Source organism: Bactrocera neohumeralis, chromosome 4 (genome assembly GCF_024586455.1).
Source record: "Bactrocera neohumeralis isolate Rockhampton chromosome 4, APGP_CSIRO_Bneo_wtdbg2-racon-allhic-juicebox.fasta_v2, whole genome shotgun sequence".
NCBI lineage: Eukaryota > Metazoa > Arthropoda > Insecta > Diptera > Tephritidae > Bactrocera > Bactrocera neohumeralis.
In genome coordinates, this window is record NC_065921.1 from 82,431,628 (window position 1) to 82,563,000 (window position 131,373).

General features: G+C 34.3%; 8 protein-coding genes and 1 long non-coding RNA gene across 21 annotated transcripts; 3 read left to right on the plus strand and 6 right to left on the minus strand.

Moving 5' to 3' along the window:
• Positions 1–9,721: 9,721 nt before the first annotated feature.
• LOC126755584 (sialin) lies at positions 9,722–24,945 on the minus strand. The gene is made up of 7 exons (XM_050468263.1): positions 24,345–24,945; positions 17,895–18,217; positions 11,261–11,506; positions 10,734–11,189; positions 10,533–10,665; positions 10,222–10,463; positions 9,722–10,155 (listed from the first exon to the last, which is right to left on the minus strand). Exons 1-7 carry the CDS (start codon positions 24,352–24,354, stop codon positions 9,922–9,924), a joined length of 1,644 nt encoding a protein of 547 aa, XP_050324220.1. The 5' UTR covers positions 24,355–24,945; the 3' UTR covers positions 9,722–9,921.
• A 7,287-nt stretch (positions 24,946–32,232) lies between these two features.
• Positions 32,233–34,758, minus strand: LOC126755586 (myb-like protein Q). Its single transcript, XM_050468268.1, is given in 4 exon segments — positions 32,233–33,207; positions 33,209–33,949; positions 34,060–34,236; positions 34,416–34,758. Coding segments are annotated over 4 exon segments (1,602 nt in total). The 5' UTR covers positions 34,428–34,758; the 3' UTR covers positions 32,233–32,535.
• A 611-nt stretch (positions 34,759–35,369) lies between these two features.
• On the minus strand, positions 35,370–37,032 carry LOC126755589 (hyaluronan-binding protein 2). Of its 3 annotated transcripts, none has more exons than XM_050468278.1 (6): positions 36,594–37,032; positions 36,368–36,512; positions 36,180–36,287; positions 35,943–36,064; positions 35,664–35,848; positions 35,370–35,585 (listed from the first exon to the last, which is right to left on the minus strand). In XM_050468278.1, the coding sequence occupies exons 1-6, from the start codon at positions 36,700–36,702 to the stop codon at positions 35,412–35,414; spliced, it is 843 nt and encodes a 280-aa protein (XP_050324235.1). In that variant the 5' UTR covers positions 36,703–37,032; the 3' UTR covers positions 35,370–35,411. The 3 variants fall into 3 exon arrangements, with proteins under 3 accessions (XP_050324235.1, XP_050324234.1, XP_050324236.1); XM_050468277.1 differs by having other exon boundaries at positions 36,368–36,515; positions 36,594–37,030; XM_050468279.1 differs by having other exon boundaries at positions 36,368–36,535; positions 36,594–36,663.
• A 129-nt stretch (positions 37,033–37,161) lies between these two features.
• Positions 37,162–41,746, minus strand: LOC126755580 (structural maintenance of chromosomes protein 2). The gene is made up of 8 exons (XM_050468255.1): positions 41,588–41,746; positions 41,280–41,487; positions 40,172–41,213; positions 39,676–40,103; positions 39,469–39,615; positions 39,289–39,411; positions 38,792–38,985; positions 37,162–38,726 (listed from the first exon to the last, which is right to left on the minus strand). The coding sequence occupies exons 2-8, from the start codon at positions 41,445–41,447 to the stop codon at positions 37,286–37,288; spliced, it is 3,543 nt and encodes a 1,180-aa protein (XP_050324212.1). The 5' UTR covers positions 41,448–41,487; positions 41,588–41,746; the 3' UTR covers positions 37,162–37,285.
• Positions 41,747–42,292: 546 nt separating this feature from the next.
• LOC126755590 (40S ribosomal protein S16) lies at positions 42,293–44,041 on the minus strand. The gene is made up of 5 exons (XM_050468280.1): positions 43,969–44,041; positions 43,858–43,899; positions 43,623–43,754; positions 43,345–43,459; positions 42,293–42,532 (listed from the first exon to the last, which is right to left on the minus strand). The coding sequence occupies exons 1-5, from the start codon at positions 43,978–43,980 to the stop codon at positions 42,387–42,389; spliced, it is 447 nt and encodes a 148-aa protein (XP_050324237.1). The 5' UTR covers positions 43,981–44,041; the 3' UTR covers positions 42,293–42,386.
• Positions 44,042–44,375: 334 nt separating this feature from the next.
• On the plus strand, positions 44,376–53,275 carry LOC126755578 (uncharacterized). The gene is made up of 7 exons (XM_050468253.1): positions 44,376–44,604; positions 44,975–47,826; positions 49,262–49,677; positions 49,745–50,023; positions 52,164–52,632; positions 52,794–52,921; positions 53,084–53,275. Exons 1-7 carry the CDS (start codon positions 44,469–44,471, stop codon positions 53,178–53,180), a joined length of 4,377 nt encoding a protein of 1,458 aa, XP_050324210.1. The 5' UTR covers positions 44,376–44,468; the 3' UTR covers positions 53,181–53,275.
• A 352-nt stretch (positions 53,276–53,627) lies between these two features.
• Positions 53,628–54,571, minus strand: LOC126755592 (uncharacterized). Its single transcript, XR_007666508.1, has 2 exons — positions 54,040–54,571; positions 53,628–54,009 (listed from the first exon to the last, which is right to left on the minus strand). It is a non-coding gene; the product is annotated as an uncharacterized LOC126755592 (long non-coding RNA).
• Positions 54,572–58,579: 4,008 nt separating this feature from the next.
• On the plus strand, positions 58,580–75,618 carry LOC126755581 (E3 ubiquitin-protein ligase MYLIP). 2 transcript variants are annotated; one of them, XM_050468256.1, is made up of 4 exons: positions 58,580–59,410; positions 72,453–73,384; positions 73,903–74,562; positions 74,635–75,613. In XM_050468256.1, exons 1-4 carry the CDS (start codon positions 59,324–59,326, stop codon positions 74,756–74,758), a joined length of 1,803 nt encoding a protein of 600 aa, XP_050324213.1. In that variant the 5' UTR covers positions 58,580–59,323; the 3' UTR covers positions 74,759–75,613. The 2 variants fall into 2 exon arrangements, with proteins under 2 accessions (XP_050324213.1, XP_050324214.1); XM_050468257.1 differs by lacking the exon at positions 58,580–59,410 and adding an exon at positions 60,676–60,702 and having other exon boundaries at positions 74,635–75,618.
• Positions 75,619–76,277: 659 nt separating this feature from the next.
• Positions 76,278–121,551, plus strand: LOC126755574 (uncharacterized). 10 transcript variants are annotated; one of them, XM_050468229.1, is made up of 14 exons: positions 76,278–77,092; positions 77,156–77,424; positions 77,489–79,141; positions 87,157–87,376; positions 87,445–87,731; positions 93,205–93,338; positions 94,520–94,789; positions 94,857–95,046; positions 97,515–97,642; positions 97,794–98,012; positions 98,714–98,855; positions 101,852–101,927; positions 117,727–118,563; positions 118,627–121,551. In XM_050468229.1, the coding sequence occupies exons 3-14, from the start codon at positions 77,501–77,503 to the stop codon at positions 120,891–120,893; spliced, it is 6,411 nt and encodes a 2,136-aa protein (XP_050324186.1). In that variant the 5' UTR covers positions 76,278–77,092; positions 77,156–77,424; positions 77,489–77,500; the 3' UTR covers positions 120,894–121,551. The 10 variants fall into 10 exon arrangements, with proteins under 10 accessions (XP_050324186.1, XP_050324188.1, XP_050324187.1 ...); XM_050468231.1 differs by having other exon boundaries at positions 76,278–77,071; XM_050468230.1 differs by having other exon boundaries at positions 76,278–76,871; positions 76,934–77,424.
• The last annotated feature ends 9,822 nt before the right edge of the window (positions 121,552–131,373 follow it).

Consider the following 131,373-nt stretch of genomic DNA (forward strand, 5'->3'; position numbering starts at 1 on the left):
AAGTATTAGCGTGATAAATATTATGGACATAAGGTAAAAATCATCAGCTGACAGCTGTTTGTGTACTGGCTGCCTTGGCCAGTTGTCTAATGCAAAATAATGTAAAATAGTAATTTTTTATTTAAAACCATTCGGTTTGGCATTTTTTGTAAATAATACAATTACAGTTAGCGTCTTCTACTATAATAAAGAAAAAAACTTGCTCCGGCGGGCAACTTTAAGTGTATTTGATAGATGTTGCCGCGGCAGAAGAAGATTGCAAGCCGGCGTTAATAAAAAATTGTGGAAAGTTTGTGATTAATTCAATTTGTTTCTATTTTTTAGCAATATTTGCGCAAAGTTTTATTGAAATAATCACAAATATTGTGCTGACAATAAGTTTTGTTAGTTTTTGGTAAGTAAAATAGAATGAGAAACGCTCGAAGATCAAATAAAGGTTTTTTCTATCTTTGCAGTGAATTTAATTAAATAAAAAAATAGTGAAAATATGGTTTATTTTAACAAATGCAATGTACTCGTCCAGCAAAATGTGCAATATAAATGTTTTTGGCGTTTCACAGGTAAGTGCTTATTCGAACAAATAAAGCAGACAGACATTTTTGCCATCCACAATGTCAAAATATACTTTGCTTTCATATGAGAAGTGCATATACTATAGGTACCATAAAATAAATATTCTATTGTAAGTTTTTGTACATGCAAACACAGTGTTTCTGAACTAAAACAAATGGATTTTGGTCTGCAACTTAAATATTTATCCGTAAATATTGGTGCTTACCTCTGGATATGTGTTTATATTACATCGCAAACATGCCGATAGACCGCTAGTTGCTATTAAAGTCAAACACAAGTAAAAACTTGAAGTTCATGTGCTATCGATGCGCTTCTCTAAGTATAACAAACTTTCTAATTTACAAGTTATTAGATTTTGCGCAGCTAAATTGCTGCGGGAATTGTGCGGTGGAAGTTTGGCGACTGTCAGGAGTTTTATGCACACATGCAGAGCAGGCTCTAAACATATACATACATATATAGTATATATAACTATCTATTTCCAAAATTTCCTAAACACACACATCTCAGCTGAATGTATAGCAAACTTATTAAGTAAATTTTGCCTTAAGTCAAAATGCTGCAGGCAAAGTAGTTGAACTTGCTTGGTGGAGGGCGGTTCATCACTCATATTCAATAAATTCATAAATTATACATACATATATGCCTGGATATTCTATGATGTGTATCTACATACAGAGACAAATGCCTTTAAATATGCTAGGATATCAGCAGCGGCTAATTTAATTATCTTTGAACGTGTGTAGTCGTGTGCATAAGTGAGGAGTTTGCAAACTATTAAATTGTGGTACTTTTGGCATTTTAGGTTATGTTTAGATATACCATAGTTGTTTTTGCATAAACTTTTGCATGAAGTATTTACCATAAATTTCACCGGTTTGTTCTGGGTGTATTATAGCTACATACAATCCTTTTTTATCCAGTATGTGGAATCGAATTTTTTTATTTATTTATTTTTTTTAATGCATTTCTTGCCCTCTCCATATTCAGTAAGCGCTAAATTTTTGTGTAACCAAACTTTTTATACTTTCGCAATTGGTGAGGCCCAAAGGCAGTACTATATTTTAAGGTTTTAATAAAAGTTTGTATTAAAAAATGTTTCAAGTGGCGTCAAAATGCATAATTCGAGGAATTTTCGAACTTTTGACATCGTAATACTTTATATTATATGGTAAATGCAATTAGAATTCATTATACGGTGATTTATTGTGATCTAAAAAGAATTTTTTTTTTTTTAGTTCATTTTTTGGTGAAAAACACTTACCTTTAGCAAAAACACCAACCCGCGGTCAATAACCCTTCTGTTTACCTTTATCAAAGACAATAACCTTAGCTCAATAAACCTTGACGAGATAAATTAACCTTTTGTTTACCTTTGATCAATGACTTTTGTTTACCTTTTAACGACAACAATCCGTGGTCAAAACTCATTGGTGAGGTCAATGACCTTTTTGATTATATTTAATGAGGTTAATGTCCGTTTTGCTTACATATAGCTTAGACAACAACCCGTCGTTTGTATATAGCGAGAACAATAAACGGATTTCAATGATCTTTTGTGAGGTCAGTGAGCCTTTTGTGTAAATTTAATAGGGTTAATGACCCTTACAATGATCAATTACTTTTTTGTTTATATATAGCAAAAACCACATCCCACTGTTTATATTTAACGACGCCAAACACCGTATTTCAATCATCTTTTGTGAGGTCAAGGACCCTCTTGCTTACATTTAATGAGATCAATGACCCCTTAGAGTGGTCAATTACCCTTTTGTTAACATTTAGCATAGACCATAACCATTTGTTTACGTTTAGCTAAGATAAGAACCCGAGGTCAATGAGGATTAGAATCATATTAATCTAGATTAACTTAGGTTTATTACTAGTCAATGAGGTTTAAAATCATAATAACTTAGATTAATATTTTGTATTACTAATATTTAACGCTAATATTTAGGAGGATGGGGTCATGTGTAGAAGTTCACGCAAGTGAGGAAAGTTCTCTGATCGCCATTCACTTGGGAGTGGCCAGAAACGATTCTTTTACATATGACTCAAGCAGCTCACGACTTCCGGTCTTTGACCAAGTATCCTCTGGGTAGCCTAAGAACATCCGTTCGAAGGTGAGCTAAAGTGAGAAGGCGAAACATCCCCTGCATAGGGTTGTGCGCTGGGTTTGGGACCCGCCACGTAAAAAGCCTATCCCAATGAAAAGCGACAAACAGCCTCGGATGAGAAACCCCTCTTTTGATGACGACCATGGCAAACGAAATAAGGACAACGATATCAGGGCATGCACCTGGAATTGGGAAGGTGCCGCTGCCCGGCTGGTTGATGTCCTCGTAAAAACAAAGCTGGACGGGACAAGGACAGAGACGAGTAGGTCCTTGTGACATTTACTACAGTGGCCATATAAAGGAGCGCAAGTTTGGTGTGGGATTCGTGGTGGGAGAGAGACTCCGTCGCCGAGTACTATCATTCACTCCGGTGAATGAACGTCTAGCCACAATCCGCATCAAAGCGAGGTTCTTCAACATATCGCTGATCTGCGCCCACGCTCCGACGGATGAGAAGGACGATGTGACCAAAGATGCCTTTTATGAGTGCTTGGAACGCACTTATGGGAGATGCCCCCGCCACGATGTCAAAATCGTGCTTGGCGACTTTAACGCCAGGGTGGGCAAAGAAGGTATATTTGGCACTACGGTCGGCAAATTCAGCCTCCACGAGGAAACATCCCCAAATGGGTTGAGGCTGATCGACTTCGCCGGGGCCCGAAATATGGTTATCTGTAGCACTAGATTCCAGCACAAAAAAATTCATCAAGCTACCTGGCTGTCTCCGGATCGAAAAACTGCCAACCATATCGATCATGTTGTGATAGACGGAAGACACGTCTCCAGTGTTTTAGATGTGCGTGCGCTTCGAGGTCCTAATATCGACTCGGACCACTATCTTGTTGCAGCCAATATTCGCACCCGCCTCTGTGCAGCAAAAAACGCACGCCAACAAACACAAGGAAGGTTCGACGTCGAAAAGCTGCAATCACAACAGACTGCCGAACGATTTTCTACTCGGCTTGCACTCCTGCTCTCTGAGAGCACTCATCAACAACTCGGTATAAGGGAACTGTGGGACGGCATTTCAAACTCCTTACGTACAGCTGCATCCGAAACCCTTGGTTTTCGGAAAGTGCAAAAGAACAACTGGTACGACGAGGAGTGCCGCGCCGCAGCGGAGAGAAAACAGGCTGCCTACCTCGCAACGTTACGATCGACCACAACACGTGCGGGATGGGATAGATACCGAGAATTGAAGAAGGAAGCGAGACGCATCTGCAGACAGAAAAAGAAAGAGGCCGAAATGCGTGAGTATGAAGAGCTTGATAAGCTGGCCGACAGGGGTAATGCCAAAACTTCTACGAAAAATGCGGCGGCTTACAGAAGGTTTCAAGACCGGAGCATACTCTTGTAGAACCCCCAAAGGTGATCTAGTGTCCGATGCCCAGAGCATCACTTAAAATTTTTGTTTTATATAACTGATTGCCCGACCATCAACAACCGACCAGATATTCACCATGCGCCAAATCTTGGAAAAGCTGGAATATATTCTGCAAAGAAGGAGGTTTTATAAATAATCTGTGTACATAATTATCCCATGATTCCCTATCGTGTGACTTAACAACCATTTGATAATTTTATTAAAACTGAAAAGTAAACCGACGAACAAAAGCCAAACTCTATAAGTCGCCTCATTCCCGTCCTGAGTGCGAGCGGATGAGTAGTTCTGCGAAAGATTTATTCCTTTGCGCGTTGGCCACGGCAGAATATGCAATGGAACGATGAGCTGTACGAGATGACATTGACTCAGCGAATTCAAACGAATGGACGCTCTCAAAATACAACTCAATTGGCGCCACGTAGCGAAAAGGAGAAACAATTATAATTGTGTCTACGCCAATTAAGAAGAAGAAGAATATTTGCTTCACGTCCGAATATGCACTGAAAAAATCGTTAGATGAAGAATTATAATGCATTCTGGTAGTATAAAAATAATATACATATATATATATATACTCAAATTTCATTATATACGTATATATGTATGTATATTTCTTTTTTTTATTTTACATCTTTCACCTTTAAATTGACATTGAACCCGGCAGTGAGCGCTGCTTACCTTTGTTGCTCGGCAGACCGGAAGTGTTTAAAAATGTATGTTGATATCATTTTAAATGGAATGCATCTTTCACTCTGTTGAACTCTTTGGGTACGCTATCTCATAAAATTACGTAATTACTGAAATACAAACGAAAGAGTGAACTTCCATTTTTTGAAATACTAAAAATTTTTTTTGTAGCATAAATTTTTTTTTTATATAACTCAGAAGCTGGAATATATTCTGCAGTAGGAAGTTTTAAATAATACCTTACTTTACTTAATTATGCCAAAAAGCATGTGACCCCTTAACAACCAGAGAATTATTAAAACTTATTCTTCAATAATGCAATATCATGTACTCTCAAACGCTCTCAAAATACAACTCATATGACAATTTAATTGTAAATATATATGATATTACTGCTTAACATGAGATTGATCTCCACATTAAAGCCTTATTGGGTATTCCCAATTCACAACTGCCGCGCGTCTCTCCTATGAAAGCTGTCAGTTCCATTTGCTCTCCCATCTAATTCCATACATTTGATAATTTTAGCTTTTTTATTTCACTTTTTACTTCCTTTTTACCACCAATATGCAATCGGATAGCAAATTAGTTGCAATAATTCGAAACTGCCTGGAAAAATACGCAAAAAAAACGGTATAAACGAGCTGTCGAAATCAAATGTCAGAAGTCAAGATGTTGGCCACCGAATATCAAGACGAACGCCGTGCCGGGATGGGAAGGCATTAGTGATTGGCTGTGTGTTAGAGTGAGAGTACTTGAAGTTATGGCTCCCAGGAGAGCAATTGCTTTGACCAGAAATTAAAAACGGATACTCGCTATAATGGATAACGAGTAGAGTGAAAAGCCAAGCATCGAGTAGACGCGTGATTATGTGCATTGAGTGAGGGTGGGTGGAGAGCAGGAAGTATTTTTTTAAGAAATGCTTAACTAACGGCAAATTTGTGTAGAGAGTGTGAAATGAGACACACCACGAGCGATAATAAGTATAAGCAGCTGTTTGCTGATGAAGGAACTAACAGCTAAAAAATCGAAACAAACGAATGAGATTTGTCGACGATGATTTTGTGTTGAAATTCTATCAAAATTCATTGGTGGCCCGCAAAGAAATTCCTAGCACGTTTATGACAGTCAGTCTTAATGTGAAAATCATTTTCATTGAGCTCAGCTGGCAGCGCTTGTCGTGGGCTTAAGCGCGGGCGGAGCAATGCTACAAAAGTTTCGGTCTCTCATTGGCGTTTAGGCTTGACAGCAGCCCTAAAACTTACCAGCACACAATTGAACACATTTTTTCCTCATTTTCTCACTTTTTTACCTTTTTTACTTGGTTTACTTGGTTTTGTATACCCTGTACAGGGTTTATTGAGATTGCCAGTATTTTGTGAGATATCCTTCTGAAACTCTGCACACGTCCTTTTCTTCGAAAGAAGCTGCAAATTTGTCGGAACCGACGATATCGGACCACTATAGCATATATCCGCCATACAAACTTAAAGTGCAGAATAAAGTTCTTGTAAGGAAAACTCTTTTATTTGAAGAGATATCTTTACAAAATTTTGTATAGATTACTGTCTAAAGCAATATTGTAATCTCTGAAGAAATTGTTCAGATCGGACCACTATAGCATATAGCTGCCGTATAAATTTGCCTATCAAAAACCAGTTCTTATATGGAAAACTTTTTTATTTGACGAGATATCTTGATGAAACTTGGCACAGATTAGTGTTCAAGCCAACGCTACAATATTCTAAGAAATTGTTCAGATCGGAACACTGTAACGAATAGCTGTCATACGAACTGAACGTTCAAAATCAAGTTCTTATATGGAAAACTTTTTTATTTGACGAGATATCTTTACAAAATTTCGTGTGTATTATTTTCCAAAGCAATGCCACAAACACTGAACAAATGGCTCAGATCGGATCACTAAAACATATAGCTGCCATACAAACTATGCGATTCAAATCAAGATAAAGATCTTTTTATTTCCTTTTATGCTATAAAAAATGCACCTGTACAGGGTATTATAGCTTCGGTGCAGCCGAAACTAACTTTTTTTCTTGTTATTATTTTTTTTGTGACTTTGTTCTATTTCATTTTCATTTTTGCAACTGTTAAAAAGTTTGGCCCAACATTAATCATTTTGCTCGTCATGTCGCTAGGCACATATGAAGGTGGACAGTGGTTGTTCGGTTACAAATTTTTACGGATTAGCCACAAGCCGTCGTACAACATGGTGCAACCGCTGCTTTGCCATTTTTTACCTCCCTTCAGCACCAACTCGCTTCCGCGTGCATTGCTCCTGTTTGTATTGCCGTCTTTTTGTGCCTGTCCCGTCGGCGGATACGTGTTGAAATTAAGCAGTTTTTATAAATTTGAAAAAATATCTACAAAAATTCACACTTTTGCCCTTTATTTTATTTTTTGTTTTTTTTTCTGGATTTTTTTTTTGCACGACACAAATTTCCTTGGAGATTACTGCAATAAACGCATTTTTCTTCGTCGTCTATATTGACGTGTCTCTATTGTTTTTGTTGTATTTAGCTGTTGTGTTACTAGCAGGTTGGTTTTGTTTAGGCCAGCAGACATTTTGTGGTGAGGTATTTACAACTGACAGCCAACAGGGGGATTAGCACACACACACACAGGCAGGCACACACATGTCCACCTAGAACCGCCGCATACTCTGCATGCAGGAACTCAACCGTGCATGTGTGTGTGTGTGAATAATATTTTTAGGCATGAAAAATGTTAAAAAATGGACATCATCAGCCGAATTTATTGTTGCAGCAACTACTCAGCTGAGGTGCAAAGTTCAGTTTTCGCAAAAAGGAAAAGTTTTGAAAGCTTCTCTAGTCAAGTTGATTTGTGTTGAACATATTTTATTTCAAAAGTTGGAAACTTTTAACTATGTCGGAGGAGGTCTTCCTCTGCTTCGCCCGGCGGATACTGCGTCAAATACTTTCAGGGCCTGAGTGTTTTATCCATTGGGACGACATGACCTAGCCAGTGTAGCCGCTGTTTTCTAATTCGCTGAACTATGTCAATGTCATCGAATATCTCGTTCCATCGACTGCGGTATTCGCCGTTGCCAATGCGCAAAGGATCATAAATCTTCCGAAGAAGCTTTCTCTCGAAAGTCCATGCCTCTGTACCATATAGCAGGACGGGGATGATGAGTGACTTGTAGAATTTTGTTTTTGTTCGTCGTGAGAGGACTTTACTTCTCAATTGCCTACTCAGCTCGAAGTAGCACCTGTTAGCAGAAGTTATTCTGCTTGTGATTTCGAGGCTGACGTTGTTATTAGCGTTAATGCTGGTTCCAAGATAGACGAAATTATGGACGTGTTTGAAATTATGACTGTCCACAGTGACGTGGGAGCCAAGTCGTGAGTGCGACGACTGTTTGTTTGATGACGTCTTGTCCTCGTTCACTATCAGACCCAATTGATTCGCTTCTTTGTCCATTCTGGAGAAAGCAGAACTAACAGCGTGGTTGTTGAGCTCAACTATCAATATCATCGGCGGTATTCAGCTCTGCCGCTCAAATTATTTTCTCCTGCAATATATTGAAGAAGTCACATGATAGAAAGCCTTCTTGTCTTAAACGTCGCTTGGTATCGAAAGGCTTGGAGAGGTTCTTTCTGATCCTGACGGAACTTTTGGTGTTGCTCAATGTCAGCTTACATAGCCGTATTAGCTTTGCAGGGATAACAAGTTCAGACATAGCCGCATAGGGGTAGTTCCTTTTCGTGCTGTCGATAGCAGCCTCTCTCTTTTATGTCCGTAAATGCGTCTCGCTTATCTCTTTAACTCACGGTATGCATCCCATCCCTCGAAATTTATCACATAAAAATTCAAATATCCGAGTTGTTTTTCACGAAATTGTTGTCTATTTAACATAGTTATATCAAAGAGGCTTAGCAAAGCTCCTCGGTTAATGGTTCTAATGTCTTCTCTCGTCGGATTTAATTCCCCGCTTGCCTGCCCGATTACTTCTTCTTGCGATTACGTCAATTCAGGAGTATGTGCTTTGGTATCTCTAACCTTTGGTCGACATGGATCCGTGGAACAGTACCCTAATCTGTGCAGACGACATCGCAGCCTGCAGTGATCTGTACAAAATCCTACTAACTGTCTTAATTTGTTTCTAGGAACCTTTCTTTAACATTTTGTATCACACACTCCCAGAAACATTCTTACCTGTTGAAGCCCAGGCACTTGATGAAAGTCGCGTTTTCCACAGACTCTTTCCTCTTTGTGTAGCTCCTCTCGTAATGTGTGGGGACGCACAGCGAAGAACGATTTTTGTCCTATCGGACTGTTGCCGCACCTTCTTTCGCTTGGATATCGGCCAGCTCATTTCCATTGATTCCTCTGCGCCCAGCGATGTAGTTAGTAGCATTGTTTCCAGTGGCAACCCTATTAAGCACTTTTATACACTCCAATACCATTGTTGATTTAATTTGAACAGACGAGATTACCTGAAGTGCCGTTGGACCATCACCGAGAACGGCTATTCTTTCCCCATGATAATTTCTTTTTGTAGAATGATCTCAGCCCACCTGCTAATGGCGTACACTTCAGCTTAAAAATGCTTGGAAACCAGACCATGGCCACCGACAGTTTCGTACATGGTCTCACTATACCAACCCCAATTCCACCTGCCGTTTCCGTGCCGTCTGTATACCATTGCATTATACTACTACAAAGGTACTCCTCAAGGGTAAAGTAATCCAAAAAAAAAACCCAAATTTTCAATTAAAACTTCTCACGTCAAAATATTCGATTTGTTTCAGTCTGTAGGCTTTAAGTTTGTGGAACTAAGTTTGTGTCAACTCGTACATCACAATGCTAATTTTTCTCTGACGAAAAATTACCCCCAACAAACCGATTCAAAGCTTCTCTTTTATTTCATCTACCTCCTATTTCGTAGTATCAGCTTTTTAAATTAAATACAAAATTTGAAGTTTTTGCTTTCGTGAATTTTAATCAGACTTTCTTAATACTAAGTTTAATAATTATTAACAGCTTTGAGTAGATTTTACTAAAATTAACAACTTATGCTAAACATAATACAATAACAACATAGAACTTTACTTAACACTACAAAATGCAACTAAATAAATTCAACAAAGCATAAACAAGCACAGCCAAGTTCACTCAACTCGCACATTTATAGTCAGGGTTCTTCTCCGCATTATTACTATGCTTCTCATTCTCGTTTGTGATCTTCGTATGCAAGAATTCCAACTCCTTCGGATCAATAACTAAAGCACGTTTCGGTGAGTTCCAATCTTGCAGCGTTGAATCGGAGAAAAATACGTAGAGCACACCACAACCAATCAACATGCCCGCGCAGAGCAGAAACACATTACGCCAAGCCTCGATTGTTTGCTGTCGGAGAAATTAAACCATATAATGAACTATAACACAAAAAAATGACACGCAACAGGAACTTACATTGCCCAACGTCATAACGCCTACAAGATAGGATGATATGAAACCTGGAAGCACGGAAATCGAACCGCTAATACCCATAACTATACCCGCATAGTTGGGAGACATGTCGACAATGGCGGCTAGAGGACCCGATGAAACTGCGCCGTGGAACATTAAAGATAGCGTGAGGAAAACAATTGCTGCCATCGCATTATAGCCAAACCAAGCCAGACACAAGACCATAATGCCATTCACAATTAAACCTACGAAAACGTAAATAAAATGTTTTTGAGTGAACAGCGCGCTGCGAAATCATGCAACGTTGCACTTACAAATCGCTGTTGCCAATTTTCGCAAGTTCGTACGCTTAATCTTATCCGTACGCAACAAATAGTCAGCCAACATGGAGAAGACAAAAGCGAAGAGCATACGCATTAAATGTGGAAAGCCGGAGAGCCAACCGGTCTGCAGAGCATATAAGAAGAAAATAGTGTAATGACAAAATGATTACAAAACAAAAATAAATCACGCACCGCGCGTATGTTCCAATGATGTATAACACGAAAGTATGTTGGCGCCTGTGTCATCATCGTGAATAGACCCCAAATGCCGCCCCACTGTGCGATCACATTCAGCCAGACACCTCGTGATGTGAGTATATGCCGCCATGGTGTCGGAGGCAGATTGGCATGGTGCACCGAAGTGCCCAATGACTTCTCAATATAACGCAGTTCCGAGCTATTGATGCGCGGATGCTCCGCTGGTGTGTTGTAGACAAAGTAAAGCCAACAACACCACCATACAGTGCCAATGACGCCACACATCAGATATACCCACTCCCATGAGGTCCAATGCATAACATAACCAAATAAGGGATAGAATGCAGCGACACCTACCGAACTGCCCAAGTAAGCGGTGACGAATTTGCTGCGCTCATTCGGCGGTATCCATTTGCCGGTCATGTGATGCATAGCTGGCCATGATAAACCCTTTAGTAGTAGTATTTTAAAATCTTATTATTATTATTATTTTTTTTTTATAAAGCTGGCATTTAACATACCGTTACGAGTCCTTGTAGTATACGCAACCATAAGAGCAGCTGATAATTCCAATAGGCGGCTAATGGTATGATGAAACAGATCCAACAGCCGACGGCATTCGATAGACCGAAGACCAACTTCGTGCCATACTTTTTAGCCAAAATACCACCGGGAATTTGCGTGAGCCAATGTAACCAATAAAACGAGCCTAAAACCATTCCCTGCTGATACTCATTCCAGCCGAAACCATCCGCTTCGTAATGTATCTATTATGTGTGTATGTATGTGTGAAGTAATAAAAAAGTAAATAAGCGTATTAGTGAGGTTATGAGCTTGGTAAACACAAATAAAATGTGCAAATAAACGGTTCGTCTACATAAACTTCTTTGTAGTGTGTTCAAACAAAAATACTGTTATAAAAAAACAGTGCGTGTCAAATGCCTCAAGCTTTTAAGTGTCTAAAACAACCACTTTGTAAGCGCGTGTGGTTTATTTAGGTGCATTCTTTTGTCTATTTGGTAATCTAATCTTAGTATGTTTACTAAAATAGTATTTACTTAAAGATATATAATCTCTAGATAATTTCGAAAAATAGAAACTGGCAAGTGTTTATTGTTTTTGCATGTTTTCAAGTGAAAGTCGACGTTAAGAATTCTCTACAAGCATATTAAATATTTATTTTAAGAAAATGTGGATTTTCTTTCGACTGCTTGATTTTATAAACGACACTGTTGTAGTTTCTTTGAAACGAGAGATAATAATGTCAGTTCCAACGAGTTTGAGGCTGCATGTTTTCTTGAACAATCGAATTGTCCCCAGTCTACCATAGTAAAACACATTTTTTGGCAATAATTTTTTCTTTCTTTTCAAGGACGATACACTGATTATTCAGACTCTTCAACTTTTCGACATAATTTTTGTAGAACGATTTGTTCTTTGCTTCAAAATAGGCCTCAGTTTCGGCGTTCATCTCTTCTTTCGACGAAATCTTTTTTCCCAGCGAGCATTATTTTGAGATCTAAGTAGAGGAAATATTCGCTGGGCCATAATTTGTAGAATGCGGTGGATGCGGAAGAAATTCGAAACCCAATTCGTGATTTTTGGCCATTGTTTTCACTGACTTGTGACACTGTACATTGACTTCACTATTCATCGCATGCGCATCCCAAAATACAAACGTCTTACCTTGCAAGTGGACTGTTGTGTTTTTCCAAGCTTAGGAGCGGGTGCATCGTGTGATATGCACTCGAAAGACTGTTGATTGGACTACGGAGAAAAATGATGGAGCCATGTTTCATCCATTGTCCCATATCGACGAAAAAACTCTGGTTTATTAAGCTTGAACATCTTTAAACACTGAACAGAATCATCAACTCGTTGTTTTTGGAAGCTGGCTGTTAGCTAGCACTATAAAAGAAAAGCAGGCACAGTGCCTGGCCAATGCTTAGCTGACGCTCGCATCGCGATGTGATGTGATTTAACAGTCATTATGTAATCCCGCGGGAAGCTGGCTGTTAGCTGGCTCTAACAGTGATGTGATTTAACAGTCATAATGTAATCTCGCGGGAAGCTGGCTGTTAGCTAGCACTATAAAAGAAAAGCAGGCACAGTGCCTGGCCAATGCTTAGCTGATGCTCGCATCGCGATGTGATGTGATTTAACAGTCAGAATGTAATCTCGCGGGAAGCTGGCTGTTAGCTGGCTCTAACAGTGATGTGATTTAACAGTCATAAAGTAATCTCGCGGGAAGCTGGCTGTTGGCTGGCTCTAACAGTGATGTGATTTAACAGTCATAATGTAATTTCGCAGAAAGATGGCTGTTAATTGGCTCTACAAAAGAAAAGCAGGCCCGGTGCCTGGTCAGTGCTTAGGTGACACTCGCACCGCGATGTGATGTGATTTAACAGTCATAATGTAATCTCGCGGGAAGCTGGCTGTTAGCTGGCTCTATAAAAGAGAAGCAAGCTCCATACCAAGCCAGTTCTTCCTTTTTCTCTATTTAGAGACTTGTTTTACTCTGCTAAGCCTATCGTCTTCCCACAATCTACTACTAAATATGTTTGAAATCGAAAGACATACCATAAAAGATGCCGGCTCTGGCCAAAGATAGATGTTTTCCAAAATAGTTGAAGGTTATTTTTCGCTTGACAGCCAGTTTAGACAAAGAAAAGCTCTTTACCGTTTAAAAAAACTTAACAACCAACCCTCAAACAGCAAGCTTAAGTGTAAAAAACTTTCCAGTCACCCCAATTGTAGCCACCCACACATCTAAGTGTTCATCATGCCTTAATTCCTTAATTTTATGAATGCTTTCATATGAATTTTATTTAGATAACCCAACAAAAAGTAAAATAAAGAATTGTATAAAATATGAGTAGCAGTTTAAGTACTTCAAGTAGTACGTAATTGTGAAATCTGCTTACCGCTATGCTGCTGCTGATAAGGAAATACTAGAGAAAGTCTAATACTTTTAGTAATGAGTATTAAAATAGTTTATTATAAGGTGCGATAAAACCGACAAGTTAAACAATACGATGTCTACAGTTTTTGTACCCTAAACAAGGTCGATTAAGTTAGCCACGAAGTTTGTAACACGCAGAAAGAAACGTCGGTGACCCTATAAAGAACAGCGTGGCGATCGAAGTCGAGCCCGTCAGGTTCGATAGCCGCCTTCCTATCTGTTCATGAGCGAAATAAGCACTCAGTATTTGAGATAACGATCTAAACTTTTGAACACCGCACTTTCTGCCTTCTTGAGCTACGCATTTTTCGAAAATGCCGATATCGGACCACAAAAAGTTGTATCTGTCATACAAACTGATCGATCAAAATCAAGCCCTTGCTTAGAAAACTCCTTTATTTGAAAAGATATCATGACAATATCAAGACAACTCTACATATATTCTCCGAAAAAATGGTTTGGATCGGACTACTATAGCATATAGCTGTCATACAAACTAATCGCTCAATATCCAGTTCTTATATGAACAACTTTTTTCGTTATAGATTATTGTCCAAGGCAGTATTATAATCTCCGAAAAATATATTCAGATCGGGCTACTATAACTTATAGCTGTCATACAAACTGAGCGATCAAAGTCATGAAAAAAATCTTTTAACCTCCATTATGCTATTAGAAATGCACCTATGAAGGGTATTATTGCTTCAGTGCTGTCAAAGGGAACATGCTCTGTTGTTTCATAATCATTTCTAATTAAAGAACAGTTATATCGTAAATATTAAATACTGTCACCTACATACAACTCCTCCAGAAAACAAGCCTTCTAATTTATAACAATTGTAAATTATTTAAAGCGCATTTTGGCTCACTGCGCGGGGGTAGAGGTATTCAAAAGATGATAGTCTTAGAATGTCTACAGCCTTTTAATATACAGTGTAAATATTAATTAGACATCTATTGTCTTTCGATGCATAATTGTGCGCTTTTGAATACATTTATAGTAGATTAAAAAACAAGCCTATTGAAAACGGCAGCCCAGAATTATACAGCTGCGAATTTGCCGTTATAATCGCTGTTTTCGTGTTACAATAATATTTGCGCTGCACAAACAGATTATCAAAAATGAAACGATTACCATACAATTGCTTTGTATTTGTTCTTAGATCATTAGAGCGTTTAGTTTTCAATGAGTTCGTTCAGTTCTAATAATTACTCCCTTTCGCTTTTCGTTTCTCGTTGAAAATTTCCAATTTTTTAAATCAAAAAAGAAAAATATTCGAATCTGAAGTTCGTAGATCGAAAATATCTTACTAAGTTTGCTATCGCTTCGCTCTATGGGCTCTTGAAAAGTTCCAAGAAGATCCGACGTCTTCGAGGCAAATTTTGTTCAGCGATGAGGCCCATTTCTAGCTTAGTGGTTATGTTAACAAGAAAAATTGCCGCATTTGGAACGAACAGCAAACTGAAGAGATTCAAGAGCTGTCATTTCATGCCGAAAAAGACAACGGTTTGATGTGGTTTGTTTGGCGGTAAAGTCATCGATCCATATTTCTTCAAATATGATGCCGGTGAGAACGTAACAGTCAATGGCGACCGTTATCGCGTCATGATAACCAACTATTTGATGACTAAAATTAAAGCTCGAGATCTCAGCGACATTTGGTTTCAACAAAACGGCGCCACTTCCACACAAAACGCATCAACGAATGGATTTATTGAGAGAATGCTTCGGTTAGCAAACAATTTCACGTTTCGGGCCGGTCGATTGGCTACAAAGATCGTGTGTTATCACACCGTTAAACTTTTTTCTGTGATGATATATAAAATCTAACTCTAAGCGGACAATCCCGCTTCAATTCAGGCCTTGGATCAAAACATCACGCTTGTCATACGCCAACTACCAGTCGAAATGCTCGAAAGAGTTATCGATAATTCGACACAAGGGATGGATCATCTGTGACGTAGCCGCGGCCAACATTTGAAAGAGATAAACTTCAAAAAATAAAAGCCAAAGAATGTTCTTTTTAATGATAATACCTGTAAACATTCCCCAAGTAGGAAACCTCAAAATGGATCACCCTATAATATTTTCATTTAATTTATGATTCTATACTAGTCTTCAATCAATAAATAATTAAATCGGTAAAACGCATTATTTTCTGGCTTTGTATAACCAATTAACAGTTAATTTTGCTGCTGATAAGGAAGTATTTATTTTGGGTGCCTAGCTGCGTGTGCTTTTTGAAGTAGGCGCTCAAGTACTGGATGATGTCAATGGTTTATAATGAAATTCCCTTTTATTTGTTTTGGCCAATTTCACGTTCATATCGTTTCTATTTTTTTGATTAAAGATTGATCACTTGGCAGCAACTAATAATACGCGTGCAATCTCTTACAACACGTCGATAAAAATAATCAAGTAATTTGACGATTAATATACGCGGTCGTGCGAGTATGATTACATTTTGAGATTATTCAATTTCTAGTGATACGAAAATATATGACCTTTAGACGACTTTTAAGTTAGTTTCTGGTTTCCAGCACTGCTTTTTTGACAGCCTTTATCATTTGGACGACGCAAAAACGATCTACCTGGTTATATGAGACTTTCGCTAATTTATCTCCCATAATGGAAATTTATGGGAAGGTGGCAAAGAGCTAAGGACATGAGGGAGCCTTGGGAACGTTTAACTTGGAAAAATCATATATGTAAGTGTGAAGGCCTAGGCGATCTTCACGCTGAGCGACGATCTTGAATTGCCAGACGATCGAGATGCTGCTTACAAAAACTCGTTTGAGTTGAGAAAGCGAAGCGCTGTTATAGAACTGGCCTGCGAATTAAGGCGATATTAGCCTGAGTAGTTCAAAACGAGCTGCAGAGATAAATAAAGAAGGTACCATCTTCTATAAGAGGGTACAACTGCTGCTACGCCGAAGATATTAATATCAACAACCACGCGGTTCGTTCTGCTTTCTCCAGACTGAATAAAGAAGCGAAGCGTATGAGTCTAGTTGTGAACGCGGACAAATATCTCCTGTCATCAAACAAACAGTTACCGCATTCGCGATTTGACTCACACGTCACTGTTGAAAGACATGACTTCGAAGTCGGAGATAATTTCGTCTATCTTGGAACCAGCATTAACACCAATAACAATGTCCGCCTTGAAATCCAACGCAGTTGCCAAAAGCTGCTACTTCGGACTGAGTGGGCAATTGTGAAGTAAAGTTCTCTCTCGACGAGGAAAGACCATATTCTACAAGTCACTCATCATCCACGTCGTCCTGATATATGGTGCACGGGCATGGACTTTGACAACATCTGATGAGTCGGCGTTACGAGTTTTGGAGAGAAAGGTTCTGCGAAAGATTTCTGGTTCTTCGCGAATTGGCCACGGCGAATGCCGAGGTCGATGGAGCGATGAGCTGTACAGATATACTACGACATTGTCATAACTCAGCGAATTCAGAGACAGCGGCTATGTTGGCTAGATCATGCCGTCCGAATGGATTAAAACAATCCAGCTCTGAGAGTATTCAACGCAGTATCCGCCAGGGAAGCAGAGGAAGAGGAAGACCTCCACTCAGTTGGAAAGTCCAGGTAGAGAAGACCTGGCTACACTTGGAATCTCCAATTGGTGTCAAACAGCGAAAAGAAAGAACGACTAGGGCGCTCGGCTATAACCATGTAGGCGGTGTCTACACCTGTAAAGAAGAAGAAGGTAATCACGTAAGCGGTGTCTACGCCAGTAAAGAAGAACAAGCTGAAAATGTCACCTACAAAGCTGATGCCTCATTCAAACAGAGCATCAAAAAGCCAATCTGTGTATCGAAATTTCACGCCTGCGCTTGCTGCTCGCCAGCTATTGAGAAAATCGACATCTATAGCTTTTGTTGCTATAAAAAGATTTCTCATAGAAATTCTACAGAGAATTGAAGGCATCTCGGTATCACCGTAGAAAATATAGGAGAAAATCAACATAATATATAGTAATATAGAACATAATGTAACTTCAAAGAGACGCTTGGCCAAATGCCATAATCTCACATATATATTTATACACACACACACACATTTCCAAAGCATTAAACTAATTTACTAAGATCACGTTTGCTTCTCTGTCAATTCGACGCACCTTTTTGCACTATTTCATAACTTTTTTTTTCTTGCTGAATTAGCAATTCAAACTTACCCCCAATGAATTGAGAAACTGCTTCTCCCACGAATAGCGCGGCTCTTTCACCAACGTTAGTGACACTTCGGAGCTGTGATTAGACACGATCGCTGCTACATTATTGCTAGTCATATTCGCGTGAATACTGTTGGTGTTGTTGCTATTGACGAATGCGCTTTGTGTGAAATTCGTTAAGAGCGGCGCTTGTGTGGTGATTGTGGGCGCTAATAACGGTTTTTTGGCTATCATTTCCACAATTGTTATATTTAGATTGATGCGAATCATGTAATTCACCGCGAAACCGATGAAAACCAAATACCAGAGCACTGTGCGCGCTTGAACTGCAAAGAGAGAGAGATAGAGAGAGGGCGTAAAGGAGTAGGTTAGAAATTGTGAATGAGGGGTGAAAATGTATAGGTAAATAGAGAGATATTTTTTGATGAGAAAAAATTAATAACGAAAAAAACTGAAATTTTAAATATTTTGTTAGGACTTTAAATTTTATAAGAAAAAATCGTAATTAAAAAAGATTAAACAAATTTTAGTTTAAATTTAATATTTTTTAATGTTTGTTTTTCTTAATTTTTAACAAAAATTAAATTTTTAGTTAAACAAAATAATTAGATAAATTTAGTTTGTTCTAATTTTTACAAGAGAAAATAATAATTAAAAAAATTATCTAAAATATTTTAATTAATTTAATTAATTTTTATTTAAACAAAATAATTAGATAAATTTAGTTTCTTATAATTTTTATTAAAAAATTAACTAAAATTTAAATTTTGTAATTAAATTTTTTAATTGGAAATTATTATATTTTTTCATTTTTGCTTTATCTAGTTTTTAATGAAAAGTAATTTTTTTAATAAATATAAATTTAATTACAAAAATTAATAATTAAGACTGGGTTTCGAGCAGTGAGAAGTCGTTAAAACTACTCCTGGGCACTCACTTTCCAGTGAACCAATCTTCTGAAGAAGTGCGTTTCAGAGGGCTTCCGGAAGGCGATACAGCCTACGGCTTCATGGCCGTCAAACCAACTAAGTTTCCGGCGCCTAATGGCATCATACCTGCACAACTTGAGCGCACAGTAAATGTGTCACTCAGCTGGTTGGCCCCACCTACGCGAACTGCATTATATTAGGCCTTCCCAAGACTGGGAGACGGGTAAGGGTGGCGTTCATTCCGAGGGCCGAAAAGTGCTCTCATGTCAATGTCAAAGATTTCAGGCCAGTCTGCCAATGCTCGCTTTTGTTAAGAACGCTGAAGAGACTTATGGACCTGCACATCATGTCAGTATATCGAGAAATATGTTATTAGGGCTCAACATGCTTACTGCTCCGTGGAATTTCTCGAAGGATAAATTTATAATGTGAAGTCGGAAGCGGTTATTGATGCTCTGTGGAGGTTTGAGGTCGAATCGAACCTCAAGCATCTCATATTTTCGCTGCTCTGAGACAGAACTGTCGTGGCGGAGTGGGTCAGTGGCCACTACGTAAGGTCAATAGAGGCACCCTATCTACTTTAATCTATGTTACCTACTGAAAGAACTACAGGGACGAGGCTGTCGGATGAAAACCTATGCAGCAAACGTTGCTCTCATGGAAATTTGATACAGCTTACACAAGGATACCTCAATATGGCAGCTAGCTGGGCGGCCTTGCTGTCAATTCAAACTAAACTAGTTTTATTTACCAGGAGGTATAAAATACCGTATGTACCTCTTCCCTCATTAAGGAGCTCTTGACTTCACACTGTCGAAAAGTAGAAGTTCTTTTGCCTCTTTCTTGATAGAAATCATGAAATCATGGAAGCCCGATGTTGAGGAGAGGCTGAGAAAGGCATTAGTTGCCTTATATTGCTGTAGAAGAGCTTTGGGAAACGGTGGAGACTCTCACCAAGTAGTACTTTGGCCTTACAAAACCATAGTTATGCTATTAGTATTCCAAGCTGAATTTGTCTTGTGGAAGGTGCTCGGGAAAACCACACTCACAAAACAACTGGAACATGTGCAACGAACGCCATCAGTAGGGCACCCCACTTGTGGGGTTGCAAAAGCCTTCTGGCCCAGGGTGGAACGCAAAAGATCCATGGAACTACCAGCTCTTAGTGATGTTCACATAACCACAATGAAAGTGTCTATGACACTAATTATTTTGAAGAATGACACTTGTCAAAGTTGCAAGGTGGAAGATGTAGTGGAAGCATCTAGACAATTTCTCTTTCACTGAGCGGCTTTCACCAGACTTGCCATACTTTCTATAAAATCGGCGAATTGATATTGGCTTAACAAATTTATAATTTAATATATGGCGGTCTTTTTATCCCTAGTTAGCAGCTTTGGCCATCACTAGGGACCAACGTCTCTAGCAGTCCAAGTGGGATTATTCGTGGTCTCGTTCGTTATTGGACCGTTTGAAGGACAAAATCGCGGAAAAATGGCCGCATTTGAAGAAAAAGTAAGTACTGTTTCAACATGTTAGTGAGAACGATGGCAAAAAATTCTTGAATTGAGCTTCAAATTGCTTTCGCATCCACCATATTCATCAGATTTGGTCTCCAGCGACTATTTCCTGTTCTAAGAGCTCAAAAGAATGTACAAAGGAAAAAAAATTTCATTGAATGAAGAGGTGATCGCCGAAAATGAGGACTATCCGTTTTACATATTTTTCAAAAGGACAAATCGTATCTACAAAAACAAAGAAGGCATCAGATGGAATTCAAAATAGCTTTATATTGGAAGAAGGCGTGGTTGTGAACCGATTTCACCCATATTTCGTACATGAAAAGTTGAAATCGGTCTAGTAGCTCCTGAGATATGCTTCATAAGTGGGCGGCGTAGGCAGCTTCCTTCTGCCACTTCTTCCGTAAAATTTAGTGTTTCTGTATCGGTTAACGCGATAATCAGTGTATCACCCTTGAAGGGAACTATAGTATGTTGAATAAAAAAAAAATAATTAATAACACATTTCAACATAGATTATTTATCTATAAAACTGCAACCGCATTATTTGTATACTATAATTAATTTTAATTGTCGCCAAGAAGCGTAAGAGTATTACTCCACGTTCTAGTATAATTTATTTATGCATATAAATAGCAAATATATGTATATTTTATATATACTTATATTTATTAGTTTATGTAATGCTGCTAATCAATAGATTGCTCTCGAGGTTTTTGAAATTTTTATCGCTCTGAATATATACGTATATACATACATACATATTCCTATATCGATTATCAAACAGTAGTTATGTGCATAAAAATACAAAAATATTAGCATTGCAAGCAGTCGACAAGTATGAATGAACTCTATGCTAAGCAGCGCCCCTGTAAGTCATTGCCTAGGCCGGCAGCAATGCGTGCGATCAATCAGCGTGTGCGCCAACAGCCGGTCAACAGCTGATTCTAGGAATAAATCAGAATATTTATTTGCATTTGCGCTGAATTTGTAACAAGTTGCTGTAAATTATTATTTTTTTTGACATTTCGGTGCTCATAATTTTTTATTTTTCCAAAATGTTGTCTGTTTTCAATTCGTAAAAAACTGAAACTTGTTTGAGCATTGCTTGGAAAAGTCACATAATTACATTTGTGAAGTTGCTAAAAGAAATAGCAGAAATGATTTGTGTAAAATTTTAATCAAGCCTATGCACGTGGCAATTCGCTTGAATTTCGGATTAAAAAATTATAGGAAAATTAATGAAGGCATTTCAAATGAAGTGTGTGCTTTGTAGATAAAATGTAAATCAAACAACTTAAATGAAGCGTTAAGTCACTGCTAAGCTGTGGATAATATTCGATTTGCGTTGTAATAATTGAAATTTATATTTTTTTAATATTAAAAAATTTTTTTAATTATTTAATTAAAAATTAATTTATTTTATTAAATTATTTAATTAAAAAATCTAATTTAATTAAAAATTTTTCGCCTAAAATTATTTCTATCAAATACAATATTTAGAAAAAATATTTATTGTCTTTTTTTAAATTTTTTGAAATTAATTTAATAAAACCTTTCACTCACTTAAAAATTTTTCTATCAAATAAAAAATTAAAAAAAAATATTGAAAAATTAGACTGTAGCATTTTTTTTTTCAAATTATTTTAATAAAAAAATATATATTTTTTTATTTATACATGAACAATTTTTTGATAAAAAAAATATTAAAAATACAAAAATTACACAAATCTGATATAAAAATTTAATTTTGTCCACACAACTTTTCCTCAAATATTTCTCTAAAACAATAATTTTTGTGCATTTGAAAAAAAGTAAAAATTTTGAGAAAAGCTGTTTTTAAAAACGAATTTAACTTAAAACAATAATTTTTGTGCATTTGGAAAAAAGTAAAAATTGTGCGAAAAGCGGTTTTTCAAAACGAATTATATTTTTTTAATGTGCTTGTAAGATTTTTTTATCAAAAAAAAATTACTATAAAAGTATAAAAATTAAAAAAATTTTGCAAACATTTTTTTATAACTATTTTTACCATAATTTTTTTAATTAATCGAACTCTTAAAAAACTATAAAAATGATTTAATATTTTTATTTTAAAAAATTTCAAAAACTGCACTTTTTATTAAAAAAAATGTTTAATCTCTCGATAACACAAACATAGACCATTAATATTAAATTTTACTCATTAATTTCTAGATTAATAGCTAACTACATTATTCATTTAGAACTTTTTTTTCAAATATTTTCAAATTTTTATTTAAGTTTTTCTCAAAATACATATGTATTTTTCATTTAAAACATTTGTTTTTTTAATAAAATAAATTTTTATCACACAAATGCAGTTCACACTTTTACATTTTGCTCACTAAATTCTTAAAAAACCAAAACTGAACAACATTAATAAAATTTTTCAAAAATTTTATTTTTCACCAAATTTTTTTTTTCAAAAATTTCGAAATTTTAATTTAACAAATTTTCAAAATTTGTGTTTTTCACTAAAAACTTTTTTTTAGATAATGCCAAATTTTTATTTAAAAATTAAATTTTTCATTGAAAACAATTTTTTTATAAATTCTCAAATTTAAAGTTTTTTAACACAAATTTTTAAATTATACTCATTAATTTCTTAAAGCAAAAAAAACTGTGAAAAATTCTTACAAAATTTTTCAAAAATTATATTTTTCACTATTTTTTTTTTTAATCCAAATTTATTTAATTTTTAAATTCTCCTTACGAAATTCTTAAAAAAAACTGTGAAAACTTTAACAAAAATTGTGTTATTCACTAAAAATTTTTCTTTTCAAATATTTCATTAAAAACAATTTTTTATATGTAAATATTCACATTTTAAATTTTTTAACACAAATTTAGCACAAATTTTAAATTTTACACATTAAATTCTTAAAAAAAAACACAATGAAAAATTTCAACAAAATTTTTCCAAAATTATATTTTGCACTAAAAATTTCTTTTCAAATATTTTCAAATTTTTATTTAAAAATTGTATATTTCTTCAATAAGATTTTTCAAAAACTATATTTTTCACTTCTTTTCAAATATTTCCATGTTTTTATTTAAAAAAATTCTAAAATTATAATTCTAATTAAAAACTTGCTTTTCAAACATTTTTAATTTTTTTAATAACATTTAATTTTAATTTTAATCACTAATTTTTAAATTTCACTAATTAAATTCCTCAAAACTGTGAAAAACTTTAAATATTTAAATTTTTATTTTTTCAAAAATTATACTTTTCATTAAAAACTTTTTTCAAATACTTTGAATTTTTTATTTAAAATTAAAAAAAAAAATTATTTTCAAATATTTATAAAATATAAACTTTTATAACACAAGTCCAGCCCTAATATTTAAATTCGACTTATTCAATTCTTAAAAAAGAGAAAAATTTAAATATTTTAATTAACAAAACTTTTCAAAAATTATGTTTTCACTTAAAACTTTTTTTTCAAATATGTATTTCCAAATTTTTATTTTAAAAACTTCAAAAATTATGTTTTCACTAAAAACTTTTTTAACATATTTTAATTATTTTAAAAATTTCAAATATTATGTTTTTCTCTAAAAACTTTTTTTCAAATATTTTCATTAATTTTTTTTCTGTGTTCAAAAAATTAAAAAATTAATTAAAAACTTATTTTCAAATATTTAAAAATTTTACGTTTTTGTAACACAAGTCCGGCCCTAATTTTTAAATTCGACTCACAGAATTCTTAAAATAAAGAAATATTTTAACTAACAAAACTTTTCAAAAATTATATTTTTATATTTTTTTCACTAAAAACTTTTTTTTCAAATATTTCAAAATTTATTCTTAAAAAATTTTTCAAAAATTATGTTTTTATTAAAAAAAAACAAGAAAAATTTTTTAATAGTTTTAATCAACAAAATTTTTCCAAGATTATATTTTTCACTACAAGCATTTTTTGAAATATTTCAACATATTTTATTTAAAAATCTTGTTAAAGATTATGATTTTTAATTACCTTCCACCATTTTTACGCGTTTTTCCAAAAAAATGTCCACCAAAAGATCACTTGTGCATGTAGTATAAGCCAACAGCTGCGCGCACAAAACTTTGATGTTCTTAAGGCTAATAGGTACGACTACCGTGTGTGCTTCTGCGCACTTCCGCAACGCGCCTACCACAAGTGCGTTGAGTGCAGTGACTGTAAGAGATCACCTCAAACGAGGGGCGATCAATACACCCGAACAACGAACACTAGACAAGGAAGTCCAAACGCTGGCACGCGTCTCCACTACTGACTAAGTGGTTGGGTGTGGATGTGTGGGGAAGCCTTTTCAAAACATTGCAACCGCCGAACGCAACACACGCATCTTCACACACACTGCAAAAACACTGAAAACGCTTTGTTATGCATATGAGACGAACGAAAACGCGCTAAACGATCAGGTTGCACACGCGAAGCGCCAATAATCCGCAAAAAGTTGGAGAATCAAAGTCAGCGCCTGAATTGAATAATCGCGCTGCGTTGTGCCGCGACAGTGTCGTTAACGGACGTTACGAATCGGTTGACGATCACGTCTTGCCACTGAGAAGTGTGCAAGTAGAATGAGGAAAATCCTAAACGTCTAATAATACATATCTCTAAGTTAGTGAGCCTCTGAGCTAGCCGAGGAAAGAATTTCAGTAAGCTACATACAACCACAGGCGCAGCAGCACACGTTACATATTATTTATTGCTCGCCACTCGGCGACATTCAAATTACTCTGATAAAAACACACAATACATACAAACAAGGTTATACTATATATAACGATATATGTATGTATATGTATACATAAGTATGTGTGCGGAGCTGTGTGCGTTCTGAGGTGGGTGCCACAGCTTATAAACACCCACACTACCAGCTTACACTAACTAACTACTATAGCGCGTATGCCGCCGATCTTGCCATACTGTGTCTAATACATGCTGCTAATCAGCGCACAACAACAGCTGCAACAACAAATGACGTTACGTTCGCGTCGAAATAAGTCGCAGCTCTCGGGGCTCTTATCAAATGTGGTTTTAGTTTTTGCTACATTGCTACTTTTGATAAATTGTATGCACTCTCTCACACGCTCTATCACTCTCTCTCTCTCTCTCTCTGCATCCAGCACACCTTTTCAACCTGTAAATATCCTATCATCGAAGTGAGTGCGTAAAAATATTCCGCTTCCCTCCTTCAATCTAACGCTCGACGAACAAAATGCTACACCTACACGATAACGGTTTATCTGCCGACCGCGCACGTTCTCGCGCACCCTCTACTCAGTTTTTAACACAATCTCTCGTTGCGATCTTCAGCGGCAAACGTAAACAGCTGTAATCGCGCTTATCACAACGTCAGCGGCTTCTTCTTCCACCTCAACGATGCTTGGATACGAATACTATACAATGTATGCATGTGTGTAAGTGTATTGACAAAACTAATCCAGCAGCGATTGTGGCACGCAGAGGTAGCATGCCTTTGAGCGTGAATTACGATATGCATTTAGCGCTTAAAAGCATCAGAAAGCAGCGTGGATCATAACAAGAAGCAGCTGATTGGATGTGCTCTACGTGTGTATGTGTGTGTGTGTGAGTGGCTTTGAGACAAAGCGTTTATTTTTTCAAGTGATAAGATTAGCAAAATATGGTAAGGCACAAAACAAAGGTGTCTATAATCCTCCTCAATGGTAAATAGAACTTTGCTCATACGAGAAGTGAACGTAAACAAGCCACTTCGGGCAAATACTCGTACTAAACGCAAATACAGTAGTAACCTAAAAAACTATAGTCATGACTTATAAAGTTTTGTATCAAAAACTCATATAATGTATTTGAAAAAGCTCCGAGTAGCAAGTCCACATGACTATAAAAGCTTTGTAAAAGCACATATATTTGAAAAAGCTACGAGTAACATTTCGTTCTTCTTAAAACAGACAAATCTTCGGTTCACACCTTCTTATGACAGTTTGTTTACCCGTCCACATAACTATAAAAGCTTTGTAAAAGCACATATGTATATTTGAAAAAGCTCAGAGTAATATCTCGTTCTTCTTAAAACAGACAAATCTTCGGTACACTATTTCTTATGACAATTTGATTACCCATCCACATGACTAAAAAAGCTTTGTAAAAGCACATATGTATATTTGAAAAGGCTAAGAGTAACATTTCAATCTTCTTCTTCTTCTTAATTGGCGTAGACACCGCTTACGCGATTATAGCCGAGTTAACAACAGCGCGCCAGACGTTTCTTCTTTTCGCTACGTGGCGCCAATTGGATATTCCAAGCGTAGCCAGGTCCTTCTCCACCTGGTCCTTCCAACGGAGTGGAGGTCTTCCTCTTCCACTGCTTCCCCCGGCGGGTACAGCGTCGAATACTTTCAGAGCTGGAGTGTTTCAATCTTCTTAAAACAGACAAATCTTCGGTCCACAATTTCTTATGACATTTTGATTATCCGTCCACATGACTTTAAAGCTTTGTATCAAAGGCTCATTTATTTTAAAAAGCTCCGAGTAACATCTCGTTCTTCTTAAAACAGACAAATCTTCGGTTTGAAATTCATTCTATAGAAGGATTTTAAGCGCATTAAAAAAATTAAATACGAAAGTTCGAAGAACTCGAGCAATCCTTACCGATAGATTAAGTTAGGTTAAAATGACTGTTCCCTTAATCCGACGGAGGGGATCACACTTAGACTGTTGTATACAGCCCTTTGTGATGCCAAGCGAAAGATGTTTTTTTCTAGTTCCGCTCGTTCACCTGAATGTCTAAAGGTATGAAATCCGAATTGTTTTTGCATTGAACTGACAAAAACTGAACTTTCGTGGAGGGAGTTTTGAGATGTTTCTATCTCATCTTCTTCCAAACAGCTGATGCAGTTGGCATTGGATAAAATGTTTAATCTTACTACATTAATCCTGATCAGACAGTGTCCAGTCAGAACTCCTACAACTACTGAAAGGTGGACTTTGCTCAGAGCGAAGAGTTTGCTAGACATTCCGCGATTCACACTGAACCAGAAGGACATTGCAACTGCACCGCTTGCTGATTTGGTGTGAGGTCCAACAGTCCAGGTGTGAGCCAAAGGAGTTGGCATCGGGTAAAATGTTCAATATTACTGCATGAATGCTGAAAGAACAGTGTCCAGTCAGAACTTCCACAACCACTGAAAGGTGGACTTTGCTGAGAGCGAAGAGTTTCCTAGACCTCCTACGATTTACAGCGGGCCAGAAGGACTTTATGAATGCACGGCTTGCTGATTTGGTGTGAGCCACAGGAAGCCAAAGGAGATACTATCCGCGTTCTACAGTTATTGAGACTGAGGGGCCTGTCTAGCAATCTCATTAGCCTTACAGTTTCCTGAATAGAGTAATAATAAAATAACTCGATGGTAGAGATAAAGAGTCTAGACATCCTTTCACTACTTCTGAGCGCACAGTCAGCGAACTCAAGGCTTATGTCGCCACCCATTTAACGGAGTAGATAGCTACCTTTATGGCAGCCACCTCCGCTTGGAAGACGAGGCAGTAGACAGGAAGCCTAAAACTTGAGTTGATGGAATGTTACCGACAGTGTACTTCTCCACCAACGCTCAACGCAATCTTTGATCCATTCGTAAAACAGCTCACCGTCCTTTTCCTCCAGTGAATTCTTCCCTCCCATGCCTTCCTCGCAGGCACATAAGTAAGAGAGAGGAGACAGGCAAGACCATGTTCAGCGAAATGGTAGTCCAAGTATATATGTTTTATGATATCTAAGTATGCGAGGGTTCCAGAATACCCATTCTCGCAGTCATCTTAGTACCCAGATTTTCTAAGTCTGACGGCAGCTTTTATTTCCATACAATTTACGGCTTTGTTCACCGTAGTTAATCCATTCTTTAATATTTGTACATATGGTTCAAGTAATCAAGTATTTACTGTACTGCCAACAAAATTTCCACTTAAGTTGATAATCTAAAGAAGTTCTAACGCACATTAAGGAAAACCACAACGAGCTCATGCGTTTGCGTGCTGATTTCTGCAAATTTTTTTTTATCTATCCATTAGTCAGCAGAATTCTGCGAGGCCCACATGTAACGCTAATATTTTGCACAGCAGTGTACAGTATTTTATGGGTATTTGTTTAATTGCAATGACACTCAAATTTAAATAAGCAATTATTTAAGTAGCCCTTGCTGGACAGCCCTCATAACTGCCTGTAAGCCTAACGTTGAACTAGGGTTGCTGATTGATGGACCAACAATAGCAACAACTACGCATACAGCATGCATTGATTCATTCATTGATAACTAGTTTTTATTGTGTTTATGCATTTTTAAGCGAAATTTCACATTTAATGATTTGTTTTACACGCGGAGGCGACAGTTGTAAGCTCGTACATTGCCTTAGCCGAAATGATGTAATAACGAGATATGTTTGCATATCGTTGTATATGTTTTCTATATATTTGATCGCAATTGATTTTCGCCGCACCCACTAAAATAATCAAGTTTTCTTCGATTTTCGCAACACGCGCCAAATGCTTCTTTCCGAGTCGTGCGATCTCTTATATAACGGTAACTTTAAAAAGCAAATAAAACTCGTTGAAATTTGTGTTTCTAACACTTCTTATTCATCTCAAATCTTGCTTGTCTCACACATGTGGTTTTGAAACGAAGAAACAAACGAAGGATAGCAGGTATGGTATTTGAGTCGGACTTAACTAATTGACCCCAAATGGGATTTATACGCCGAAAGAACAGCCCATGACCGTATAATATCCGAGACAATTCCAGCTACGTTGAATTGACTGTTCTAGGATTGACTGTTCTAGGATTCTGGGATTCAGCGAACGATGGAAATGACTGAAAATATATCTTTCGAAGGTCAAAGAGCGTAAAGAAAAGGAAAGTAAACTAATGAAGAGAAGGAATGAAAAGAAAATGAAGCGAAAGTAAAGTAAAGGTAAAAATGGATAGGAAAGGCAAGGAAAGGAAAGGAAAGGAAAGGAAAGGAAAGGAAAGGAAAGGAAAGGAAAGGAAAGGAAAGGAAAGGAAAGGAAAGGAAAGGAAAGTAAATTAAAGGAAAGGAAAGTAAAGAGAAGGAAAGGATATAAAAAGAAAGAAAATAAAAGGAAAGTAAAGAGAAAGTGAAGCAAAGGACAAAATGAAAAGGAAAAGGAAAGGCAAGCAGAGGAAAGGAAAGTAAAGAAAATGAAAGGAAATAATAAGAAAGAAAATTAAATAAAAGGAAAGGAAATAAAAGGAACGGAAAGGAAAGGATAGGAAAGGAACCCGAGTGACCACAAATAAAAGCAGAGGTTCCATAAAAAAAAACGTATTAATTATGGCTACCAGGCACAACATATAGCAGAATGGTGTCACTAATTCGAAAATCATTTGGAAATGTAACGGTTCAATACAGATTTTATTAGTCCAAAAAAAAATTACCAACTTTTGAACTTTCTAGTAGTTTCATCAGATGGAAATACGACTCCGAACGGATCCAGATTTTTATTCGACCAAAGGGGCAGTCTAAGGAAAGCGTATAAAAATATCTTCATCTTCACTTTTAATATAGTAAAAGTCAGCCATACAAGGACATGATTTTGATGGGTCATTTCGTATGACAGTTATATGCTATAGTGGTCCGACATCCGCAGTTTCGACAACTGTATAGCTTCTTGGGGAGAAAAAGGGGTGTGCAAGATTTCAGATCGATCCGAGGGATTTGTATATGTATACCGACAGACGGACATCACTAAATGAATAAAGCTCGTCACGCTGACCCTTTTCTTTTGGGTACTCCAAAATTCGTGGCAGACTTAATATAAACAGAGGGAGTCGGTGTTTAAAATAGACCAGATACCTTCACGCTTTATCTGGTGGAAAAGGTTTCAAGTCACGCTGCCATAACGTGGATGGCGCAGGGGCACGCAACTCACTAGTGGAACTTTTAACACACACACGAACCATTCACAAATGGCTGATGGAATGAGCGCCGGGATCTATTGAGTGGATCTAGATCTCCGGCGACGCTTCAAGCTGCTGGATCTTCCAGGCAGAAGTATTTGCGGTAAGAAAGCTACTGTTATAGCTAACAACGCAGAAAATTGTGTAAAGAATAACTGATGGAGTGAGCGCCGGGATTTATTGCGCGATGTCAGACTCTTCAAGCTTCTGAAATAATGCAGTATCTGCCAGAATATCAAAATATACGTCGATAACAAAGCATCAATTAAAGCAATAATCTCACATCACATTGCGTCAAACGCAACAGAGTTCTAGGGCACAAGGACGTTCCGGGAAACGAAATAGCTGATAAGATTACTAAGACTGACATTCGTTTGACTATCGAACCAGTTCAGGAGTTTAAAACGATACATAGCGAAATTTCCGAAGAGACTGATAGACGGATTAGAGTACGATAGAATGTCTTGAAGGCATGTAGGATCAAAAGAACATTTGCAGGGGAGCGGAAGGAAAATACTCAAACTTTTCACACGGTCTCAAAAGGATTGCAAGACGATTGTTGGCCTTGTCAGAGATCACAACTTACTGGCATCACAAGCGAGCCATATGGGCCACATAGAGATATGTAGAAAGTACATGAGAGTAGGCGTGAGAGAGACGCTGAAAAACCTCCTCTGCTTAGTTCCAGCTTTATCTAGAACTCGGCTTAAATAACTAGGAGATTCGCAGTTCAAGGGACTAGATGAAGTATCAGTCTAGATATCAAGTGTATTTTATGCTACGTAAGCGTTAAGCGTTAACGTCCCGTAAGCTTCAGCATGTATTAATAAAGAACCTTCATATGACATTACAAAGGATCTGTATTTCCCACGTCAGTCGGGTTTACGTAACCGCAACGGAATCGGATGTTTTCTACGGTCAAGGACTGTCAGCTCGTCATACTTTCGCCACCACAACAACCTGTAGTTTTATGTTTGTTTGGAGTGACAGCCAGCCATTGTAAACTAACCTAACCTAACCTAAAATATCTTCCTTTTCGCATTGATGCTGTATGATTGCAAAATAAATACATTTTTAGTAAATAGATTTAATTATTGCGCATGACGATTATTTATATGTATATTATTGCATAATGAAATATTTATCAACAAGCAAGCCCACCTGTATTTCTACGCCAGCCTTAATAAATGAAAATTTAGCACCCAATTAATAATAATATTTACATGCAAATAATGCAAAACAAATTAATAATAACAATTATACTAAGGAATTCAAATGTTATGTTATTTGTTATTGCAATTTATTTTCAAATTTCCCACAACAACTAAACAATAATGGAATATAGAAAAAAAATGGTTATGTAACTTCAAAGAAATCACGTTAAAACATACACATATCCGTATACACATACAAATATATGTACATACATTCACACATATCCACACACGTATGTATGTGTGCATGTATTTTTGCGCATAAATCAATTGTTGTATTTTTAGTTTAATTAATTGTACTGTAACACTAATTCATAACTAGTTCTAGTCTAAATGCTTGCCACTTGCCGCTGCACCCCCAATTATAGTATTTACCCACTCAAGCACGTTAATTATATACATTTGGCTCGTAAAAATTACAATTTTACGGGCAAAACAACAAAAAATCATTTTGCATAATAAAAAAAAATAACACAAATGTCAAGCAAAATGACAAATCCCATCACAGCGACGCTTTGTTGAGTGCGTTTATCCTCAGCATATCAATCAAACGGTTATTGCTTATGTGGATGCAAGCGCATACTGAACACGTGGAGCCAAATACACACCTAGTTGAATTAAAATTGTAAAAAAGAAACCGCTAATAATAATAATTATATGTAGCACTAGAGTGGTGAAGTAGAAGAATGCATATAAATCAAACGCTGATCATTTTCATTACAAATATTAACAATTATATTGTATTACTCATATATTATTTATGTGTATGTATAAGTAATTTCGAGTTATTTTCATTTTAGTGTTTTTTTTTTCTTTGCTTTTTCAATATTTTATACTAATATTTTATGTTAGTAAATAATATATGTACATATGTATGTAGAGAAATTGTGTGCGTCGTTAGCAAACAGCAAACGGGCGCGGCGCAGTTTATATTTCGTGCTGTGCAACCGCTACGGACGCCGGCGCTGCGTGCACACGTCCTTCCCAGGCGGCTTCCCACAAACGGCTCAGCATTCACCCGACATTCTCATACGCCATGGCTGGCCGTTCGCTGCTCATGGCGCTGGCGGTGGCCGTTGCACCGAATATGGTGGGCGGATGATGTTGTTGCGTTTGCTGTTGATGTGGATTGTGTTGCGGCTGCTGCTGCTGCTGCTGTTGCTGCTGGTGGGGATTGTGTGCATGATGTTGTTGCGCCGACGGTTGTTCGTTGCGTATTTGTGGCAATGGAAACATAATGCCATGTGCCATTTGTGGATGATGTAGATGTTGTTCACTGGTGGGTGGTGCCGGCGCCTGTTGATGGCTGTTATGTTGCTGATGACTACCCTCGACATGTTTGCGCTGCTCATTCTGCTGATGCACCTTTTCGGCGCCCTCGTCATATTTCTTTTGCAATTGGAATAGCGTGTGTGGCAATTGTTGTTGTGCGTGTAGCGCTACGGCTGAAGCCGATACGCGTTCGACTTGAGATTGTGGCGATGCTTCTTTTTCAGTTTTCTCATATTTCTTTTGCAGCTGATACATGCTGTGCGTTATTTGCGCGTGCTGTGACAATTGTATCTTGTCATTTGTGGTGCTCGTACTTTGTTTGCTCGTTGACGACGCTGTGGCTTGTGCATGTGTTTGTGATTGGGTTTTCTCCTGTTTCCCCGGTGTTTTTTTCTGGTATTTTTTGAGCACCTGGTATGAGTTCGCCCTTGACATCGAGTCGTATCTCTTCGGGCACACGTTTGATCTCCTCGTAGAGTGAGAGCAAGAAGAGCTTATCGGGATCTCGATTCTTCCGTTTTTTGCTTTTCTTTGGAAAAGCGTCTTGCATGAATTGCAAGAGTTTCTCCTCAAATGCGGATTCTCGTTGCATTGCAGCGGCAGCATGCTGTTGGCGGCGCAACAGATGCGAGTGCAGGCCACCATGGAATGCCTGCAGGTGTGGCATAGAATTGTGCTGTTGTGACGAACTACTACCGGATACGTGGTCACCGTTGTGCGATTGCATGCCAACGCCGGGTGTTTGAAATGCGCCACCATGCGTATCGGTGTGATTCGATGAACCCGGCGCATCATTTGTTTCGGCATCATTGTTAGCATGATCCTGTTGTTGCTGCTGCTGCTGTTGTTGCTGTTGTGCTGCATGTTGCTGCTCCTTTTGATGTTGCATATGCTGTTGCTGACCGTTGGATACTGCAGCAGCGCTTAAAATGGCATCGCAAAAATGTTCCGGCACATAATCAAAGCCCGACATAAAGTTTTCCGGCTTCAACTCGCCATTCATTTCCTCGTAAAAGTATTCAGTGCCTACAATGTCAATAATGTCGTTATCTTCTTGGTTGAGCTCGATACCCGGAGGCGGTGACCCGCCTGCCAATTGGCAGCGTTTCAATTCGGCAAGTTTCTTACGCGTGGTCAAACGCATATCACGCCAACACTGTTGATAGGTTTAAGAAATTCGAGGGTAACAAAAACAAAATTTTTAGTTTAATTATATTATACATAAAGAATGAATAATCATTCATAACAGTAATCACAAAAACTCACCTTCTTCCATTGTATAATAGTCTTCTTGGGTCCAATTGTGTTTAGCGCTGCCTGTATCTTTTCCCAGTACCACTCCTTCTCCTTTTTCCCCTCCATGTACTTGGTTTCACGCAACAGTGTGATAAGCATCTTCTTCTGCGGTTTCGTTACACGATCCTTGAATAAAATATTGAAAACCTTGAAATTAAGAAACGAAAAAAGGCGAGAACTGGATATTTCACACGAAAATACTTCTTCGATCAACAGTACAAAGTAATTATCGTTTTATTTACAATAAATCTATGCATACATACGAACATAACATAAGACTTCATAATAATCTAGAGCTAAAGCGCTATTATTGGTACGTACAATACCTCAGCAGCCATTTAGTTAAATTGTCAGACGTCACCCGGCAAACTTCTCACACTACGGTTTATTTACTGTCACACTAAGTGAATACATTATGCACACTTGGAGCAGTATGCGTCAATGGTAGACTGTTTCCATTGGCAGAAACCTGGTGCTCCACTGCTATACACACATGATCCGTGCTGGTTATTAACATTTTATTTTTTTTTTTGCCGATTTTTTCACCCAACACACAATCTGTGATTTTTTATGGACTTTTCGCAGACACCTAGTATTTGGCGACAGGTACCGACCGCCGACTATCAGTGGCCTGTTGTTACTTAGCTCACAGTTATAGAATTTAGTTTAGATTCTATTTGCCACACACACTTACCATTTTTATTCGTTGCAAATAATAATCAAATCAATTTTTCGCTAAAGTTTATTTTCTGCTGCAGGTATTTAGCGATATATTTCACTTGATTCACCGTCGTGTTGACAATCGACAGTCAATCGTCGTTGCCGTCGACGTTCGTCGTTTTCATTTTCATGTATGTCTGTCGTGTGTGTCATACTGTATTTGTTGTTGGTTTGCCAGCGCTCTGCTCACGAACCGTCCGTCTTCCATGGTGGCTCACTGCGCTGTCGATATACACAATCAGCAATCGATAACAATTTCAAAATCATAATGTGACACAAGTAAGTGTTACCAGCACCGCATCATTACGTGCAATGTTTGATGTAGCATAGAAAGCGAAATTAATAAATTTGTAAGGAAATATATGTTAGTAATATTGATTTTCTTTACACAGTAAACACAAGCGTCTTTAAAGTCATTAGTTAATGGTATTTCAACAGCTTGCTAAACAAATATTTTAATATTTCATCTAGCCTCAACGTCAAACCAAACTAATTTGCATTGACGGATATTAACCTGCGTTTATCGATTTCGATAAATAGGAAATAAAATAATTGTAAGCTTCCGCTGTTTAAATTTATTCGATTTATTTTTTGTGTAATTTTCAGCTATCTTCAACTTTGTCATTAATTATCCATGTAATCCACTCCAAATAAGGTACTATAGCTGTATAGATGCTGGGTACACCTGTTACACCACAAGTTAGTCCATGCGATACAATACCACATATGTAAGGAACATCATTCACTTTACATATTAAAGGTCCACCGCTGTCTCCCTGCAATAAAATACATTGAATACACATCGACGTCTGTAACTAAACTCTTAAAAGAAACAACGTATACTGCTTGCATACCTGACAAGTATCTTGATTATCACCCAATGCACAGAGTGTAGTTTCATCATGTGGTGGTGCCAATATTCTGCCCAAAATATTGCTACACTCTTGTTTTGTAATTATTTTCACCTCACCTTCAATCAAATTGTTTTGTAATTCCCCAGCATATTGTGTTGCACCATACCCTATAATTTGGCAGGAAACTGCAGCGCGAAGTGCGAGTTAAAGAAATAATAAGTTAAATGCAGACATATATGAGTTTTAAGCAAAAAGGTATTTTCATCAAGAAGCACTCACCACCGCTTAAATTTTTCATGTCAGGCAACGGTAAAATGCCAAAGGCATGTTTGATTAAATTCAGCTCCGGTTCATATGACTTCTTCAAGCGTGCCAAGGCAATATCATTTTGAATATTTGTACTGTCAAGTCCAATGACAACAGAAGCGCAAACAATGTTTGTACACATGTACATACATTCATAATTAAGAAAACAATTTAAGTGTATATTAAAATTTAGCAAATGGAAATACCTACGGCTGATAGTAAATAAACTTAACACGTTCGATGGCGTAGCGACTGTTATTCTGATTGGCGCTTGAGAGGTTTTCATGACCGATAACGGCTGATATGCGCGCTAACTTTCTTTTATGGGAGGAAATTATTACTTTTTAAATGTTTACAGATAAATAAATACACATATGCATATATATTTAGTTAATTACTTGCGCAAAAAACAATGTGCTGCAGTCACGAACCACCAACGATTCAACATAGCGCCACCACAGAAATGTCGAAACTCTTCAACGCCCCGTGAATTAATGGGTTTATGCAATTCTTGTATGGAAACCATATAAGGATACTTAGGTGCTGCTAAAATTTTCAATTCAAAACTTCAAAACATAAATCATGTGAACAAGCTGCCTAACCTTAAGTAAATTTAGAACTTACCATTTCCTGGATTATAAATTACTTTGCCACCAACAATAGGTGTTGCACAATTATACTCCACAAAACTAAGTAATAGAAACGCCACGCTATTAATATTCAACAACCGCATTTTAGACGAGTGTATATAACACTACTGAGACCCCATTGCAAGCTGACCAGGTCGTTTTGGTATGTTGGATACAAAGAAATTCTAAGTTATAAGAAACTCCACGTCAAACTCACAAGCTGTGCAAATAAAAATTCTGTCAACATTTGAGTGTAATTTAAAAAACAATACTTATTTGAATTGAAATTATCGCAGTGTACGCGCCATTTCGTCTGAACGCAGTGTACAACGCAAAAACAATAAATATTTTACATTTTTAGTGCTTTCAACACAATTAGAAAACATCAAAGTTGAGTGAAGCTATGAACTGTTAATGATAATTGGAAAATGTAAAGGGTTGTTGTAAAACAAAAGAAATTTTATGCGTTCTTTTTAAGTGTTACATTTAATATATAAATTAACCAGCAGACAACATTACCTAACATTTCACTTTCAGGCACACACCTGAGCTTAAAACGCACATTTATTGTATTAATACCAAAAGTGTTTATTTTTTCTTTTCTTTAGCGTGTGTGATTTGTTAATAAATTCTTAATATATAATATAACATAAACATGCAAAACGCTGCTGTGTTGGCACACGCATTTCACTTACGTCCGCGTTGCGTCAACTTCGCATTGACCGTGCGTGTAACAGCCGATACGCCTTCTTCGAATTTGGTGCGGAACAGCACATTTGCATTGTTGAACATGCCATCCTTCAGCGAGACGATAATGAATTGTGAGCCGGTAAAATGCGCCTTCAACATGTTGCCGATATTTTGTGTATGTGACATATCCAGCGCTGCGTCCACCTCGTCGAGTATATATAGTGGTGCGGGTGAAAATTTAAGCATAGCCAAAACTAGCGATAGCGCAACCAATGAGCGTTGACCACCGGAGAGTTCGCTGAGGGACTCCTTCCATACGCCGTTGAAACCGACATTTATCTCCAAACCGAACAGTTGACCTGCCTGTTTGACGGGATTAAGACGTGCTTGCGCACCCTGTAGCAATGTGCTGAATATGCTGCTGAAATTCTCATCGACAACCTTCCAGGCTTTTTCAACTTTCTCACGTTTCTTTTCGTCCATCTTACAAATGATGTGTTTTATCTTTTCTTTGTCCTGCTCAACGATTTTTTTGCGACGCATTGTTTCCTGATACTGCTCCTCTTCGCGATCTAACAGTATCATAGCACGCAGATTTATATGTCGCTCCATTTTATCCTTTTGTTCGCGCATAACGCTCAATTTATGTCCCGCTTCGATCGGGTCTTCTTTGGAGTAGTCGTATCGGGTGTTTTTCGTGCCGAAAAATTCACGATCCTCCAATATCCAAGGATACTTCTCCTCGAGCGTTTCGATTTTGCGAAATGAGTCCTTGCTATCGTTGCGCACCTTATTGACCTCATTCTCCTTTTTCTTAATTTCCAATGTCATATCTTGATTGGTTTTTGCCAATTTTTCTTTTTTAACCAACAATTGTTTTAGCTCTCTATTCTGCGAGTTGATCTTATCTTTTTGCTCTTTGATGCGTTGCTTCAATTCAGCCACCACCTTTGTGATGCTTGTACTGCCAGTACGCAGTTCTTCCAGATTCGTTTTCAGTTTCTCAATACTCTGAACCATAGAGTCGCGCTGCTCGGTGGTCTTTTTAATACTTTTATGTAACTCCTCTATTTCCAATTGTAATGTTTCGAATTCTTGTTCGCGTTTTTTCCAATTGTTGCGTGACTCCTCGGATTTCTTCTTTGCCGTTTTCATGTCCTCGGACGCCTTTTTTAGCTCGCGCTCTCGAAAACCTTTAGCATCGGCTAGCTTTGCCTCAATATCTTTGATTTTGGTGCGTGCTGTCTTTTGCGTTTCGCGCGCTTTGACAAGATCGCCTTCGAGTGTTTCGATTTGCAGCTGCATTGCCTTCATTTCCTCTTGATGCTGCTGGAATGTGCTTTGCGCCAAACGCTGCTTGCAGGCGTTCAACTCATGCTGGCGCAGCTCCAGTTGCTCCTTGATGCGATTGTAGTTGCGTGCTGCTTCTGTTGTGATGCTAGATGAGGAGAAGGAATAATTTCTAATTACTACAACAAAAAAAATATTTAAAAAAACATTTACCGTAATTTTTGCTCAATATTATGTAACTCCTTTTTGCGCGTGCCAATGTCTCTTTCCAATCTTTTAATTTCCGACAATTCAGCCAAGACATTGCTGCCTTTCGGGCGTGAGCCACCAGAAAGCGTACCCTGTGGATCAACCACATCGCCTTCCAAAGTTACCGAACGGGAGTGAATGTTGCGATGATAAGTGACCTTCAACAAAAAAAAAATGTATTTATGGAAAAATATAATAATTAAAAAAAAAATAAATAAAAAATTAAAAAATAATTAAAAAATTTAAAAAAAATAATAAATAAATTAAAAAAAAAAAAATAATTTAAAAAAAAAATAATTAAAAAAAAAAAAATTAATTAAAAAAAATAAAAATAAAAGAAAAATAAATTCATAAATTAAATAAATAAATTAATTAATTAAAATAATAAAAAATATAAATAACCAAAAACAAAAATAAAAAAACAGCAAATATTTTTCAAATAAAGACAATGTCTTACTCACCTGTTTCGCTATATTCAAATCGCGACAAACCAAGGTGTGACCAAAAACAAATTTCATTACCGGATCAAAGTAACGATCATATTCGATTAACGATAAAGCCGACTGCACATTCTCCTTACCCACCTAAAAGCAACAGGTAAAAAAAAAATCTGGCTACAGTAAAATTTTCACTTCACTTACCAAACTTTGTGCGAAATCAACCACGCTCTGATCAATCGGATGTGAAGTGATCTTGTTAAGTGGTATGATGGTGACACGATGTTGCAATTGTCCTTTCTGCAGTATTTTCTTACTCGTTATGTCATCATCCGCCACATAACTGTATAACTAAAAATGAGAGCTTATTAATAGAAATATATCACTAAATTTGGCATTAAGGGCACTTACGCTGCCACCGGCTGTCATCATTAAGGCGAGATTATTCTTTTCATCGCGCACATTAAAAAGTTTGCCGACCATACCACGCATTTTAGTGCGATCGAAATTCGGTTCAGGATCGCGATATTGCAATTCATAGCGATAGGCATTGCGTCGATCCAGTTGTTGATTTAAATCGCGTATCTCCTTCTGTAGCACATTTTTACGCTCTTGCAAAGCCTCGTAGCTGCCATCCTCATAATCAATGGCTTGCATTTTTGCGCTGAGTCCAGCTATTTCACTTTCGAGTTTATCGCATAGTTCTTGATCCTTGGCGTAGAGTGTATCCTTAGACTGTTTGTCGTTCTCACGTTGTTTGAGCACATTGCGGCAGTGTGTTAATTCCATGCTGGAAGTTTTAAGTGTTGTCTCTGCTTGGCTGAGTTGTTGTTTCGCATCTGAAAAAAAAACAGTAAACCAAAATTATTATGATCCCCCGACAAGATAAAATATATAATCAACTTACTTATTAGTTGATCCTGCAGTGAGCATGACTGACCATCATCGTCCACCGACAAACCTTTTGTCACAGCTTCGAATTTTTTCTGCGCCGCATCGTAGGCTTGCGCATCGCGCTCATCAGCTTCTTTAAGGCTTTGAAACAGATCGTGCACCTTTGACATTTGTGTTTCCTTTTGTTTTAGCGCTTTCTCATCATCTGTAATATTTTTCTCTAAAGCGCGTAATTTTTTTTGCTCTTGATCGATACTAGTTTGCGCTGATTTCAAACTACCCGCCATTTTACCTTCTTCCACGACCTGTTTCGTAAGTTCTTCTTCCACTTCCTTCAGTGCACCACCACAATCATTATCAATTTGTGCTTGCACTTCTTTGGATTTTTCGTCAATGTTTTCTATTTCAGCATTATTATCTTTGATATTCGTTTTACATGTTTCGATGCGATTATTTATTTTTTCAATATTTTCTTCAATAGAACGTAACGCCTCTTTCTGTTTCAGATACCGATAAGATATATGTATGCGTGTCAAATATTCAATGTCACGGCAAATTTTTTGAAATTCCAAATATGCTGCACGTTCCTGCCGCAACTTTTCCAATTTCGGTTCGACCTCCTCTTGTAGTAGTGTATTTGTTTCACGTACTTTGGCATCCTTCTTCTCAATTAGCTTGGTAGTTGCCTCACGCTTTGTCTCATACATACTAGTACCTGCTGCCTCTTCAATCATTGACAATATTTCTTGTGGCTTCATATTCAACACTTTGGTTATACGTCCTTGCATAATTAAAAAGTTCGGGTTATTAACATTCAATTGCACTGAGCAAAAGAAATCCGACACTTTTTTATTCTGCACAAGTTTACCATTGATTAGGTATTTATTTTTACCGCCAACAACAATTTGACGCGTAACAGAGATTTCACGACACTTTTCGTAGCCCAGTGGACATTGATTTGGATCGGAATTGTCGAAAATTAATGTAACGGTAGCCTTTGTAACACCCGCCTGACCGCTTTTATATACAAGATCTTGCAGCGATGCAGCACGCACCTGTGTTTGAAAGTTTTTATAACATTAAGAAAATCCCTAAATAAATGCTAAGAAAATAGTATATACCTGTCCCAAATTCATTATACCAAGTACAAAACATATAGAATCTAATATGTTTGACTTGCCTGTACCGTTCAAGCCGGTAATCGCTGTAAACTCGCTGTCAAAACCATGAATTTCCGTGCGTCGTCCGTAGGACTTGAAACCATCTATAATAACAGATTTAATGTACATCCTAACACTTTTATACTCCCGGTTGTATGAATATTGTAATCTGTAAAATGAAAGGAACTGAATAATGCACACAACGAATTTCAACCAAACAATTAGCGCGCGTCTTCGGCGCGCTGTGCATAAACAAGCGCTTCACTCACTTTAGTGGCCAATTGTGTTGCAGCTTATCCGTGGATAATTTTTAAACAATTTAACAACATAAATCTTCACAGTTTAGCATGCAATATTAAAATTATTATTGAAATTTTATTTCCCAAACAATAAGACAGCAACACAAATAGAAACCTTTCTCGTTTTACTCTTCCTCTTCTTACAAACAACCGTTGGCTGTGTTGCCACTTTTATTGTATTTTAAAATTGAAATGAAAAATTAAAATAATTAATTATATATTTTCACAATTTTTCGCATTTCCACCATTATTTTGAGTAATTTTGTTGATTTTCTTCTAAATAAATGATATGCTATTATGATATGTAGTACGACGAAGTCAATTGAAAACAATTAAAATCTTAAATTGAGTGCCGCGTTCATAGTAGTATGGCAGTTCGGAATCTATTACTTTAACGAATAGGGTTGTCCAAATTTATAATTAACATAAAATAATTTAACATTTTTGAAACAATGAAATTTACAAAAAAAAAATTTAAAAAAAGTTTATAATTTAAAGAATTTATTGGAATCATGCTTGGATGCCTATCGACAGGAGTGTTTGCGGTTGTTGTAGATATAAAAAAAGTCTTAAATTTTGTATATTCCTTCGCAAAAATACTTTTTAATGCATTGCCTTTGTTTATACTCGTATACAATGTGCACGGACAACTGGATTAATAAAAACTGATTTCTCTTTTTTTTTTCAAATAAAAAATTTATTTTCTCTTTTTATAAGTGTCCACCAATAACGCCTTAGAATATAACTAAATGCATATCGTAATAAATACTTAACGATATGATTTTTGGTAGCGAGCACGGGCACCTGGACCACCGAATTTCTTTGGCTCGCAACGACGTGGATCACCGACCAACAGAGTTCTGTCGTATTGAATGAGGATATCCTTGATTTCCTTCTTGGATGCTTCATCAACGTCTGAAATATACAACAAACAAAAAATTATGAAAAAATCAACGTACATTTTTAATAAAATTAAAACTAAATTTTAAATTTCTTTGTAACTCTAGCATCACTCACATATGCCTTAATTAGACTATGTGATTGGTATTTGCCTGAATCTTTAATTTACCGTGTTTTCATCTTTCGAGAGTAATTTCGTGTTACAACCGAAAATCTGGTATTAACCGGCATAAAATATTGAACAAAGTATGATATCTAACTTTAAATTTGTTTGTAAATCTAGCATCACTCACATATGCCTTAATTGGACTACTATGTGATTGGTATTTGCCTGAATCTTTAATTTACCGTGTTTTCATCTTTCGAGAGTAATTTCGTGTTACAACCGAAAATCTGGTATTAACCGGCATAAAATATTGAACAAAGTATGATATCTAACTTTAAATTTGTTTGTAAATCTAGCATCACTCACATACGCCTTAATTGGACTACTATGTGATTGGTATTTGCCTGAATCTTTAATTTACCGTGTTTTCATCTTTCGAGAGTAATTTCGTGTTACAACCGAAAATCTGGTATTAACCGGCACTAGTACTTAACTGCATTAGAATGTTTTCTTTTTATGTTCTCAAAATTTCCATAATTGTGTCTATCGAGCATCACTCACTCCTGCTATTAAAGTAGGATTGATTGGTATTTGCTTGATAAGTTATTATCCCGTGTTTTCATCTTTCGAGAGGAAAGTTATGTTCCAACCGAAAATCTGGTATTAACCGGGCTATTAATTCCTGACCTTTAACTAATTAAAATGTGTATTTTATGCTTACATTTCTGGTAGAAAGCGATCAGCGCCTTGGAGATAGCTTGACGGATGGCATAAATTTGAGCTACATGACCACCACCGCTAACACGTACACGGATGTCTACGCCAGCGAATTTTTCCTGCAAAATTTTCACTAACGTTAATATACAATGCATAGTCAATTAATTTTATCATTGATGAACATGTTTTCAGTATAGAAACTTGTTTCATTATATTCAATTTCGGGATAAGTAAGATTCATCACAAAGCTGCGCTATGGGAAATCACGGATAAACAACTCACCTTGCCCAACAACAAAAGTGGTTCCTGCAATTTATATTGCAAAACTTTGGGTTCAATTTGTTCCAAAGGACGGCCATTGACCCTCAAGAGACCATGTCCACGCTTGCAGTAAGCAACAGCGGTGGCGGTTTTCTGCAATTAATAATGTAGAATTAATTTTCATATCCCCATTTTAGATTCAATGCACGTGTATGCCATGGGCTTTTCTATTCACGATTTGCAAATTAATGCTTACCTTGCGTCCGAAAACTTGCACGGCGTGCACGGGCTCTCTGCGCTGTAATTAACAAAAAGGTGAAAATTATTTAAAAAGCCATTATATATTAAATAATTTAAGCAAACCTACTTTTTGCTGCATCTTTGCTCAAGCAACTTTGTGAAAAGACCGGAAAAGGCCATTGCGCCACTGAACTGTAATTTAACGAAACAAAATGTCAAATTCTTCGTTCAATGCAGCAGCGCACTCTTAAGTGATATTTTAAAAATTAAAGAAATAAATTATTTAAAATATTAATGATATATACATTTTCCACATTATAAAAATTAGTTGAATAAAATAAAAAAAATAGTTTTTCCTTTGTATTTCTATATATTAATTGCATTTTGTTGCAATATTTTATTTTGTAATTTTATTGGCCGTTGAAATGTAATTTGTTTTTCGCAACTTTGTAGCACCCGGTACCTAGAATAGCTGTCATTCATGTAGTCAAAAAATTTGGTTTTGTGTAGTCAAAGAAATTTAGTGCTGCAATTTTTAAATTTCTTGATTAATTTTAGTGTAATTATAAGTTTTTAAGTGCATTAATTAAAAAGAAAAATTATTTGCCTGCATTGAAAAGCTTGAAAATGTCGAGTGGACGCGAAGAAGGAGAAATCGATTCAGAGGAAGATGGTCTGCGAAAACGCATACATGAGCTTGAAAATGAAAATGCTGAATATGAAAAGATTAAACGAATTTCCGAAAGTTATGGGGATAAATATGGTACGTAGATGACCGTAGCAAAAGGATTTGTGTTTTCTATTCTTAAGATAAGTATGCATTACAATGTAAAGACCCCAAAGCTTCTAGCTAGATATGTATGCATAGATGTATGTATAGCAACATGTAGATACATATGTATTAGGGCTCGCTTGATTAGTTCTAAGAAAAAATGGACAAGGTTAATATTAAGCGATATCAGGCGCTTATCAGTTTAGTCTTATTGATGAATGTACTATATACACCTCACAGATGCGCTATTTTTTCTATAACTTAATCTCTCAAAAATCCAAAATATTTATATATAAAACACAAATTTTGCCATATTTTAATATTTTGTTTTATTTTTACATTATGTTGTGTGTGCCTTCAGGTAACATGTATAGACTGAATGAATTTAATGACTGGGAAGCTGTACAACGCGCTGGTCAAGTGCCCACCGATGCCTCCTCAATTTCTTCCGATGAATTTCCCTATCCTAAAAAGAAAAAGCATAAAAGAAATAAAAAAGGTAAATGCAAAATGCATGCGCGACGTGCAATGCAGCGCAGTCATCGTTGTACGCATCAGCGGCACAAGCACAGTAAAAGACATCACCGGAAAGAACGTCTCTTCAATCCTTACAATGAAAATCGTGGTATTGAAACAATATCTCTGGATACCACCGATAATAGTGAATATGAGAAGGATAACTACTCCATAGCTACCATGGATATTGAAAGTACAGATGAAAATGCTGGTGACATAACATTACCGTTAAGTCGTGAGGAACTCCGTTTGGCACTGGGACGTGGTACGACTGAAAGGAAAAATAATCTCTGCTCATTAAAAGAACGTTTGCAACCGGATAAATTTATTTCATTAGACAACATGGAAAAGATACAAATATTGGAAGAATCTGCAGCGAATTCGAATGATGCCGAAAATGTTGTAGAAATCAACAGTGATAATTCCATTTCAATTGAAGAGCAAGAATTGCGTTTAATTGCGCTTAGATCAGCGATAATGCGTAAACATGCGACACGTAAAAAACGTAATGCCGAGATTGCCTATTCGCCAACCGATTTTGATGACCTGCTGGTTGAACCCGTCAGTTCAGTCGATACGGATATTGAGGAATTAGAGGGTGATATGGAAATAAGTCCGGCTAGTTCACCCCGCTTGCTACTCAGTCCCATACAGTGTGACGAAGAACAAAATAGTAACATTAGTTTGGACACTGTGGAGAATCAAGTGGACAATAAACCTGTCGATATGGAATTAGCAAGTAGTGATGGCGAACAGGAAGACAACAGTAAGAATATGATCAACACCGATATGTCTTATGCACAAATGCACGATATACCGCTACCAGCTGGTCTACCAATAGATAGTGGTGTCAGTATGCCTATGGCATACAATTATGCAAGTCATGGCAATCACACGATGTCCTACGATATGTATATGCCGGCGTTGCATTACAGCACGCCACTGGAGTTGCCAACGCCACTGTTGCCAATGTCTGCCTTAGCAGACACAACCCAACCCCCGGGTACGTATGACATGACGTCACGGAATTTCAATAGCAGTGACGAGGTCACGTGTGTTAAAGATGAGCTTGCCATTGAGCCTGACAGAGGGAGCCTGTCGCCCAAATCATCAACTATGGAGATTATACAGCAAGAAGACACACAAGACGCTCCGGAGGATTGCAGTGATGAAGAAGAGGCGGAAGCTTTGCGCGCCTTATTGCTATCTCAGCGACAAATGGCGAAAACCACAAAATCGAATGGCTTGATACAAATACGTAAACAATCGCCAACGCATGCGCAAAAAACAAATGAGGATGACAAAAGTGCTGAAAGCATCATAAAATCTAATGCTAAGCCCACGCCTACAGAGTCGATTTTGAAAGAAGCTGTACGCCGTTTAAAAGTTAAAACATTTGAAAATGTTGAGAATGCGCATGCGCAGGATTATCAAGCCGAGTCTGATACGCATGCGCCACGTTTGACGATAAAAGCTTTTGCGCGTTGCAAAGACATTGACGAAGAAGTATTTGCGCATGCGCAACCACCGCATATAGCTGAGAATGCGACAACAGCTTTTAAGGTACAATCAACGAACTTTAATAACGCATTTAGTAATCACGAAGAGAGCTTACAATGCAAGAGCACTCCCGAAATTTTGGGCTCACAAACGAATTCGCACGAAAATGTTGCAACATCTGCACCCATCAAGCGGCGCTTGGACAATATGCAGGCGGTAGAACAAAAGATAACTGTAAAAGAGCTGACAAAGATTGCTGACAGCCTACACTCATCAGAAGACAGTAATGGTTTGCCGTTGCAACAAAGCCAAAGAACACATCACACTTATGAAACGCAAGCCAAGAAACAGAAAAAGACTATGGAAGAGACAAACCATGCGCCTGCCACAGATTTGAAGGACTTTCAAGGCGAAATGCATACAAAAGAGATTAGTACACAAGAAGGCGATCCCAATAGCAGTGGTGAGAAGGAAAACAAAGAGATATCCAGCGCAACGAAGAACAAAAACGAAAATGCTATTGCCAAAACTGTGAAGGTGCTGCCGAAGAATAAAGTCAATGCTCCACTCACTACAGCGAAAAACGTAACAGCACCGCCTAAAATTAGCGTAGCACCACCGTCGAAGGTCATAAAGCCACTAGCGCAACAGTTGAAAATTGTAAAGCCCAACAAAGTCATCAATAAAAACCTAGAAGTACAGCAGCGCACACAAAAGGCGGATAATCTCAGCCTGCCGAAAAAGCCTGACGCCAGCAGCCAGCCATCGCGCATACTAACACCCACCACGCTGCCGAATATAAAGGTTAAAAAACTCATCATACGTGTAGGTGACACGGATTCCTCCTCGGAGGACGAGGAGATTATACGCAACCAAACTTTGGAACGTTGCATCGGGCTGGCGACCGCGCGCACCAACACACCCGATTCGCTGGCTAATGTGCTGAACGAGAATGTCTACGGCGGCAAAGCGTGTAGCACGCCAACGGAAATGGCCAACGCGCAAACCAATGATGACCTCTCCAATGCATCTTCAGCTAAAGACAACATCGTTGGCGAAGCCTTCGAAAAGAAATTGGAAAATTTCCTCAAAAACATACGCTCCAAAACGCTACAGACAAGCGAGCACGCTGAGCATGCGCATGCGCGTGTGCGTAAGCTTAGCAGCAGCAACGGTGCCCAAACGCGCACACCCACGGTGCGTATGCGCAGAAAAGCAGCGCGTTTCATATGCTTTCTAACATCTTTGTACTCTGAACAGTGCATTTTAAGTTTGCCACGAAGTTTGTAAGACCCATAAGACCCCTTAAAGTATATAAGTGATCAGCATGAGGAGATGATTCGATTAAGTGAAAAAGGACCCTGACATATCCAACATACGTCCTGTGTACAATGAATGTCCGCAAGACATTGGCCACCTTTTTGCATGCCCCGCCAACCCTACTTATCTGACACCCTTTTCCCTTTGGTCCGAACCCGTCGAAACAGCACGTTTCTTGTGCCTCCCGTTAGATGACGTCGACGACAACTTAGATAATCATCATAACCATCCCAACGGGGATTGAATTTCCGTTAAAACAACAACAACTTAGATAATCCATTCGATCCTAACGGGGAATAGAAATCGTTAAAACAACAACAACACTAGTCGATTAAGCTATATCCGTCTGAATCTCCTCAGTTCTAGAGAAATTGTACGGAAATTTTGTACACGTCTGCACGTCTGCTTCTTGTTAAGAAGCACCGAATCCTATAACTATATATTCACTATAACATACTTCATCGTTCGGTAGTTTTCGTAGAAACCATGCATGCCGTGACCTGCTTGAAACAAAGCTGCCTCCTAGGAATATCAGGAGAACATTACTGTTGTTGTTGTTGTAGCGTCAAAAAATATTCCTGTTGTAGTTTACAGGAAAGTTATCGAGTTGACAGTCGTTGATCGGATAAAAATCCGGGTCTGTTCCGGTTACTTGGACCCGACTATCATGTGGGGTTCGACTAAATTTCGGACGCAACCAATTCCCGACAGTCCCTGTACGCCACTCATAGTGGAGCTATTAACACCTTTATTGACTCCCTCCTAGTGAATTAATTGGAGTCCAAACACCACCTAGCTCGAGTTGCAACGTGGAATAAGAATAATCCTACCGTAAACTCGTTCTGGGTATTGTAGCAGGTTAAATTCCTACTAATTTAGAATAGTCGCTGGCATAGAACACCTATGATGCACTCAGTCCTCGCATGACACTAATCACCTCTTTGAAACTCTCCTCTCCCTATGGTCTGAACCTGCCGAGCAGCTCGTTTCCTGTGCCTGCCATTAAGAGATTTCTATCAAAGTTAACTTGGTCCGATGAAAATCCAAGTCCGCTCCGGTTGCATAGACTCTACTGTCATAGGATCGATCATATAACTGTACAAACATCGATCAAAATTAAGTCCAAGACATAATTACAATTTTCGAACATATAATTGAGATACATAGACTGCTATAGCACGAAGCTGCCTCACAAACTGTTCGATAAAGTATAAAAAATACACCTGTGAAGGGTATTATAGCTTCGGTGCAACCGAAGTTAACATCTTTTTCTTTCTTTTATTTTTTCTTTTCTTACGTTTCCTACTGATAGGCCGTACGCAGTCTTCCCATCGCCTCGCAAGAGGAATACAAACGGTTAGTGCATCGCATGAAGATACTGGAAAGGCAAAAGCAATTAAAGAAAATGCAAAACAGCCTAATTGAGGATGCGGAAAAGTATACGAAAACCAAGAATGAAAATGCGAAGAATAATGTGCGCAACTTCGACGATGCCAAGGCACACAACAGCGCCTACGCTAATGTCGAAGTTACCAGCAGCGCCACACAGACCTGCAGTGAAGAGCCCAGCGCAGTTTCTGAAAAGTCCGTAGAAATACATTCCGAAAAATCCACGCCGAACAAAAGTTTAACCGTCACGCAGACGCCGCCAACCGCAACACCGCCTCAAAACCAACAGGCATTAACGGATAAGCTACGCTCCTGGGAAACTATTTACACCAGCATTAGGTAACATTGAGTCTATGTAATAGTTTTTAGTATCTGCAATTAATGCACTTGCTGCCCATACTTCTAGTAATAATATCATAAGCAGACTGGACAAATCGCTGCAGCTGGTGAATGAAGCGAAGTCGGCGAAAATCGCCAAAATGCGTCATGAGCAGCGGCTGAAGGAGTTGCGTCACGAAATGGAGCAGACGCAACGGAAAATGAAAGAAGAACAAGTGAAAATAACACGCATACACCCACAAATATGCGCCAGCAACGAATTGATTGCGAAGTTGAAGCAGAAACGCGCCAAGGTGCTGGAAATGGCTGTGAAGTTGGGCAAGAGTGTTAAGGGCGATGATTATAGGTATTATAACAATTCGTTTGCAATGTTATTTATTACGCTGACATACCGTTCATACTACATACGATACTTAGTACCATATTGACATTGTATAGTGGTGTGGATTTTTAAGTGCATGCGCTGTTTTCTCGCAACATTAATTTATTTTTATATGCATTCTGGCAATATTTTGCACAAAAAGTAAAATTTGCTCTCCTGTTTGTCTGTAATACCGTAAAATAAGCTGGGTAGATGTGAGGTTATGTACTTATATATAATCTCTTTTTAAATGTCATCTCCAATAGATATCTCAGCTACTAGAAAAATATGAAAACAAGTGTCCTTACAACAATAATACAAATTCTAGGTATAGTTTATACCCCAAAAGGGGCAAAAAAGTTCTTATATTCTCTAAACTGTCGTACAAAGTTTGTACTGAAATTTTCGAACTTGAGTGAGATGTCTGAGTAAAGCTTAGTAAAACAGTTGTACCTTGCACATTGTAGTTCTGGATCAAAATCGGCTGAAATCGTTTCATAATTTGTCATAGCCCTCATATATCGAGTAGAATTGCTTTTATTCTACTTTTTTGAATGTTTATTTATTTATTTTTATTTTATTTTTTCATTATATATTTTTTATTTCGACTTTTTCGCATTTACTTTTTAATTATTTATTTTGAATTAATTAATTCTACTTTATTTATTAAAAATTTTTTTTAATACATTTTTTTTAATTTTTTTTATTTTTTTTTTTTTTTTTTTATTTTTTTTTTATTTTTTAATTAATTTTTTATTTGTTTCCATTATTGTTTGCTTTTCGGTTTAAGTTTGTTTTTGTAATTTTTCTATATTTTTTGTAGATTATTATTATTTTATTTTTTAATCTATTATTTGTTTATTTATTTATTTAATTTTTTTTATTTATTTTATTACTTTTTTGGGTCTAGTTTATTTTTTTAATTCATTTTTAAATTTTTTTTTATTTTTTTTATTTATTCTTATTTTTGGATTATTTTATAATTTTCACATTTATTTTTTTTACAAAAGATGTTTTTTTTTTATTAATTTTTTAACTTTAATTTCTTTTATTAATTTTTGTTTTTACTTTTTTTGTAAGTTATATATTTAATTTTTTCTTTCTTTTTTTAATTTATTTAAAATTTTCATTAAATATACTATATTTTTTAATTTTGTTATATTATTATTACTTTAATTTTTTGCAAAATTTGTTTTCAATTTAAATTTTTTATTCATTATTTGTTTAATTTTATTGATATTTTATTTTTAAATTAAGTTATTGAAATATTTATTTTTTGGTGTTTATTTATTTTTAATTTGTGTTTTTTTTTAATAAAAAATAAATAAAATTGTTGTAATTTTTAATTAGCTCTTATTATTTGGACTTATTCCTTTTTTAGATATTGTTTTTTCTTATTCCTATTTTGATATACAATTTTTATGATACATATACAATTTATTTTTTTTTTGCTTTTTAATATTTTATCATATTTACATTTTTTTATTTTTATGTTGTTTAATTTAATATTTAATATTTTTGTCAAATTTTTTAACTTTTAAACATTTTTTAATTTTTTTTGTTTTATTTTTTAGTAGCTCTTTTTAATATTTTTTTAATTTTTATTTTTTTTTTAATAATTTTAATTTTTTTTAATATATTGTTTTTAATATTTTATTTATATTTAAAGTTTTTTAATTTTATTTTATTTAATATTTCTTTTTGTTAAAAAAAATTATTTATATTCTGTTTAATTTTTTTAACTTTTAATCATTTTTTTATTTTTTAATATTTTATTTATTTTTAATAATTTTGTTTTTATTTTTTAATATTATAATTTTGTATTTTAGTAATTTTTTTTTTAATATTTTTTTTTTATTTTTTAATATATTGTTTTTAATTTTTTTTTTAATATTTTAAATTTTTTAATATTATTTTATTTTATTTTTTTATATTTTTATATGACCTTATATAGTATAGATCGGCAGTTGTATTGCTATTATAATGATATGACCATTTGCTTTGAGCCATTACATGTTTGCCATATCCATCCATACTTGTTATTTGCCAAATTCTGCTTAAAATAAATAAGAAGTATTAATTTTTCACAAATCCCCACTAATTGCTTGCTTTTATTCCTCTGTAGATTAAATAATGATTTGAAAAATGAAATAGCGCATAAAACAAAAGGATTGGCCACGCATATAAAACTTGTTAATTCAATCAGATATAGTGATCTAGATGTGTTAGACAAAATGCCGGCAGCCAAATCGCCGGACAATAGTACGAATACTGTGAATGCGCCACATAATCAAAACGCCTGTGATAAACTGGTCTCAAAGCAACCGCCACTAAGGGACCACGATAAAAGCAAAGCGTGTGAAGCGCATGAAAGTGCTGTGATAATATTGCCAACGCACGCAGCCAGCGAGACAAGAGCCGATGCTGAAGCCGAAGCACAGGTATACAAGCAAAGCAATGCCCAGGAAGCGATCGAAAGCTGTGATAAGCAGTGTGTAGTGGAGCCAGCGTCGAGCCTGGAAGCTGCTGCCACATGCATTGAGAAGGCGTTGGTGGAGGAAGAACAACCGACACCGTGTGCGAGCGGCAAAGAAGTGCGTGCCTATTGTCTTGAAGAACTCTCTTACAAATTAGTAGCTTTTATCATGCAATACAATATTACATTAACATACATACGAGTATATGCATAAATTGTAGTATCTAAAAACTCATAAAGAAATTCCTTTATAATAACACAATTATTGAGTATGTTTAGGTGCTGGACGAGGACTGCGCGCCGGCGGCAGAGAGCATGACAACGTTGAAGACGGAAGTGGTGTTGCAGCAGGGACGCACACTGCGTGACTACGTGTCACCGCTGCAGCACTTGCGCAGCGAAAGTGGGTGGGTATTAAGCGTGTGTTGTAAGCAACTGAATTTACTTACTTTTCATATGTATTATCTATTAAAATAATCATGACTTAATTAATTACTTACAATTGAATGTGCTGCATTGTATATTTTGCATAAATGGCGTCATCATCTAGCGTTGTATTGACTTTGCAGAAAATGGAACCCGAACGATATTATCTGTCCGTACGAGTTGATGGGCCAATGCGAGGACAAGGACTGCAGTTACAAGCATTTGAAAATGTGCGCATAGAAAAAAAGAAATGTCGCTAGAAATGCTGGCAGCTGGTGCAGCGTGCCGCAAGTGTACGTAAAATGTAGATAATTAAACGCAAAAAAATAAAACAACAAGTTTAACAAAATAAAGGAGTACTCCGAATAGAAGTTGCCTCATAGGTAAGTTAAACCACTCAATTTAGAATTATACACAGATCGTGTAGCGCGTCCACTCGATTCTTAACTATACCACTTGCATAATTTTCTATTGAAATTACATGTTTTTGTTGTGATAAAAGCATTTTCAATAATTTTTGATTTATTATTTGAGTTGGTGGTGTGTGGTGAAAAGTTTTTGCTAGAAATGCAGCACAAAGGTCTGTTGAAACTAAGGCGCGCATTTGCGTAGAAATCTTAAAATTATTTAAGAAAATGTAATATAGTAAAAATAAATATATTATTTTTTTTTTATTTTAAAAAATTGTTAGCGGTCAACATATTCATCACAAATTTTTATTATTTTTTTTTTAATTAGAGGGTGCCATATTGTTTTTACGCATAAGTTTTATGCAACTAATGGAGCCTTTGCTGTATTTTAGCAAGCTTGCCACATATTTTTTTGTTTTTGATTTTTGTAAAAATTAAAAATAAATTTAAGATATTATATAATAATAAAAAAAGAAAAATATTGTTTTATAACGTTGTTATAAGAAAAATTGTTTACAAAGTGAAATAAATACATAAGTGCTATAAAAAATGGTATTTTATTTAATTGGCGGGCTTACTACTACTTTCTACTACTACTAATACTTTCTACTACTACTACTACTTTCTACTACTACTACTACTTTCTACTACTACTACTACTTTCTACTACTACTACTACTTTCTACTACTTTACTACTACTACTATTACTACTTTCTACTACTACTATTACTACTACTTTATACTACTATGTAGCCTTCACTCTAACGAGGACATCAACCAGCTGGGCAGCGGCACCTTCCCAATTAAGGGACCGAACATTCCAGGTGCATGCCCTCAAAGGGGGGGTCTCTCATCCGAGGCTGTCGATTACTTTTCATTGGTAGTGTATTTTACGTGGCGGGTCCCAAACCCAGCGCACAACCCTGTGGAGGAGATGATTCGCCTTAAAACAGATGTTCTTTGCCTACCCAGAGGATACTTGGTCTAGGATCGGAAGTCGTGAGCTGCTTGAGCCATTTGTAAAATAATCGTTTCTGGCCACTTCAAAGTGAATGGCAATCAAAGAGCTTTCCTCACTTGCAAGAACTTCTACACATGACTTCGTCCTCCACTACTACTTACTACTTCTCACTTTTACTACTATTACTATTACTATTACTACTACTACTTACTATTACTACTACTACTTACTATTACTACTACTACTTACTATTACTACTACTACTTACTATTACTTAACCGGAATGGGCCCGGCTTTTTTATACGCACAAGGGCTGTCAACTCGGCAGAACTTTGCAGCTACGACAACAACAACTTTCCGCCTTCTAAGAACATCAGAAAAACCTCTTCTTGAGTTCGTCAACGACATTGAGCAGTATGCCAACCAGACATTTGACGCAACTCACTTCAGACAAGCATTGACGGTCATACACACTGGATTCATTAACACCCTCGCCGACTCATTTTCAGTGGATGGCGTATTTGTAGTGAAACCACCACCAAATGCAGACGACGAACTCAAGTTGCTGTGTGTAACAAGAGTGATCATAACGCAACTTCGTTCATGGTTAAACTCTCACTTATCCAGAATCGACCCCGATATACCAAATATACATATATCCAGCATACAATGAATCCCCGAATAACTCCAACCACCTCTTTGCATGTACAGTAAACCGAACTCATCTAACACCCCTCTCCATATGGTGCGAACCCCTCGAAACAGCACGTTTCCTGGGTTTAGTGTTTGATGACTTCGATGACAACCAACCGGAACCTTACCACCCAAGTGCGGATTAGGTAACGACGCTAAAGCAACAAATACTTTCCCATCCCGGATATAAACCGGGTCAATTCTGGTCTCTTGTGGGAATTGGCTTACTACCTACCGATCCGAACAGGGTTAGATCGCTTAGTGGTAATGAGTTTAGCCAAGGACGTCCGTCTGTTCGTATATGCCCTAACTAGTTCTTCAGGTTTTGAGATATCGATCTGAAATTCATCGCTTTCTCCCCAAGAAGCTGCCCATTTGTCGCCGATGACAAGCGCAGAGATAAGCATTTATGCAGATGGTGGTGACTTTTCAGTAAAACTGGTCTGATTTTCCCTCACAGTGTTGGCGTGTTCTCAAAAATGGTTGATGGTCTTTAATTGGACTTTATTCAATGACAATGAATTCTCTCGAAAATTTTTCGTTTTTGCTTTTATATTATCTGATTAACCACCCTTCGGTAATTAGCTGGAGGTTCAAAAGCTCAACATTCACCTGATTACCCAATGAACTGTGTAAAGCCAAGCAAAGGTGGGGTTTCACTGAAATCAAAAGAAGGACATGACTCAACGTTGCCTTTACGCAACTAATTGGATTGATTTGTTGCACTAAGCACAACATAAAAGCTGAAGTGCTAGCACGTTTTAGAGGCCGTATTTGGAAAACGTGCGGATTGTCGCATGTAACGGACAATCATACACATTTAAATGTGTATGTATGTATGTACTTGCGTCTATGCATTCAGTTTAAGGTGAGTTCACACAGTGTATTGAAAAATTATACAACAGAAGAGAAATTATTCTATTAAACTACGAAGTTGGTTAAGTTTCCATACATTTGGGGTCAATAAAGCTTTTGGTTAATAATCTTTTTGTTTACATTATTAGGTCAACCCTTTTGTTTACATTTAGCCAAGACACAAACCTTTGTTTACATTTTGGGGTCAATTGCCCTTTTGATTACCTTTTATGGGGTTAATGACCCTTTTGCTTACATTTAGCCAAGACACAAACCTTTGTTTACATTAATGACCCTTTTGTTTACATATTATGGGGTCCATGACCCTTTTGTTCCCATGTTATGGCTTCAATGGCCATTTTATTTACATTTAGCTAGAACACAAACCTTTGTTTACATTTTGTGGTTAATGACTCTTTTCTTTACATTTTATGGGGTCATTGACCCTTTTGCTTACATTTAGCCAAGTCCACAACCTTTTTGAGCAAGGCAAAGCTACAATCTTCGAAAAAAGTGTCTACTTCCTTACTGCAAATTTTGCACCCGTTTAAGGCATTATTATGTATTGTAGTTTGATCATGCAGTGAGTTCGTCCAAGGTGATCTCACATATAGTTCATTGATCTCCGTTGTTATACAACAATATACCACCTGCATACATATGTAAGTATGTAGATATGTATATTTATATATTCAAGCATGCATTTCTTTATAAATATAGTATATACATATATAAATATAGTACCATGGTACATGTAGTCTAGTTTATTATAGTTTTGTAACATTTTGTAAGTCACTGTGCCAAGCAAGTATGTATGTACTAACATAAAACGATGTTTGAATAAAAACCTGTGGCAAATTAGCTACACACAATCTATACATTGTACAATTCTTAATACGTACTTTCCGACTTTGTTGCATCGGCAGCATGTGACACCCCCTTATGACAGCGCTGCAAACAGGAGCACACATATATGCATACATACATGGATGCTTGGGGAGATTTTCACAAGTATCCGCATGTAGTACGTGACATTCTACCAATCACTCCAATAATATATGCATACCTGAATAATTGGTACGAGGAGCGTTCGGTGAACTACTAAAAAGGTTTTTTTTTGTTCACCGTTTGCTGAGGGCTGATCGTCAACATAAAACAATGCAAAATGTAAACTTCGGCTGCAACGAAGCTATAATACCGTTCAAGAGTGCATTTCTGACGGACATGACTAAATCGACTCAGCTCATCAATCTGATCATTTATATATGAAAAGTCCCCGGCCTAACATAGTAAAACATACTTTTTTTGACAAAATTCTTTTTTTATTTAACATATGTAGTTCTCTTCATGGGTGCTACATTGATTATAGCGACGCTCCAACTTTTCGATATGAAGTTTGTAGTACGATTTGTCCTTTGCTTCAAAATAGGCTTCAGTTTCGGCGTTCACCTCTTCATTCTTCGAACATTTTTTTTCCAACGAGCATTCTTAGAGGTCAGAGAACAGGAAATAGTCGATGGTTGCCAGGTCTGCAGAATACGGTGGATGTCGAGGCAATTTGAAGTCCAATTCATGAATTTTCGCCATCCTTTTCACTGACTTGTGATACGGCACATTGTCTTGGTTGGAAACCGAACTTTCTTTATCTTCAAATGTGGCCGTTTTTAGGCGATTTCGTCCTTCAAACGATCCAATAACGTTATGTAATACGCTGTTGATATTCCTTCCTTTTTAAAGATTGTCAATAATAAATATTATTATTCCATGCGCATACCAAAATACAGACGCCATAACCTTGCGAGTCTAATATTGCGTTTTTCCACGCTTTGGAGCGGGTTCAGCGCGAGCACTCCACTCGGATGACTGTCGATTGAACTTCGGAGTGAAATCATGGAGCCATGTTTTATCCTTGTCACATATCAACGGAAAAACTCGGGTTTAATACGTTTGTACATCTTCAAACACTGCTCCGAATCATCAATTCGTCGTTGTTTTTGGTCAAAAGTGAGCTCGCGCGTTACACACATACATATGTATGTATGTACATATATATACTTTATACTGCCTTCACAGTTTTCTTCTGGGTGTTGCAAACTTCATGCCAAGCTTAATATAAAGATCAATTATAATGTAAATATCACTGATCATCTGCTAAAACAAACGTTTATCGAACAACCTTCGTAGTTTAGAAAATCATGGTTTGCTTCAAATAATTTAACAGCTGTTTGTACGCTCTTAAACAAACTGGGCCGCTAAAACACAGCACTTTGTAAATGATGCTCTTAAATAAACAATGACAGCGTGCTCTTAAAAGCGAAGAGCATGGAAATCGCGGAAGAGCACGCACTTGAGAACGAAAATCAGCGGCAATTTAGTCACCTTGCCGTTATTATGTATGTGTGTGTGTGGTCGTATCTCAGAGATACGATTACACACATATCCACATATCGACCGACGTTGATGCTCGCATGGAGAAGTGCGGAAATGTTGTCGGCATACAAGTACAAGTTTTATCGCTCCTCGTTGCCTATTTTATGCCAGCCATACACACAGTATGTGCCAATACTACTCCAATTATCATGTTTGTGTGGTGTTTTCCTGCTTTTTTTAATTTGTTTATTTATATGTTTTTATTATTTTTATTTTTGCATTTCGGTTTCGCTGACTTTCTATCGGAGAGGCTATAGCCTGCTGGCGCGCTAGCTGTTTTGTTGGTTGTTGCAATCGGCAAACGTTCAATCGTTACGCGGTTTTCAAGCAATACAGTCGTGTGAGCGGCATACACAAGTCGCAGGTGTACTATATACCACCTACATATAAAATAAAAGCATTTTTGTATGCTAATAAAAAATTAGCAAAGTGTTTTCAAAATATATTCAGACTATTTTTAAAATCAAAAAATTCACAGTTATACGAAATAAGCATACAAGCTATTGAACTCGTTGAAGCTGCAGTAAAAAAATTAGCAAAGCAAGAAATATAAATATTTTTATTAGTATATTTTTTAAATGCGTGCCTTGCCTTATGCCTTTGCATGCAAATAAATATAAAGCTAAAATAAATATATAAAGAACGCAAAAGGCCAAAATAAATACGAATTTTTCGTTTATTTGAGACGTGCAAGAAGACAATAAAAAACTGGTCTGTCTGTTGTGCGCGCACCTACATAAATTAAATACATACAAACGTCTACTGAAAATCCAGTTTGTATGTCCGTGTACAACATAAACACACAGCACATACATATGAGTGTTGAAAGACGGTAGAATTCACGCAAATTGCACGTGAACAAACGGCGAGCAACCAAGTAAAAAAAAAAAACAACGCTAAAAGTGTCACAAAACGTTTCATAAAACTGTAAAATAAAAAAATTGAAAGAAAAAACATTATTCCAAAGTGAAAGGCTGGCTGCTGCAACATTAACTGCCACTGCAACGCAAAGTAGGCGAATACAGTCATCAAAATGTGGTGCATTGTCAACCTGCCGAACGGCACACAATTAGCGGTCAAATGGGATACGAAGGCAATCGGCCAGGAGTGCCTCGAAAAGGTGTGTGTTCTCATAAATACTATGCTTTATGCTTTCATTCTTTACCTACCACACTTATATTATGTACATATATAAATACACACCCATCAAAACATTTCATTATTTTTTGAGTTTATTGCATTTTCTTTGTTGCTTCGTTTGTTGTTTTCTGTATTATGTTGCACCGCATATCGGTTTTTGCAATGACCTACGCAACAAACGTTTGCCGCATGCAATGACGATAAACCGCAGCGGCGGCATTAAGTTAAAACATGTAGAGCTTTTGAGTATACATGTATGTATGTATGTATGTACATACTATAACACAGCGGTAGACATAACATACTGTATGTTTAAAAATTCTTAGCTTTTTAAATTTATTTAAAATATTTTTTTGCTTTCCACAAATGGCTTTGAAAAATTATGCATTTGTAAACAATGCCTTTACATGGCGAAAATGATCGATAACTATGTATATTGAATCGATTACTGTCTGTTCTAGTGTACGGCTGTTGTCAAATGCATAAATATTAATTTTTGGTACATTTGCATTTGAAAATGTAGCGAAATTAAAAGTAGGATTTTATTGTGAAGTGTTTAAAGTATTAAATAATTAAAATTAAAAAGAAAATAAATGTGATTGTCATGTGGCCACTTGAGTTGTGCTCACACAGCTGCAATTGTTCAATAAGTGAGCCTTAAGTGTCATAATCTGCAAAAATATATTTTGTGATATTTTGATGAGTTCTGTTGGCTTAACCTGAAATGTATTTCTAGACAAATATAACAATTTTTTGAGTGTCGCTGGTGAAAAATATTGTATTTGCTTATATAATGATGATATAATTTATTAGAATTAATACTTGAAGTAGTGAAATATTAAACAAAAACGGAAACCGGTTGGAACCGGCGTATGGAAAATATTTGACAAGATATCTTCACAGAATTCGACACAGTTTATTGGCCAAGTTAACGTTACAATCTCTGAACAAAATTGTACAAATCGAAACACTATAGCTTATACAAATAGCTGATTGTAGCTGCCATACAAACTGAACGTTAAAATCAAGACAAATAATGCTATAGTGCTATAGTAAATGCAGCTGCATAGTGTATTATTGCTGCGGTGCAGTCGTAGTCAACTTTTTTTTCTTGTCTGACTTTATTTTTCGCTTCATGAAAGACAAAGTGCAAACTTTAGCTTCCATTTCATTACGACTACACCTGTTTAAAGTTCAATTCGAAAAATTCGAAAAACATCAATAAAAAAATAAGTATTTGTTTAAGTTTACAATGCATCTATGCATACACCTGTAAGTAAATATTTTTATAGGTTTATTTACCTATTTAGTAGTGCTTATCAATTTTGTATTGTTTTGCAGCGGCTTAGTATAGAATTGTTTTCGATTGTATGGAAAATAAACAGCACTTTGATAAGCCATACCAATTTATAAATGAACAATAAAATCTTAATAAGAAAATATACTACATACATACATACGTATACTATATGTATATACCACATATCAAAAGAAAAAATACGCCGGTTTAGCGCTGATAAGCTGAAATATTTTATTTTTTTTAATAAATATGACTAATCCACTATGATTACTATATGATACATAATGCATACCCACTGTGATTTTCGGATTACCTAGTAGTGGCAATTATGATTTATTTTATATGCATACATATGTACATATACATATGTAGTATAATCCCAACTGTTGAGTAAGCTTTGTTGTAAAAACTGCAAAGAACGTCCTCTTTTCTGTGTGTATTTAATCCCAAATGGTGAGTAAGCTTTGTAGTAGCAATTTCAAATAATGTTCTCTTTTCTCGGACTTAAGGTTGACAATATTACTGAATAGCGCGTACAAGTGCACGCAAACTTTTTCCCATGAGTAATCCCATTAAGAGTTCATAGCTAGTAGTCTGAAAGCATTGACCTTTCATACTTGCAATTTCATTAATTTTTTTTCACTGTTGACTAATTGCTTTGTTGTAAAAAAAAAAATAAAGTTTTTATTATCGTCTGAGTATAAAAAAGATAATAATAATAACACTTAAAAATAAAAAAAAAATACGAAAAAAAAGAAAGGATATACTAAGACATTTTTCTTAATACATTTTCAATTTGTTTTTCCGTAATTCCCACATATGATCCAACAATTACCTATTAATAGATTTGCTTTCAGTAACTTTAATCGTTGGTATAAATACTTGCTAATCGATGAACCGCACATAAATCAAGCCTAATGAGTTGAGCTCAAAGTATATATACTTTAGTTCCAAGTTCGCAATTAATTAAGCCAATGCAGTAGATCGATTAAGTACGCGCTTACGGATTGCTTGAAATCGTCTCGCGTTACCGGATACACCTGTTAATAAATGACAAACTATCAAAGTTCATACGCTTTTTAGCGCTGCTCTTAGTGCTGACTATCATATAAGTCAATATGGATGGCCAGTATAAGTAACTAGTAAAAAATTTGCTTCATGAATCCGGCAACACATTCTTTGTAATTCTTGTACGCGAAATAACAATTGATATAAGAGCGATAGCAGAAGGTAACGGACGAAGTTTCGTAACCTCTATTTTTAACATTCTTGCACACAATTTTGTGTTTCCTTGCATATTTCGTAAAAGGCTATAAATCCTAGCGTGCAATATCAATTTGCAACACATTTCTGTACATTGACTTCAAACTGCTTCGCGTGCCTCGCTTATCAGTCAAACGAATGCAGCGTACAAGTGCATTTGATAGCTCAAAAAATGAAAATAAGGCATATTTCTGTCATAAAGTGACTGAAGTGCCAATACACGCGGGTAGTTAACACCTTTAACGTTCACAAAAAATATTAGTAATATACATACATATATTTGTATTTTAATATTTAAATTTTAAAACTGCGCAGTACACACTACATTTGCAATTAATATCGGTACGGACAGTATGGGTAGATATTTTATGATTGTACAAAAAATTATGTTAATTAACTTAACTGCCATATTTGGTTAAGTAATCGCTTCGCCTGTCGTATGTTGTTATGAGTTTATTGAACGCCACAAAAAGTGCTCGCATTATTATCATACACACCCGTAACGAAAACAAATATATTATACTGTATGTAAGAGTATATAACGCTAATAAAGCCATATATGCATCAACACGCAACTGCGCCCTCTGAACGTTTTGTAAAATTTTTACTTACGAATGCTCAGCCATTTTGATTTAATGGGACCCTAAACAGGGTATTTTAAGTTTGCCACGAAGTTTGTAACACGCAGAAACGTCTGAAACTTTGCAGACACCTTTTTCTCCACGAGAACATGTTTATTTGTTAGAAACGGCGATATCGAACCACTATAGCGTATAGCTGTCATACAAATTGACAGATCAAAATCAAGTTCTTATATGGAAAACATTTTTATTCGACAGGATATCTACATGCAATTTGGTTGGGGTTATTGTTTAAAGCAATGGTACAATCTGCGAACAAATTGTTCCGATCGAACCACTATAGCGTATAGCTGTCATACAAACTGACCGATCGAAATCAAGTCCTTGTATGGAAAATTTTTTTGTTTGACAAGATATCTTTACGAAATTTGAAATAAATTATTTTACAAGGCAGTCCTACAATCTCCGAACATATTGTTCAGATCGGACAACGATAGCATATAGCTGCCATACAAACTGACCGATCAAAATCAAGTTAAAAATCTTTATAAACCATTTTTTGCTGTAAGAAATGCACCTATAAAGGGTATTATAGCTTCAGCAACCGAAGTTAACGTTTTTTATTATATTTTTTGCGTCAAGTAGCTTATTAATTCATCATTAAATAAGTCCTCTAAAGTTCACTTCAAACTATTTGACAACTGATAACATCACCTATACTTTGTCTGGCAATTTAAAAAACAAAATTATAAAATTACTTGGTTATTGACTGCCTTTAAGCTTAAGAAACTGTTTCACAATATTACTTCACGTAGTCCATGCTATTCTTATCTATTTTGTTTTTCATTTTCTACTTTTTTGGCTGTCAACACAGCAAGTGGGTAATTAACTTGGTTTATATGACTTTCATACATTTCACATACAAATAAATATTATTTGCTTTGCCATAAAGGCCGTAAGCTCGCTTATTTGCACCTACACTGGCCAGGTACTCAACGATAACCGTTTCGACTTTGTACTCTCCACTGATTGCTCAAGTAGGCTGTGTTGTTATCACGCTAATGATAGCAGAAATGTCAATTACCCAGCAATATGTGCACATGCATACATTTGCTAACTACTAATTGCGCCGATTATGTGCCCGAAAACTTTCAAAACAACAGCATTAATCATTTTTAACGGATTAATCAACGTTTAATTAAGTCAAGTATCGTACTAAGAAACAATAAAATCCAAGGAAAAATAAGAGTTAATATATGATCATAAATATTTGAAATACAACGTTCTAGATTACCAATTATATTGACTGTTTTTCACACAAATTTCGTTAATCATCGCTCTTTTAATAACACACATTTACTCATTTACTTCGCTTAATAACGCAGTAATATTGAAATGCGTGGCAGTAAACGAGTCTGCAATTAACTTAGCCAACATTGGCTAGGCGCTTAATTGCGGCGTATATTCACTTAAGCAGTTAGTAGTTTCCTTATCACTTTCGGCAACTCAGCAATAAAACAATAATTGGACACCTGCGTCTTTCGTAATGCAATAATCCATGCTGAATTAGACATTTATGAATTCTTGTGATTCACAGTACGAAAGCATACACGAATTACGGTTGTTTTGGACTGCACTTTGTACTGCACTTTCGTTGAATGGCAAACTCGTATTTCATTCGTATTTATTTTGGAGTTTGTGACCAGGAAACTTTAAGCGGATGTAAAAGAATTATTTAAAAATGAAAGTTAATGCCATGGAGGGTCTTAATGTTGGTTTATTATTATTTTTAATATTTATTATATTACGAGGGGTTTAAAATAATAAATAAAACTCATCGATATCGTATATCAATATTTTCCTGATCACTTAATGGTGTTATATTTAAGGTTTTACAATTTTATTTATTTTTAAATATATTTTTATTTTAAAGTACGAAAATATAATTCTTTTTAAATTTTTGTATTCGTTTAGTTTTTAGTGTTTTCAAACTTATTTTTCAGTTTTATTTAATATAAAATTAAAATAAAATTTTAATTTCTCTTTAATTTTTTTTTATTTTTTCAAAACAAATCAACAAAATATAATATTAATTTCTCTTTAAATTTAATAATAAATTAAAAATTATAAAAATATAATTTTAATTTCCTTTTTAATTTTTTTTATAGTTTTTATTTTATTTTTGAAACATTTTTTTTATATAATTTTATATTAAATTATATTATATAAAAAATATGCAAATATAATTTCAGTTTTTTTTATTCGTTTATTTTTTAGTTTTTTCAAAATTATTTTTCAATTTTATTTAACATGTAACAATTTTTTTATTTAAATTCATGTAATATTAAATTAAAAAATATCAAAATATAATTTTAATTTAATTTTAAATATTTTTATCAATTTTTTATTTTTTTTTTTGAAACATTTGTAATTTTTTTTTAATATTTCTAAATTATTTTTATATAATTTTACTTTAAATTATATTATATTTAAAATATACAAATATTTAAATTTTATTTTTAATGTTTTAGTTATTATTTATTTTTTTTAATATTTTTGTATTTTATGTTAGAAAAATTCATTGCTATTGTGCTGTTATGTAAAACCACATTTTTTGCTTATACTTTTGTATTTGCTAACAGAAATAACACCAAGGTTTACAAAGTGCTGATTTTCAAAATATTTGCATTAAGTAAATCAACAATCTAAAATTACACAACTTGACTTTTGCAACGAATGCAAATATCGAAAAAAATTATACTTTTTATATTAAAATGTATGCCGGAATGTGTGAAGGATTTCATGCTGCTCCAATGCATGAATGCATGCATTACGTCAATATTTTGATTTCTACACCGATTGCATGTGTTATCGATCAAGTGCATTATTTCTAAAGGGCAAACGGTGCGTTGACTTAAGAATATAAATTTTGATAGCAAGAAAAAATATGTTTTAAAAACTGAAAAAATATATATAATAAAACTAAAAATATATTTAATCATATTTTGCTCTAATATTTTGCAAAAAATCACTTACACTTACTTATTTATTATTTAATCATTACTCTGCGTACATCTTCGCTCAGCTCATATGTATATTTATCAAACCTATAACATTTTCACATAATATTTTCTAAATTTTTCTTTGCAAAAAACGTGACTTAAACCATGTGCGTTCATTTAATGGGAGTGTACTAACGCCCTTGCGAGATTACTGCCCGTATGATTACTGTAATCATAGTTTCGCCGGTCAAATGGGATTGCTCTCATTAGTTTATTGTTATGCGCTAAGCAAACAAATAACAAAAAATTAAGCTGATAAGCGCCAGGAAAGCAAATAGAAATGAGAAAATAATAAAATAATAAGCAACAGTTGCTAATTGTTGATTAACACTTATTTTTTGTAATTTTTTGCTTTTTTCTACCTATACATACATATGTATGTGAAGCATTTTTTATGGTCAGCAATAATTATGGGCGATAACATCAACGTGCCCCCAAAAAACTACGTCAATCAGCATACAATAAGTATGTCATTATGGTAACATGAAATACGATTACATTGTGCAATACTGCTGACCTAACAAAGTAAGAAATGTGTGTAAACATATTAAAATTGCAATAATGAATATATACTACACAAAAAGTTGTAAAAATTGCTTGCAATCGAGCTGAAGGTGTCGAAGGTGTTTGCCAGTCATAAAAAGACAAGATTTTGCGTGATTTTTTACGATATTGACATATTTTCAATACAATACTAAATAAACTGGTTTCATTGTGCAATACTCAGATACAAATATTTTCGCAAGTTCTTGCTAATTTAATGAAAATAGCTGGATATAAGTATACAAATATTTAGCACAGGTGTCAAGTCCGCATAGTTGGCTGCAAAAGCCCAACAATGACTAACTAAAACTTTAACTTTTTCAAAATAGGTTGTGCTTAAATTTAGGTTAGGTGAGCTGTGGGTTCATACATGCAGTTATCTGCCGCGACAGTCTCAGCGGCATAATTACACAACTGCCGTTGTGATCACATGCCAACATAGCAACATTTGCCACTTTTATTATGAGCGGGTAAAGTCCAATTGCCGTAATATGACTCAACTGTTTAAGCTTTAATAAGCGTGCGTTGTGTGCTTGAGCAGTCGGTAATGCTGTTCTACAGACTTCCTAAAGAAATGTGGTATACTAATCGTTTAAGTGTGTGACTAGCATCGTAAATCAAGCGTGTTAATCTTATCTTAATAAGCGAACTCTAACCTCTTTTTAATTGATTTTGCTGATAAGACTGGCGTTTCAAGGCTATGAGTGGCATTTTCGATTGAAGTTCACCTTTTCTCCCCAAGAAGCTACGCATCTATCGAAACCGTCGATATCGGACCACTATAGAATATGCATACATATGTAGCTGCCATACAAACTAGCCGTTGAAATTCAAGATTATTTTAAACAAATTTTAACAATATTCAAAATATTTTCTGTAAAGATTACATTCGTTTGCAAATAAGTAATTAAATTTTTTTTCCATATAACGCATTATTATTATAATTGTAAATTTTTATTTTGCGGCCTTAAAGATTTTCTGTTATTTTTTTCACTTACATTACGGTGCAAAATTAGCAATGCAAATGTAAAAATACATTTCACGTAAAAACTGCATATTTTTAAATGCCTGTGCCTGTAATCTCACTTTGTTACGCGCAAGTCCAGACGATTTTTCACTTGTAAGAAAAGAAAAAAAACATGAAAAAAAACTTTGAATTTACATATGCAAATTAAGTATAAATAAAACATAATTTACTTGCAATAAACAATGTAAATATTAAACCTGCTTGTAATGCATTGCGCTGCGCTGAGTTACAGCCAACATTAAACAATTATGGCCCATTTAATATTCATATGCCCTTACACCTACCGTAATACCTTGTTAGACCCGCTGATCGGGCACATGTACTCAATAAAATTGCAAGACACACGGCAACTGTTTGCACGCCATGGAAACACTCGCCAACCGCGTGCTACAATTACAATACAATCTCGAGATGTGTATGACACATATCGGAGATACAATAAGCATTTGATTATTAGCACAGCCAAAGATATATTATATATATGCAGGTATGTTTGTATGTGTACATGCGCGCCTCAGTGTAGTCTGCCATTCAGGCCGTTGTGGCGACAACCTCGTTGCCTAAGGAATTCGTCTATAGGCAAGTGATGAATGTAAATTATAAGCTTTGCACACATGCGATTCACACGCTCATAGCTATTTTAAAACATATAATATAAATATACATATACGTTAGCGTTCAAACAATTCAGAAGTGCTTATTTGTGCATTTTTTTGTTGCTGCTCTTTTTTTTGAATATGCTACAAGTTGCTATAAAAATAGCGCGTCATCGACGCGGCTCGAGGCACACTTGAAATAATTCACTTTTCAAAGAATATAGTACATATTTCGTGCGCACGAAAAAAGGCACAGCAAAAGCAAGAAAAAAAAATAAAAAAAAACTTTGAAACTCAAAAAAAAAAAAAAAATTAAAAAGGAAAGTAAAATGAAATAAGTACTTAAAAATAAGTAGAAATGGTCCTGCAACTGAATCAGGTATACAAAAAAAAACAATGACAGGTGTCTCATCGCATATTTCAAATTATATAATTAGGTAAAGCTTTGCAACTGCTCATCAACGTGCAGCACCAGTCCATGAGTTAGTAACAGTTACGACTGCATACTCATGGAAATCCCATTAGAATTATATGAAAACGCAAAGGCAGGGTTGCCAACTTTTTACTAATTAGTACACGCTTTTCCCAGGTGGATTGCACAGTTATTTTAGCGTTTTCATCATTTAATATATGTAAACATGTTTCTGACTTAAGGCTGCACAATAATTATTTACTAATTATTGCTCCTTCCTTCTGCCAATTTTTTAACACCTTTTACCTAACAGATTTATCACATGTGTTATACACGTTTTCCTTAAATATGTATACTAAGCATATACAAACAATTAATTTTTCGAAAAAATTACTATTTTGTAAATAAACACGTGCATTGAGCAATTTAAAATGACAATAAAGATGTATGTATGTATATCGATAACTTTCAATGCCTGTAAATAATTGCCTGCAGTGGCAATTTTGAGTAATTTTTGGCAGGGTTTTTATGCATTAGACAATTTTTTATTAGTTTTATTTTTGTGTTATGATTTTGTATGTTTTTAATTTTCATATTTACTTAATACATAAGCACCTGTACTAAAGCTATTACTATCCAATTAATAAATTAAAATATTTTTTTTTTAAATGTTAATAAAAAAATTGTATAATATTATTAATTTTTGTCTTTATTAAATATGAATATTTTTCCATTTTTTTTATAAAAAATAATTTAATCTTATTATTTTTTATTTTTAAAAAATGTACAAAAAAATATTTTTTTTATAAAAAACTAAAGAATAAAATATGTTTTTTTTTATAAAAAAAAAATAATTAATTAAAAAAAATATAAACACATTATTTCAATATTGCATTATTTTTTTCTTGAACTTTGCAGTTTACTTCTGTTATTTATTTATTATTTTATACATATTTATTTACTAATTAAGTGACGTATGGCATAGTTCATTGCCTGCGCTCAATTTTGCCTTCAAGCTTGCATAAATACATATGTATGTTAACTTCTAAGCGCTTTACAATTAACCTATGATAAAAAGTATTGTTTTTTGCTCTAATTTCATTCCTTGCATTTAGCTTATTTAATATAATGCACTTTGCGCTGTTATTATATGTTGAACCAAGGTCTTAGCTAACATTAATTCAATTGTAATAAAAACGAAACATATTTTAAAGCAGGAAAAGAATGCAAATAATGACAATTTAGCAAATAAATCCGCAAACTAATGAAAACACACCCAACAAAAACACACAAACGTACAAACAAATTGTCTACTTACCTTCATAAATTGGTTAATGACAACAAACAATGTTTAATTACATTCATTTATTTAGATATTTGTTTGCTTATTTCATTTATTTTTTGCTCGCTACGCTTCTATTCCAAATTAACGGCAACACTGCATGAGCAACTCATTAACACGCGGCGGCATGAGTACGCGCACACGGCAACGAACAAGCAGCCAACCGACCAACAAAAAACTGCAAAAAACAATAACAAAAACCGCGTTCAGTTGAGTTCATATGTGAATGGGTACAAAGTCCAATTTTCGTTTGGGTCGGGTTCCAAAGTCCAATTTTACCATTCACACACAGCATGCTTTCATTCGTGTACGCGCGTGCGTGTGTTTGTGCAATGGATATATTAATGTACATGTAATTGTGTATGTGCACTTGTAGGTGTGCTTGTGCGTTTCGGTCTGTGTTACACTTCATTTCTGTTTTGTTCACGAAATTCTCTTTATTAAACAATTTTTTTGCGCTCACCTAATTGCTGTTACCGTTGTTGTTACTGTTGTTGTTGCTAGTGAAACAAGTACAAAAAATGCTAAATTCGTTCTCTTGCAAACCAACAAACTAAATGAAGAAGCAGCAACAGCAACAACAGCTAAAAGATACGAGATCGTGTCGTCCACAAACACAAAAACAATATATACATAGCAATACATACATACATATATAGTATATCTCTGCAATGATCTTTTGCCAGCGATAATTACAGAATGCGGCACTGCGTATCTCTTAAGTGAAGTTGCAAACACTAAATACTCTCTGCTAGCCATAAGAGTAGACAGCGCTCCCATAAGGGAGTCACTTTTTGGGTTTTTCCGCAGCTTTTCCCCCCAAAGTATCTGTGCGCACATCTGTTTTCAAGTTGCTTTCAGCGCTCCAGTGCTCGTGTACGCCGTCTCACATACACACACAATCGCATGCACGTGTACACATACAGACACAATTTTGTAGCTTAATTTTGACAATAAATGTCTGTTGACTTCAGTTATTTGCGCCCACATGGCTGCCATACAGTTGACGAGTTGGCTGGCTGGCTGACAGTTTGGTGGGTTGGTGAGTTGGCCACTACTCGCTCTCTGCAGCGCTAATTCAAAATGCAAATAGGTCTGAAAAAGTTGCAAAAATTTTAAACAATACAATAATATACCAAACTGTACGAAGTTAGGGTGAAAAAGTGTAGCGAAGTATAGCAAAAAGTAGAAAAACGTGCTGGAAGTGCGCAAAAGGCAGGCATTGGAGCTAAATATAAAATAAAATACAATTAAGCAAGTTTGGAAGGTTCCAACTGAAGCCTGAAATATAAACAAAAATTTTGCTTATGAAGACAACAAGAATACACAAATGCGCAGAATATCTCACCTGAAATCTTTATAGTTATTTTTTCGCACATACTCATTTACATACATACTCATATATACATTTCACATACTGATTTATTTATGTTTACCCAGCCAGATAACAATGATTTATAAAAAATATTTCTTACGCCTATGTGAGAAAAATTCAAAATGCCATATGTGCTTAATAATTGAAATTTATTTTGCAAAAAAGTAGAACAAACGATATGTACTTATATTTTTATCACACACATTGTAGAGCAGTGATAATTATTTATAAAGAAGTTTATTCAGGCACAACAACAAAAACGTGCATGCACACGCCTTACCTTGTCTGCGGTTTATTTTCGTTCACGTCTTGTTGTTGGTTGATGTCATCGCATATTGCGCTTTACTTTGTTTGCCGAAGTAATTAACAGTTGTCTTTGCTTGAAGTTTTGAGGGCGAAGAAATGTAAGCAAAACGTACCTAAATTTGATAAAAAAAATTATAAAAATAGTTAACAAGCCACCAAACCAGGCTGAACCAAGCAATATGCGCAAAAATATTATTTTATGAATTTGTGGTTAGGCGCGGTTGGAAGATAATAGAAGAGACGCAGAAGTGATATATAAAAATATGTTTTTGACACTATAATAAAAGGTTAATATATTTTTGTCAACTCTAACCTCTGGTAATGTGTTTATAGCGGTTTTATTTCATAAGTCATAATTTTGACAGAAAATTTGATAGTCACCATGATATTTGTAGCAGAGACAATTACAAGCAAAAATATGAAAGTGTTAATGAAAGTACAAATTTTTAATTACCCAATTAAAAGTATACTTAAAAATAGTTTAAAAAGTATATGACCACTTTAGACACACCCCAATAAAAAAATTGTAATTGCTCAGCACTTCTTTGATGTTTTCTTCGTAACCAGAAAAGGTAAATATCTTAAATGTCGTTAGGTTAGTAGAGCTGCGACAATTGACGACAGGGTGGTTGCAGTGAAAAATTTTTAAAATCACTTTTTTTTTTATAAAATACTTTAGTTTATTAAATTAAATTGATTATATGTTGATTTAACACATAAATTTTGGTTTATTTAAAATTTTTTATTTAATTTTGTACAAAAGCTGACAATGCAAAACTTTTCTGGTTAAATTTGTAGTTATTTTATATACGATTTTTAATACACAATTTAACCAAAAATACATAAAATGAAAATAAATATACAATATTAATATATTTGTTGCACATGGCGTATGAGTAACATGCGGAAGATATCAAATAGCTTTTTAGCTATTCATAAGCTTTTAAAAGCTGTAGCTGCGGTTTTATTAAAAGCTTGTTCCTATTTAAGCTGCATTTTATTAGAAGTGAAAAATTATAGTGAAAAAAACACTCGAGCTTTTGCGCAACATGGCGTATGCGTAATTTTTTATGTAAAATTTTTTTAGCATGAAATTGAAAACTATAAATGAATTGCTTTCTAATCTTAACCAAACATAAAATTTTATTTATTTATTTTCTATAATAATTTTAATACAATACTAATCTCACTTATTTTTATTGTATTCACTTACAGGTCTGCAAGGCACTCGACATAGTCTGTGAAATGGAATATTTCGGCCTCGAATACTGGACACCGGGACAGGAGGAGTCGCGCACACGCCAATGGATCAATCTGCGCAATCGCCTGTCATGCGACAACAGCAGCAGCAGCATACACTTAATGCTTGCGCTGCGCGTCAAATTCTGGGTACCCGTCCATTGTCTGCTCCAAGAGAGCGTACGCAATATTTTCTACATGCAAGCACGTTCCGATTTATTGGAGCAGCGTCTGCATGCACGTGACTGGAATAATGCGGCCAAATTGGCAGCGCTGCTGTGTCAAGCTGATGGTTTACGCTTCAATCCGCTGGCGCTGAAGGCCAAATGTCCCACGCAAATGCGTCGTCGCAGCGCTGGTGATGTTGCTCACCAACAACAATGCCAACACAAAGAGCGCAAAGACAAAGAACATGTGTTGTCGTTTAAGAAGCGTCGCCTCTCCAAACAAAAGTCCACCGAAAACATACATAATTCACATCTGGCCGCCGCTGTCTCCGATGAGGCTCTAACGACATTGAGTGCGAGCATGAAATGTGCGAACGCATTGTCACAAATGGCAACACAGGCGTGCGATAGTGACTCGGGCGTAGACAAAGTCGCTGCGGCAGCATCATCACCGCTTTATGTTTATCAAAATTATATTGTATATCCCGCGTCTGTCGATGGTGTTGACGCCGATATGCCGGAAGATTACTACAATCGTATTGCTGTGGAGCATGGCAAGTTGGCGACACTTAAAATGACCACGAAGTCGGCAAAGTATTGGCTGTTGAAGCAAATTCAAGATCTCGAAGGTTACGGCGAGGAGCTGTTCAGCGGCGTGACGGCGCACGAGAATTCAGTGCGATGCGATGTGTCAGTGGGTACAAATGCGATCACGACCTGCGTGGGAGACGAAAAGAATGTGTAAGTATTTTTATGCTGGGTTAGTTTCGGGTATATTCGCGTAGTTTGAGTGGGAGAAGGTAGAAAAAATTAATATTTGGCGAATTTTTTATTTTTTAATTTTTAGTTTTTTCTATGTTCTACGTTCGTTTTTTCAACCATGACAATAAAAATAATCACTCAAAATATAAAAAAAGTTATCATTTTTTTGTGTTTATTATTATTTTTTTTTGTCAATTTTCAATTTTTTTTTACTATTTGTTTAATTTTTTAAATTTATTTTTATTTTTTTTAATTTTTTTTAAATTTTTTTCAACAAATCTTGGTTTTTTTTAAATTTTTTTAAATTAGACATTTTTTTTTACTTTTTTTAAATTAGACATTTTTTTTTTACTTTTTTTTAATTTTTCTAATTTTTTTAATTTCTGTTTTTAATTTTTTTTTATTTTAATTTTGTATGGTTTTCCCCAATCCATATTTTTCAACTTTTTTCCACACATTTTATTCATTGCAAATTTCCTCTCTTCTCTCTCTTGCAGCATCCCGTTCAGCGCAATCGCCTCTGCGAAATCATTCCGACGCACTTTCAAATTGGAATACGTCGGCGATTGCAATGATCGTCGTGAACTCGAAATCAAATTGCCAAAACACTCAATGGCCGCTGGAGTCTACCGTTCCATAACGGAGCGACACGCCTTCTATGTCTGTGATAAAGTACGCGGTGTGGTAACCAATCAATTTACGCGCGATCTCAAAGGTACAATCGCTTCGATGTTCAAAGAAGACACCGAGCTGGGCAAACGCTATGTCTTCGACATACAACGCACCTGTCGCGAAGTGCACGATCAAGCGCGTCGTATACTGCACGAAAAAGGCATTGAAGCGTTGAATAGCACAACAAATGGCAATGAAGATCTCTTCGAAAATATGCTTAGCGGCGCCACCAAAACACTGAGCGCGAGTACACTGCATCCGGCTGATGATGCGGCCACGCAGCTGCATATTGATGACATCAGCGCTGTCACCGACAAATTGGACATGGCGTTGCGCGAGAAGGAGAAACGCGATGCGGCAATTGCACGTTGCGTAGAGACGCGTATCTCCGAAGCGATGACCTGTAAAATTTGCATGGATCGCGAAATCAATACAATGTTCAATCCCTGCTCACATGTGACCACCTGTGCGGAATGTGCGGCGAGGTAAGTTCAAAAGTACACAAAATGACTAAAGTGCAGCATTTCAATTAAATTTCAATGTTTCTCTTTTTACAGATGTATACACTGCCCCAGTTGTCGTGTAAAAGTGACGAGCACTACGCGCATATACCTGCCGCCCGAACTGCGCGTGAGCGTCGCCACGCCAATCGCCACCACCAGCTGTGTCGCTGCACATTAGTGGAAATATTTCCGTTACATTTCTCTTGATCGAATCGCGTTCGTAAAATGGACTTTGTTTGCAGTATAAAAATAGAAGGAAAAAAACTCGAAACTGTGCTAAACGCGTCAATGACGGGTTTTTAAGCTTAGACTGTATGCTCTATATATAAATTTATTGAGTGTCGTCATGCAAAACCATAAATATTTATAAGTGAACCTAAAGTAATTATTTAACTGTTTTTATTTTTATTTTGTTTTTGTAATACCTACATATATGCAATTGTTACTAATTTCACTATTAAGTTAAAAATAGTTTTATACACTGTACTGTAAGTAATTAAGACTTCGAATTATTTTAAGTTAGTTTGTTGCCAATGCATTCATATTTTATTAAAAAAAAGTATTCTTAAACAAATTTATGTTAACTAAATGTGTGCTTAAAAGCCGTACATTAAAAAAAAGTATTGAAACCCTTAAACGACAGGATTGTTATAAAAAAATATAAATAAACAATGTTAAATATAAAAATAAAAATAAAAAAATTTACATCATAAAAGGAATATAAAAAATTTTGCAATATTTGCACTTTTAAATTTATAAAAAAAATGTTTCTGTTTACGTTTTTCCAACAGCATTTAATAATAACTACACAAAAATATTAATATAATTCGAATTTTCAAAAATAAGCGCCATTTCGAAGCTTTTCGATGTATATTTTATTTTTATTATACATATATTATATTCTAAAGCATTTCAACTATTGACTAAGGATTTTTGAAATAATGAAAATGTTTAAAAAATATATATGTATATTGTCGTGCCTTTGTCGTATTTTCTCCCATATTTGTTATAATTTTAAATTAAAATATTTAATGGCTTTTGAAAAACGTTAATATTTTTTATGTTAATTCTGTGAAAGTCGAAAAAAAATTAAAAACACAACAGTACATAAAATAAAAAAATTAATAAAAACAAAAAATTATTTGTATTAAAACAAAGCAAAGTCTATTATTTTCAAGTTAAATAACACTGTATTGAATATGTATAAAGATAACTAAATAATCAAATAAACAGTATCTCGCGCTATGGAACTTATAGCTGTGATAAGAAGCTGCATCAAGCGAATTCTGACGGTTCCATAACAGAATATAGACAGAACAGACTCGGATTTCGCTGGGTAGAAAACTGTCAACTTGATATCATTTCTCATTATTTATCCCAATTTTTTAACAGCTCCAACCATAACAACTTTTATGCTGAACTCAGCTTGTGTATCTATTTTATGTGTTGTCAGAAGAAGAAGTGGAGGGTCAATCGAATGTTTGAACGCAATTAAAAAAATTAAATTACTCGTTACATGGGTTTTCCAATTCTTGCCCTCCTACCCAATGTGGCAACATTGAAAACTAAAAATTTCTCAAAACGTAAAATCAACGCAATATTTGAAAAGTCGCATGTGGCAACACCATTGCTAACCAATCGGAAAAAATGCTACAAATGTCAGACAATAGCAAACAATTGGTTGACAGTAATGTTCAAAATGGACGCAATATCTTTGTGTTCCCATTCTCAGATCGCGTGAGCAGCAGTGATAAGTTTTTGCAATTTACTTTTCCTAATAAAAAAGTGGAGTGTGAAAACTGGAAAAAATGCCAATGAATTTAAATTTGTGATATACTACATGTAAATGGGACGAAAGTGGATAATAATCCAAGGGTTTTCGTCAAATTTCGTCCATGTAGTGAAGAAACAGTCAATACAAATCAACTAAAACTGTCTGATGGAATTTTGTAATACACCAATTGCGAGTTTTCTTTGTGACCTCACTTTTTGCGTTTCGGCGTTCGTGTGCGTTTAGCGTACTTTTGCAGAGCGTATTGTGCTGTCGTAGATTGCCAAAACGATGTTTGTAGCAACATTTTCATTGCAAGTATTATTAAAACAAAAACTGCTTTAGAAATTCTCCAGCAGAAACAGCAGTCGAAAAGTTAGTTAAAGCAGCCAGAAGTCAGCAGTTGATGTGCGTTTGTTTGTGTGTACGTCAATCCTAAACGAGCGACCGACTGGCTAGCTGGACACGAAAAACCGAAAAACGCAGTGGCAGAAAGAAAACAAGACTAAAAAGAAAGAAGGTTGTATAAACGATCGGAAATTGTGCTAGTGACAATTTGGCAGTTTTTTTGTTTTACGGCAGCTTATATACCATATTCTTTTTTGGTTGGAAATTATAATGGTTTAGTTAAATAATGCAATACGTAGAAGTGCAAATTTGTTTCCACGTATTGCCAACTTGTGAATGAAGACTCCAACACAATACAGTGTTAATTATGAAGTACGATAATGTGTAACGCAAGTATGTATAATTATTGTAAAAAGAGATAAAAGTTTATACAACAAAAAATGTATAAATTTGCAGTAAAAGTACTGAGAAAATACAAAGAAACCAATTTTGAAAGTGCCTACAAACAAGGACAAATTTTTATTCCTTTGAAAAACAAATAAAGTGATAAAAGCGGATTATCGGGTAGCGTTCTGTCCGCTAAAACTAGTTTATTATTACAAAAAAATATACGCCTTTACGATTTTAAATTTCATTTACCGTCTAAACGCTTTGAATTATATGCATTGTCATCATTTGTCTACACGATCCCAAAAGTACAACGACGCATACTTGCTGAAGCTTAGGTAAATATTTGATGTAATACATTTGGAAACATTTACAATTATTTCTGTATAAAATTATTTTCAGTTATATATTATTATGGAAAAAGGGAAAGTACATGTGAAAAACGAGCATCGTGGTGTGCCTGCACAAACACAACAACAACAAATAACGCCAAAAATTGCTGAAGGCCATCCCACAACGTCACTATCACCCGAATTGAAATCTGCGCCCTTTATGGGAATGCACCATAACTTAGAACATCCACCACAAACAGTCTACTACCATCCACAACGTCCTACGTCGAAAACGAATACAACAAATATTTCGGAATGTGATACTATCGGCAATTCCGCTAACGATGGTGTATTCCCTTTATGTTACGTATGTGGCGGTAATGGCGGCTGCGAATCTCTACGCGTACGTCCTAATCAGGATTGTCCCACTGAACCGTATTTTCCATTTTTGGAACGACATGAACCGCCTAACGGTGTACCAAAGCTTACGTCTACACAAACCTATGTAATCGCTTGTATGCTGTGCTATCGATCCTTGCGAGAGCAATGGGACTCGTACGAACGCAAAAAGAAGCCACATTTACAACGTTTATATCATATGAAACGTGTCGATGGTAAAAGTTACATTGGCGCCGACATACAAACACAAGGTGAATACGCTGCACAGATGCTTGGGCTCAGCGCTGAACATTTGCAACATGGTAATTTGCAAGAAGATTACGCCTATTTAAGTGGTGTGTCGCGAACACCAAATCGCGTCGATTACGAACGTCCATCGAATGTGACGAATCAATATTATCCTTTACAACCGAACGAACCATCATCGTCATTACATTATGCTCAAACGAATAGTACGCCTAGCTCAACGGCACAACAATACTGTGATTATTATAATCGAAACTTTAACGCTACCTTGAATGGCCAAATGACGCCGCAACCAAAAGAAAAGCAAATTGGCACCACGCAGTTACCTAAGAGTGTGGCACATATGAATGAAGAGCCCACCGCAGTTGAAAGTCGTAAACCTGTCGGTAGTGGTTCACCATATGACACGTTAAATATAAAGTCGTCCTCATTTGCTCATCATAAATTTAAATTAGGTCAGATTTCGTGTATGAATTCAGCTTCAGCTCGTAATGAACTAAACTCGTCAAATGATACACAAAAAGCTCTACATACAAATTCGGACAGTAAACATCAACAAATTCAACAACAACAGCAGCGACAAGATCGTATCAGTCCGCAATACGAATATGGTATCGCAGCTGGTGGTGTTGGTGGTAATCACTCGAATGCCGCGTCAATGGCTGATGTTGTTGACGATGCAAGTGGTGCTGCCTTAGATTTGCGTAACTCATCAAATAACATCTGTGAACCATACATGTTGTCATGCGGTACTTCACGCCAAATGTTTCGAAATGCCTCACCTAGTAATAATGCCACCAACCAAGTCGATGTCGGCATACTTGACTTGTCAATGCCAGACAAGAATTCATTAACTGAAGTTTGTTATGTTTGCGGTGATGAACAACGACGTGGCAGTCTCATCGAACTGAGCACTGTACGTTCGAAGGATGGGAAGGGTCGTCATCATCCATACTTTCCGATTTTCAATGAACAAATACCGCGCCCGCCGCGCTCACGTCCCAAAGATCCACGTGGCATGATACAAGCCTGTCAATTATGCTATGAACATCTTATACAACAGTGGAATAATTACCAGGTAAGTGTTCGCTGCTTGTATATAGTCTGTTTCTATGCATTTTATATTTTATAGCGGCTATTAACATGCACAAATGCATTTATTATAAATAAATATGTATATATAAGTATAAAGTAAATGTGCATAAATAGTTATAAAGTTAAAAAGTTATAAAATTAAATAATTTATAATGAATGTAAGTTTAGATTACACTTTTTATTGCACACACGTGCAAAATGTTAAGCAAATAGAATATGCTAACATCTAGCAATTGCATTAACGTCATGTGGAGAATGTGAGAGCAATGAAGCTTTTCTGCTTTTCTAAGAGAATAACGTGGCCTCTCGAGGAACGGATTTGAGTGAGAGCCAACATTTACCGTTAGTTTACTACCAAAAACTTTCTGCATCACGTGTTCCGAATACACACATCAACTTTTAGTATAAAAAAATATTTATGTAGTAAACTAGGTTAAGCATGGCTGACTAGGTATTTCCGACATATGTATATTTTCCAAAATATGTCCAGCATTCAACTAGTCCCCGCTTGACTCTAACCACTTCTTTGAAAACTCGTCTAAATAGCACGTTTTCTGGACCTACCGTTGGATGACCTCGATGACAACTTATCTGAAGCTTACCACCCTAAACGGGACTAGATAATCGCTATTCCCGATGGAATAGAATGCTATAGCATTGCCAGTTCAGGTTTTAGCGTGCATATTTATTATTGATTAGAAGTTTCGAATTGTTAATTTTCTTTGGGGGTGTTTTTTTTTTACCTGGCGGGTCCCAAACCCAGCGCACAACCCTATGCAGGGGATGTTTCGCCTTCTCACTTTAGCTCGCCTTCAAACGTATGTTCTTAGGCTACCCAGAGGATACTAGGTCAAAGACCGGAAGTCGTGAGCTGTTTGAGCCATATATAAAAGAGCCGTTTCTGACCACTCCCAAGTGAATGGCGATCAGAGAATTTTCCTCACTTGCGTGAACTTTTACACATGACTCCGTCCTCCACGCAGTACCCGCCGGAGGAAGCAGAGGAAGAGGAAGACCTCCACTCCGTTGGAAGGACCAAGTGGAGAAGGACCTGGCTTCGTTTGGAATATCCAATTGTCGAATTGAAACGACTGGCGCGCTGTTGTTAACTCGGCTATAATCGCGTAAGCGGTGTCTACGCCTGTAAAGAAGAAGAATAAGTTTCGAATTAATGAATTTTAATTTAAGATATTTTTGTTTTATTAAAATTATCAGGAGCTCTTACGAATGACTTTTCGATGGTAATTTATAGGTTGAGACGTGGCAAAAATTTTTATATTTATCATAAATGTTATTTTTTATTGTAGTAACAATCCTGACTTAATTTAGAGAAATGCTGCAAGGTTGACTGTTCTTAAAAATCCGGGTTTTTACCGCTTACGTGGACCCGACTTTCGTAGGAACGGCATTATATTTAACATAGTTGTTGTTGTAGCGACAGACAACATTCATGGAGTAATTTCGAGGATTGTCGAGTTTAGTGTTCTTGGTCGGATAGGAATCCGTGTCCGTTCCGGTTACGTAGACCCGACGTCGTGGCAACGTTCCTCTGTTCCATAAGGGCCAAGCCATTGGGTATCTTTGGAATATGGTCTTGAAGGCCTAAGAAAATTTCTGAGATATTATAAATTAGACAATTTTTAAAAATATTGCTTCACTCACGCTAGAACTTTTTTATCCGCATCTGATATACGTAATAGCTTGTTTTGTAACAAATTTCCTAATAACATGTTTTTAAACATCAAAAAAAAAAAAACAACTCGTCGTCTTTATCTTTCACGTTTTACCCTTAACAGTTAAGTCAATAAAAAAATTAATTTTATTTACAAGCAGTGGAGCCATTTAAAAAAAACAACCGAACGATTAAAAATAAAAAGCAAACAAGGAGGCCTACCAACAATTCATACAGCGATTGTTATTTTTGTGAAGGCTGACTTATTTTTGTACCCAATTTTATAACCGCTTTGAATGTCTGGTAATGTTTATTTTATTTTTAAATATATGATGCCGTGTCGCTGCGGCGTCGTCATCGTCATCGTCGTCGCCGTTGTCGCAGAGTCTCATATTGAGCCGTATGATTTTTAATATTAACTATTGTGTTATGTAGTACAACAACATTTTAGATTACATTTAGTGATATGATCGTAAGTTGGCTGTTGTTTCTATTTACGTTACAATACTACAGCGCCAGTCAACGCTGGGATCCTAATTAAGTCCACCACATTTATACACCGTCAATTCCCACTGTTATCAGTTTTCCAATGTGTGGATTTTGGGTTCGAATTGCTCTCGCTCCGCCACAAACACCCAGTCGCGAACGAAGCGCGCTTCTACACGTTTCACACATTCAACGCAAGCGCTGCGGCGTCAGTATCGTCGCCGTCATCAAGCGTCGTGTCAGTGCAAGTGCCAGTGCGGATGGATTTGCCGCCGTTCCAAGTGTGTTAGTAGCAGCTTGACGGCATTTGAAACTGGACAAACAATTGCATTTATTCCGACGTTTTTGTTTTTTCTTGCTTTTTTTGTGATTTTAAAAATATGTACAAATATGTACATAACTATTGTGGAATCTAGATATGTACATATGTATGGAAGTGTGTGCGTAACGGCAACGGCTACTGTGCGTGAGTAATTAGATCACAAATGTCAGATAAGAAAGATAATAAAAGCCAATTTCGTAATTCAAATGCCAAAAAAAGGAATATTTTTGTGGTTGTTGTTGGTTGTAGCAATTTAGAAAAACCCAAAAATGTATGAAAAATAATTGTAAAATGTAACCGCGTGTTAGCAGTGTTTCCGGCTTATGCATAAAACAAGTGCAACTATTTCCATATATGTACATATGTATGTATGTATGTTTGTTCATACATATATCGTGCGCTTATCAGCATTTGAAAATTTATAAATCACTTGGCGCTCTATAATAATTACTTTGTGCGCTAAATACGAAATACTTGTAATATTCGAAGTAACGGTGCGCGGCTGTGGGTGTTGAGTATAGTGTTTGTTTTCACAGCCAATTACGCCGCTGGTAAAATTATTCACGTTATTCATACAATTGTTTAGTACATACTCAAAAGTGCTCTTAACCTTTTCCCCTCTTGGCCTCTTCAATTACTTAACTAAATACTACAGCGTTGCATGCATAACGGCATAGATAATGATTCGCAGTTCCGCGAAAACTATATATTTATAAATACTAGCGCCGCGTATGTGTGTTTGTGTGCGAAGCTATAAAGTTTTGTTTTTGACCCTTAAATCAATGCAAATTCGCCACCAGTGTTTATTGCGTTCGGCAATGTCAGATTGTAGTGATAATAAAGTTGCGATCGATTTCGCTGTTGCAACAAACGTGTCCGGCACGATGATAAAACTTCGCGAAACGGACGCAGCGGCGTTGTGTAGGCGGAACGAGCAGAAATTGTTGGAAAATGATAACTGGAAGGATTATAAAAAATTAAAAACTTACCTAATACTTAAAGATAAGATGGTTGAGAAGGTAAATACCACAAATAATATAAAACTAATGTCAATAGGAAACATACTTATATATATGTACATATATATATAGATATGTAAACATATTTACACATGTGTATGCATATTTTATAAAAATACAATAAAACAGTTGGTAATAAATTAAATTATGCACTGAAAGTAAATAAAAAATTTAAATAAATAAAATGTGTGCAATGATTTGACAAAACAAATAAACTTTATGAAAATATTCCATACAAGTACATGATTGTGATCAGTTTGTATGACAGCGAAAGCGTGAACCATTTCGAGGTTGCCCACTTTTTTAAAGAAAAAACACATAAACTTCAAATAGTATTGGTAGTCGAAAAAGTCTTTTCGCATTTCTAATAAAACTTCAACTGATTTTTTCTTATATTTTTAATAATAAATAAATAAACAAATATGTACCATATTGGTCGACCACTTTTTGCCATTTTTCCGCTAGAGACATTATTCCATCAGTGTAAAACTTTCATCAGTGTAAATCGAAATTTCGAAATTTCCAGAACGGAAGCGAGCGAACCATTGTTGTGCTACACGAACTGATACAGCATCGTCTCCGTAAACTTCACAAATTTCATTGGTGGCTTGTGTGGTATTCTGCCTTTTTTTATACAAAAATTTCAAAATATAGCGAATTTCTTCATTATTTTCACTCATTTTTGAACAGCTGTAACTTTTTTCAACTTCCCCGAATTTAATTTTTTTGGTTAAATGAAGCTTAAAATCTCACCTATCCAACACTATATGGTATGACACAATATGATTGGTAGCACTGGAGTTATACGACTGCAACGACATCTATTGACAAAATACGAAAATATTTTTTCGACTACCCAATATAATAAGGAATATTCATTATCATTTGAAAGAACATTCTTTGGCATTTATTTTTTGATAATTATCACTTTCAAATATTGGCCGCGGGTATCTCTCAGAAGGTCCGTCCGTTAAGTACAATTTTCGAAGACTAGTTCGAGCATTTCGACTGGTAACTGGCGAATGACACGTTTGATTTTTTGTTCCAAAACCTGAATCAAAGCCGGATTATCCACATACACTTTAGACTTTACATATCCCTACAGGAAAAAGTCTAACGGTGTGATATTTCACGTCCTGAAGAAATTATCTGCTAACCGAAGTGTTCTCTCAATAAATCCATTGATTGATGCGTTGTGTGGGAAGTGGCACCATCTTGTTGAAATCAATTGTCGCCGAGATCACGAGCTTCAATTTCAGGCAACAAATAGTCGGTTACCATGTCGTGATAACGGTCGCTATTAGCGGTTACGTTCTCACGACCATAATTTTTGAAGAAATATGAACCGATGATTCCACTGGTCCACAGACCACATCAAAACGTTTTTTCGGTGTAAATGGCAGTTCTTGCATCTCTACAGGTTGCTCTTCGTCTCAAATGCGGGAATTTTGTTTGTACCTTTACTTGGGTCACCCTTTACATGTTATGTTATTTAATCATAATATATTAAATAAAAAAATATTTTTAAGGGAACTAATAGAGAATTGTTTATAGCGTACCCTTTATCGTCTAATTCAGATGCACATCTTCAAGGCATAGACTGATATAGGCTACAACAAGTGCTCAATGAATACCATACATTTTGAACCTTTTATGGTAGTATGGTTTGGGTCCCTCTCCTGTTGAAATTACCAAATTGAAAGCAAATTCCCTTCTTCATATGGAAGTATGACTTCATCTAAAATTTTAACATATGTTTTGCGGCCCATGTTTTCTTTTATCCAAAAAATAGGTCCGACACCACGCCAAGAGAAATAGCCCCAAAGCATTGTATTACTACCACAGGGTTTGAAGGACTTAATCGTGTAGCTGGCGCACATTTCTTTGTCCAACCATCATTTTCATTAATCCGACCAGAGGATGTCGAACCATTTTTTTTTTAATTTTTAGTTCCAACCCAATTAATGTATTGCTTTGCAAACTGATTACGATTGCATCTATGCCGTTTGCTCAGCATTGGTAACTTTCGGGACAATCTGCTAAAGAGACTTTTGTCCACAAGTCATCTTATAGTTCTTGAAGAAATTTGTGCACCTAACTCTAATTGAATGGCTACAGCGGATTTAAACGGTTTGTGCGTCGACAATCTTACAATATTTTATCATTCTTTGTAGTCGGTCTCTTTTTTTAATCTTCTTTCGGATATTTTTGGGACTTATTCAATATGTTTTACAGATTCCTTTTGCATGTGATCATTTTTTTGCAATTTTTTGAAAAAACAAAAAAATAGAAAGGAAGAATAATAAAAAAATAGAAAAACAAAAAATAAATAATAAACAATTGAAAGAAAGGATAAAAAAATGAAAATAATAATAATAAAAAATAGAAAAAATTGTAAATAAATAAAAAAGATAAATCTAAAATTATTTAATTACATATTTTCTTGCAATTTTTTGTAAAAGTGATAAAAACAGAAAGAAAGAATAATAAAAAAAAAATAGAAAAACAAAAAATAAATAATAAACAATTGAAAGAAAGAATAAAAAAATTCAAATAATAATAATAAAAAATAGAAAAAATTGTAAATAAATAAAAAAGATAAATCTAAAATTATTTAATTACATATTTTCTTGCAATTTTTTGTAAAAGTGATAAAAACAGAAAGAAAGAATAATAAAAAAAATAGAAAAACAAAAAATAAATAATAAACAATTGAAAGAAAGAAAAAAAAATTGAAATAATAATAATAAAAATAGAAAAAATTAGTAAATAAATAAAAAAAAGATAAATCTAAAATTAAAAAAAGATAAAAAAGAAAGAATAATAAAAAAACATAGAAAAACAAAAATAATAATAATTTCTATTTATAAAAAATAATAAAAAAGAACATAATAATAATAGAAAAAAAGAAAAAATAAAAAAACAAAAAAATAGAAAAAATAAAAAATAAAAAATAAAAAATAGAAAAAAAAGTTTGAAAGAAAAATTTAATAAAAATATCAAATGAAGATTGAAAAGATAAATCTACAATTATTTAACTACATATATAAAGGTAATTTTCATTAAATATGCATTGTTAAACTAAAAACAATATTAATATTGAAGTGTATATAAAAAGAAAATCCAAAATTTAAATACAATGATAACTTGGAAAGGCTTAATACTTAACAATACCAAAAAAACTAGAAAAAAAGAAAATTATGAAGTAAAAAGTATAAAGAAAATTAAAATTTTTCTATACAAGAAAAACGATAGTATACACCTGAAGAGTAAAATAAATCTCTTCAAGGTAAAATAATCTTTGAAGGCAAAATAATTCCCTTTGCGCGTATCTCTATCGTATTTTACCCTTCAAGCGCATCTACTTTTTATTATATGATACTGAATAATATATCTTTATGAACAGGGTATATTAAGTTTGCCACGATCTTTATAACACCCAGAAGGAAACGTCGTGAATCTATAAAGTATATAGATTAGAAGATTTAACCATCTTCGTCCTTCCGTATATACCCGATCTAGTCCCTCAGTTTTTGAGTTATCGAACTGAAATTTTGCGCAAACCCTTTTCTCCTCAGTAAGCAGCTCATTTGTCGGAATCGCCAAAATCGAACCACTACAAGACATAACTGCCATACAAACTGATCGATTAAAATCAAGTTTTTGTATGGAAAACTTTTTGTTTGACAAGAGATCTTCACGAAATTTGGCATAGATTCTTGCCTGAGGCAACGACACAATCTTAGAAAAAATGGTCTCAGATCGGTCTCTTATAAAATGTAGCTGCCATACAAACAAAAATTCTTGTAAGGAAAACTTTTATTTTTACAAATTTTCTGTACGAAAATATTTAAACTTTCTAAATGACCTTAAATTACTCTCAAAAAGTATACTAACTAAAATTCTAAATTCATTCCTGCGTTTTTGTTTTTTTGGTCAAATGTTTTTTACTTGTGTTTTAAGTTTATTTTTTAATTTTATATTTTAAGTTTATTTTTTAAGGACCTTTTGATGCTTCTTATTAGAAATTTTAAAATATAGAATTTTTGAGCTAAAATGTGTATTTTATAATTATTACTCTCTCTCAATAGTGACCTCATCCTTCGGTGAGAAGTTAATAGATATTACTCTCTCTCAATAGTGACCTCATCTAAAACTTATTTGTTAAAGCATCACAGTAATTTTTTTCTTAAATATTCGTACGGACGTTATTTTAAAATGAAAAAAAAAAAAAATCACCGAGAAATTATTGTATTTATTATAAAAAGCAAATATTTAATTTTGTTATTAAATTCGTTATTATTTGCTCGTTAATTTTGTTAAAGTGTGAACTATTTATATTATCTAAAATATGGCACTTATATTTTATGTGTATATATGGATGTAGGTGGAAATTGTTTTAAAAGCAATAATGTAAATTAAAATTACACATATTACACGCTGATTTACTGAATAAATAAATATATTTGTTTTATATGTTTCTTTATATATTTTTTTAGACTACACAAACACCTGAAAATGAACGCTCCTATACGTTACGTAAGAAACCTACATCCGTCACAGAACGCACCACATTTGTATGTTACACCTGTGGCGGTGACACGCCCTCCTCACGTTTGCGGCTCGTTTATTGCTGTCCAAATGCAGAGCGCGAACCCTACTATCCTTTCATAAAAACGATGAAAGCTTTTAAAAATGCTAGTCCCATCAGTCCACAGGGTGAGTAGTATGATTTTTTATTTGCAAAAACTAAAAATTAAATTTATTTTCTTTAATTATTACATAAGGTATGGTGCAAATATGTTCCTCATGCTATGAAAAGCATTTATATTTGGCTGAAGGTGGTAACAACACTACAATGGCAGCGGCTACCTCTACCGGTCGCATATCGGGTGGACCCGCTGACAATAATGCGGCCGCTGGTAGCGGTGCCGGTGCAATTTACAGCGTAGATGGTGACGCAAACCTCAGCAACAACAATGTGATCGCAACAGGCGCTGAGGGTGCAGGACGTTACACACCCTCCGAGAAGTCGTTGGCCAACTCGGATTCGACAAGTAATGTGAAATTTAAGGTGAGCTAAGTTCAAAACAAAGATATGAAAAAAAATCGTACATGTATTTGATTTATGACCACGATATGTGTGTTGAGTGGTGCTTATCAATTTTTCCGCCAGTCGCCACAAGTCCTCAAATTTCTGTGCTACAAATTAATGCATGTGTGTTTGCGTTTGTGCGAATGTGTTTATCATACATGTTTGAGTGCTTATACTTAGAGTGTTATTAACGTGTCTTATAATAAGTGGGTAAAATATTTTTACCCTACTGCAAAATATTTGCTCTAATAGGCCCACGGACTATGTGTATAACAGCATTTTTTTCATACACATTCAAACAAACAAACATATTTACTCAAGTGTACTACATAATAGTACAAATAATATTCCTACATACTTAATAAATATATATAAATAAATGAGTACGCATTTAAAAAAAATACGTGCGGCATCAATGCGATTAACAGGCACTTATATATATTTTTTGTGTGATAACGTCGAATGTCAATAAAGGTGCCCACTCCATGTAACAGAGGCTATCATTCGGGGGCAATAAAACAGTCACCTTTTGCCTTATCAGGCCAAGCAACCAACTCACTATACATATAGAAGTCAGCAAGTCAACGAGTCAGCGAGCGTCAGCAGCATGCATTCATTGTACTCATATATTGTACACGCTGTCGCGCTCTATTGAATGCAAAATGATTTAAAGATTAAACAGAAGTAGAATACAACAGGAGAACATGAAGCAGAGAAAACCAAAAAAATATAAAACTTTAACATCGAAGCTATAATACCCTACTCCGTTGTATTTATTGTACCATAAAAGGGTATAAAAAGCTATTTATCTTGATTTCGATCGATCAGTTTGTATGACAGCTTTATTTTATAGTGGTCCGATGTCAACAATATGTTCGGAGATGATAGCGCTGTCTTGGACAATAATCTATACCAAATTTCGTGAAGATATCATGTCAAATAAAAAAGTTTTTCATACAAGCACTAGATTCCGATCGATCAGTTTGTATGACAACTATTTGCTGTAAAGCTCCGATCCGGAAAATATTTTCGAAGATTGTAGCATTGCCTTAAACAACACTCCATGCTAAATTTCGTGCAGATATCTTGTAAAATAAAAAAGTTTTTCATACAAGTACTTGATTTTGATACTTCAGTTTGTATGGCGGGTGTTTGCTGTATTGGTCCAAGCCGAAAATTTTGTTCGAAGCTTGTAGCATTGCCTTAAACAATACTCCATGCTAAATTTCGTGCAGATATCTTGTAAAATAAAAAAGTTTTTCATACAAGTACTTGATTTTGATACTTCAATTTGTATAGCGGCTATAGCTGTAAGTAGCCCGATATCCACAATTTCTACAAATGAGCGGTTTATTAGCGAGAAAAAAGCGTGCGCCAAATTTCAAATCGTTATCTCAAAAACTAAGCTTACAGATAGGCGGGCAAACATTGCTTATCTCGTCACGCTGATCATTTATATACATATGTACATATATTTTTTATAGGATCTCAAACGTTTCCTTTTGTGTAGTACAAACTTCCTGGCAAACGTAATATACCTTGTTGAGGGTATAAATATGCGTCTAGCAATCAGTCCGATACATAAGCAGACAGACAGCCAGTAGTGACTGTTACAAAAATTCCGCTATTATGGGAAAAATACTAAATGTGTGACAATCTATGTAGAAAATGCTGTTATACTACGTCTATAACAATGTCTAAAAGCTTAGTAAAGAAAAAAAAATGATTGCGATGATTGCGATTTTTTCGCGCTGAAGGCCGTTCGTTGGCTAACTTGACGCATTGCAGTATGTGTGTATGCGTTGTTTCGTGGTAGACGTCAGTTGAGTAAGAGTGTGTTCAATATTCAAGTGAAGCATTTCACTTCAAAGTTCTCAAGTTTTGCTTTTGCGATAATTAAACACTGCTTTTATTATTAGATTTGAATTGGCTTTGGCCGCACTACCTCCATATCATTCTAATGACAATTGTCTGCCTGACGCACGCTATATGACTGCGGCTTTTGTATTTGCAAATATATATTGAGAAAATTTCATTATCAATAACACCGAATATGTCAACATGTGAACAAATTCAAGTCAACAAATGTCACTGATAAGATAATAAGCCTACACATTTTTTGTTTTACTATTCGTATAGTATTTATTGTATTCGTAATGAGCTTGCAAATAAATTTACCCATAAAAAGTAGTGAGCTTATAATACGCTTAGGAAATTAAATGAAATGGCATGTGTGTGTATGTATATATGTATGTATGCTTATTTATTATAGCATTTACTGGTTTCACCCAATAAGCATTGTGCTAGATAATGGCTTGAGTGGGCAAAAGAGATGTTTAAATAAATATATTGGAAGGTAGCGAAAAAATGTTGGGAGGTTGTAGCGTTCCGTAGACAAAACCGTTGTCAATTTTCGTGAAAATATCTTGTCAAATGAAAAAGGTTTCCATACTAGGACTCGATTTTGTTTGAACAGTTTATATGGCAGCTATATGTTATAGTGGTCCGATCTAAACAATGTGTTCGGAGATTTTAGCACTGCCTTTGACAATAATTCATGCCGAATTTCGTGAAGATATCTTCTCAAATAAAAAAGTTTTCCATACTACGACTTAATTTTGATTGATCAGTTTATACGGCAGCTATATGTTGTAGTGGTCCGATCTAAACAATATGTTCGGAGATTTTAGCACTGCCTTTGACAATAATTCATGCCAAATTTCGTGAAGATATGTTATGAAATAAAAAAGTTTTCCATACTAGGGCTTGATTTTGATAGATCAGTTTATATGGCAGCTATATCCTATAGTAGTCCGATATCGACAGTATCGACATATGAGCAGCATCTTGGAGACAAAAGGACATGTACGAAGTTTCAGACCGATATCTCAAAAACTGAAGGACCAGCGCGGGGATGTACTTACAAACAAGCGTACATCACTAAATGGGCTCAAGGGCACATGATGTACTGTAAATTTTGTGCTGTAACTATTTTCTATAGTTTAAGTATCAACTTAGTAGGGCAATATGAACTTGTTTGTTAACAATTTCCTTGATTCGCCTCAGTAAGATTCCAGTATTCGAAATGCAAATCAAATCGTATAAAAAACTTCGGAAAAAAAATAACAACGTGCTCTATTGGTATTTTTGAAACGATTTGCAATTCAAAAGCGTTTAAAAAAAATCGAAAAGCATTCTCCAAAATAATTTTAGATTTCATCGGTATTCATTTTCTACCAGCTCTTAGTGCTCACTGGGTTTAAAGCAAAGAAATCAATCACTGTTTATTCTTCATGGTCAAATTTGTGAAATTATATTGGTATCTAAACTAGTTTGAGCCAGCTTAATTGAAATATGCCATTTAGTGTACGAAATTATTTTAAAATACTTATTTATTACAGTCCGTTTATTGCTTATACTCCAAACTGCGATAACCCTAGCAGGAAGCGTGGTTAATAACTGCGTCTTTCTTGCTTAAGGTTAAATTTAACTGCGGCGGCGAAGTCTAGAAGACCACAAAAGCAGATTAAATATAGTGACGAAAATAAATGTTGACCCTGCCAGCACGATGACATCAATATGTGCTGTGTGCCAGCAATAAAAATATATTCGAAAGTGAATTATGATTTTATAAAATTATAAATACAAGCTAGACAACCATTATCTTAGACTGCACCGAAGTCGTCATACCCTACACATACCCAGGTGGATTTCTTATAACATAAAAGCGTATAAAATCGAATTTCGTGAAGATATCTTGAATAAAACATTTTTTCGTACAAAAACTTAAATTTTAACGTTCAGTTTGTATGTGTATAGTGGTTCGATCTAAACAATTATTTCGAGGATTGTAGCGGTGCCTTTGACAATAATTCATGCCTCATTTCGTGAAGATATCTTCTAAAATAAAAAAGTTTTCCATACCAGAACTTGATTTAGATCGATCAGTTTGCATGACAGCTATATGCTATAGTGGTCCGATCTAAAAAAAATATGTCGAGGATTGTAACGCTGTCTTGCCAAATTTCGTGACGATATCTTGTCAAATACAACATTTTTTCATACTAGGATTACATTTTGATCTATGCCACTTTAATTTCCGTAGAAAATTTCCTCGAATATTTTCTTGTTTTCAATTATCCAAATATCTTGTCAAAAAATTTTTTCATACTAAGATTACATTTTGATCAATGAGTTTGTATGGCAGCTATATTTTATATTGGTCCGATCTAGAAAATTTCCTCGAATATTTTAGCGTTGTTTTGGGCAATTATCCATGCCAAATTTCGTGACGATATCTTGTCAAATACAAAATTTTTTCATACTAAGATTACATTTTGATCAATGAGTTTGTATGGCAGCTATATTTTATATTGGTTCGATCTAGAAAATTTCTTCGGATATTGTAGCTCTGTCTTGGATTATAATCCTTGCCAAATTCCATGAAGATACCTTGTCAAATAAAAAAGTTTTCCTTACAAGGACTTAATTTTCTTCGGTCAGTTTGTATGCCAGCTATATGCTATAGTGGTCCGATCTTAATAATATGTACGGAGCTTGTAGCGTTGCATTTGAGAATAATCTATACCAAATTTCGTAAAGATATTTTGTAAAATAAAAAAGTTTTCCTTACGGAATTTAATTTTGATTGCACAGTTTATGTGACAGCTATATGCTATGGTGGTCCGTTATCGGCAATTTCGTCTAATAAGCGGTCTTTTGAGCAGAATATGTCGTATACAAATTTCCACCAAGTTGTACCCTGTTAAAGGTATAAAAGGCGACGCAACAAATGTCCAACGCGCTTGAGATAACATTCGCTGCAGCTAACCTCTGCATGTTTAACTTGAGCCAAATGTCGCACATCGCTTTCAAGGAATTAGTTAAAACCAGTAAGCAGCAGTGACTTTCTTTGATATCTAATCACCACGAGAATGCTTAAGTAAACGCTTTTCAATTGCGGCAATTACCCCGGTGTGCATGTGCTGTTGTGTGTTTGCGAGTGTGTACGAGTGTGTGTGTGGGTGTTGACTTTGTGGCATTTGCCGGTTTATACCGCTATGTTAGTACATAAATACACTAGCTAAGTAAATAAAAATATAAATATAAGAAATTGCGTGCGTATATTCTAGATTATAAAGCACTGCTTGTGACCAAGCAGCAGAATATATTTATTCATAAAATTTTATCTTTAGTATGGATTTGAAAAGTGGCAGTGTAAACCTATTTTTTGATTTATAGCTTCTTTATTGTTATTTAAACTTTTGACTGTCGGTGTGTAATATTTTGATTATTTGCTTATATATATACATACATGTATATGAAAGTACATGCTGTAGCTTTGGTTTCTTAATGTATTGGAATTTGTATTTGTATGTCGTACTATGTCTTAGCTATTGTCCGGTAAATGTAGTAATGTAGGTGCCTGCCAACTATTTCACTTCCTTTCCAGCCATACGAACCGATTTCAAATAGTTCTCCATCCACACAGCGCGATTTCAAATTTGCACGACAGGGTGATTCGCGTCCCAATTCGCCGACATCTTCATCTCAGGGCCCTGGCGAGAGTGAGCGTGGACAATATCCGTAAGTTTGCATATATATGTAGCTTAGTATTATTTATATGAACCAGTTTAAAACATTGTATAAATGTATGAAATGTCATACAAGAATTTCTGTTTTTTTCTATGACCTTAAAGGGTTACATGGGTTTCCTCGGTTAAAAAACAGCATTTTTTCAACATTTTTTTTTCTCATATAAGAAATAAAATTTTTTTAAGATTTTTTTTTTATCGCTATAAACATTTATTATTAACAAAGAAATTCTGAAATTTTTGGAAAAAAATATTTTAAACTCGGCCATTGCGACGCCATTTTCGGTGACTCCTCGAAAAAAAGATGCAGGATAACTCCTTACAGGATCATTTAAGGTAAAAAATAATCGCGTTTTAGTTAAAACCTTAACTTAGAACTTGGACGTAGGAGAAAAAACTTAAAATTTTTTATTTTTCAGACATTTTTACAAAAACACTGAAAATTTCACAACATTTTTTTTTCAAATAGTTGTAATCGAAAGAAATCCTTAGTCCAAGTCTTTAAGAATTGTATCTCAAAGGCCTGTGTAAAATTTCATAAAGATCGGTTGAGTAGTTCTCGAGAAATCTTGCCAACCGACTTCAAAAATTTAGTTTCGAGAAAAACACGTTTGAAGACGCCGCACCTAGCCCGGCTAGCCGCCAGCACACAAGTTCTCAAGGCTGTATCTCCGAAACTATTACTCGGATCAACTTGAAAATTTAGGACAATAGAAAAATCGATTTTTTGAAACCCGTAAACCCATGTAACCCCTTAAAGTGTTAGCTTATACAATTTGAAACAGTCGAAAAGCGCGAAAAAGGCGCTAGTTTTGTTTTTTGAAATTTTTTTTAAAAATTGTGAATAGTTTTGAAATCGCTAGCGTTTGTTATTTTTTCATACTCTCGAGTAAAATTTCCGAAATTCTTTAAATTTTTAATTTTACACTTTAATAATGCAGAAAATTAAATTTTATAAAAAATCTCTAACGGTTTATATACGAAAAATAATTATAAAATATTCAAAAATTGCTTTTGTAACATATTCATATTTGCTGAAAAGAAAAAAATATAAAAATAATTTATTAATACTTCTTGCTGAATATAAAAGTAATATAAAAATATTTTATTAAATTTTCTCACTGATAAAAATTAAAAAAAAAAATATTTATTAAATTTTCTTACTTCTCATAGTTGTTACATTTGCAAAACTCTTTGCGCCGCCAATAAAATGGAATGGTTATCCACCAGCGCTGAACATATGAATTCGCATGCCATGCATTTTCCCTGCTTACGCGGCAGCAGCAATAATGGTCGTGATAATGTCAGCCTAAGTGGCAATGGCAATACTGCCAATAATAATGATAATAATAATCGTGTGCTGGCCTGTAAGGATTGTGTGAATTATTTGGCACGCCAGTGGGAGACAATGGATGCTGAGCGTGTGCCATTGGAGCATCGAAGGTACAGCTCAAATACTTACATGCTTATACATATGTTTTCTTATATGTTTACGTATTTATATTTACAGATATAATATACCTTCGCCGATGATCACTTCGAGCTCACCAAATGGCTCACGTCATGGTGGCCTAACCATAACAACACCACCGTCTACGCCTTCCGTGTCTTCAACACCTGCCAGTACATCGATTTATTGTTTTCTATGTGGTTTGCATTCGGATTTGACATTGGCGCGGGTGTTGTATGCGAGCAAAGAGGTAAGTTTTGTATATTTGTTCAAGGATTTGTTTTCAGTTTTAGCAAAGAAGTAAAGAAAAATTAATATTTTTTTTTTACTTTGGTGGCTGCAATTCCATATTATTATAACTATTTCGAACTTAGTTTCATAGTCGGCTGAAACACATATTTTCGGTTGTCAAGTAAATACAGTTATTTTATTATTTTACGTTGCAGTAAGTTCCTGCACGAAATTTATTTTTATTTCGAATATAAGGCCATTTGGGCGGAGAAAGGAATTTCTTAAAATAACCGCAACCTATTGTTATTTTTAAAACCACATCTAATCTAAAGAACTTACAATTAATTTGACGTCAGAATTTTAGCTAATTATATTTTTATATACAACATTATGTTAAATACCCTTTTCTTGCTAAAACGCTCTGAAATATTTTCGTAATATATTTGGAAAAAAATTGCTTTGAGGTCTTGGTCGACTATAATTCTATTCGTTCTATATACAGTACTATATAATGTATATTTTTCTTTTGGTACCCCAATTTGTATTGTTGTTGTAGCAAAATATATGCGAAAGCTAATAAAAAACAAACAAGAAAAAAAGTTAACTTCAGTTACACTAGTCAACTTAGACCAGCCAGTTTGTTTGGCAGCTATATGATATAGTGGTCCGATCTGAACAGTTTATTCTTAGATTGCATCATTGCCTTAGACAATAACCCATGCCAAATTTTCTGAAGATATCTCGTCAAAAGAAATAGTTTCCCATACGAGCATTTGATTCTGAGCAGCATCTCGGTGAGGACGTGAGCAAAATTTCAGAACGAAGTCTCAAAAACTGAGAAACTAGTTCGCATATATACAGACGGATAGAGGAGCGGGCAGACGGACATGGTTAAATGAACTCAGCTCGCCACGCTAATAATTTATATATGTAATATACTCTATAAAGTCTGACGTTTTTCGGGTGTTATAAACATCGTGGCAAACTTAATATATGTACCTGTTCAGGTTATAATTATATTCAAATGTCAATGTTGAAGAGTTTTCCGAACGTGGTACTAGTTGTTATTGGAAAATAGAAAAAACACCCAAATATTTTTAAGCATTATTTAATTTTTTTAATTACTAATTCGTTTTCGAGTAATTTGTGACTAATTGTTAGTGTTGTGGTTCCTGTGACCGTCTTTCCCAAAAAGTTTTGAGAAATGCGCCTGCAGTGCCAATCCTTTTTTATTGCTTACAATTCGGGTTACGAAGGCTCGACTATTTCGGAAATGGTTTACTAAGTATTTTTGTTGTCGTCAAAAACATACATGTGTATGTATGTATGTCGTCAGTGAATATAAATATACATTCAAAAATATTCATATATTTGAACATTTTTTTTTATTTTTCTTTTTTTTATAAGTTAAATTTTAATTTTAATTTTTACTTAATATTTTAAATTTTATTTTTTTTATATTTATATATTTTTTTTATATTTATATTTTTTTTTTTATATTTATATTTTTTTGGATTTTTCTTTTATATTTTTGGCATTTTTAAGTAAGTTTTTTAATATCTTAAATTTTAATTATTATTTTTCATATACTGTATATATATATATTTTTTTTAATTGTATCCTTTTAATATTGTTTTCTAATAATTTGTAATTCTTAATTTTAATTTTTACTTGATTTTTAATATCTCTAAATTTTATTTTTATTTATGTATGTAAATATGTACATACATACATATGTACATATGTATGTATGTAGGTACATATGTATATTTTTTTATTTTGTTTTCTTATATTTTTTAATTCTTTCTTGCTATTTTAGTTTTATCTTTTTTATTTTAATTTAATTTTTTTTATATTATTTTGGATCTGACTTTCATTATTATATGTATATTAACTAAAAAAATATAAAAATTTGTTTAGTTAATTTTTTAATAATTAAAATTTTATTTTTTAATATCTTTAATTTTAATTTTTTTTGTAAATATTATTTTAATTGTTTCCTTTTTATTTTGTTTTCTAATATTTTAAAATTTTTATTTTAGTTTTATTTTTTACTTTAATTTAATAATTTGTTTAATGGATTTTACCTTTATATTTTTTTTGTAAATATTTTTTTAATTTTTTCCTATTTACTCTATTTTCTAATATTTTTTATTTTTGTTTTTTTTTTTTATTTTAATTTAATAAGTTTTTGGATATTGTTTTAATTTTTTATATTCACTTTTTATTTTGCTGTGAAATGCCATATACAAATTATAAATTTGCATAAAATTTATTGAAGAATCTTTCGCTATATACGGTCTATGATAAATAATGTTCAGTACAAGAAAAAAGATAAATAATAATAGTAAAAGTAAATAAAAAGATAAGCAATAATTTATTGCATTTCTAAGTTTATCTTTTCAAGTGTTCAACATCTCACTTCACTTTTTATTTACAATAATATTAACATTTTATTTTACACGCTACGTTTTTTATTTGTTGCAGGGCTCACGACCATATTTCCCCCATCTCCTCAAACACAACTCGCTGCCAAATGCTGAACAATTGCGCAAGGATTACTCAGCGCTCGTTTGCACATTCTGCTACCACTCCATGTTGAATCAGTGGCGCAAGTAAGTCTCTGTGTGTGTGTATAGTGTGCTCATTAAAAGTACACTTCATACATATTTTTGCTTTCTTTTTTTCCGCACACAATTTACTTAAGATAACAGTTATTATTTTTATTATTATTATTGTTATTGTTACTCGGTACAACTTTTGCAGGTATGAAGCGCAGACACCAGCTATAGCACCAACCGAACGCAAATACAATTGGCATGACTATATTTGTCATTTATGCGGCATTACGACGTACCGAAAACGTGTGCGCGCACTACCGGTTAATGAGTTTCCATTCGTGAAAAATCGCAAAAATGGCGATGGGCTTTTGTTGGAGAACGGCGAATATGCTGTGGTTTGTTTGGATTGCTACGAAAGCCTTAGGTAAATATAGCATATACCACTTTTTATTGCTTTGTCATATTGCCTACTACATTTACTATCAATTTGCAAACCGAACTTTAAGCAAACAATTTGCTCGAATACCAAATACAATGTAAATACCCTACACTCGACGCAATTACTAAGCCATAATGCACTGTAAGAATGTACATGCGATGCGGTTACACATAGTAGATTATACAAATAAATTAAAAAGCAAAAAGAAATGTAAATGTATGTCTAACTAATTTTCGCTTTTGTTTACAAAACTATTTTATATTTATTGCACTCGAAGGTACTTGCATATGAAATCGTTTTTGAGCCTTTAATTTATTTGCTTTTCTACATTTACATTTATATTGCATACATTTACAAAAAAAAAAAATAACAAAAAAAGAAAAATAAAAACCAAAAAAATTATATTTATATATAACTGCGAATAATTTGCATTATTAGCTGATTTTGATTTGTTGCTTGGCCAAATTATCCTTAATATTTTCCCGCACTAAATTGCTACTTTCGCTTAAGCACTAGCATATAGCATTTATTTGCCATATATGCACACATATCCACACGTAGATATATACATACATACCGTTTGTTAGTAATTGCATTAAATGGTTTGAGCCGCCTGCATCCTGCACACATACATACATAAAGCAAAAAGCATAAGAACATTGCATGTACGCAAATGTTAATTTCAGACAACAAGCCTCGCATCATGATCGTTTTGGTGTACCGATTTCTAGGCGTGGATACAACTGGGTGCCACAACCACCACCGCCCGAGGACAGTCCGGATGTTGCTGTAGCGCGTTTGCCATGTGGAGAGCGTTCCGATCGATTTGTAAGTATTGTTTACAGTTATAATTCGTTGTATATATAACGTACATATGTATGTATATAGTAAAAAAGTGTTCGATTTAAATTTTGTTGTTCGAAAATTTTTTCGAAATTTAATTATTTATTTATAATAATGCCGGTTTTATATTAGAATCAACCTAAAATAAGTGAGAAATGTTGAATTTGCATTCATTCTTTTCACATTTGTTGTTTTCGAAAACGCTGTTTTTATATATTTTTTCAAACATCTTTCCAAATTAAGGTAATTTTTAGCTTTTCGTGGTTTATACTTTATGATTTGTAAGCTTTTGTTCTAAAACATGTAATAAATTCAATTTAGTTTAAACATGATTTTGTCTGAAAATATTGTTCGATATATTTTTTACATTCGAACATTTTTTATTTTCGATTTTTTTATATTCGAAATATTTTCGAACATGGAATTTTTGTAGAAATGTAAATTAGAGTTTAAAAATATTGTTCGATATATGTATATGTTTTTACATACGAACATTTTTTGTATATTCGTATTTTTATGTTCGAATTTTTTTATATTCGAAATATTTTCGAACATTAAATTTTTGTATAAATGTAAATAATGTAATATATTTTTTCAAACATCATTCCAAATTAAGGTAATTTTTAGCTTTTCGTGGTTTATACTTTGTGATTTGTAAGCTTTTGTTCTAATACCTGTAATAAATCCAATTTAATTTAAACATGATTTTGTCTAAAAATATTGTTCGATATATGTTTTACATTCGAGCATTTTTTATGTTCGTTTTTTTTTTATATTCGAAATATTTTCGAACATGGAATTTTTGTAGAAATGTAAATTAGAGTTTAAAAATATTGTTCGATATATACATACATTTGTTTTTACATACGAACATTTTTTTACATAGTATATTCGAATTTTTTGTGTTCAAATTTTTTTATATTCAAAATATTTTCGAACATTAAATTTTTGTATAAATGTAAATTACAGTTTATTTTGAATAAAAATAAATTAAGACAACTGATTAAAGTTCGATAAAATACATATGTGATATTCTGAAAAAACGCATTTCGATCGATGCATTTTAAAGCGTAGTTTTATTCTAAAAAAATATATATTTTATTTTTCTTTCACCGTTAATTTTTAAAATAAATTTATTCTGAAAAAATATATATTTGGCGCTAATTTAACTGCTCGATTTAACTTTTGAAGTTCGAAAAACTTTCGAAATTAAATTTTTTGTAGAAATTGAAAAAAGTTTACTTATATGCTTTATTAATATTCGAAATGGATGTTCTCTTTTAGATTTGCGATTTTATATGTTTATAATAAGCATTTTATGAAATTGTTTAGAAAATTTAGAAAGGAAAGTCGAAATTGTATCTTGAAAAAAAAAAATTATTGTACCAATTTTATGTGCCAATTAACTGATTTTAAATTTTCGAAAATTTTCGAACTTACATTTGTATACATGTGTATATCACATTCGAAATATTCATATTTTTGTTTATTATTGTTTATGTTTTTATAGTTAACCGTAAACATAGTAAATTTGTCTTGAATAGTGAAGCATTGAACAACGCAGAACTCGATCTTTCTTGCTATGTTGCGAAATCAATAATATTTCATTTTAACTCGCGTTTCTTACTCACGTTTTTTTCATATTGTATATATTTTTTTGTTTTGGTGAATGATTGATTACACTTGAAATTGTTTCTATTTTTATTATTTTTACACGTGTGCGTGATAAAGTAATGAAGATAAGAACAAACAAGTGCCAGTATATACTATATGCAACATACATTTGTATGTACATACATATGTGCTTTACAGCTTGTAATATTATCTCCGTTATATTTCTAGTGTCGCAATAAAGTTACTTAATTCGCTAAATAATCTAAATTGCTCACTAAATTAAGGCGATAAGCGCAAAATTATATATACATGTACATATATATTATATAATGTATAATGAGCTTATCTATTTACAATATTTCTAAATGACTTAGGTCTGGTCAGGTAAAAGTGTTGCTTACACTTTCATATGTCGTAAAATCAATGAGTTTATCACTCGAAATAAATATGAAGATTAGTTTGAAGAGGATACTATAAATTACTAAATAGTGTTTGTACGCTATTGAGTTATTTAAGCACAGCTTACGCAAGCATTCGTCTGTTAGGTACGATTACTTAATATGAAAATTTTTTGTAATAGTATTTTGTTATGTTTGAAAAAATTCGAATTGAAAATTTCAAAAACTGGAAACAAATAAAAAATAAAAGCATTTACATACATATATAAATGTCAGTTGATGTTCGAACTTTTTATTAAATAGTATTTTGTTTTGTTCGAAAATCTTCGAATTAAAAATTTTAAAATGTTTGAATATTATTTTTGTGTCCTTTGGATTTTTTTAATACTAAATATTAATTTTACTATGTTCGAAAAATTCGAAATGAGTATATAAAAATTAAAAAAAACAGGAAACAAAATAATAAATATCTCTAACTGCTTGATGTTCGAATTTTTTTATACAAGAGTATTTTGCTTTGTTCGAAAAAATTTGAATTAAATTTTTAATGTCCCAAAAGGGAGAATAAAATGCTTAAATGTTAAGTTTGTTCCCATTCAAAGTTTTTTTTTAGGACTATTTTGTTATGTTCGAAAAAATTCGATTTGAAAATTTCAAAATTTCGGAAACTGGAAACAATAACAACAAAAACATTTATTTGTCATCTAATTGATTGTCAAATTTTTTTATGCAATAATATTTTGCTATGTTCGAAAAATATTTAATCGAAAATTAAAAACTTTCAAAAAATTGGAAACGAAATAAAAACGTAAAGAATTGTCTGTCAGCTGTTTGATGTTGGGATGTTTTTATTCAATAGTATTTTGCTATGTTCGAAAAAATTCGAAATAAAAATTAATTCCAATTTCAATGCTCAAAAAGTGTGCAGAAATTATTCCAATATTATCTTTTTTTCTTTTTTCCCTACAGCCCATCAACACCACCCTCAGATCCATATCTAACAAGAAGATCGCATCGCCAAAGCAAGGCGAAAAAACTAAAGATGGTAAGTCAAAGAAAAACCATGACTATATATTAAATGGTGTTTACATATAAACAAATAAACAAATACAGGATTATACGTAGTACTGAAATCCGATGCCCGAAAAGGTCATTTGCGTACGCTTAAGTAAATCAAAAGTTCAAACATTTTTCAATCAGCGAACAATTCGCTTCATTAAACATTTGTTTGTTTGGAGAAGCCGTTGCAATACAACTACCCTAAAGTGTTCGATATACACATGTGCAAAAACTAATATCTGGGGTTTATATTTCGAACATGATTCTTTTTCTCCTCGACTGCCGTTATTCAATTGGCTGGAAGTGTTTATGGCCACATTTAAGTAGTACGCACCGGCTTCGAAAGCTATAAGCCTTCAACATTTAGTTACTTATTATTAATACTTAACTGGTATTATGTATTATTATTTAGTTACATCAGTTTGTCATATGAAGGAAAAGAAGAAGAAAAAAATACGCCAATAGACTATTGAGTTGCCAAGAAAGCTCGAATTATAGCTTCTTTTTATAAATAAAAACTACTGAATGTCTCGAAAATATTTCGTAGAACATATAGACAATTTAAAATCTAAGTCCTACAAGTCTCATCAGAATAGAAATGCGATAATTTCGAAAACTTAAAAGCTCTCTAGAAAAAGCTTTCGAACTTTTATTTTTTTAAATCGTGGCCTTACAAGACACATCAGAAATGAAATGCGCTAATTTCGAAAACTTAAAAGCTCTCTATGAAAGTTTTCGTGCTTTTATTTTTTTTAAATCGTGGCTTAACAAGATACATCAGAAATGAAATGCTAATTTCGAAAACTTAAAAGCTCTCTAAAAAAGCTTTCAAGCTTTTATGCAGAGAAAAAGATCACATTTTCGAAATGCTAACATTCAAAACCATCATTATACATTTTCTGGGGCTAAGAGAAAAGTAATTTTTCCGAAAGGATTCGCTTATACAATCTGACAGCAGCTTTAAGTGGTTCACCAAATTGCTAGCCCAAATACTTGTATATTGACTTTATCTACTTGTAGCACCAGTAACACAAAAATTTATTATTTTGGTTAAATCATGTTCGTCCTTCCCTTAAGTCGAGACCTGTAAATAATTGTTCTCATGCATAAGTGGCGAACAATTTAAAAACGAATTGCGGAGGGTTCTACGAAGCTCAGTTTCATCTCATTAAATTTAGGTTTTTGTATGGAGAACTTTTTTGTTTTACAAGATATTTTCGCAAAATTTAACATATTGTTCGATAAAATCTCCGAACGTTTTGCTCGTATCGACCCATGATAGTATACATACATATACATATGTATATCATACAAACTTATTGATCAAAATCTAATCCTTGTATGGAAATCTATCTTAATTGGTGAAATATTTTCAAGAAATATGGCATGAGCTGTTGTCGAAGGCAATGTTCCAAACTCCGAACAAATTGTTCAAGTTGGATCACTAAGCATATAGCCGCCTTACAAAATGAACGATCGGAATTAAGTCCTTGTATGGAAAACTTTTTTCTGTGACCAGATATATACATGAAATTTAGTGTAGATTATTCTCAAACGCAGCGCTATAATCTTCCAAGAAATGGTTCAGATCGGATCACTATAGCATATAGCCGCCATACAAACTGAAAATCGGAATCAAGTTCTTGTATGGAAACCTTTTATATTTGACGAGATATCTTTAAGAAATTTGTTATAGATTATTTTCTAAGGCAACGTTACAATATCTGAAGAAATTGTCTAGATCGAACTACTATATCATATAGCTGTCATACAAATTGAACGATCAAAATCAAGTCTTTGTATAGAAAACTTTTTTCTTTGACCAAATATATAAGTTGAACGTTTTTTTCTTGTTTCACATACAAAATAATTTTTAGCTGCATTATCCTAAATTGCCATCCTAAGCTCTTCTCGCCCCTTAAATGCTTTGCTATAATATATTTCGCACATATTTTCCGCTTTTCTTCATTGCATTGGCAACTCTGCTCCAACAAATTGCTGGCATTATCGTCTCACCCCCAAATACTGTACGGTCAAATGGTGCGAGTACTAACTAAGTGCCAGTATATGCAAATCTTAAGTAATTTTAACTCGGAGCAAATCGCAATGCATACCTGCTAACTTCGCTGTGACTACAAGTACATACATGCCTACATCCCTATAACACATTGTATGAACGCCTGCCAGTATTATTTACACTTCACCCACACCAAAATGCTCCGCAAACTTTGTTGTATTTTTTTCCGTTACTCATTTTATTATTTTCCGCCCAACCCCACACACACTTAAATACTGGAACAAGCTCAGCAATTTTCGCACTGGTACTCTTTGTGGCATAAAAACCACAATGGCAGACTGTTACGAATGCGAGAAGTCAGTCGTGTGTCCACTGAAGGATATTGGTTTGATTTTATTGCGGCCATCAGTTTCGTATTTCATCCACATGCATGGCTATGTACATATGTATATGTGTACACGTATATGTGTGTAGTGTAGCTAAATGCTACTAGTAGATACATGTACTCCACTTCACCTCGAGGTACACAGAGGCCAAGTGCAGTTCTTGTCGACGCAGTTGTCATTGTTGGCGTTGTAGTTGCAGCCAGTGTAGTTGATGTGCACTTCGTTGTTGTAGCATGCCTGTGTGTGTGTGTGTGTGTATATGTAGGGGTGCATACTATAAGTTCTACCACCTTATGTACCGTTGATACATTTTTTTTTTTACACTTTTCGAATTCAGTAGCATGGGGATGCATTTATATTGCTGCAGCCACACGGCTTCAATTTTCGGACACTTGCTCTCTATTGACTTTAGCGTTGGGCTCGTTTGGGCGCTTGGCGCTCCAGAGCGCGCACAATGCCTGTGCGTGTGTGTATGGGTGAGCATTTTGTCTTCGTTTGGTGTAACCAATGTGTAGAACTCGTGGTCTTTGCCTATGCCACCCACTCCACATTTGTTTCCACATTTAAAGATTATACACTAATCTTTAATAATCACATTTAGAAAGCTCATTATTAACAAATTTTGACGTGACACTCTTATTTACTTATAACAATACCTAGTGTGCGGCTCTCAATGCAATTGCTGCGGCTGCTTCATTTGTGGGGTTGTTGTATTGTTGCTACTATATCTTCAGTTAAGCGCTCAGCTCAACTGAGAAGTACTGTTTCCGTTACGTGTACTCGGAGAATTCGCTATGCTCTAGTATCGTGTCTCTAGCATCTGCATCATACATCTCGTTGCGCTAGAGGAGAGAGAGAAGAGCTGACATTTGGTGGTTTACTCGAAAGAAATGTAATACAACCCTCGGGTAGAACTCACCCTCTATTATGACCGCTATACGTTGGATCCAGCTACAGTGCCTACTTAAATGTTGTGCTTGAGCGCATGGTTTTATAGAAAAAAATATTTTTTTATAAGATATTAGTGGTGTTAGTTGCAATGATAGCTATACCTTAAATAACCTCATTTAAATTTTAGTTTATGAAAATATAATAAACACATCCATAAAATATAAAAGTTATTTAAACTTTCTAACAAATGGTTTTTATAGTGTTCGGAAAGCTCCCATATTAAGCTTCACGTCAACAGTTTCTGTGTCTGCCTTTTGATTTTCAGCTAATGGTAGTTTTGACAGTTCTAATAACGATCTTAGCATATTATAGCCAATTTTTTCCCGTTCCATCTTCTTTCTTTTTTATCGTAAAATTATGATGCCAATGGAAGCTCTAAGCTCTGGTATGCCTGACCTGTCTATAAAAGTTATATACCATAAACTTTCAAAATAAGCTTAACGCTAGTATTTTTGCTTCTGATATACGTTTTGAACAAATAATGAAAGCTCTTAAGTAAACTTAACATTTAAAGGTCATAACGATTAAAGCTTTTTAAGACCGAATTTTTATAATGATGGTTTTGTTTCTTCGTTCTATATATTTTGCCGTTAAATTGCAATGCCGATGAAAGCTCTAAGCTCTAGTTGGCCAGACTGGCTCATGCAAGTTATATAAGCTTACAAAAGAAGCTTAACTCTAGTATTTTCATTTTTGATATTCATTTGAACAAATAATGAAAGCTCTTAAGTAAACTAGCCATATTTTTATAATGATTGTTTTGTTGTTTTGTTCTACATTTTTCTACTTTTGCCGTTTAATTGTAATGTCTGACCAGTTCATGAAAGTTCTCTAAGCTTTCAAAATAAGCTGAACTGTAGTATTTTTGTTTCTGATTGTAAATTTGAACAAATAATGAAAGCTCTAGCGGTAGTTTACGGATAAATATCATATTGTTGTCACGAAAAAGCTTTAAAGGTTGTTCAATAACTTTAATTGCTGTATCATCTTAACGGTTAAAGATTATATTTTTTTTTTAAAAGGGCTCTAAAGCTTTGTCAATAAATTTAATTCCCGTATCATCTGCTTTCAGCATTATTGGATTCGAAGCAATAATGAAAGCTCTATTAGGAAGCTTAACGGATAAATATTATATTTTTAACACAAAAAAGCCGTAAAGCTTTGTCAATAACTTTCAATTTCTGTATCATCTGCTTTCAGTATTATTGGATAAGAACCAACAATGAAAGCTCTATTAGTAAACTTTACGGTTAAAATTATATTTTTTCACAAAAAGCTATCTCAATTAATTTAATTTAGATGATACAGATCTGTTTTCAGGTTTATTGAGTAAATAATATTTTAAAAGCTCTAATAATGAGCTTATTGATAATAATAATTTTTTATAAAATTTTTACTCATGCCCATAAACTTTTAAGCACTGTTAAGTTATGCTAGTTTTTTAGTTTTACTTTTATAACCTAGGCTGTGATATTTGATAAACCGATGGAAGCTCTTATGGATGAAACCGTTTTAATTCTAGTAAGATGTCCCAGCCAATGAAAGCTATAAAAGCTTTTACCATAAGCTTAACTCTGTAAAACTGTAAACGCTTTTACAATAGGCTTGACTCTGGCAGCTTATTTGTTATGCTTTATATTATACAGTCGAAAAAAGCTGTAAAAGCTCAATAAAATGAGGAGCTTATATGTTTAATAGTATTCGTTTATTATTAAAATAAACACGACACCCACAAGGGGCATAGACCATTATCCAAGGTAGTCCTACAATTTCCAAAAAAAATTTCGGATCGGACAAGCATATCACAAAGCTGTCATGCAAACCAAACGACCAAAATCAAGTTCTTGTGTGGAAATTTTTTTTTATTTGTGAAGGCTATTTATCCTGGCTGAACCGAAAGTTAACGTGTTTACTTGTTTACTGCTAAATTGTTTTGCTAGCGAAAGCACTAAGCTCGAATAAATTGAATTAGTTGAAAAAAGCTCTCTTCAAAACTTATAAAAAAATATTTGTGGAGTATTTTTCCAATTCACTGTTATAAGAATCACTAAAGTGGGAGTACGAAAACGCTTTGCTATTATTATACACACGCGCGTCAGCAATAAAAACGGCAGCGACGTCAACAGCACAGCAGCAGCAGCTGCAGCGTTTATGATGAGGATGTTATCCTGCTGTTCCGGTGTCGCTTTAATACCGTTTATGCTTATTACCAACTCAAAGCTATAGCTGTGTCGCATAAATATATCTCTGTGTGTGTGTGTGTGCATGTATGAACGCGTGTGTTTCTGTGTGCGAGTGAGTAAGTCAAGCATCACATCACACACCGATAAACAGTAACTAAGAAAGAATTTGTGAAGATATGCAACACTTCCTGTTACACCAACGCACACACTCACTCGCACACACACACACAATATGAACAAGCAGCGCCATTCATACAGTTCAATGGTTAGACTGAGCCAGCAACTTCCGTTCTGACAGCTCGTCCTTTACAATGCTAGCTGCCAGCATGTGTGTGTGTGTGTGTTGGCTTGCTCCTGCGAAGCGCATTCCTGCCGCATGTCTTCTTCTACGCTTGTCATTTATACAAGCTAGCAGTCAGTTTGGCATCGCTGACAGACTCACCTGACAGTCAAACTGTGAGTCAGTCTGTCAGCTAGGCATACTGACAACCAGCCAAACTGCCGGAGTGTGCGTGCCTCTTCGGGATTAACTTAACTTTGCTCTCGCATCTTTCTATTTGCCACTGCGTCCTGCAACGTCCTGTACCGTCCTGCACTGTTGTAGCCGTCGTTGTCGTCGCTAACGTCGGCGTCGTCATCTCCTCGTTCAGTAGATTGGTTATAAGTGATTCCTCGAAAACGCTCACTGGTACGAGTGTGCTGTATGAGCACCAGGTTGCCAAGCTGAGCGCACAGACAGTTCAACTTCGAACAGCGAGCGTGACGGTGGTCTCTATATTATTAGTGTGTGGTGCAGAAAAGGTCTATGTTGCGTCGGGTCGTACATGGGTTGTAGTGTCGGTACGTTGCTTCGTCGTCGTAGCTGTGTCGCTTATTTGCTTAGTGCTCATTGACAGTGTTTGGTGAGTGTAGTGCCGCCGCCGCCGCTCTGTGTGTATGTATATATGTATGTATATGTGTGTGTGTTGCTGCCGAGTTGTGTTCAAGTGTTGTTCGTAGGTTGATGTTGGTGCGAGTGTAGTCGTATCGGTGACGATGACTATGACGACGACGGTAACGGTAACGGGTACGGGCACGATTGGTATATGCTTGGTCTCGACGCTGGTGTCACTCACTTGCTGCCACATTGTTTGTATTTGAACTGTAACTGTTATTGTTGTTGCTGTTTTTGTGAATGTATACCCCATGCATGCTACCACACACACACACACACTCAAACAAACAGCGTTGCATATATGCAAGTGTGTGCCACTGCACAGCAATGTGTATGGGTTGCGTTTTGGTATTAATGCCTGAGAACATTTACGGCTGTCTACAAATGCTCTTGCATATACCACACATAACCCTCTATGTGTGTGTGTGTGTTTATGTGTGTGCACTTGTGGTTGGGATATGAAATTCTTAGGGACGCACGACGACGCATCCAACCTCCGTACTCCGGCATAGTGCGAATGTTCAGAAATTTCACTTCAGTTCTTTCGTATACTTTGACGACGTGTCTTTGTCATAACCAACGGCGGAAGACTGCACATTTCCATCATATCACATAGCGACGTTGTTGTTGTTGTTTAGCATACATACATACATACATACCCATATAAGATGTTGTATTGTGAACGCCTGACAAGTACCTAACGCACTCACACTACCTGAGTCAGCAACTCGAAAACTCCGAGCAACGAGCATACTCAAAAGACTATATACAACAACAACAACAACTAGTATAACAAATATTAGCAACAGCAGCCAACATCAGCCGTGGCAGTATCACTAGCTGTAGCTGCAGCTATAGAAGTAGAAAAAGTAGAAGTAGAAGAAGAAGCAGCAGGAGCAGCAGCAGCAACAGAAGAGCGCTCGAGCAATCAAAGCAGGGACTTAGGCACTAAGGCAGTACTAAGTGGGTATTGCTTGGATAAGCAGCAGCTTTTACACTGAAACGCGCCAAATAAATATACGAGCGACGACTCAGCAATACAAAAACAAAAGTAACGAGTAAAGGAAAATGCATGAAAAAAGCCACGCAAATGCCATACAAATACACAAAAGCGATTTAGCGGATTAACTTAAAGTAAATGAGTGTGCGAGTGTGGTTTTATTGCCGGCGTTAAGGCTCTACATGAGGTTTGTGTATGGAACAAAGTGATTATTGTAGCGTTTAGCGCAACGAATGCTGCGTCGGTCTCGTCCTTTTTTTTCGCACACGCCGCCCTACCCCCGCCCGTTCGCTCTGCACATTCACATGGATTTTCGGTTGGTGTTTTCTTTGCACGTCTTCTTTTTTTCGGTGTGTTTGTGCTATTATTTGTGTATTGATTATGGCAACGTCGCTGCTCTGAAGAAAATTCGAAATTTTCGATTTTGCACGCAAAATCTGCTGGTTTAAAATGTGTGTGTTTGTGCAGAAAAAATACTTGGATTGCATGGCAAAAGCAAAAGTGTGTGAGAAAGTTGTTGAAATTCGTTGAAAATTGTTGAAAAATCTTAAAAATGGCTTAATATTGCTAAAAATGGTTGAAAAATATTAAAAATGTTTGAAAGTTGTTAGAAATGTTTGAAAATTGTTAAAAAAAGGTGAAAATTGTTAAAAATTCTTGAAAATTTTTAAAAATGCTTGAAAATTGATAAAAATGACTTAAATTCGTTAAAAGTTGTTGAAAAATATTCAAAATGGTTGAATATTCTTAAAAATTCTTGAAAATTGTAAAAAAATTCTTGAAAGTTGTAAAAAATTCTTAAAAATGTTTGAAAATTATTGGAAAAAAATGGTGTAAAAAGGCTTGAAAATTAAAAAAAAATGGTGGAAAATTGCTAAAAATGGTTGAAAATAGTTAAAAATGTTTAAAATTTTTAAAAAATGTTTGAAAATTGTAAAAAGGGTACTGCTAAAATCATTAATGAAATCATATTCGTAGCAAAACGTTTCAGTGTAAACTTTTTCGAAAGTTTTTGAAGAGTGAAATATGCCTTATGCCTTTGACGTGCACTTTGTGCTTAGTAAAAATATATGAGAGCAGCTTAGTCACATAACAAATTACACGTTTTAACTTGTTTACATCTTTTTAAATACGATTAAACTATAATATAACCTCAAAAAGCTGTTAAAATATGTATGAAATGATAATTTAGAAAAAAAAATAAAGTTGAAATTTTTTAATTTGTAGAAAATTATGCACAGAATAATCCGTGATATTCAGTTAAAGTAATAATTTTTTTAAATAATAATTAAAATAATATAAATAATTAATAATTAAATAATACAAAGAATTAATAATTAAATAATTTTCCTCAAGTAACATAAATTTTAAAATATATTTAATATAATAGTTCAAAATATAATGAATATTTTGGAAAAAAATGAGATAATTCATAAGACATTTAAAAAATATACATATGTAAATGCTCACTACAAGTTTGAGCTCACAAACTATTTTTGGTAAAAAAATATATTTAAAAAAATCATATAATCAATGAAAATAATTTAATATACATACATATGTATGTATACAAATTATTTTAAAAAAATTTTAAACTTAATTAATTAAAAAAAAGTTAAATAATTAAAAAATATTACAATTAAAAAATATTAAATAATTAAAAAATTAAGTAATTAAAAAAAATTAAAATAATTAGGGTACTCACAACTTGTCATATCTCATCTAAAATCATAAAATCCCAAATTTTTACCTTGCTGAAAAAAGTTGTTGGATTACGTACAAAAATGAGTTCACGCAATTACAATTCCCAGCACTATGTTTTTGGTTCGTTATAACTTATAACATTATGAGACTATATCACACCGCTAAATACAAACAATTAAAAAAAAAATGTGTAAAAGAAGATATTTTTTTCTTATATTTTTATATACTCAAAATCAAAACTAAAAAAATAATAGTAACAACAGCAACAAACAAATAGAGGAGACCTTAACTCTGAATCGTAGAATAAAACATGTGCGTGCTGTAGATATAAAGAAAAATATTTAAAAAAATCGGAACTATAAAAAACGATAAAAGCCAGTACGATAATTTTTAAGTTAAAAAGGGAAACTCAAATATACTATTTAAACGAAAAAAGGACTAAAATAATCATTTGTCAACTTGTTGCGCTGCATTTTGTTACTCAGTGACTAACATAACCTAAAATATTTCCACTCAACGTACTCAACCTAACCTAACCAAAAATATTTCCAGTGATCGAACTCATTATCAAGGACAAGAACCCAAAAACCATAGATTATTCAAAGTTATGCGCTTAGAATATTGCTTATAAAACTTCCAGAACACTAATTTTTTTATATTTTGGGTAGTCGAGAAGTCTTTTTTCTTTTTTCTATTTCTAATCAAGCATTGTTGTGCTACCCGAACTGATACAGCATCGTCTCTGTAAACTTCGCAAATTTCATTCATTTTCTGCTTTCAGTCAGGTTTCATAGGATTTATTTTGAATGCCGATTTTTTTTTGTGGGTCAATATCTTTAGTGAAAACTTAGAGCTGTCATACGGTTATATTTTAGTCGAAATAAACCGTGTAGACCTTTCAAGTTTGTTTGAAGTGCCAGCCCACATATCCATAGTTTTCACGTAACGCTTTCTCTATAGAAAACACCCTGAGAAATCTGTGAAAACCTCCATAGTATTCAACACAGTAGCTCCATCTGAGTTTTCTTACGCAAACACAATCCATTTTATATACGATGCTTTAAAATTGTTCTGGCAGTTTGTAAGAACTGCATTAGACTGTTGTCTAGGCTGTCAAAACTTTCTATAAGGTAGAACCCAATATACATATGTAGCTCAATAACCCTAATACTCATTGCGATTGTGTTATGTTTTATAGATACCTTTGAAACATGAGTCCGGACCAACTATCCAACGTTTATCGCGAAACAGTAGTGGATCTCTCGCTGATTTTTTCGATCACTTTCTTCTGACTCCTTAATCGACACTATTTTCAGCTCATATTTGCTAATGCAATATAAACTCCTATAAAGCCTATAAACAGTTAACCAGACCGTTTTCTTATTTTTGTTTCTTTAATTTTTCTTGACTAAAAAACGTTAATTTTTCTTGACTTAAACAAATTTTTTTCATTTAAATTTTCTTGGCTTAAAAATACTAATTAGTTACAAATTGTTCTCTCTTCTTTGATCTCCTTTGCAAACATCAACACTGCAATCTGTGGATAATTGAATTTTTAATTGTTTTTCATTTAACTGATTTTCGACTGCACTTCTCCTATGGTTTATAGAAAAAGTTAACGATCTATAATTTCAAGTTCTCTCTTTGAAAACATCAAGACTTGAATAATAAAAATTCTACTAAAATCCGTGGATAATTTAATTTTTATCTGTTTTTTTTTCATTCAACTGATTTTTGTCTGTAATTCTCATATGATTTATATAATTTTGATATAAATAAATGACTCAAAACTCTCAGCGTTAAAGAAATACAAAAAAGAAGTGCGAAAAGTGTTAATAAATTGTGCCAGATAAGTGTGTAAATATTGAAAAATATCCGGAAACTCTGATAATTTATTCAACACGCTCGGTGCTGGAGCAATTTTTCAGCTGAAAATTGATACCCCGAAAAATGCATTGTCTCTGGATGCCATAATTGCTCACGAATTTTCTTTTTGAGTCAGTGCGTGCTAGGAGCAGCGCCCATTCCCTCCACGGGACAGCAATAAATATATATGTATGTATGTATATAAACACATACACACACATGCACATGTATTGAACTGTGCGAAAACCAACTTTTTGACGTGTGTACCTTGCAACATCCTTCGTGAGGCGCGCGCTGCAAATTGTGTGCCAACAAAAAAAAAAAAAAAACAAAAAAATAAGAAAACTATAAGCAAGAACGAGAGCGCAGAGCCGAGAGTGCTATTTTTTTATTGCTATACATATATATCTATTTACATAACTATGTGTGTACATATATATGTATGTAAGCAAGTGAGCACGAGTACACTTTTTAGCGAATATTTTTTGTCTTTGTGTTTGTTGTTTTTTTTTTGGCGCTGCGAACTCACAAATGCCAACAAGTTTAAGTGTGCAGTTCAAGAAACAAAACGTAACACGACTAACACTAATAACAACAATTTTAGTGACAGCTAACAGCAACAACAACAATAATAAGCAAAAGCAGTAGCAAACTACCAACAACAACAACAGTGACAAAGTGTGACAGCGGCAACGGCAGTCAAACATGAAAAGTGCAAAATACACAATATGCCGCTGCAGGGAAAAAGGGATCAGAGTTCATGCTCGAACTCTTTAAGCAAGAACTACACTAACACTATAGCAACAACAACAACAGGAACGAAATGCAAGCGTGTAACGCAATCAGTAGCTGACACTCCCATTTCACATCAGCTACCATACAAACACTGCGCGCTGACAAAAGAACAGCAACAACAAGAGTAACAACAACAAAAATGTACCCCCAGTGCGCCTATGCACGGTGACCGCATACAGCGTAGCGGCATGTCGTTATCCTTGCGTTTTATTGCGGTTGGCGTATGAGTGCTTTTGTTGCTTCACGGCATACGCGCGTGTGTGTGTGTGTGTGAGTGCTGCTGTGTGCGTGAAGTGTTAACAAAAGTCTTTCAACCCCGCTATGATTGCTGTCTGCCCCTGTGCTGCTGCTACTATTAAACGCACCCCTACTCTATTGTTTGCTTTTAAATGACGCATATCTGTGCATGTGTGCGTGTGTGCAGTTGTTTCCGCTATTGTTTACCTTTTGTGTGTGTATGTGTTTTTGATTGTTTTCGTGGACAATACTGTGGTTACGTGTTTTCTACTTAGTGTTTTTTTTTTCATTGTTATTGTTGTTGTATTGGCCCAACGGCTAAACACCACTCACAACACTATTAATATACAGTTTAGTGTGCTACCCGACACCGCCGCCGCCGTTGATGAGCAATCACATGCAACTTATAAAATGCGTTAAGCGTAAAAACAGACAGACGTGAATTGAAACGTGTATCCGCGTAAGGCATCAAGCGAAGACGAGCCTCTTCCGCCAAGAGCCACTCACTCACATACATAATACTACAACATTAAAAATTATACAGTGTGTTAAGTTTAAAAAGCCAGCAGTGTAAATCGTTTCGTTCAAATATTTAAAAGGCAAAAATAAATAACGGTAACTAAAAAACAAAAACAATAATAAAAAGTTGTTGTACATTGCGCGCTCTTGGAGAGCAGCGCTCGCGCGCCGGCGTTCACACGTTCAGCGTTCGCTCGTTTTTCTCACGCTCCGACGCCGCTCACATTACGACGCTCTCGCCTGTGCATTTTGTCGTGTGTGTGTCTGTGTGTCGGTAATATAATAAATGATGGAATGGCTACCGAGAGGATTGCCCAGCATCCATGCACCAATACCGATTTGTGGTGAGTTGTTGGTAATGTTATCTATCTATCATCCGTACCGTACCCGACCCTATGTATACATATGCATATGTACATATGTATGTATGTATATGTATGTTTGTACATATGTACGTACGAGTTTTTAATTGAAATTCAATCAAATTCAAAATTTCATAACATATTCATTTTTGTTTGCCCTCAACATGCATTCTGCGCACATTTGCCGTGGCATCTTATTTGCCATGCCTGCGCACATACACGCTCACATACATAAGTATGTACATATATTCCTTCCAATGTGCATAAGTATGTGCGTTTCTAATGCAAATAGCCGTAGGTAATTGTTTTGGAAATATTTGTGAATTGCACTAAATCAATTTTTGCGAATTACTTTTACCTCAAATTTATATTGTTATTTAATTTCATTAGAAATTAGATCTGTTTTGCAAGTTCGAAATGCTTACCCAATTTTAAATTTGATATGGTTATAAAGGTAAAAAAATTATGAAATATTGAAACAAAAAATTAAAATTATACATACCGTTGCGTGCAGCTAATTACGGGGTTACAAGGGTTGCCTCGGGTAAAAAACAGTTTTTTCAACAATTTTTTTTCCATATAAAAAATGAAATATTTTTTTAGATTTTTTTATTGTTACAAACATACACTATTAACAAAAACATTCTGAAATTGTTGGAAAAAAATATTTTAAACTCGGTCATTGCGACGCCATTGCCGGTGACTCAAAAAAAAGGTGCGCCCGCGTTGGTAGGATAACTCCTTACAGCATCATCTAAATTGAAAAAATATGTGTTTTAGTTGAAACCTTAACTTAGAACTTGAACGAAGAAAAAAAAATGAAAATTGGATTTTTAGCAGACATATTTACAAAAAAAATAAAACTTCAGTGAAAACTTCGCGACATTTTTTTTCAAATAGTTGTAATCGAAATCGGTTGGCAAGATTTCTCGAGAACTACTCAAGCGATCTTCATGAAATTTTACACAGGTCTTTGAGATACAATTCTTAAAGACTTGGAAGATTGTCTTATTAAAGTCCACAACACCTCTAGGATATTGTTATAATTTTCAAGTTGATCCGAGTAATAGTATCGGAGATGCAGTCTTGAGAACTTGTGTGTTCGAGGCGTCTTTAAAAGCGTTTTTCTTGAAACTGTGTTTTTGCGCGTTTTAAGACGCTTAGCAACTCGAACACACAAGTTTCAAAAACACAGTTTGAAAATTAAACAATATCCTAGAGGTGTTGTGGACTTTAATAAGACAATAAAAAAATCGATTTTTCGAAATCCGTAAACCCATGTAAACCCTTAAGAACACTATATGATCAAGCAACTTGTAGTTGAGTTTTTTCCGCTTAATTTTTTAATAAGGCATTTATTTAAAAATTACAATATTTCTATGTAAAACTATTACTGTCAATTTTTTTTGCTTTGTAAGGCCGAACTAAAGTTTCTTGTGATGGTTTAGATTTAGACCACACCGAGAACAGTCAAAAATTGTCATAAAACCATTGATTTGTGCATAGAGCAATGTGTTGGCGTAGTGTACGAGTACCTAGGATCCAGCTCTTTTCGTTTTGCGCGCTTACATAACTTTTCCACGGAACCCATTCTGTTTATAAAAGGTGATCCATTTCGAGGTCTTCTACTTTGTTAAAGAAAAAACACAAAAACTTCACATTTCATAGGGAATGTTTATTATCACTCGAAAGAACATTCTTTGGCATTTTTTTTTTTTTTTTTTTGAAGATTACCTCTCTCAAATGTTGGTCGCGGCTGCGTCTCAGATGGTTTATATGTTCAGTTCAATTTTCGATGACTTGTTTGAACATTTCGAATAGTAACTGGCGAATGACACGCGTGATGTTTAGCCTCAATCGAAATGGGATTGTCCACATAGACTTTAGACTTCACATATCAACTTAGGAAAAAGTTGAACGGTGTGATATCACACGATTTTGGTGGTCAATCGAGCGACCCACCTTCTGCTCACTGAAGTGTTCTCTTAATAAATCCATTGATTGAGGCGATGTGTAGAAAGTGGCGCCGTCTACTTCAAACCAAATGTCGCCGAGATCACGAGCTTCAATTTCGTTTTTGAAGAAATATGAACAGATGATTTTACCGGCCCACAAACCATTGTTTTTTTCTGAATGAAATGGTAGTTATCGGATCTCTTCAAGTTGCTCTTCGTCCCAAATGTGGCAATTTTCTTGTTTACATACCTATTGAGCCCGAAATGGGCCGCATCGCTGAACAAAATTTGTCTCGAAAATGTCGGATCTTCTTTAAACTTCAAGAACCCATTAAGCGAAGCGATATCGCTTGGGAAGGTCGAGCGGCTATAGTTCTAGTACAATTTAATATTTCGACGTTCCATACGTTAGTTCGAGTTGCTGCGAACGATGCCGAATCGACTCTCCGCGGTCTTCGTATACGAGTACACTCTCAGATACGGCTGCTATACATATTTCCTTCACAGCGTGCTGGACGTGGTCCATTCGGTCGAATAAAAAAATTAAAAAAAAAGTTAAGAAAGCTTCTCATAAATACAAAACGAGATAAATTTGATGAATTTTACTATTTGTATACAAATTGAAGACGCAAAAGTTTTTTAGGCGCCCTAAGACGATGGCATCGAGGCCATGTAAACGAAAATCTGTTCAGCTAATAAAACCAGAAGATTTTCGATTTATTAAAGCGGAAAATTTTATTTTCCTGTAACATATTTAAAATAAATATGACCTACCACTAAAAGAACACCCTTTATATAAAATATTCACTCAATAAATGCTTAATATTAACAAAACCTCCCATTTTAATCAAATAAAATATCTAATTTTTCTTGCAGTTCCTCCAAAGAGTGGCCAAAAGCGCCCAGCAACAAGTCCAGCACCACCCATCCCATCGCCACATCATATACAATCGCCCTCCACCACACCCGGTGCTGGCAATAGCAGCGGTGGCAATGCGGCGGCGCAAATGACGTCCAATTCGGCGCTGTTGAATCATGTCATGCCACCAAATCAATTGAGTGGCTTGCAAGCAGCCACTTTGCAACAGCAACAGCAACAACATCAGGCACATCAACAGGCTGTCGCGGCAGCAGCAGCCGCCCAAGCGCAACAGCAACAAATAGTTGGCGTACCGGGTGCGCTGAATGCGGCACAAGCGAGCGCACGCGGACCCTTCGCCTCGGCATTGCGCAACTTGGCTAAGCAAGCCGACATCAAAGAGGAGGACGATATCAATGTGCGCGTCGATCGCAACGAGCGCGCAGTACCGCTAAGTGCGGGTAGTGGTGGTGGTGGTGTAGTTGGTGGCGGCGGTGCGGTCGGTGTGGCCGCTGCAGTAAGTGTCGCCAATAGCAATGTGGTGAACGTGTCCAATACGACACGCGCATCAATGTCAAATGAACGATTGCCACCAACCGGTGGTGGCAGTGGTGGTGGGCAAATCAGTGGTGTGGATGAACGTTTAATGGCCAAAAAGCGTACTGGCTCGTCGCCGCAACCAGGTGAAAAGATCGCACGTATGTCTTCGCAACAGTCGGTGCAAATGCAACCTGAGTTATTGGCGCGCAGCGGTTTTCAACCATATCGATCGGATGAGCGCTTGATACATCCGGCGGGCGCTTTTCCTTTGGATGCCTATGCCACCTTCGCAGGTTTGCCAACGATGCCGCCAGGTGAGTGTGTGCGCGCTCTTTGCCTTGTATAATAACTCTCGAATAATTTACTCTTTTTTGTAGGGCCGTTCTTGAGTCCAGCTGGTCTGCCTTACTCCGATCAATTGTACTTAGATCAACGATTTCAAATGCTACGTGCCGCCGGTTCTCACCACACACACCCACATGCCCTCTATCCACCAATGGCCTCGCCCTATGCTTCTCATTTATATTCAATGATACCGGGCGCAGCGCTTGGTTTGGGCTCCGCCTTGCATGAACGTATGAAGTTGGAGGAGGAACATCGCGCGCGTATCGCCAGAGAAGAGGAACGCGAAAGGGAAATACAGCGGGAAAAGGAACAGCGCGAGAGGGAACGTGAGCAAAGGGAACGCGAGCAACGTGAAAAAGAGCAACGAGAACGCGAACAACGCGAAAAAGAGCAACGTGAGAAGGAACAGAAAGAAAAAGAAGCACGTGATCGTGAGTTACGTGAAAAAGAGCGTGAGGCCAGAGAACGCGAAAGGCAAATACTATCTGCTTCGCATCATTATACAAGTCAGTTATATTCGCCATTGGGACGCAATTTACTCGGACCAATGATGCCACACTTGGGTTTGGGTTTGCGTGCACCGCCCGGTGCATTACATAGCCTACCGCCAATGTCCGCATATCATGCGGCGAGCCAACGTCAGAGTCCACACTCTGCCATGGGTCTCAATCTCGGTTTGCCCGGTTTGGGTAGTGTACCATCGCTATCGCATGGTCCTGGTGGCTTACCGCATCATTTACAACAATCTGCATTGGGACTGGCACACCCAAGTGCTGCTGGCTTAACGCATCCGGGCTTTCCTGGTGCCGCTTTGGGCTTGTCACACCACGGTATAAATCTAACACATCCACATATCTCACCACACCATCCTGCAATGGTGCCCAGTCATCAGATTTCACCACACTCATCATCGATAGCCTCGACCTCGACCACTACCACATCGCCACACAATCTAAATTTGAGTATGCAAAGCAATGCGGGTGCCAGCATGAAGGTATCAGTGCCCAGTAGTGTTTCACAAACGTCCGTATCGGGTTTGCAGTCCTCCACTAGCATGACACAAGCCACTTCAACGTTGTCCTCACACATTCCGCAAATGAGCAACTCACTTTACCACTCGCATCACTCTAGTCAGCATCTAACCAGCGCTGGACTGGCGCCCACATCTGCGCATCAGCAGCCGCCGACCTCAATGCCGCTTTCGCTAACTAGTAATTCGGGTCGCAGTCATTCGGCATCGCCCATCACAATGAAATCAACACCGCAATTGTCGAACAACAATCCCGGTATGCATAATCAAAACGGTGGACGTTCCGCCAGCAGTCCACATGCTTCACGTCAGCTGGCTATGAGCCAAACGCAACACCAGCAAAATGCCGGAGTTCACGATAAGCAAAATACTTTGGCGCCGAGTGCACTCGAACCGGCCACACTAGATCTGACCGGTTCGAATTCCAATTCCAGCGTGCAGGTGTCATCCGTAGCCAGCAGTGGTGGCGGTCATAATACACACCCAAATGAACTGAACGGTGCCAGTAGCGTTGAAGCGACTAGCATTGGGGAACGCAAAGATAACGCTGCAGCGATAGCGAAAAATCTCTCGCTCAATGTAAGCACCACCGATAAGAGAAGTCCATCGACATCGCCCACAGTTGCCGCCAAAGATAATGCTGCCGCATACAATATGAGCGTGTCCAACAACGCCGAAGATTCAACGCGACAATGCAGTCCCAACAGCGCGATGTCCACCTCAGCAGAGCCGCATACATCAATATCGCCGCCGGTGAAACCAACAATTGGTGGCGATTCCATAGGTGGTGCCGGCCATGGAGCAGGTGCAGGTTCAGGTAATTACAACAATAATTCCAAAGTTACGGCCGTACCGTCAGACAACAATGTCAAGCCAACAAGTGACCCCTCGACCGGTGTTTTTGCATCCAACAACACGCAAAGTGTACCGTCCAACGATACAATGCTGCCGGCGGTAGGCGCCACAGATGTGCAGTCGACAGCAACGCCGACCAATACCAACACCAACAACAGCAGCACCAATAACCACACCCACATCACCTCGCCTACAACTACCACGCCCGATGCGTGCGCCAGTGTAGGCGGTGTGACCTCCACGACCGGTGGCAGCACCTCGCCGCCTGTGGTGAGCAGCAGCACGAATATTGTGAACAACAAAACACAAAAGAAGAGCAATTGCGATGAAACGGTGTCCAGTGCGACACCAACAACTACCACAGCCGCGATCGAGGTGAATGGCGGTGGCGCTGCTGCTGGTGGCGGTCGGTGATGCTGTGCTGCCGCGTGTCTGTTCGCCCAACGGCACCAACAACATATGCAACAACTGCACGGGAGTGCGTACACCAAACGCTATACTTATGCGCTCGTATAAATATTTCGTAACTGTAATTACTTTAGCACACTTAAGGTTAAGCCAAGCTTCATGCCATGTACCCCTTAATGGAGATCACCGTCTGCTCATTTTTGCGTTTCTTGTTTGAGTCACTTTATTTTGCAACATTTCGTTTACACAAATCTCCGAATTATTTTATTCTTACGAATTCTCTTTGCTATCTATTGGACTAACGATATACTTACACTTTTATGTTAAAGCAACAACAATATATCGGGATTTTGCCTTAAATATATGTGTATTTGAATTTATGTGTATAGTGTAATTTTCGGTTCATTTTTAATATTATTATTAAATTTTCATTTCATTTCAATTTTAGTTTAGTTGCTTAAGTAATATACTATACATACATACCTACTACGTTGGATTCGAATTAAGGTTTTCATAGATGGTAGAGAAACAACTTGCTAACACAACATAAACAATAAAAAAAATACAACAAAAACAAATAATAATGCCAATAACATTGCGAAGTATGCAATTTCGAAATTACAATTATCTTTTGAATTTATGAAATAAACTTTTGCAATCCAAATTCTACTGTGTTTCAACTATTCTACTACTTATGCGTGTGTGTATATGTATGATTTCGTTTACAATGTGTTTGCCTTCAGTTTGTTAATAGGTGTTTTATAAAAGAAGTATATTTTTGTTAGTTTTTTAATATAAATTTTTTTATTTAAAATATTTTATTCTTTTTTTTTGAAAAATTGTTTTTTATATTTATTAAACTATTTTTTATTTTTTGAAACTGTTTTTTTAATTTTTGGAAACTGCGTTTTTATTTTTGGAAACTGCTTTTTTATTTAATTTTTTTTTAACTATTTTTTGATTTTAATTTTTTTTAACCTTTTTTAATTTTAATTTCTTTTTAACTATTTTTTAATTTCAATTGTTTAATTAAAAAAAATTTAATTAATTTTAATTTAAATTATATTTTATATATTTTTTTATTTTTTTGAGACTTTTTTTAAATTTGAAACTATTTTTTAATTTTTTAAACTATTTTATGATTTTAATTGTTTTTAATTTTTTTTTAATTTTAATTTTTTTTTAAATTTTTTTTTTAAATTTTTTTAATATGTTTTTGAAACTATTTTTTTTTTAACTTTTTGGAAAATATTTTTTGTTTTCTTTTTTGTTTGCAAATTTTTTTTTGAAACAAAATATTTTTTTTTTTAAACGTTTAAACATATTTTTGTATTTTCTTAGAAAAAAAAACTCATTAACTTCCTTATTATGGTTGAAATTTATCAATGTGAAAATAATATCGATTTTTTAAATTTATCGATTTTAAAATATATTTTTTGAAACTTATAGATTTTCAAAAATGTTTATAAACATATGTATACTTGATCTTGAAAGAAATGTTATACATATTTATAGCATTGATTTTTCGAAGCATATTTTTCTGAAATAATTTTCCAAAGACTTTTATTTTATCAAATTTATGTTACCAAATTAATTCTTATACAAATTGGTTTTATAATAGTAATTTTTTAACAAAATGCATAAAACTTGTACATTTTTTTGTATATAAAAACAAATTTTGAAAATTGTTGTCACAAAAAATTACTTTTTATAAAAATTTGTGCTATAAAAATATATTTTTTTAATAGTTTTTTTATATATTACAATTTTTTAAATATATTTTTTAATTTTTTTTTAAATAAATTTTATACAAATTTTAGAATATATTTAAATTTTATTTTAAATATTTTTTTTAAATTTTTTTAAATGTTTTTAGAATTTTTTATTTAAATTTTTTTTGAAAATATTTTTTATTTTAATTTTTTTTTATTTTTTTTTTTGAAAATATTTTTTTTTAATTTTTTTTTATTTTTTTTTTTTGAAAATTTTTTTTTTTTTTTTTTTTTTATTTTTTTTTAAATATTTTTTTTTAATATTTTTTATAAAACATTTTTTTAATATATGTATATTTAACGCACTTTTGTTTAAACAAAATTATATTAAAAAAAATAGATTTAAATATTTGTTTTTTTTATATTTTATTTTTAATTTTTTCAAAAATTGTTTTATAAAGAAATATGTTCGGCAGTTGATGGATTTCCAAAAATAGTTACTATAAGTTTTGTTCATAATTTTGTAAAATTATGTTCATTTAACTTTATTATTATTGTAGAGCAGAACCTTATAACCTACTTGTAATTACTCTGCTAAGAGCTTACTCTCGAGTGGCAAGGTTTCTAGAACAACGTGGTGTCTAAATAAAATGATATTAAAATAATTGCGCAATTGTCATTGGTCTTTTGATGCTGAAACAATGTGCGCTACGGCTACAGTGGAGTTAAAACTAAAAAAATATGGTCTACTATTAATCAGATCACTCTGAAGACGGCGCTTTGCTACACTCCCCAACAAATTTACATAATCCAATTGTTTTTCACCCCCTCATTTGATTTAGCTCATTACTGAAGCCATAACATTCCAGATGTGATACAAACTGCGGTCACACATCCGCTGAGCGCGCTCGTCTGCAGCAATCGCAGCACACCCGAAGAGGCGGCCGGTGCATCGGCTTCATGACATCAATTCTTCAATGCGGCCAACAAGTAACTGCTGAAAAACATGAACGATTATGGCATGTATCTGCTGGCCGAGCATGCGGCCTACAATGAGAAGAAGCGCTTCATCGATAACTTTCTCATCAAGTAAGCGCTGAGACGCTGAGGCAGTGGGCAACACTGGGCACAACTGTTTGCGCGAAACTGTAAATTTGAAAACACTAAGCATTGGAAATAAAAAATATAAATAAAAAAATTCAAAATATGTAAAAAAAATTAATAAAATATCGAGCGAGTTAGGCAAATTTTGAAATTGCTATTACAAAAAAATATTAAAAATTAAAAAAAAGAAAATTAAAAAAGCAAAATTATGAAAATAATATAAGTAATATGTAATACATAAATATTGTGATTTTGGAGAGTACGAATTGGTTAATAACAGAACTGAAATTTTTAGGCAAATCGAATAAGTCTGGAAACGAGTTACAAAAACAAAACAAAAGCAGCGCGATATGAATATTTTTTGAAATTTAAACTTTACGTAAGCGAGTTAGTTGCAATTGTCCCCAAAGCAAATAATAATGATAGCATGACATTTTATGGTTATGAACATACATACATACATATGTATGTACATTGTAGTTATTTCACTGAAGTTATGAAAATATATTAAAAGCAAAATAATACAAACAAAAAAAATTATATATATATATATGTACTATATGTATTTATTGTATCTATTGTACGAATAACGGCGCGTCTTCAACTTAGCTAAGCCCAGCCCAGCGCCGCATTAAGCGCGCGCAACACTCCTAACAAAAACAGAAAGAAAAATTGAATCAAAATGCGAAGCGCGTGTATTTTTATCATACTGTAATTATTAGATACTATGTATGTATGTATTTGTGTGTGTGTGTGTATATATAATTTTTATTGCGCATAAACTGTAATATATTAATATACATAATTAAAACCGAAATAGAGTTTTTCGTCTAATGCAACGTGAATTATGCCATAATCCATTAATATTAAAGCAAAAAGTCACACACAACAAAAAGAAAACAAAAAAAAATAAATTAAAACAAAAAGCAAAGAGTTTGTAAAACAAAATGTAATTAAAAAACAAAAACCAACAACAAATTGATAATTATTGATGTTAGAATTTCTTAATTGTACACCGTTTCGATAAGCTACTGTGAATTACCAACAAAATATACAACAAACAAAAGCATTAATATTAAATAAAATACCTACAAAACAAACAAAAGAAAACTAAAACAAAAAATATGTGCAAAAATAAGTTGTCATAAGCAGATATCGCATGAATACTAAGGCAAAAAACTAACAACAATACACACCGTCATATTAGTATTGCTTTTTTTCACACAATTGTTAATTATTACAAAAAAAACATATTTTTTAATGCTGGTTTAAACGAGTTCGGTAATGTGGAAAATCGGTCGGACGCATAGAGTTGCAAAGGAACAGAGTTCCTAAAAGAAGAAAAACATACCCAATTAATTAAAGTTAAAAAAATTTCTTTCAAATATCTTTTTTTTAATATTTTTTTGATATTTTTTTTAAATAATGATTATATATTTTAAAATATTTTTTTTTAACTTTTTTTATAATTTTTTTTTATTTTTTTTCAAATATTTTTATTTTAATTTCAATTATATAATTCTAAAAAATTTATTTAAATCATTGAAGTTAAAAAATTATATTTTTTCAATACAATTTCATTAAAAAAATCATGAAAAATTGAGTAAACACTTAAGGAGATATTCTAGTCCACAAAAAATATAATTTTTTGTATAGTAGTTAAAAAAGTAGTACTTAAAAAAGTTGTTTTTTATTTTTAAAGTGTAACTATTAAATAATATGTTTACGAGAGGATTTTTCAAAATTCAAATAATTTTCGTAGATATACAATAGATATTTTGCTGAGCCGACATTCAAATTAGTTCGGCCGGAACTAAAAACTGAACGCGTTATTCTCGAAACGGTCTTTTTCAAAACGACACTCTGGTTCCTCAGGTTCTACTGAATCGGTTTACTTGAAATACCTTTATAGACTTGTCGATGTCTGAATATCCATAATTAACATTTTTAACTTTTTTAAAAATTACAAAAATTATTTTTTTTTTATTTTTCAAAAAATACAAAAATTATTATTTTTTTTTTTTTTCAAAAAATACAAAAATTATTTTTTTTATTTTTCAAAAATTACAAAAACTATTTTTTTCCAAAAACTAACATTTTTTTATTTTTCAAAAATTATTATTTTTTTTCAAAAATTAATTTTTTTTGTTGTCAAAAATAATTTTTTTTTTCAGGCAGTGAATTTTGTTTTTTAACTTTTCCGTAATTCCTGACATTGCGACATTGTTCTAGATTGATATTTTTGTGGTTTCAGTTTGGTAGGAGGATTTAAATCATATGCATCGTCACGTGCCTCGTTTTGAGAAATGTTTAACCTTTTTTAAATTTTTTTGCTGTATTTTTGTAATATTAATAAATTACTATTAGAAAAATGGATAGTATAAATATTAATTATCTTTTTTTACCTCAAATTCAGTCCTCTAGACTCGTATACCCCCATAAATAATTAAGGTAAAAAATATAATATTTTAATAGTTATTATTTATTTAAAAAAAATTTATAAATAACAATGGTTAATTTTTTTCAATATTGAATTCCCCCTCAAATAATTAAGGTATAAAATATAATTTTTTTAATAGTTATTATTTGTTTAAAAGAATTTAGCAATACTTAATTTTTTTCTATATTTTTTACAAATAAAATTTTTGGTTAAAAATTTCCTATAAAAATTAAAAAAAATATAAAAATAAATATTAAAATATAAAAATAAATAAAAAAATATAAAAATATTGAAAAATATTTTTTTTGTTTAATTCAATATTTAATTTCAATTATGAAATTTATCAAAAAATTTTGCAACTCTGCGAACCTTTAGATATGTATGTACATTGGATTTTTCTTCATTGCTTAAAATACTATGTACGATTAAATTTTTTTTTAAATTTATTATTTATTTAAAAAAATTGTAATATTAATTCTTAATTTTTTAAAAATTTTTATTGAAAATTTTTCTTTAAAATTATCATTTTGAACTGAAAAAAATGTTTAAATAATTGTTTTAGTCACCGATGTAAAAAGAAATAGCATTTATAATTCATTTTTGTTTTATTTTTTATGTTTACTATTTATTTCTTAAATTTTCAATCATAATTTTTATATATGTACATATATGTATGTATGTATATACATATGTATATATTTTTTATATTTTTGTTATAATCTATTTTTTGTTTATTTTTTTTAAACCTAGTTTTTTATACATATTTAATTTATTTTAAATTATTTTTTATTTTAATTTTTATTTTTTTTTGTTATTTTAATTTTTAATTTTTTTTTTGTTATTTTAAATTTACTTAATTATTATTATTATTTTTTTTTTCAATAAATTTTCATTCACTATTTTTTATATTTTTTTTTATTTGTTACTTTTTAATTTTTGTATTATTTTTTTGTGTATATTTTTATATTATTGAATACAATTTTCTTAAGAGCAACGATTCATTACCGAATTCGGCCAGCAATTTTGTCGTTTTTGTTAAAAATAATTTATAAACAGCCTGATTCATAAGTTTTTTTTGTATTCTTTCAAATCCAAAAGAAAAAATTTTATTTCAAAAAGCAGAAGCTTGCTCACAAGCATAACGTGAACTTTGCCGTAAAAGCATTACTCTTCTGTTAAATTTACTTGATTGCCAACAATTATTGTACTTAATTTTTATTAACGCAAAAAAACAACAAGAAATTCGAAAAATCTCGAGCAATCTGTGATATGGGGAAAAATTAAACAAAAAAAAGATAACTAAAAAAGAAAATCTTATGTAACAAAGTTTCGGAAAATTATAATGAAAAATATAAGTTTTTTATACTAAGTTTAAACGATAAATATATATTGCATTGTATTTGTATTTGTATGTATGTATTATAGATATTTAACTTCCTAACGAAAAAAGAATATCAAATAGTTTAGTTTATTTTAAGCACAGTAGAAAATTATAGTTTTTCAAAGCTTTACTATTGCCAAAAACAAAGTAACAAACATTACAAAAAAAACAACAACAAATTATTTGCGTACAAATAATTAAGAAACTACCAAAACACACATTACAAACAAAAATACTTTGCATATGGAAATTTGAATATCCGAATTACAACAACAGTTGCGTACAAAAACAAAATAAATAAATGAAACAAAAAATGCAATGAAAACAAAATGGCGAGAGGTGCAAAATATGTAGTCTAAATTTCGATGTACATGTGTAACATATTTTTATGCTTTTTTGTGGAGTTTTGTATTGTAACATGAAAACAGCTTTTTAATGTTTTAATCAATTTGTTTAGTATTATATTTTTTTATAATTTTCGTTTTTTTAATTTTTGGAAAAGTTTTTTTTTCATTTTGCTGTTTATTTTTTTTTATTTTATATATTTTTTTTAATTATATTATTTAATTTAATTTTTTTTTTATTTTAAATATTATTTAATATATTATTCTATATTTTTATAATTACTTTTTGTAGCAAATTTCTCATTTTGTCGATTTTTATATTTTATTTTCACTTTTTTTATTTTGCTTTCTTAAATTTTTCAATATTTTTTATTTCATTTATATTTTTTTTTAATATGTTTCATTTGTATTTGATTTCATTTTGTATATAAATTTTTATTTTTGGAAAACATTTTCGCCTTGTGTTTATGTATATTTTTTATTTATTTTTTTATACTTACAATATTTATATATTTTGTATATGATTATTTATTAACAAATTTAATTTTATTTTGTATATAATTTTTTTACGATTTAAAAAAAAAATATTTTTATTTGTATTTTTGTTAAAAAATAATTTTCAATTTATTACTTTTTAAATGTATCTATAATTTTATGTTCAGTTTTCTTAAAATTTTAAACTTTTTAAATTCTGTGGGTTTTAGTGAATTCATTTTGTTTTTGTTGCTATTTTTATATCAATATTTATTTTTTTCAAATTGTCATACATTTTAATTCATTAATTTTTGCATATTACTATTTTTTGAGTAATTTTTATTTTATATTTTTATTTTAATTATATTTGTTTTTTATTTAATTTATTTTTTAATATTTTAATTTTTATTAATATATTTTTCTTTTTAATATTTTATTTTTTTTAATATTTTATTTATTTTTTTATTTTTAAAATATTATTTTTTTTATAATTTTTTATTTAAAATAATTCCTATATTCTCTTCTACAACCTCACCTCTCCACCAACACTATTTAACACATTTCTCAAACAATAAATCAAATAAAATCTATACGTTTATAATAAATAACAATCAAATAACAGTTATGCAAATTCTGTAAGAAAAAATTGTGCTGTAAGTTCCAACAAAGTATGCATTGTTCATATGTCAAAATACAATTACATGTACATATGTACGTACAAGCAAGCATGCCCTTGTGCGTGTCTGTATGTATTACATAGAACCAAATAAAATTTAACTAGTGGTAGAAATCTATTATTTGAAAAGTAAAAACTTCCATACATAAATTCTCAGAAAAAAAATTTAATAAGAAGCTTTTTCTTCGCAAGAAAAAAGTGAGTGAAAAGAAGGTAAGTGTAGCATATTAAATTATTTTATTTTTAGTCATTATTTTTATTAAAAAAGCAATTCATAATGCCCTAAACATAAACAGAAGTTTCACAGGCAAATGGTGCGGCGGATATAATTTCCATTGCCTACCCAAAGGCGCCGGATATTACGGCAGTACTAGCATGCGTGCGGTCTTTTGCAACGGAACGCGTTTTTGAGTATTGTATGAAAAAATACACTGAGTGTGAATGAATCTAAATATTTTTTTAAAATACATTTTTTTTAAATATTTTTTTTAATAAAAGTTTTTCATATTTTTATTAAAAAAAAAATTTGAATAACTTTTAATAAATAATTTATGTACCTTTTTTTACGATTTTTTTATAAACTTTTTCTTTAATAATTTATTTTTAAAAATATTTTGTTTAATAGCTTTTTTATTGTTTTTATTACATTTTATTTTAATAATTTTTTTAGAACTTTATTTTTAATAATCCTTACATTAATTTTTCATAAAATTTCACTTTAATAATGTTTTTTTATTATAAAATTGTATATTATTCATATTATTTTATAAAAATAAATAATGTATTAAAAATTCCACACAAAATTTTCTTAAAAAAATGTATTTAATGAAATTTTTATTTTCTTATGAACTTTTTTTTAATAAAACGTTTCATAAAATATTATACACACAGCTGCAGAGTACATATTATAGTTTTGTTCACCTAACGGTTGTACGTATCACCTGAAATTGCACAAAATGTTCAAATTTAAAAGTTTTGGACACGGAATAAATAGCGAAATAAAGGGAAATCCTCCCACACCCCATTTCCACACCCTCACTTAGGAGAAAGATTAATTTTGACGATTTTATCCTCATAAACCGGCGATTTGGGACACATATTTATTTTTCTAAGTTTCTGTGTAAACCCAAATTTAGAATTTCTTTAATAAAAACATGCCCCATGCGATTCTGCAGATTTCTGCATTTTTATATTTTCTCTACGACCAGTAGTTTAGAAGTTATAAGCATTTTTGTATCCGCTTGTATTCGGCGGTTGCTTACTGCATGCTCCTGGTCGCCTGGTAGAAATCTGAGATTTTGGCACCAAATTGAAAGCAATTTTTCCTGCAGCGGCGGCAGAGACGGCGGCAGCGGCGCTACAGATTTGCGTGGCGAGTGGTATAACATACGCAAAGGGGCGAATTTGGGAGCACGGAAGCGGGACATACGTACGGGCCGGAAGAGGAAACATGCCGCCCACCGGAAGTGGAATTACGGTACCCCACTTCCGGTCTGGAAGTCCAACAGGAAGTCATAAACCGGAAACGGAAATATTTCCCATTTCCGCTAATTTGATTTCCGGGTTCCAACATCCGGTTAGGCCTTTAACCGGAAACCGGATAGGCGGAAATGGTAAAATTATTTCCGTTTCCGGTTTATGACTTCCTGTTGGGCTTCCAGACCGGAAGTGTGGTACCGTAATTCCACTTCCGGTGGGCGGCATGTTTCCTCTTCCGGCCCGTACGTATGTCCCGCTTCCGTGTTCCCAAATTCGCCCCTTTGCGTATGCTATACCACCCGCCACGCAAATTTCCAGCGCCGCTGCCGCCGTCTCTGTTGCCGCTGCAGGAAAAATTGCTTTCAATTTGGTGCCAAAATCTCAGATTTCTACCAGGCGACCAGGAGCATGCAGTAAGCAACCGCCGAATACAAGCGGATACAAAAATGCTTATAACTTCTAAACTACTGGTCGTAGAGAAAATATAAAAATGCAGAAATTTGCAGAATCGCATGGGGCATGTTTTTATTAAAGAAATTTTAAATTTAGGTTTACACAGAAACTTAGAAAAATAAAAATGTGTCCCGAATCGCCGGTTTTTGAGGATAAAATCGTCAAAATGATTCTTTCTCCTAAGTGAGGGTGTTGAAATGGGGTGTGGGAGGATTTCCAGGTATTTCGCTATTTATTTCATGTCCAAAACTATTAAATTCGAACATTTTGTGCAATTTCAGGTGATACGTACAACCGTTAGGTGAACAAAACTATAAAGCAAGAGCATAAAATTTATTTAATGAAATTTTTATTTTTTTATGAAATTTCATGTTTCATGAAATATTTTTAATAATTTTTTTATTATAAAAATTTTTTATAAAT

Bases quoted from the DNA above. Each gene is read 5' to 3' on its own strand.
- LOC126755581 (XM_050468256.1), top strand. From the start codon at position 59,324: ATGTGGTGCATTGTCAACCTGCCGAACGGCACACAATTAGCGGTCAAA. The intron at 59,411-72,452 runs GTGTGTGTTCTC...ATTCACTTACAG, and splicing joins GCCAGGAGTGCCTCGAAAAG to GTCTGCAAGGCACTCGACAT. The intron at 73,385-73,902 runs GTAAGTATTTTT...TCTCTCTTGCAG, and splicing joins GTGGGAGACGAAAAGAATGT to CATCCCGTTCAGCGCAATCG.
- LOC126755580 (XM_050468255.1), bottom strand. From the start codon at position 41,447: ATGTACATTAAATCTGTTATTATAGATGGTTTCAAGTCCTACGGACGA. The intron at 41,214-41,279 runs GTATATACTATT...TTTCAAACACAG, and splicing joins GTATAATGAATTTGGGACAG to GTGCGTGCTGCATCGCTGCA. The intron at 39,412-39,468 runs GTAAGTGAAGTG...TGTTGCTTTTAG, and splicing joins TTGATTTCGCACAAAGTTTG to GTGGGTAAGGAGAATGTGCA.
- LOC126755590 (XM_050468280.1), bottom strand. The intron at 43,460-43,622 runs GTGAGTTGTTTA...AAAATTTTGCAG, and splicing joins CACTTTTGTTGTTGGGCAAG to GAAAAATTCGCTGGCGTAGA. The intron at 42,533-43,344 runs GTAAGCATAAAA...TGTATATTTCAG, and splicing joins GATCGCTTTCTACCAGAAAT to ACGTTGATGAAGCATCCAAG.
- LOC126755578 (XM_050468253.1), top strand. From the start codon at position 44,469: ATGTCGAGTGGACGCGAAGAAGGAGAAATCGATTCAGAGGAAGATGGT. The intron at 49,678-49,744 runs GTAACATTGAGT...CCATACTTCTAG, and splicing joins ACTATTTACACCAGCATTAG to TAATAATATCATAAGCAGAC. The intron at 52,633-52,793 runs GTGCGTGCCTAT...GAGTATGTTTAG, and splicing joins CGTGTGCGAGCGGCAAAGAA to GTGCTGGACGAGGACTGCGC.
- LOC126755584 (XM_050468263.1), bottom strand. The intron at 11,507-17,894 runs GTAAGTTTGAAT...CACACATAATAG, and splicing joins AGTTTCTCAATTCATTGGGG to ATACATTACGAAGCGGATGG. The intron at 10,464-10,532 runs GTAAGTGCAACG...ACGTTTTCGTAG, and splicing joins AAAATTGGCAACAGCGATTT to GTTTAATTGTGAATGGCATT.
- LOC126755589 (XM_050468277.1), bottom strand. From the start codon at position 36,702: ATGCGGTTGTTGAATATTAATAGCGTGGCGTTTCTATTACTTAGTTTT. The intron at 36,288-36,367 runs GTAATTAACTAA...CTCCCATAAAAG, and splicing joins GCACATTGTTTTTTGCGCAA to AAAGTTAGCGCGCATATCAG. The intron at 35,586-35,663 runs GTATGCAAGCAG...ATTTTATTGCAG, and splicing joins ATAATCAAGATACTTGTCAG to GGAGACAGCGGTGGACCTTT.
- LOC126755574 (XM_050468228.1), top strand. From the start codon at position 77,501: ATGGAAAAAGGGAAAGTACATGTGAAAAACGAGCATCGTGGTGTGCCT. The intron at 87,377-87,444 runs GTGAGTAGTATG...TTATTACATAAG, and splicing joins TAGTCCCATCAGTCCACAGG to GTATGGTGCAAATATGTTCC. The intron at 95,047-97,514 runs GTAAGTTTTGTA...TATTTGTTGCAG, and splicing joins TGTTGTATGCGAGCAAAGAG to GGCTCACGACCATATTTCCC.